The following is a 138387-nucleotide window of genomic DNA, read 5'->3' as shown; positions in this document are numbered from 1 at the left end:
CCGCTAAGCATCTAAGCTTTAATACAGCGCCGGCCTAGGCGCGTAATAACTATATAGGTGCCGTTATAGAGCCCTTCCTTAGGGTAGAGGTTCTGTAAAAGAATTATAGGCGCGCCTACCTTTAGGGAAAGCTTTAACGGAGGTAGGCTATTAGGGTTAAATGTCTGCAGAAGCTCCACCGGCGGTAGTTCTATATAATTTTCTTCTCTATTTTGCTCTACAGAGTTTATAAAATAAAAGGTGCTTAGGGAGTCGCAGAGCCGCGTAAGGATAGCCTCGTTAATCTTAGCTATAGTATTATTGCGAATAGTTAGGATAGCGCGATCGCGGAAGGTATTTAGGTTATAATGTGCCCGCGTAAGTAGATATAGAGGGTATATATGCCCGTAAAAGGATTCCTGGGATTAAAACTGGGCTATACTAGATAGAATACTAACCCTATTAGCTAGGGATGTATTATAGGATAAGCTTCGCACTTAAGCGGTAAACTACTAGTTTATCTCGCCCTGGTAGACACGTATATTTAACTATAGGGAGAGGATATAGAAGGTAGGCCAGAGGAATGACCGCTATAGGTAAGCACCTATAATAGCTACGCGGTTCCCCTATAGGACAATAGGTAGTATCTAAGTAAAGTTACTACCTAAGATAGTAGGGAGCCCGCTAAAGGTAGAGTTATTAAAATAGATGTCTGTAAGTATACGGTGCATAGCTTTAAAGTAGTAGCGGTGCTATATTAGTACCTTATTCTAAATAAGCAGAGAGGTACGGCGTAGAAGCTTAGCTAGATTTAATTTTTAGAGATATTGCAAGTAAACTCTTTATATAGATTAATAGTTATCTAAAAACGGGAGTGGGTAGTATGGTTGCCGGGTAGTAGGAGGGCCGTAATACTAGAAGAAGCTATATAAAGAACAATCTTACTACGCGAGCGGTAGTAGTAGCAGAGGCAGTAATAGAGAAACGTTTTACTAGTGCCTATAAGGCCCTAGAGGAAGAAGTGGGCCGTCTATAGATTAGTATCTATAGCGGTAACGATAGTTTTAAAGCACGCTGCTTAGTTCATATTTAGCTACTAGCGTAGCTTAGTAAACTAGCGTTTTTTCTCTATAGGGTTGTATTACTATAGCTCCGCTACAAGAAGCGGGTTACTTTCCTCCGTAATAATACCCTACTAGTACTAGAATTGGGGAAGGCTATAGTCTATAAGCGTCTTTTAGTAATTTATAAGTATTTAATAGATAAAGTATAGGCGTTATCATCCTTGCTAACTATAGGAGGAGTATTAGGTTAGCGGGCTAGAAAGCAAGGTAGATTATTATAGATAGACTATTTAAAGCGGTCCTATAAAGCAACTGGCTCCGTAATAGGGCTATAAAGTAAAGCGGTTATAAATAAGGAGCGTAGCTAGGCGCTAACGGTAAAAACAGCGGCCTCCGTTAAGTAATTAATCCACTTATAATTATCTTCTAGTAGGCCTAAGGCCACGTAGGCAGTTTAGAAGGTTAAATAAACTATACCAGTAACGGTATAGAGGTCCTTAAAAAAGGTAGGGCCAGGAACGGATATTAGTAGTAGCCGTAAGTAGAACCTCTCCCCTATAATAAGGTTGTAGTAATATATACGGCCTATTATAGTACTTTACTAGCGAGGATACTATTTCTGCTGCTTTATATAAAAGATATACCGCTTAGGGAAGTCTTAATATAGGCAGTTACGAGCATCCTTATACTCCGCGTTATATTTAAAAAAGGCCGTTAATATAGAGTAGAAGAGCTTAAGACGCTGCTGGATCTTCTATATAGACTAGTCTAGCTAAAAGTATACGGGCTACTTACCTAGAAGGTGCACCGTAAGCTAGATTATAGGGGGGAACTCCTTATAAATAGGAAACTTAAATAGCCGCTAGATAGCCTTAGAGGGGCCGATATAATAGCTCTATAAATACTAGCTTACCTTATCGCCGTCTGTAAGCCATAAAGTAATATAGTTGCTCCCCTTATATATATACTTATAGATATACTTAACGGACTTTATAAAGGCGTAGACCTTAACATTTATATAGGTATAATACTTTATGGTTAGATATAGGGAGTATAGAATAATCTAGCGGTTATCTATTTTAAAGGTAGCTTTAGTAAGCCCTAGTAAGTAAACAGACCACAACCATAGATTGTTATAATAGCCATATTCTGGATAGCCGTCCTTATATATAATAGTAGTAGGGTTAAAAGCCTTAGGGTACCGCTTTAAGTAGGTTAGCGGAAGGCCTAGCCCTAGTAAAACTATATAGGGAGCTCGTAGATTTTAGGAGCCGTAAGGGCCGTAAACTATTATTATTTTTATAATCTTAGTAAGACAACTAATAGGATCGTCCTCTGGCTGCGGAAGCTTAGTAGATATAAAATGGTTAATAATAGCTAGGTTTAGCAGCCTATCGCGGTTATATAGATATAGAAAGAGTAGTAGGTATAGATAGGGCAGGCCCTATTTTTAGTACTTAATAGTTTAAACGGAGCCGCGGTACCGGCTAAAGATTTACTTCCGTTTTAGGTTATATAGGAGGTAGGTAACTTTTATATAAAAGACGCGTATAACTAGATTAGGCCTATCTATAGTAGTCTAGCTAGGTAGTAGCTCGCGGGTAATCTTGTTTTACCTAAGGTTAGCAATAAACGTAATAAATATACTAGGACGGCCGTATTTGCGGACAATAGCAATTAAATCCTAATAGCACTAGCCGATAAAGCGAGCTCCGCTAAAAAAAAAAGCTTAATAGAAGGACTACGCGGCGGCCTAATAATTTAGGGTCTAGATTGGCGCGGGTAAGAGTATCTGTAACGCCGTTATATAGCTCTATATAAAAGGCAGGTTAGTAAAAGCGGATCTAGTTAAGCTTATTCTAATTATATAGTGCCTATACATCTATAACGTACTACTAAAATAGCGGGTAGTAGGTAAAAGGGACTAACTTAGAGTGCCTATAGACGTGTAGGTAGAACCAAAAGTAGGCCTATTAGGTTAAACGGTTTTGCTAGCGGGCTTAATTAGAGTTGCGTAGCTAGAGACCCTAGTGCTAGCCAGTATTACTATGGGGGACGTTAGGAAAAAATTTACCTGCATCTAATTTTACTTTTCTGCCATTTTAGCATTTTTTAGCATTTTTAGCATTTTCTAGCATTTAGCAGCTAAATGCCGCATTTATTACTAAGTACTAGCATTTAGCTGCTAAATGCCGCATTTATAATTAAGTATTAGCATTTAGCTGCTAAATGCTAGAAAATGCTAAAATAGCAGAAAAGTAAAATTAGATACTAGTAAATTTTTTCCTAATATAGAGGCTCCGCATAAAGTTCTATATAAAGTTTAAAGTTCCGCATAAAGTTTTACATAAAGCTCTGCGCGAAGCTCTATATAAAGCTCTATATAAAGTTCTATATAAAGTTCTATATAAAGCTTTGTATAAAGCTCTATATAAAGTTCTATATAAAGTTCTGCACGAAGCTCTATATAAAGCTCTATATAAAGTTCTATACAAAGTTCTATATAAAGCTCTATATAAAGCTCTATATAAAGCTCTATACAAAGCTCTACACAAAGCTCTATATAAAGTTCTATACGAAGTTCTACATAAAGCTCTATATAAAGCTCTATACGAAGCTCTATATAAAGTTCTATACGAAGTTCTGCACAAAGCTTTGCATAAAGCTCTATACAAAGCTCTATACGAAGTTCTATATAAAGCTCTGTATAAAGCTCTATACGAAGCTCTGTACAAAGCTCTATATAAAGTTCTACACGAAGTTCTACACGAAGCTCTATACGAAGTTCTATACAAAGTTCTATACAAAGCTCTGCACGAAGCTCTACATAAAGCTCTGCACAAAACTCTACATAAAGCTCTTATATAAAGCTCTATATAAGGCTCTATATAAAGCTCTATATACAGAGGCTCTGTATAAGGCTTTACGCGAAGCTCTATATACGGAGGCTCTATATAAAGCTCCGTATTGGGTCCCCGCTATATTCCCAATAGCCTCTACATATACCTCTGCTAAGTATACCCCTATATAGCCACCTTATTTTTTACCCTTCCTTCCTTCCTTATATCCTCCCTACCTAGGAAGGCACTAGAACGGCAGCTAGTAGAGGACTATTGCTAAAACTAGACGATTGTTGCCAGAACTAGACAACTGTCGCCAGAACCAGATAACTACCGTTTAAATAACCAGCTAGCGAACGCCGCGAACGATTTAATTAATTAATCGATTAAATTGAACTAAAGCTTTAATATTAGCCCGTTACCAAATTAAATTAAGGCCTCCTAGGGAGGTACCCTAGATGACTACTGTTTAAATATATAGCTAGCGAACGGCCGTAGAGAATGATTCGAATTAATATAATTAATCAATTGATTAAATTAGGTAGAGCCTTTAATTAGGCTAGCCCTTCCCCTAAATTATAGACAGGTAGGCATAGATAGGTAGGTATAGACAGTAGGTATAGATAGGAGGTACAAACAGGTAGACATAGACAGTAGTTATAGATAGGTAGGTATAGGTAGGTATAAACAGATAGATAGATAGATGGGTAGGCAGGTAAGTAGGTAGGTAGGTAGGTAGGTAAGTAGGTAAGTAGGTAGGTAGGTAGGTAGGTAGGTAGGTAGGTAGGTAGGTAGGTAGGTAGGTAGGTAGGTAGGTAGATAGATAGGCAGGTAGGTAGATAAGCAGGTAGGTAGGTAGGTAGGTAGGTAAGTAAAAAAGAACCGTCGCTATATTATATTAAATTATCTAAAATAATATAATTTATTGTAACGGGACTAGCCCAGTTATAGTAGGAATGTCTCGGTAAAACACTTAATAGATAAATTCCGACGCTTTAACCAAATTCTGCTAGCTTAGTTAACTTCTACTAAAGTCCGTTAAAGACCGCGTACGTATATACGCACGCATCGACCACTAAGCCCCTAACTATTTAATTATATGATTCTCTGGTTATTCCCTTCTCTTCTTTACGCAACGTCTTGTTCTTAGCGAGAGCTATATACCCTTAGATTTAGATAGAATTTATATTATTCCTTTAAATCTTCCCCAAAGTCTCTCCGCGTCCTTATATTACGTTATATTAATACTAATACCCTTAAAATGGTAAACGAACTCAAATCCGCTATGTTAACTATTATGGCCCTAGTTAGGGAATAAATAACAATAATATAATAGTCCTTTATGGATGCCTTGGCCTAGCAACAAACTATACTAAAAGCTTAGTATTAGTAATTAATTAAAGTAATACGCAAAGAACTCTATAACGCTAAAGTACTCACATTAGAGACCCTAATAGTAATACCTATAAACAAAATTAAAATAACTATATGCGAACCTAACCTATTAAATATAAACCCTAAACTAGTAACGGTAGCTTAACCCATACCTATAATAAACCTGGTACCTACTATAAAATTTAAAAAGCTCCCTAACTCTTTAATATTTAATAGAAATTAAAATAACCTATATCCCTTTATAACTAAGCTCTGTCTTAAACTTTTAATAAACTATAACTAATACCCTACTAAAGCTAGCAAGATTAGCTATAGAATATCTTAATTAAGTAAAGATGCTATACAAACTATGGACCTATTCTTCTATAATAGCACCTTTATTAATTCCAAAATCTTTATCTCTCTATTAGAACGAACGTATAATAACGCCAGCCGCGAATATACAGCTATTACTAAACTTAAAACCCTACAATAACGGAACCGAGACTTTACTAGCTTTTTTTCGGAATTTTTAGGCCTTATTAGTGAACTGGATTAGAATGAAGCCGCTAGAGTTGCTGCTCTCCGTTAAGCTATCTTAGATAAAATTAGAGTATAGTTAGTAGGTAGAGAACTGCTAAAAGACTTACCCGAATTTGCTATAATATGTTAACGAATTAATAAAGACCTCTAATATAATAAGTAGACTTATTCTTTAAAGCTAACTATACCTTATGTTTAAAACTCTATAAAACCAATATATACCCTAAAGCGCGATCCGTCTCTAAGACCTAAAAGCCCTATATATAACCCTATGGACTTTAACGCTACTTAATTCTATATACCCTTAGGAACCGATAAATAAAGAATATAAGCTGTAAATAGAGAATGTTTTGGATATAGAAAAAAGGGATATATTTAAAGGGATTGCTAAACTTACCCTTTTAAAAAAGTCTGCCGTAGCTCCTCTTAGTCCTTAAATTATACTTATTTTATAAATTATACTTAGTCGCCGTAAAGCATCTTACCTTTAGTTAATTTGGAAAACGAATTATCCTAGGGCCAAGTCGCGCCTTAGGATAAGAAGTGGAAGAGTATAAGTATCTAGGCTCTTCTAGCGCTAATATATAATATAACTCCCTTAATATACTTAGCGAAATTTAAATATTTGGAAAATGGAAGGAAGTACGAATCCTTATAGACAGTAGAGCTACTAGTATAGGCTTTATTAATACGAACTACGCGAAAACTTAACGCTTAAATTTAAAGAAATTTAATAAGCCCTAAGGCCTATAAGGCTTTAATAGTAAGCCTTTAATATATAGCGAACTAATATACTACGCTCTTATAAAGATGTAAATAGGTAAATACCTTAAATATATTTCCCTATTTGTAATACCCTTAAAGTATTATAAGGTAATACTTGGACACAGATAGCTAAAATGATACAACCCTTTAATTAGCTAGGTTAAAGAAACACTAAAATTCCGTATAACCTACTGCCAAAGTTATTACTTAAAATACTACTTACCCTATAAACATATACACGACTATTCGAATTTAATATAATATAAATTACCCTTACTATAAACCCCGAACTAATATAAGAAAGTTATAACTACTAATTACGGTAAAGAATGCGAAGATAATATATTAAAACCCCTTAAAATTTGTATAATATAAGCCGCACCCTTTTATTTATTAGCAAGAAAACAAGACTATAAGATCTTTACTATAACACTAAAAGACATTAAGAAGGCGTTGGAACTAAAGCAATATATTAACCCCCAACCTCTTATACCTAAAGAATATTACGATCTAATTAATATGTTTAAGAAATAATTTGTAAACTAACTACCCCCGTATTAAAATAAATATAATTTTAAGATAGAACTTAAACCTGGTATAACGCTAAAGTTCGGCCCGTTATACGGTATATCACGAGAAGAGCTGCTAGTAATGCGATAATACCTTAAAGAGCACCTAGAGAAAGGATTTATTTACCCTAGTTAATTACTATTCGCCTCGCCTATACTATTTATTAAGAAACCTAGAGGAGGCTTAAGGTTCTGTGTTAATTATTGAGCCCTAAATGCGATTATAATTTAAAACTAATATCCAATTTCTCTACTTTAAGAAACGCTTAACTACTTAGCGAAAGCATAATACTTTATAAAGCTTAATATAGTCACTGCCTTTAATTAAATCCGTGTTTATAAAGGAGATGAAAAGTATACGGCTTTCTGTATATAATAGGGACTTTTTAAATACCTGGTAATGCTGTTTAGTATAAAGAATAGTCCTAGTACGTTTTAGTAATACGTTAATAATACGCTTCGCGAATTCCTTAATATATTTATTACCGCGTATATTAATAATATCTTAATCTATTTATCTTCGCTTTCTAAGTATTAGAAGTACATCTAAATAGTTCTTAAATGCCTATAAGACGCGGGCTTATAATGCAACATTAAGAAATACAAGTTCCATGCGTCCAAAGTCACATACTTAGGCCTAATTATATCCCGCGATGGAATCAAATAGACCCTAAGAAAATTGCTATAATTATAAACTAGGAAAGTCCTAGTAGTGTACAAAACATCTAAGGATTTCTAGGATTTACAAATTTTTACTATTAATTTATTAATCACTTCTTAAAAATTATTTAGCTATTAGTAAACTTAATAAGGAAGAATATAAGATTTAAATAGACTACTAAATATAAACAAGCTTTTAACGACCTAAAATATCATTTTATAACTGCTCTAATTCTTACCCACTTTAATCTGGACCTTAAATGCATTATTAAAACAGACTCGTCTAATTATGCATTAGGAGAAGTGTTATCGCAATATAATAAAAACGGCGAGCTGCGCCTAGTAGCCTTTCTCTCTTGGAAACTTACCCCTGCTAAATTAAACTATAAGATATATAATAAGGAACTGCTTATAATTATTAGATGCTTTAAATAATGGCGTCTAAAACTTAAAGGATTGTTATTCCTAATACGCGTATTAACGGACCATAAAAACCTACAGTACTTTATAACTATAAAGCAATTAACGCAGCGCTAAATTTATTAGGCTAAATACCTCTTATAATTTAACTTTAAGATTATATACTAACCTAGCAAACTTAATTAGAAGCCTAACTTATTAATATAACAATTATAGGACTTACCTATAAGCGCCTCTGACGAACAGATTATAAATTAATTATAAATTCTACTGCCCCCTAAATGCTTTAAGAAACTACGCCCTATATTTCCAGACGCGGAGCTTAATAGGAATAAATTAGAAATTAATAAGTAGAATATAGAAATCGATAAATTAACAAAGCACAAATATAAGAACGACCCCTAAATAGCAGATATAATAAAAGCAATTTAAACAGGGAAACGGTAATATAAGGATATTACACTCGCTAAATGCGAAATCTATAATAATCGGTTATACTATTAACAGAAGATAGTAGTCCTAAATTCCAAACCCTTACGATTTAAGATACTTAAATTTATACACAATTCCCCTATAGTAGAGCACCCTAGCTATATAAAGACCTATAAGATTATCTAACAAATATATTACTGGCCTATAATGCACAACTATATACAAAAATACGTTTAAGTATACAGAATGTGCGTGCGTAGGAAGACCTCTTATATAAAGAAATAAGGAGTACTTTAACTATTGCTAATTCTAATATAAAGATAGCGAGATATCTTAATTAACTTTGTAGTTAACCTGCTTAATAGTAATAGGTTTATAAATATTATAGTAGTTATTAACTATTTTATAAAAATGTGACACATAATTCCTATTATTCGTACTAACTTAATAGCACGAGTGAGTTGTATCCCGGGGCACGAAATACGTATAGTATTATATGCTCTTTAGGATAGTGGTGACTATCGATTATATAAAGCAGACTACGTAGTCTATATACTAATGCGCCTCCCCCCTAATTAGTTAGTGCTTTAGAAGTGCACCAGACGCGTAAGCGGGTGGTTAGTGCACTAAACGCGTAAACGCGTACTCGGCGTACCAAACGCGTAAGCACGCGGTTAGTACGACAGGTGCTATAATTATACACTAGCGGTACTTAGAAAATAAAACCACTTATATATAGCCTCCGTAATTGTCTTAATAGAACTATAAAACACATAAGAAAATATATAGGAAATCCCTCCTAAGGTGCCTTCTGGGTTGCCTTCCAAATGGTGCTCCAAGCTGGCCGTAAGTCCTACTTACGGTCCGTAAAATAAACTATACGGCCTTTTAATAGGCCGTAAATGTACCATACGGCCTTCTGACGGGCCGTAACTGAACCATAAATGCTCCGTTAGTCTTACTCTACCTATTCTATAACCTTTAGGTTAAGCTTATTTATATTAATTAGGGTTTTAAGAGCTTAATACGGCTTTGCCTTAGTCATAGCGTCTACTAGGTTATTTCCGCTGCTAATCTATTTAACCTCCGTAATCTTACGTCGTTCGTAGGCCTAATATAAGCATATTAGGTCGACCATGAGCCTCTTCTCTTATATCATACCTAGTTTAACTAGGTAGTCGTAAAGGGACTTTAAATCGGTGCATAAAACCAGGGGTAACTGCTTTAGTTGTAGAATCTTTTAAATCGTTAATTTAATTACGGCTGCTATATTAAAGCCATAGGCTAGTGCATATAGTTTAGAAGCTAGTACACTACGGGTTACTTATTTGCATTTAATTAAAGACTAATATAGTATATTTGCGTCCTAATTACGGTCCGTAAGTACAATTACGAAGCCAATTTATAATAATAGGTCTTTATTATTGGCAAAGGAGGCGTCCGTAAATACTAGTAAGCTAAGGGAATTTAGGTCTAGTGGTACAAAAGTAAATCCCCTTACTATATTGTCGATTTGCTACTAAATGCGCTTATTAAGCTACTTAACATTTTCTTCTTGCGGGTCTACTGCCTGGGCCGCAAAAGATAAATTATAGGTAGATTTGGGTTGGCAGACTGTAGCAATATAGGCGCCTCTTACACGCTATATAATGTATTAGTCCTTTATATTTACGGTCTTGCGGGTCTCTCCNNGGGAACTAGTAAGGTCCGTAGGCTTTACTATAATAGGCTTTAGGTTTTAAGCTTAGCGTTCCTAAGTCAGCTTAATTAGGTTGCCCTTTTATATAATTAGACCTCTATTAAACTTAATCAGATTTTACTTAGTTAACTACTTTTACGGCTTTACCAAGAACTTAGCCTTTTATAGTTTAGTTTCTTTAGCATCTATAAAGGTCTGGTCTGCTAGGAATAGGGTATTATCTATTTAAAGTTTAATAATATTAAGGCCGTTTAATGGGCTATATAGAAGGCAGGGGTCGTAGGTCAACTGTTCTATTTTAAGTTTACTAACGTGGTGCTAGTAGTATATCTTAAACTAATAGTTTCTAGCTTCTGGTACTCCGTAAAGAGGTTTTATAACCTATAAAATTGTTCCTAGTTATAGATTAAGCTCGCGGGGTAGCCGTATAAAGATATCCCTACTTAGGTAGGTATTAGACTGCACATAGGCTTGCGAGATATCCCGTAGGTAAAGGGCTACGGGTTTACTTTACTATAGTCCGGGCGTAAGTGTAAGTATAATCCGTTAACTAACTTATTAAATTATAGGCAATTGCGTAAGGACTAAATTCTTTCCTTAGTTATTATAGGCTTATATAACAAGTCTTAATTTTTTAAAGGCTTTATTAGTACTAGGGTGCTTAATCTCGTTAATAAAGCGTAAGTTAAATATACGGACGCCTTACGGAACATCTCTCTCCATTACGGCCATAAAAACACCCTTTTTAAGTAGTTTATTAATCTCCTTACGTTATAAGTCCGTAAAAGGGGTTTCCTATACTAGAACTAATATATCCATAGGCGGAGATTGCCTTACGGATATTCCTGCGGAGGTTAGGTAATTTTTTATTACGGAGTTCTTAGTTATAGGGTGCTTTCGGGGGCGTCCTCGACCGCGCTTTATAGTAGGTTTGGTAGGTTCCATAGGTTTCTAGGGGACTTCTAGGGTAGGTAAGGGTGCTTCTAGTTCGTCTAATTCAGCAGTTACTTCTAGCTTATCTAGCTTAACGTCATTAGTGTTTTCGGGCCAAAAGTAGGGTTTTACGGACGTGCTTCTAAAGTTAGTCGGTCCGCTAGGAAGTTATATATAGCACGTTTCGTCTTCTATAGCTAGTAAACAATAAGGTCTAGTCCAGTTGCCGCTCTTACGCCATATAAGGACTTTAGAATTAAGCGGGAGGTTATAAACTAAGGTTGTGTTAGGTCCGTTACGGTAATACAGGGCGTTATTAACAGCTTATTTGGCCCGTAATTTAACTATTTCGGCCATTGCCTTCCGTATTACAGCTGCTCGTTCCATAATAGACGGGGTAGGAGGGCCTAGGTTACTTATCCTTAGGTAGGCTCCATAGACCAAGAGGGTGGGTACTAGTCCGTCAGGGCCAGCGGTGTTATTAATAGCTTTTACGGCCATCTATAGAGCCAGTTCCTTTTAGATATCCTTACATTCGTCCATAATAATCTAGTAAGCTCTCTATAAGGCTAAGTAAGCTCGCTTAACAAGCCCAATAAACCAATGCGCCTCAACTAGGACAGCTTTTATTAATATAGCCATAGCCGTAGCATACTACTAGAATTTCTTACTGATAAAATTCCTACCGGCGTCGTAGGTGATATACTAAGGGGGTCTAACATATATGTCAATCTAGCAGGTCCGTAAAATATCCCAAGTATATTTTATGGATATATTTTATAACTAACGGGCGGCTTAATAGCGGGTTGCCTCGTCGATTATATATAATACTGGACTGCCGTTAATATACATAATATCCACGTATACTAAGTAGTTAAAGTTAAGGTCCTTATAAAGGGTGAACTTAAATCGGCCTAGGGAACGTCTATATTTCTAGCAGAAGGAGCAGTATTTAGTTAGGTGGTTAATTACCTTCTTATTAACGTCATGTCCAGAGCGTTTAAGGACTCTATATAGTTTTTCGGCTAATAGGTAGCCAAAATAGCAGTACAGGCGGTGGATCTCAGTACTAGTAAGGTAGCACGGGTTATAGTCAAAAGATTCCTAAATGTAGGTCCGTAAAGTCTCTCCCTATATAAGAAACGGGTGTCCGAATCGTCGTACAATTAGTAGGGTAATATGCTTACTTCCTAGGGCAGTTATAGGGCCAATTACGGTGTCCGTAATATTGTTATAGTAGACCTATAGCCTATTTATATCCGCAAGACAGAGTAGAAAAGGGGTGTCTGCTTTTACTACGTGGAAGTTAACTAGGCTAATTAGGGTCTTAACTGCAACTAATCCAATTAATGTGGTTAAGCCAATGCCGAATTAGACGTTTACGGCCCCATTTTACGTAGTATTAATATCCGTATTATCATTTACGGTAGTTATAACGGTGCTGGGGCACCGCCCCTGCGATGTCACATGCAACCTAGACAGGGGGCCTAGTCAGGGGCTCGCTTGGAGACTTGGCTCTTATATATAAACGTATTCTCTCCTCAACCTTCTTCTACTCCTTAGCTTAGTATCTTCGTAATACAGCATTCTACAAGCTTCGGTTCAAAGGCATTTATACAAGCCATAACATTATACTAAGCTCACCCACCCAGGGGGGACTTCATTTGTTTGGAGCTCCCTCTTTACCTCGCCTAGGAAGGCCTAGATAATCTCCCACCCCTATCCCGCGTGTTCTTGCGGAGAACACGCGTCGAACACCCCTAGCTGCGCGTCGTCAACGCGTCAAGTCGCTATTATTAAACCGGGAGCCGGTATTCAAGCAGCTAGAAGGTCTCCTATAGTTACGATCAAATGCCAACTTCGATAGCTAAGGACACGATGGCTTGCAGCCTACTACTACCCTACTAGATCGAGCGCGGCTCTCTAGAACCCCCCCTAACCTTTTTAACTAATACGGAGTTATACGAGCTTTAGAGATAACCTTGGTTAAGACTTAGCCTAGTGCTGCAAGGAACAAAATCGGTAATCCTGTTACTAAGCCTGGAACTAATTCCGTAGTATTGGCTAAGATAAGCCAAGACATAACCCAAGCCGTGCCATTAGGCAGTAGGTGCATGTTGTCCGCGAAGTCCTCTAGTATGCATTAGGTTTGGGCCAACGGCTAAAACAAGCTAACTTATAACCCGCGCCGTGCCATTAGGCGGTAGGTGTATATTATCCGCGAGTCCTCTAAAACAAATCCTACCCATTGTCCTCTGGCTACTACGCTGCGATAACCACCCTAATTGATACTAAGCCGTATAAGGAGAGATAAAATTAATTAGGAAGGACCTAATGCTTACACTATACTGCTACCCTAAACCCCTAAACCCAATTACTAACTATGCTAATATGCCTACAGTCTAATTAACCAACGATCGCGCTAATACGCCTATAATCTAAATGCGATTTAAATACGGCCTAAACGTGATTTAAAAGCAAACCTAATAACCTATTACGCCAATATACCTATAACACGACTCTCCAACTTATCTATAAACGCCCTTATAGACACCCGTTAAGTTCTTATTAATAACCACTATACCTAACCAACCTAAACCTTACTATCGACCTAGATAGTCCCTCGATCTTACGGCCGAATATATCTGCAAGTATTACAATCCTATATATAGGGGAGAATTTAAGCAATTTATGGCACTCTTAATTAGGAGAACAGATTAGGAGAATTATTCCGATTTATAGCACTCTCCAATAGCTCTATAGATGAGCCTATTTATTAATATAACCTCTTACAAACTATTAACGCGTTCTTCTTAATAGCTATTTATACGACCTTCTATAAATAAGACAGCCTACTATTACGAAAGTATATCTTACCAGTTGTGACAAGAATCGAAATATTGATACGTACCCTCTCGATGCCATTTATTAACTACCCTTAAACTGCCTACCACTTGACGGTAGTCCTTAAACGATAATATACGAATCTGCTCTCTAATAGTATCTTATTAAATCGAACGCTATATAACAGCTTACCCTTATATAACTATACTTAAATATTAAAGCGCACTCTTTCTTTAATACCTTCGACTCCCTGACAAGAATCAAAATATCGACACGTACCTTCTTAATACCTCTTTTAATACCTCTTTTGATACCTCTAATAACGACTTAATATGCCAAATTAACGGCATTCCTACGAGTCCTTGATTAATCCTAGATATCTATTACCTATAGTAATATCCTTGATCGAATATAAGTATTCAAATACGCCTGTCGACTTTATAGCGTACCCTCGAATATCTTGATAATACGTGAACACGTCTACTATTTAACAACGACCTGTGCATTCCGTAAATCACAAGAATATTAACAGACCATATACCGATACCCTGGTTAATTCCCGCCAAATTATCGAATATACTATAATTGACAGTAGATCCCTTGACTAGTCGAATACCTTAACAAAAATTAACCTATCGGCGCGTCTCTTAATACCATACTTATACGATAACTGGTTAAATGTACTACGATTAATAGCACACCTTTAACTAATTAATTAACTATAACTAGTAATACGATGGCATCTCTGCTAGTTGACGGCATATTAATTAATTAAATAATCGACAATGTCTCGAACTACCTACCAATTGACGATAGACCTTGAGAAACCAATAGACGGATTATGCTAATACGCCTGCGATCCGAATGCAATCCAAACGCAACCTGAACACAATTCGGACGCGAACCTAACCGACCATCATGCCAATATGCCTGCGACACGAACTATAACTTTAACAACGACCGTATAAGTTTATTAACAATCAACTGCTCCCTTACTAATTTAATTGTCTTCTTCTTAACCTACGATAATCCTTTTCGACTAATACTAAGCTACGCATACTAAGGAACGACCATAGTTAATACTGAGTTATATAAGCTTACCTTAGGCATTTATATACTTCGATAATGAGGTTAATACTAAGCTATATAAGCTTTAACAACAAAATCAATTTAGATAAACTAGATAATAATCGCGCCGTTATACCTATAATCTAAATGCGATTCGAATGCAACCTAAATGCGATTTAAAAGCAAACCCAACCAAATGATAGCGCCGATATGCCTGCTATTACTACCTACCGCTAGCACCGTACTGCTACCGAATAGACAAGAGCTCGTGCCAATACGCATGCGAGCTATATTTCTTTTTTTATATAGCTCAGGGCGCGCCATATTAAAGGGGGGGGGGTAGTAGAGTTAGGAGACACTAAAGTTCTAAGAAGTTCTAAGAGAAGGAATGACGACTATAAAGCGCTCCTAATAATATATACCTCTCGCAGTAATAGGAAGGCTGCATGCCCTACGCTAACCTGATAACAACTATGCTGCTACGCCTATAGTCTAACCGATAGACCAATTGTACTAATACGCCTACAATCTACTGGCCAACTGATAGATTGAGCTCCAAACGTTTAACCACTATTACCACCTAACGCTTGCACCGTACTACTATGACGATAAACCCTAGCTGCTCTACCTACAGCTAACCATCCCTTGCTACTTTATTAGCAGCCGACCGACCCTTACTACTCTGCCTACAGCTAATCAACCACTTACTGCTCTGCCTGCAGCTAACCGACTTCTACTGCTCCGCTAGCAGTAACAATTATATATAAGGTAGAGCTTTGCTCCTTAGTATATAACCCCGTAGATAGCACCATACTACTACCCAACTAATAAGCTCTTACGCTGATATACCTGCGAGCGAACCTAACAACCTCTCGCGCTAATATGCCTACGAGCAATCTTAATTACCGTTGTGCTAATACGCCTGCGATTAATCGACTACCGATAGCGCCGATACGCCTGCTATTTACCATCTAACGCTAGCACCGCACTGCCACCTAACCCCTGCTGCGGTGTACCTCTCACAGCTAAACCAATACCTTGCTGCCTTACTGCAGCACTATAATCGACTTCTACTGCTCTGCCTGCAGTACCACACTCAACCTCTGCTGCTTTGCCTGCAGCTAAACTAACACCTTACTGCCTTATTGCAGCTAATTAACTCTTACTGCTCCGCCTATAGCTAAAACTACTACCTTGCTACGTTACTATAGCTACCCGACCTCTGCTGCGGTATACCTCTCGCAGCTAAGCTAATACTTCTGCTGCGCTGCCTATAGCACTATAATCGACTTCTACTACTCTGCCTGTAGTACTTTACCCGACCTCTGCTGTAATATACCTCTCGCAGCTAAACTAACACCTTGCTGCTTTACTACAGCTAATTAACTCCTGCTGCTCCGCCTGCAGCTGATCCCGATTTAACCATCGCTACTCTACCTATAGCACTACAACCAACTTCTACTGCTTTACCCGCAGTATTAACTATATATAAGGGAGAGCTTTGCTCCCTAGAATACGACCCTACTACTAGCACCGTACTACTACCTAAACCGACAAGACATCGCCGATACGCCTGCGATACCGATTACTGTTGTGCCGATAAGCCTATAACCCAAACACAACTAGGTAGAGCTTTGCTCCCTAGGTATACCCAGCTAGATAAAGCATAGCTCTCTAAAAGGCAACCCCGTCACTAGCACTATACTGCTACCCGAATTAATAAGCTCCGCGCCGATATGCCTATAGAACTATAACCTATTAATAAGACTTCGTGCCAATACGCCTGCGAATACAACCCCGTCGCTAGTGCCGTACTACTACTAAACCTCTACTGCTCTGCCTGCAGCTAATTAACCTTTACTGCTCCACCTGCAGCTAAATATAATACCTTGCTATATCACTGTAGCTAACCAACACCTACTACTCTGCCTGTAGCACTATAACCAACTTGTACTACTCTACCTATAGTAGCAACTGTATATAAGGTAGCTCTGCTCCTTAGAATACACCTCGTTGCTAGCATCGTACTGCTAGAACTAGATAAGTTACTGCGCTAATACGCCTGCGGAAATAGATAAGATCTTGTGCCGATATGCATACGAGCTACGTTTCCCTAACTCTCCCACCCTTATTTTCGCCTGCCTTTTTATAAGAGGGGGAGTAGGGGGGTTTTCTTTTTTTTATGGCTCGGGGCGCGCCATATTAAAGGAGGGGGTAGAGAGCTAAGAGGTACTGGAGTTCTAGAGGGTTCTAGGAGGAGGAACGACTACCAACGGAGGGCTCCTAGCGATATACCTCCCGCAGCAGCAGGAGCTGCAGGACGGCTGCCTGCCCTAAGTATAACAAGGTATAGCGATATACTCCTCGCAGCAGCAGGAGCTGCAGGACTGCTGTAAGTCCTATGTCAACTAGCATCGCGATTAAGCGCCAAAAGCTAGATTTTTTTTCTCTTCTTTCTCTTCTACGAGGGGATAAAGCCTAAGGGCAGGCTTTTTTGGAAGGGGGGGGTGATGTGACGGTGCTGGGGTACCGCCCCTACGATGTTACATGCAACCTAGACAGGGGGCCTAGTCAGGGGCTCGCTTAGAGACTTAGCTCTTGTATATAAACGTATTCTCTCCTCAACCTTCTTCTACTCCTTAGCTTAGTATCTTCGTAATACAGCATTCTACAAGCTTCGGTTCAGAGGCATTTATACGAGCCGTAACAGTAGTCCTATATATAAGGTATTGTCCGTAACCTACAGTAGACTTCTTAAAGGCACCTATATCAATTATAACGCCGTAGAATTCTTTAGGGGTATAGCGTTCTGTAGTAATATATGCAAATAGGTCCTACTTATAATTTATAATGTCTATAATAGGGGTGCTTACAGAATAGTTTTCGGGCACAACTAAGTATATAAAGGAACGGTCGGCTAATACGGTCGTAATATTAAAGGCTTAGCTGTCCGTAAAAGGTCTAAAAGTAGTTAGGAATATCTCTAAGGTCTCTTATTCCTAAGCGTCTAAGTTAAAGTCAATTATAAGGGCTTCTATTAACTTATTAGGGGGCTCTTCTACTTCCTCTCCTTCGTATTCCAAAATAAACTGGTTAATACGGCTATTAAGTCTCTTCCTAAACTTGTTACATTCTTCCCAGGTATGCCTTATAGACTAATATCTTTCCTTACCGCATATAAAGCACTTCTAGCTGGTTTATCTATAGGGGTTGCTACGGGGGTTACGGGTAGGACTTAGTCGGTACAGGTGCTACTAGCGGTAGCGGCGGTCCGTAAAGTAGACGTCTAAGTCTATTTACGGATATTAAATATCTATAATAAAGGCTTAAGTGCTGCCTAGTGGGTTTAAGACTTCGTATATTATAATAGAGGAGCGTAAATTATTAATAAGGCCAGCTAAGGTATCTGCAGGCTTATAGTAGGCGTACTTACAGGGCTCTACTTCCTAGTAGGCCGTAATAAGTTTATTATACAGGAAGTCGTCCGTTTAAAGCTTAATATTAAGACCGTGCTATAGGTGGCGGAGGTCTTTAATAAGGATTTGCAGGCACTCTATAGTCGATTTTTCAGTGTTCTTGTCCATTACGGTCCGTAGCTTGGTCGCATTCCATTAGGTAAGGATATCACGCTTATATTCCGGTCCTTCAAAGTAGTTATATATAGCTTCGCATAGCTTATTAAAAGGAACACTAAGGGGGTTGCTCTTAAGGTTGGTATAATAGTAGTCGAGTGCTAGGCCGCGCAGCATAGTAGAGTAGGCTTGGCTAAACTCTTATTTAGGAATATCATCCTTCTGGCAGAGGTCCGTAAAGATAGTTAGTTTAAAGTTAAAGTTATCGTTTTCGCCGCTATACTTAGATTTGTCGGTATAGAGCTTAGCCAGGTTAGCTAGCTCCTTACCGTAGGTTTTTAGTTAGGTAGGTTACGGATCTATAACTTGTGGATTTATAGTTTGCGGATATATAGCTTATAGATCTGTGACTTAAATAACGGGGGTAATTTGGTCCGTATTTTGGTTTACAGGGGTATTACGGTCCGTAACTTAAGTACTAGGTATACTTTAGCCCATAAGATTAATTCTAAAACTGCTTAGGTTTATAGAATAAATTTAGTTAAGTGGGTTAGGTATAAGGCTAGCGATTATATTAAGTTTAGAAGAAGTAAAGAGTTCCTTAGTTTCTTAAAACTGGTCTAGGATTTCCTCTTTAGTTTATTCCGTTTGGTTCTTCTCGTATATTATATTATATAAGGACTATATAACAGTAACTCGTATATTCCTTTTAACCTATACACCTTAGTTACGTAAGAGGATCCGTAGGTTATAGATGGTAGTAGGGTTATATGCTTTAAAGATAGCTTCCGTAAAGCCCGCAAAGTCTTCCTAGTATTACTCTTATAGGTCAACGTTTATAAGCTTAAAATATTCATATTCAAGAACTTTAAATTTAATGTAGTTGTTAACGTCAGGTATAGACGTAAGGTCGGCTCCCTGCCTCTACTTTTCCTGGCCTTTATCGACTTGCTTCCTTAGGTCTGCCATACTGTATAGTATAGTGTAGTACGCAGTAGGTGGAAGAGGTCTTATAGTGGTCCGTAAAGGCGGTTAATATCCGTAGCGGTTTGTAGAAGGGTAAGGGTATCCGTAAGGGGTCTTAACAGGTCCATAGTAGTTCACAAAGGGGTAGGGGGTCTCCGTAAGGGGTCTAAAAAGAGGGTGTAGTAGGGATAGGGGTTTAAGGTTTAAGGGTAGGGGGTTCTGTACAGGTCTGTATTCGCGTCTATTATACTTCCAGTAAACCGTACTAAGACTTAAATAAGTATATAGAGTTGGAGATAAGTCCGTAATCCCTAACTTCTAACCTTCCAGCAGGTCGTACTAGGAGTCTAAACGGGTAGTTGCTGTCGTATATATCGCTCGGGGGGAGGTATTAAGTGATTACTAATCTGTACGCGCTTACTAATCAGTGTTTGTACTAACTTAATAGCATAAGTAAGTCGTATCCCGGGGCACGAAATACGTATAGTATTATATGCTCTTTGGGATAGTGGTGACTATCGATTGTATAAAGCAGACTACGTAGTCTATATACTAATGCGCCTCCCCCCTAATTAGTCAGTGCTTCAGAAGTGCACCAGACGCGTAAGCGGGTGGTTAGTGCACCAAACGCGTAAACGCGTACTCGGCGTACCGAACGCGTAAGCACGCGGTTGGTACGACAGGTGCTGTAATTATACACCTATAGACTTAATTAATATAATATTAGTAGCCGAATGTTTTATTAAACATGTCTTTAAGCTATACGGACTTCCTAATTTAATAATATCTAACCATAGAAGCTAGTTTGTTTTAGACTTCTAGTAAGCCCTATATAAATAATTAAGTATACGAATATAACTCTTAACTATATTTTATCTAGAGATAGACAGTTAAACTAAAATTGCGAACGCGATTATAGAACAATACCTATAAATATACTGCTCCTGCTTGCAAGATAACTGGGAAAAGTAGCTACCTTTAACTAAGTTTACTATAAATAATACGAGGAATAAATTAATAGGTATAATGCTGTTTTACACAACCTACAGATAAGACCCTTAACTTGGATTTAAACTATAACCTAAAATTAATATAATAGGACCTACGGTTAAGAGGATTTAACTAATTAACGCGTATAACTTCGCTAATTAAATAAAGCAGTTAATAGAACTATTATAAAGTAAATTAGCGTACGCTTAAATAGTATAGGAATAGCATATAAACAAAAAACGAGCTCTCGCGTAGGACTTTAAGAAAGGTAATATAGTTTACCTAAATATATAAAACCTAAAGACTTAACAACCCTTAAAGAAACTAGACTAGAAGTTTATAGGTCTATACCAAATTAAGAAGAAACTAAGCCTATACGCTTATAAGCTTAAACTACCAACTAAGATAAAAAATACATCTAACGTTTTATATAAACTTGCTATAACCCTTAAAAAGTAAACCTATAACTTATAAAGTGCTACCGCTACCTCCTATAATTATTAATAATAGTAACAGTTCTTACTTTATTAACTTAATTAATAATATATAATAGAAAACATAATCTAAATAATTTAAACTTCTTATTAAGTAAAAAGGATATAAAATATAAACTTAGGAAACCTATAACCAGATTAAGACCGACACGCCTTCCCTAGTAAAAGAATTCTATAAAAACTATCCTTTACGGCCTGCTTTAGCTAGATAGATATAATATAAAGGCAAATAACTACCACCTAATATAAATATATAAAACACAATAGCAGAAAGCTTAAAATTAAAAAGAACTTAAAATATATTATAACGTTTATAATATAATTACGTAACATATAAGATATTAAGGAACTTTAACCGGCTGTTAAAGTTATTTAATTAGTTAGATTTGCCTTACCAAGACCTACTACAAAGATATTAGTTTGGCTTACCGCCTTAACTAAGCTAATAGTAATTTTCTATACCGGGCATGGAAAATCCTAATTAGCTTACTTAACGATTAAAACCGGTAAAACCCTATACTACTACCTGACGCGAAAATATAACACGCGATAAGTTATAAGTCTTAACTAAAATTAAATTATTTAGACCTTTGGCTAAAAGGGGGGGTACTATAACAGGACTAGCCCAGTTATAGTAGGAATATCTCGGTAAAATACTTAATAGATAAATTCCGACGCTTTAACCAAATTCTGCTAGCTTAATTAACTTCTACCAAAGTCCGTTAAAGACCGCTTGCGTATATACGCATGCATCAACCACCAAGCCCCTAACTATTTAATTATATNATTCTCTNGTTATTCCNTTCTCTTCTTTACGNAACGTCTTGTTCTTAGCGAGAGCTATATACCCTTAGATTTAGATAGAATTTATATCGTTCCTTCAAATCTTCCCCGAAGTCTCTCCGCGTCCTTACATTTATTTTGCACTAACTATATAGGAAGAGTAATTCTTTTTGCTTAAAGTAAGTAAGATATATAGAATGCGTAAGGAGGGCATTATATACAGAATATACGAGAAGGGCATTATATATAGAATGTGCGAGAAGGGCATTATATATAGAATGCGCGAGGAGGGTATTATATATTAATTACGTATTAAGTGTAAAATGCGTAATTAGCTGCACCGCATTATTAAATATAGCAGTATACTGCACCGCATTATTAAATACGGCAGTATGCGGCAGTATGCTGCACCGCATTGTTAAATACGGCAGTATGCCGCACCTTAGTCGATACTATACGCTACACGTTGTAGTGCGCGGAATGCGCATTTGGCCGCCAAATGCTGCCAAATGCTGCAAAAATGCTGGTAAATTTTTTCCTGACGGAAGAGCAGTATATAGTGGAGCGGCATATATACGGCATGCGTTAAGTTAATACGGCAGTATCGCGGCTGCTTATTAGGCGTATAACACTCCGTAAGTATAATATCGCAGAAGCTAGCATTACTATACTTGTTTAGTATAATAACGGCTACCTTATCGCTTATTAGGAGGTTCTTACAACGCCAATTAGTACTAGCCTTTAAGATAAGCTATATTATATACGCGGAGTTACTTCCTAAATTGTTTAGTAGAAGTACTACAGGACTTTAAAAGGTCGCGTAGATATTTTGGCGGAGGCTAGAATAGAGGGAGGTTTATATTACCGTGCTTATAGTAGGCTTTAAAGCGTAAATTGCTAGGCTGTAATGTACTAATATGTTTATTAATCTAATATAGGGCCGCGTAGAAGTCGTAGGTAACGTTTATAGGACTAATATCTAGCTGCTCCGTAATATGGCGGACTATAGTAATAGGACTACAATTTAGCTGCTCTGCGATAGGGCGGACCGTAGTAGGTTGCGGCTGGATTAATACCTCGTTACGTTAAGAAGCGGCTTAAAAAGAGCGGGAATTAGCCAGGGCAAAGACAGGGGGTGCTATATTTTAAGGTATTAAAACCTTTACAAGGAAAGGTTTTAAAAACAGCTACCAAAGAATTTCAACATATTTGCATAGATTAGGGTAGATTTGGTGTGTAAATTAATCGATATTTTGGTGAGAGTCCGTGCGCGATCAGGGGGTCTGTCTCGTTTGAGTGGCGATTACGCTAGGTGAACCGAACGGGTCCTTAATCTCTCTACCAGGAGAAGATCGGGAGAAAAGAGGTAGAAGGAATGTTTTTAGTTAGCTAGAGATAAGAAAGAAATGATTTCAAGTCGCATTGATAGAACAATGGAGCTTTGCGAGGTTTCTATCAAATGAGGTCGTGTCCCGATTCCCCTTTTCCCCTTTGCCCACAACCAGCACAACACCATGTCAAACACAACACCACAGCCCGAAGACGGCTTCTATGCACTTGTGACTGGAGCCAACAGGTATGCGCAAACTCTCGATATTGTCGTCCCACCAATTGACACTTTTATTCAAGCGGTCTAGGCTTCGCAATATGCTGCCGCCTCATTGATGAATTCCTCCACACCCGTCCCCAGTCCCAAACCCTCGTCCTAATTGTTACAACACGCGATATACGGAAAGGCGACGACGCGGTTGCCAGACTTCAGAAGCACCTACAGAATGCCTGTCGTAAGGCAGAGAAATCTTTCCCCGGTGTCAGCATGTTGTTGCACCGGCGCGTACAATTTCGACAGGAAATACTGGACTTGACCTCAATTTTGTCAGTGCAGAGACTTGCTAAGCGACTGCTTTTTTCAACACCAAAACTCAACGCAGCGATCCTCAATGCTGGGATTGGAGGTTGGGAAGGCTTGAATTGGCCTAACGCGTTTTACAACCTCTTCACGGATTGGGTTAATGCAGTAACCTACCCAACATACAAGATATCTGGAGTTGGGTGGCTCACAAAGCCCCAAATACCAGCAGATGGCAATGCAGGGAGGACTGAGGAACCACCGGTCGGTGAGGTATTCTGTGCAAACGTTTTCGGGCACTACCTTCTCTGTCACTACTTGGCCCCTTTGCTATCAGCGCATAAGGCCGATGAGGGAACAGTTGGTCGCGTGATTTGGCTGTCGAGTCTTGAGGCGTATGCGAGTGCTTTTTCGCTTGAAGACTTCCAGGGTCTGGCTTCATCTATGCCATACGAGGCCTCGAAACGCTTGACGGATATACTGGCGTTGACGGCAGACCTACTATCTACAACGCCGCTAGTTACTCAGTACCTCACCAACGATGGACCACAAAGGGCTGCTAAGAACAACCCAAGCACCAATACAACCAAAACGAGTGCAAGGAGGCCCAAGATATATCTTACACATCCTGGCATTTGCTCTACTGGGATCATGCCTCTCCATTACTTTCTGGCCCTCTTGATGACGGCCGCCTTTTACATTGCACGATGGCTGGGCAGTCAATGGCACGGAGTCACAGCATCAAACGGCGCATGTGCGCCGGCATGGGTGGCGCTAGCGCAGCAGAGCACATTGGACGCCATGGAAGAGAGAGAAGGCAAGGCCAAGTGGGGCAGTGCGACTGATTGGTGGGGCAAAGAACGGGTGGAGCGGACCGAAGTTGAAGGGTGGGGTTGGGGCGGGGTTGTGGGTGAAAGGATTAGAAAGAAAGGGAGGTGGAGGCATGCGAAGAACCTGACGGAGCGAGACAGGCAGCAGTTTGAGGAGCTAGGGAAGGAGTGTTGGGAAGAGATGGAACAACTGCGCAGGGAGTGGGAGGGTAGACTCGCTGCCGTTGGGGTTGGTGAGGAGATGAACTGAGTTATTTGTAATTTACGGACGGAATAGTTGTGCGTTGCTGGGTTGCTCGCTGCCGATGTGTGGGATGGAAATAACGGTAATATCCTGGGTCCTGGCAATTTTGATTCTTTCCTCGATACATGACTTTTCGCAGACCAGGTTGACGTTTAGAAACGAAATGCCAGTGCAAACTAGAGGTGACATCGCGCACGGCACGGGAGGCTAGAGTTGTAGGATGAGACGCTAGAGGGCGAAGAGTGAACAGTGTCTTTGCGACGGTATCTATTTAGCACTCTTTGGCGTTTCAAAGTCTTTGTTTCATACCTAGACATTCGTAGACTTCCAGGAAGCCGCGTCACGTATATGTGAAATGGAAATATTCCGCAGGCTGACGTCTCAATACCTTGTATCCTATCCATAGGAATGCCTTTACCGCGCCAATTAGTGACGATGTGTGATGGAGGGTAAGATATTGATGATAACGGAAACAACTTCAAACACCCATCACAATGCCAGTCTTCCCTCGATCCCCGGACGAGGATAAGAAAACACACAGGCCTTAGTCGCAGGCTTTCCTTATCACACTGCCAACACCGTCCAAAGCCGATGGGAGAGGGCACTTGTGTCAGTGGCTTCTGTTGGTGTGATGGAGCTTGGGCAAAGTGATTGCTGCATGAATCCCGACAATTGTGATTCTGGGCATGCTAAACGGATCCCCACGCGGACTAGCCAGTAGGAGGCGATGCCCCCGCTTGTCGGGTCCCTCGCTCAATCGAAAGGAAAAGGGAGGCTGGGCCTGGGGCCGCTCGCCGTTGTGCAGCTAAAGCCGGCCCGCAGCCCGTGCCGAGCACTTTTTGTGTGGCACAGAGTGTGCCCGATTTCAGACCTCGTCGTCCTCCTTGCTCACGCCTCCTCCTGCTTCTCGCCCGCGCTCTGCTGCCACCCCAGCGGACGAAAGATATCAGTATCGTTCACTCAAGAGATGGTCTAGTGGTATTCTTACCTCGCTGTCACAGCGTACCGTCGAGAGTATTGTTAGCTGTCGTTGACTTTGCTTCTTCCGACCGCCAATTCTTCGCTCACCATATTTTTTCCACTCGCCGTAATCCTTCGCTCCCTGTCGTTACGTCCGCAAAATCTATCCGTAAAATGGATCCAAAGCCTGAACCTCTCCCAAGCGACTTTCCTCCCCTCTACAGCCGTGTGTTTTCCGACGACGACAGCACCGCATAGACAGCTTGGGGCATCCAGCGTTTAAGTTAAATCTCCGCTTGGTTGTGATAGCATTCCATCTACTTCACCCCGCCAGCGCTCCATGTCTGCGACATCTGATTCTGCGACACGTACACGACGCCGTACTGTGCGGCTTTGCGATTGGAACACGTATACCGGCGCGCGCTCTGTTTGGCTGCATTGTGAGGACGCATCGGAACTACAGTTTGGAGGGATAATTTGCATCGTGGCTTAGCAAAGAACAAAGGCTTCGTGAAGTCGTTGTTTTCTGTTGACTGACACCTATAAACATCCCGCCATTCACGCAGCATTATTTCAACGGAATTTTTCACTCTTTCCTAGCCATTATTACATATAACCGTTAAACATGGATCGGAAAATCTCGAAGGCGTCTCCGTCAAAGGATCTGATCTCGCGAAGGACACCAAAAGCGTCTCAGGCTTCATCGACATCGAGTACGCAACGATCCATGCCGATATCACGAGATACATCAATCGAGCCTAAGTCTGAATATCTCCGAGAAGCTCTGAACAGCAGGAAGGCAAAGAATCCTTCTCCAGTCAACCCATTAAGCCAACCTGCGACTCCTATTGAACACCCTGGAGACGAGTGGGCTGCCAATGCTGAAGAGGAGGATGCTTCGGGAAATGATACCTCCAAACGTCGCTACCGCCGCGCAAGCGAAGTCAAGGAGCAGCGCCCCACACCAACCCGCAAGTTTACACTGAAGGAAATGGACTCGAAAAAGGACCAGATTGAGAAGAGCAACTTTGATCTTGGGTTACGCATATGTTTGTTGGAGCAGCACAATGCAAAGATCCAGAAAGAATTAGAAGAGGCGTTGGAGAAGATAAAAGCTTTTGAAGGGGTAGAGGACGAAAATGAGGAACTACGAGAAGAGAACGACAAGCTGCACTTAAAAACGCAGGGCTTAGAGGAGGATCTTGCAGCCAAACACGAGGAGTACGCAGAACTACTCTCGATCAATGAAGAACTGGTCATGGAGATGGAGAAACGGGATGCAGGACTCGAGGAAGCAGCTGATATGATATATCGGTTGGAAATTGAAAATGTTACCTTGAAAGACCGAGTAGCCAACTGTAAGGCAGCAATCGGTGGTAATGGCGGGTCTGACTACTACAGCACAGAGACTGAAGCGGACTCGCCGAGGAAACGTGCATCAGATCTATGGAGTATTCCGGAATCCAGGCCCTCAACCGGTCAGAGAGACTCCGATTACTACAGCCAGCCGTCTTCCCCTCAAGTCCCGGCAACGAAACCCCAGCCAAATTCAAAACCAGTGGGACCGTACTCGGCAAGAGCTCGGACACTTATAAGGACGACATCTCATGGTTCTGGCTCGGTTAACGAACTGCGCAAGCGCATGTCTCTTGTTTCCGTGACAGAAGATTCGAAGCCGGAGGTTGTGCCACCCTTACCCACTCAAAGTCCCACGTTGAGATCCAGCCCAAGAATCAGCGGGCGGTTTCAAATTCCTGTATTTGGCTCTGCGGATCTTAGGCTTAAGTTGGATCCTCCCACTGAGTCAAGACCAGCGACACCTATCCCAGATCCAGGCCTAGGGCTGAGAGACCTCTATAAAAACAGCGCAACCATCAAGTCCCCCCAGCTTCCGGAATCACGCGAAGGCTCCAGTCGATCATCTAAAGACAAGACTCCCGGACATTCTGAAGACGCTTGCAGCCCTCCGCCACGGACAAGCAACAAGTTCTTCACCCGGCCTGCACCGACGTACAACAATCGTGCGCCGTCCTCGACGGCCAGCCTTGAAACAGAGTACTCGACGACCGAGCCGGAGAGGCCTCCCGGTTGGTGGAAAGGGTACCAGCAATGGCCCTCACCTGGTAATAGGGATTACGGCACGGGGGGCCGAGACTTCATGTTCAATGCCAATGAGGATGTTGAGGAGTTCGCAGCGAGAACTAGGAGTTTTGGGAAGCGAAGGTAGCGAAGCTTTGGCGTTCTGGTACTGGAAAAAGGAGTTGGGCTATAGCATTCCTAGAGACCGGCGCTTTTGGTTTGGCTTTTGTGTAATAGTTCCCTGTGGTCTTTTTGGGATCGTCTGGTGGACATTATGCGCTATTTTTTCGGGAGGCTTTTTGTATAACAAGCTCGATATTCGAACAGCACTGATTGAAAGCCGAACAAGGCTCGGTTATCCACTTATATTAGCTAAAGGTAATTGTGTTTTACACAATTTTAAATACCTGCTCCTTGAAGTGAAAGGTGCACGTGACTTCAAAAAATGTGTTTCCGGCCTCACCTCCGCGAATCGCACCTCTTCCCCTGTATCCTTTCTCACTCGCAAAACAATGACCGCCCCACCAACATGCTCACTTCAGGCTTCACCAACGCACGGGTGTCCAGATTTCTGGTCTTCTGGGTTGTTACTAGCGCGCTACTCACAAGTCTGACGGATACAAAATACTATGTTCACATTGAGGTTGTCCCGCATCTGTGGGTTTATGGACAGTTTTGGAGATTGTTGACGTGGCAAGTAAGTTGAGTATTGGTATGGAATGGGATGGGGAACAAGATCTAATAACCCAAATAGGTATGCTATACAAACTCCACAGAAGTGCTATTCGCCGCAATGGCATTTTATCACTTGAGGGTGATTGAGAGACTCTGGGGGAGTCGGAAATTCGCTGTATGTCGCAACTGTCCTCTACCTCGACTCCTTTCTATGTTTATATATCTCTACGACTAAAAGCTAGGGTTCTTAAGCTAACTCATATTGGACGCAACTCTAGTCCTTCCTCGTCTCTACTCTTCCATACACGACTCTTCTCCCACCTCTTCTCCTAACCTTGGTCCTCCGCCCTCTTACCTTCAACCGCCTCAACCACCTTCCCGCTGGCCCAACAGCTATGCTATTCGCCTTACTAGTCCAATATCATGCCGCTATCCCGCATATTTACAAATACAAGGTCGCCGCAACTGCGCCCTCCTCCACAAGCGGGTCGTCCTCCAGCAGCTCGGCTTCGATCATGCAAACAGGCATCTTCCTCACCTCAAAGAGCCTCAGCTACGTTATACCATGCCAGCTAGCGCTAAGCCAGCTACCCGGCTCCGCGCTCGCCGCGCTCGTCGGCTGGGCTGTCGGAACCGCGTACCGTCGCGACCTCCTGCCCTATGCGAGCCAGTGGCGCGTGCCAGGCTGGCTGGTGGGCGAGAAGCGCGACCATAGCGCCCGCGAGGGGTTCGAGGGGTTCGAGGGCCTGAGGAGAAGGCTGGAAGGCGAGAGGGAGGCGGGCGCGGGACAGGCGACGGGGATGCTGGCAGCGCAGGGCCAAGGGGCGCCGAGGAGGAGAACGCTTGGGATGCTGATTGCGGAACAGTTTCGAGGCGTTGGTGGGGGGAGTGGGACCGGCGGTTAAGTTAGGGTAGGCAGGGAATAATGGAGTTTGAGGGTTGAGGTTAGTGTATTATTACTTAGATCCTGGTGTTTCGGTGAGCATTGTGGTGGTTAGAGACCTTGACCGTCGAATGAGGAATGCGCTAGCAGCGCCATATCAATACAAAAGAGATTTAATACACCGATTAAACGAAGCAGCCTTTGGTATTTAGCCATATTTAACTCTATAGCGCGCCAGTTCTAGATCTTAATTCATTTCTGGGGTACCACTGGTGCAGATGCGTTGCTGAAACTGCTTAGCTGAAGCTATCTTGTTTTTGGGGCTAGAAGTTGTGGGTATGGTTGAACTATTTTCTAGGGTTCTGTTAGAACTAAATGATGTGTATTTTCCAACCCAGTCTTTGTTTTCAGTCCTAGGGCCGCAATCAGTTTGAATGGAAATCACATGTCCAGTAATACTCAAGAGAGTGACCCAAGGGACGCTAAAATTCAAAAGGCAATACTAATCTGCGCCTTGGTATACTATTAGGATGGCACCGGGTATACTCAATGAGTACACTGCCATCACTATCAAAGGTAGTGAAAACTTCAAACGATACGGGCTGAAGCTGAGGTCGCGGTCTCCAGATATCTGGCGATGCGTAATCCTTCCATAGTCATTGGTGGGTGAGCTTTGACAAACCTTTTGGGGCGAGAACGCCACGAAACTTGGTCGCGAATGTTCTTTTTCTGCAACGGTACATTCTCAAATCCATCTGACGACAATTCACGGTCCAGAGATACTTTCAATTTAAGACGTTGCTTCCTAAAAATCCTTTGAGGCCTTGAAGTCAGATTGGCTCAGCCTTGCAAGTGACCAATAATCCTCCCGATCCTTTCAGGGCGCCTATTTACTCTTTAGGTACCAAACTGCCCTCTTCATCTAGTTCTACCAAGTTCCCACGGGCCTTCCGCGTACTCTTTGACCGACCATTATCATTTGCTCTCACTCGATCAGCGGTCATAGCCCCCATCCACCTCGTGCTAGGAATGATGATTGTCGGCTTTCATTTCCGTTTCCAATGAATTCTGCCCAATCCTTTGTCTCAAGACGAGGAAACTTTTTGCGACGCTACTATCATGCTGAATGCCATGCCGGGGAGGCTGCTCTAGACTTCCATAGCCCATACGCTTTTCCTTCGTTTTCTACACATGTTTCTTGGCTTATCTTAGCTCTCATCTTTCGAGCAGTTAAATGCCATGATCGCGCTGCTGTAGTTGCGCCGCAGCGGAACAACCCAGGTAAAACGGCCTCACACCGTACATTATTTGACCGGAAGAGAGGTCACAAGCTTTGCTCAGCCCTTCCTTGGCCTGCGCTTTTCTTGTGTGACGTTCTCCCTTTTAGTATCTTCCGGGCCGAGCTGAGACGATCAGCCGCTCTTCTGGGATAGTTTTAGATATAGTGGTCGCTCAGGCCGCTTGGCAGCAGAGGTGGTGAGCTGTATCCAGTCCTTTGGATCGTTAGACGGTAAATGGATGCAAGAGCTGGTGGAATTGTGCTGATGGGCGCTTGTTGAGGGTGCTGAAGTAGCATGTCTAGGAGTCTACTTGACCGCGCCACATCACCCGCTGGGGTATATATATACTAGAGCCTTTATAGGTAGAGAACCAAACACTAGGATTGCATTCACTCAGCCTTACGCTTCATTTTTCCAAACTCCTTGTTATTCATTTTCGCGTCCCAGGCACTGCCCATAACCGTACATTGGTTGGTCACTACCTCTGCTAACTCGTGATGTCTTTCACGGCACCATACACGAATGCTATGCGCCTTGGTAGGAATGGTTTATCCGCAACAGAGACGCCCCATGCTGATAATGCACGGTAAACAGGGCAAGGCTTCAACACTTACACACAAGAAATTCGAATCGAAAGTGCTGTAGAGGTCCGACCTAAATCTACAAACCCACCTAAAACAACTGTACCAGGCAAGAAAGAAGATGAAGATCTTACCAAAGCTACAGCAAGCTCAGACGCCGCTGCATTACCACTAGCGCCCTCCCCTACGACTACCACAAATAGTGATGCGCCAGCGACCAGGCAGAGTCTAGATGCAGCCGCGAACGGAGTAATCCAGCCCACAACGGGCGAAAGCGCTAGTCAAACTACGAGACCTACATCTTCAGTGACCAACGAGGACTCTCATAGCACCCTCATGCTCGAGCCAAACACGAATTCAGCATTCATCATACCCGCAGGGCCGGTACCAAACACCAGTCAAAGCGTGACGTACTCAACACGCGCAATAGATAATGTTAGCGATATCATGGACGCACTCAACATTTCAACGGCCATGTCTATCAAGTACGGAACAATTCACGGAAATGGCAATGCCTCCTTCGTCAACGAGACCAAGGTCCTCGACAGCGACCTTAACTATGTCGTGAGTGTCATAGTCAACAATGATGCTAGAGCTTCGAGCGACGACATGAAATTCAATGAGATTGATAAGCTTCCATTGGAAAGATTTACCGAAGTCTACGGAGATAGCTTTATTTCAGGATTCGTAGAGGGCGGCCAGTTCAATGCAGTGATTTCCGTCAAAGTACATGACAAGTCAAAGTTTAAGGCCGTGAAACAGGCTATCGACATCCAACTTGCTGTAGGTCCGTCTCCTGTTTCAGTCGGAGCCAGTGAATCCTTAAACAAGGAACACCGTGAAGCACTAAAACACACGGAAATCACTATTTCAGTCAACTGGATCGGCGGTGGCAACATCAAGAAACCTGGCATCCAATGGACGCCGGAGAGCGTCGCTGCTGTTGCAAGTGCGTTCCCGTCTATGGTTGCCAGGTCGTCGGCAAGGACGATGGCTATCTTAACCAGATATACGTCTCTTAGAAGCTTTCAAGAGTGGAAATGGAAGAGACTCGATGAGTTGGAGGAGAAATTTAAGAAAAAACAGCAAGCAGATACTGTGAGTGCAGAAGAGAAGAAAGACGAGGCAGAACTCGAAGCGATCAAACGAAGGAAGTGGGAAGAGCCTAAGATCATCTTGAATTATGTACCCTGTGCGCTGTACACCGCGGATCTGTTCGACGCGCTTATGATATATAAGAAGCTGTGGAAGGATATAGGAGAGAGTAAGTATCAAATCTGCACCAACTCCAATACAGAGTGGCTGATATTCCAACGAAGTGCTACAGAATCCTCTCATGTACAAGCTAAGGCCATCGCGAAGGAATAAGGAAGGAGAAAGGAAAGCCCCAAGAGTCGCTATAAAAACTATAATACCGAACCATATAACACAGAATGCCATCTCGCACAGTCCAATCAGCAGCAAATCTCCGCTGTTAGATGGGACCGAAGAATTACAATCTGACATAAATCGAGGTTACACATTCAGCCTTGAAGATCTGCCAGAAGTGGTAGAAGACTGGGATCTCGACAAAATCAACAATTGCCGCGACGCTATTCCACCAGATCCGATGGAATTAAGAGAGGCACGCCTGCTTTGCCGCGAGGCTATGACATTGATTACTGAAGAGGTAGCGCGGAATTCCGAATCATACTTCCTACTATTTACTAATGATTTTAACCTCTTAGGCCTCTAGACTGGTCGATCATCCCCACCTCGCCTATGCCGAATACCTGGGTAAGACGAGGACGACGCGCATGAAGCGTCCCAACTACGCTTATCCGGAGGTTTTGAAAGCAAGGTTGCCGGTTCCGGTCCACGACGATATGGGCGTTAACTTGTCTACTGATGGTGCATACCTGATGACGGAAAGCCACGTGCGTGACGGAAATCTTTGGTATCGGCATGACATGGTTGGCGATGTAGTAGATCCCGAGTTACATGAAAATCTGGGCAGCAATTACAAGCACTTCTGCACTCTAGATTGGAGTGAGCCACTTGGCAAAGAAGTCCAAAACCCTCTACGACGGATAGTATTCCACCGCTATGGGCACCACCGCTATCCAATGACCAACGAATTCTTCAAGAAATCGGATCGTGCTATTGGAGCCTTAGGTTTCGGTTTTGAGCGGGATGATGAAGACGACAAGCAGGAAAACGGTTGTACGCGCATAGCAGGTCAGGTCCGGTGGGGAGAACGACACAAGTCAGCGAACTGGAGCACATTCGACATTTCCGGCCTTGACATTACCAGAGTTGTCATTTCTTATATACCAGGCCAGAAACGCATTGCTAAGATGGTTTTCCAAGACAAATTGAGTGGGTCCACTAATGATGTGTTTACGTTCCAGTCATGGGAAGGCAATGAGCCAGAAGGACTGATACATGAACCGCTGGAGCCGCCAGATCAAGGGGATGGAGCCGTCTGGAGGTTTGTGGGACTCTCGGGCTCTTTCATTTCACATCCAATCCAGAACCAAGTATTGGCGAGAGTTAGTCCTATCTGGAAGAAGACGTAAGGGCTATTGGCAAGTAGTGTTGGGTATTGGTGGTTATGCTGTACTTTTGTGCTTTTGTACTCTGACGCTTAGTATTAGTATTTCCAAGGATCTGCTCCGATGAGCTGGTACACAAGGGACACAGGAAATTGTGTTATTTTTTGCAGTAATGCTTTATTCATAATTCGCTTAATGAACAGAGATGTACTTTTTTAGTTACGATGTCTTTCATGGCTCAGCCCCAGTGCCTCTGCCCTTGGAAAATGTTTTGTCTGCAGGGGTTACGGCCGGAAGTGCGTTGTTTCCGATGTATTTGTTAGAGAAGACCAAGCACGGGATTTCTAGAAGATGCACGTCTTCCTCTGGATATACAAACGCACGGTTCTTGGGCTCCTTGGCTGCCGTTGAATTTTTTGCTTTACCGTCTTTAGCTTGGACCTCAAGCAGCGGAAGCAGTAAGGAAGGCCCAGCTACTCGCCATTTTCAGCTACTCGGAGCACCCAAATCTCAACTGTCGCATCTTTCCATGCCCTGCGGTTTAGCCGCTGCCTACCCTCTGATTCGCTGTCGGCTTGCGGGCCGATATATGACTGCCTTTTGTGACAGCGTGGTGCTGCTTCGTCGCGTCACCAACAGGCTTTGGTTACTGCAGCCTTACCTGCGAGCACATTTCATTCTCACACAGAGGTAAAAAGTCCGGTCTCGCAGAGGCTATCGACTGTTCGGAACAGGAAGAAGTTACCGCAAAACCCTTCAGCCATGTCCATAAAGTAAGTATATTTCCCTCAAGGCTCATGATCACCGTTACCCCGCGAGGAGCTCTCTAAGCTCACTGATTCATCCCCTGGATCTAATGGCTTCTGACCTCGTATCTTTTTGACTTGATATTTCTGTTATCTGCAGTCACCATGCTAAAACGTATCCGTTTGTCCAAAACCAGCTGGGTTATGCTCTCGGAGAGTGGAGGGTTTACCCCTCTACCTGGAGAAAAGACTCTCTACACATCGCCTCCACGGACCACTCTCTCACTACAGAGTCTTAATAAATACCCTGGGAAGGAGCTATACATAATACAAAGCAGCGCAGGCTGCGTGCACCTCACAAACCGACGAGTAAGCTTTGCCAAGCTAGACTCGATAACATTTCAAAACTGACAATAGAACTTTGTAGCTAATATATCTCCCTGCCTCACCCACTCCCGAACTACACTCCTTCGCCGCTCCAATACTCAACTTGCATGATACCCATGTAACTGCGCCTTGGTTCGGCCCAAATGTATGGACATCAATCGTGCAACCGGTTTCTGGGGGTGGAATACCTCCACAACACGCCGCGCTTGAACTTAAAATCACCTTCAAAGAGGGTGGCGCCTTCGACTTTCACACTAACTATGAGAGACTAAAGGAACGCTTACAACAAGCAGTCGAAGTAGCTAGAGAAAGCGGATACATAACGGGCGACGGGTCAGAAAGCGGAGGAGGGCGAGGTGCGGGAGCGTTGGCCGGTGTAAACCTCGATACTGTGCACTTAGATGAACTGCCAGCGTATGAGGAATCTGGACAGAATCCGCAGCCTGGACCTGCAGCGCCTTTAGCGACCCCTCCGGCACCACGAGATAGTGGGATAGGAGTTTCACCGCAATCAGCTAGACAACCCTCGCCACAACCAAGTCCCCAAGAAGAGACTTTCAGTCCGCCGGCAGAACCTCCGCCAGGATACGAAGAAGTACAGCGGGATAGTATCGTAGACGAGCTGGAAAGAAGACTGCGGAATGCAGAAGAGGATGGTGGATGAGGTTATGGCATTTTAAGGTGCCAGTGTGAGCGTTTTATTTGAACCCGAGGGATGGAAAGCGAGGCGTTTTATGGAATCGGTATATCTATTCACCCTAGGAAGATGCCTTCTTAAGAGATATAGGATCGTATGGGCGAAACGCTTGGATGATATCAAAGGAGGCACTTTATGGCTTTAGAAAGAAGGTATGGGTATGGAAGCTTCCTAGGTTACATACCCCTCTCCACGTATTTTTTCTACATGGATTGTGATTTGTGTTCAGCACTGTTCCCACCTTGAGAGATATCAATACCATGGAGAACATATGGGTCAGCATCAACAGAGATGACGGCCTAGAGGTGCAAGAATGCCCTCTTGGATATGTCAACAGCTGGTTTTCCAATATAAATTCTAACTGGCGATTTCTGCATATGGGCTTGCTTTTCCATACCCCACATTCTGCACGCCTGTATGGACGCCTCCAAAACCTTAAACGGAGTTTCCCTTCATGGCGTTGAAGGTGGGAAGGCTATCTTCTGCACATGATTGATGTAGCTAATGCATTGCATGTGAAGATGACCTAGCTCTATTCGCTTGACTAACCGCAAGTGGAAGATGCCTCGGTATTTTGGTGGAACATTCGAATCATAAGAACTGCCGCCCACCCTGCCAATTGAGTCTCTACACCCATCTGACACCTCATTTTTCTATTTTACAACTCTTTCAATATGGCAAATCAGACTGGTAGGGGCTTGCAAGGTATGTAGAGGGTTGCGTGGCTTAGAGAACAATCGGCGTAGCTGATCTCTTCGTCATAGCTCAGGAACGACTTTCGCAAGTCAGCGATCACCTAAAGGCCTCTGAGGTCGATATTTCAAGGGGGAAAGAGGCTCTTTTGGAGAAACATCCTGATGATGTATGATTGGCTCTCCTTTTTCCCTTAAAGACTGGGTCCGAAGCTTTGAAGTACTTCAGCGCCAAAGTGTAGACTTGGACCCCGGTGGCAAGGATATTATACTTCTTGCTGTGACTTTCGAGTCATTCGTACCCTCTCAATATAAATCTCATGGTTACTGTGTATTTCCTCATTATTCTTGCGCCTGCTAACCCTACTTCTCTTCCAGGTTGTCGTAACCTGCGCTCTCCGCACCGCCATCACCAAAGGTGGTAAAGGTGGTTTCAAAGACACAGCCGCTGCCGACCTCCTCCACGGCGCCTTTAAGTCCCTCATCTCCCGCTCCGGCATCGATCCATCTCTCGTTGAAGACATTGCCGTTGGCACGGTGCTAGCACCTGGTGGTGGTGCCACAGAATTCCGTGCCGCAGCGCTTGCAGCAGGATTCCCCGTCACATCCGCAGTAAAGAGTTTGAACAGGCAGTGTTCGAGCGGCTTACAAGCATGCGTCGACGTGGCCAACGCGATAAAGTCTGGCATGATTGAGATTGGGGTTGGTGCCGGTGTGGAGAGCATGAGTACTCAGTATGGGTAAGATTGCAGCATTGTCCATTAGCAACATGCAATACTGCAACCGGCACTAACAGAAACAGCCCTCAAGCCGTCACCGAATTCTCCGAGCTCCTCGACTCCCACACCGAAGCCAAGAACTGCAAAGTCCCCATGGGCGTGCTCTCCGAAAAAATGGCCAAGAACAAGAAGATCGCCCGCGCAGACCAAGACAGCTTCGCCGCACAGTCCTTCCAGAAAGCCGTTGAAGCCCAAAAGAAGGGCCTCTTCGACGAGGAGATCGTCCCGCTAACCGTAAAATACACGGACCCCAAGACGGACGAGGAGAAGACAATCACCGTCTCGCGCGACGACGGCGTCCGCGAAGGCATCACTGCCGAGAGCCTCGGCAAGATCCGGCCTGCGTTCGCAAAGGACGGCAGCATCCACGCTGGCAATGCGTCCCAGATCTCCGACGGTGCGGCAGCCGTGCTCCTCATGAAGCGCTCCACGGCTCTGCGCCTCAGCCAGCCCATCCTCGGAAAGTTTGTCCAGGCATCCGTCGTCGGCGTGCCGCCTCTCCTCATGGGCGTCGGCCCAGCAGCCGCTATCCCTGTGGTGCTGAAGAAGACGGGCTTGGATAAGAACGACGTTGATATCTATGAGATTAACGAGGCGTTTGCGAGCCAGTGCCTCTTTTGCATCAACGAGTTGGGCTTGGATATGAAGAAGGTGAACCCTAAGGGTGGCGCGATTGCTTTCGGGCATCCTCTTGGCTGCACGGGTGCAAGGCAAGTGAGCACGCTGTTGACTGAGCTGAGGAGGACGAAGCAAAGGATCGGTGTTACCAGTATGTGTATTGGAACAGGAATGGGTATGGCAGCCGTTTGGGTCGCTGAGTAGATGATGCATTTTTCAGCATATGTAATATAATTCTTTTGGTCTAAGTGTATTCATAGATCTGGATAAAATAGGAATGCATCGGTTGATCTAGACAGGCCTGTTTCATTCTCACTCTCGATATCAAATGTGGTCATTCCTTGCAGACTAATAGGTTTTATTAAGTCTGTCCTGTGCTTTTTGCTCGTTGATGTATTGATGGTCCAGAGTCAAGGTTTCTACCTATAGAACCTCAAAAATACCTCCAACAATCGCAACTCACGATATCGCCACCCTTCTTCTACTTCATTTTGTGAACAATACCCCCGAGTCACCAAGAACCACCAAATTTTCGACAGGTCACTCAGTTGAAGATAAGTGTATCGTTGAAGCAGAAACACGAGGATCAGTACATCTCCACGAGGTCCTCCACAGTGCTCTCACCAGTCTTCTCCTTCAGCGCCATCCACAACTCTTCTATTTTCTCTTCGTGTTTCTTCTCCATCATTGCCAACTTCTCTACATACCTCTCCTCAATTATCTTCGTCTGCTCCAGTATGGATGCTTTCACGTACTTCTCCAGGGCGTCATGGCGCTCATTGATCGTCTTCTGCTGGGTCAGCAGCATACGAAGCACGGCTCTGCACGAGAGCTTCTTCACTTCGGTCGCCTTGGTGTCAGGAGCCTACATTTAACTCGGTGATTAGCAGTGCTCAGCAGACGCTGCTTGAGGTTTTTGCGGAAGTCTTACATCACCTCCGAAGTCGACTATGGCTGCCTCCATCGAGTTCACTAGCTGCTTGAAGCGCTTGACATCGAATGGGACAACGGCCGCCTTGAGCTGCTCGAACCGTGTGCGAGAGAGATTTCCGCCGACGCCTTGGCCTTTTGCACGGTAGCCGCGTGAGGCAACGTATTTGTCGTAGGCCATGTCGTGTGCAGTAATGGCGCCAAATTCGATACACGGGGTCTCTACTACAGTGTTGTCCGCAGAAGCTTCCATAGTTTTTTGAGGACTGCTTGGGGGATTCGGAGGGCTCGGAAGGGAGGAGTTAAAGATAGTGAGAAGGTGGCCATTGAGCTTGCTCGTGGCTTTATCGGTGATATAGCGGAGCACTGTATCCACTGCGGAAAGGTGTGAGCGACCTGAGGCGCTTGGCCTAGAGTTAGATGTGTTGTCCATGGTGGTTGCAGGAATTTGTCACCAAGATATGTGAGCAGTCGGAAGGATGTTGGAATTGGTTGTGATTACGAACTAAGCACAGAAATGATACACACAAATATTGAGTCTTTGAACCAAAAGGGAGGCGGAAAGGGTGGCCAATGAATGTCGAGATGCCTGAGGAGGAAGAGCTTATAGAAGGAATGGAACAGGCCACACGAATGCTTTTGAATTTGGCCATGGTATCAGTTCAAATTTTTCTTGCAGGCTGACAGGGTGCGTGGAAGTGAATGAAATTAAGCATAACAAAAACGCCACAGGCAAGAAGCAGATATGCTCTCCTTTTCTATAGCCTCTCTTTTATCTTCACCCTCTCATCCGATTTACAACCTCCAGGATATATTCAGTGGCATATGTATAGAGGTACTGACCATTCAACCACCATGCCGGTGAATCCACCACGCACCTATTCAACGAGGCTTGCTGTAGTTGCGGAGAGGCGTCAACTTACGGCACGAGCATCCAGAGAGGCCCAACCCAAGGTCAGCAAACCACTCCAGGAGGTACTCGATGCCCTTCACCTCGACAGCGAAGCAGACCTAATATCGTGCCTTCTTGAACGCGAAGCATTTCTCGAGCCATGAGCAATCTTCCGCGACGAGGTCGTTTGGGAACCGAACTCTAACGGCCTGACTATCAGAACGGATGATTTAATACCACAAATTATTCAAGAAGTAAAGCTGAACAGCTTGAGCCAGGATTCAATCCCCAATAAGTTCGATGCGTACTATCATGTTATACAATTGTATTCTTCGTTGATTCAGAATCTGCAGCAGAAAGAAGAGATTTTCTATGGTTGCGAGGAGGACGAATACTCAGATATTTGCAAGTCGCTTACCAAGCTAGCCAGCTTCCTGTGAGTGCAGTACAAATCCGGCAGAGGATTCCTAATTCGGGTAATAGAACGAGCGAAACCATCAAGGCATGCTAAGCTTTCCACTGAACTTATCAAGACTGGAGACCATCCTAACGCCATAGAGTACCGAGAGAAGAGGATGGTTAGGATGACGGTGGCTGTTAACTTGCACGAAGATGAAGATTATGAGTTATTGCAGGGCATGTTTGTCGACTCGGCCAACGAACCCATCCATCAAGCCGCGATAGAGGAAGATAGAGCGGAATACAACCTAAACGGTAGATCTTCCGGTCGGTCCGCCAGTAGCGACGGTTGTAATGGGGATAGGGATCGTAGCGTGAAGGAGATGCGTATCCACAACCAAGACGTCGAAACCATAGCTGCAGTAGAGGTGGGGCGGATCCAAGATGTACAGCCTGAGGAAAGTCAAATTGATAATACCGATAAAGAGAGCAAGCTGATCGCAAAACGCATCGAACGTAACGTCTTTGAGACCAACGATGAGCAATTTCGTCGTGAAGATGACGAGCCTGAAAGCATGGCGGTCGAACGGCCTTCCGCTCAGCAACGAGTTATGTTCACCACTGCCTCTAAGATGAATCGGGTTCAAGCAGCCACCACTGAAAACCCTCAGAACGCCGAGACAGAGGACGAGAATGATCAGATCGTTCCGATCAAAGATCTATCCATGGACGAAGACTGGTAGTCAAAGTGACTGACTTCGCGGCAGAGAAAATACGGGCGATAGACTTCGCATGCAGGGTTGCATTCAATGAAGGTAGGGGGGCCAAAATTTGTGAAGAGCCTTCCATTCACAACTGGGGAGGCGACATCGTTTTGAAGCAGCTCAAAGAGAAGCAATTGGTGGAGACTGGACCTGACTCGGTAGACAATGATACAGAGAATAGTACGATGGAGTTTGACATTTCAGCTGATGGTGAGACTTCAAAGGGCGAAATGGAAGATGAAGACGAGCCTGCGGGAAAAGATGTGGGCGGGAAGACTCTGGTTAACCAACTTAATAACTCAACCAGCACCAACGCCATCTCAGAGGAAGTCCCAACCACAGATCCCGCGCGCCAGATGGCAGCAAAGAAACATTCCCCCAAGCCACCGGCAATTTTCCTGCCCCAAATGCGGACATTCTCAGGATCAGGTAAAAGCGGGGTGAAGGGACACATCGGCATCCTCCGTCAGCAGAAGGCCAAGATCACTCTCTATAAGCGGCAGCTTGCATCAGGAAGGAAAACGGCTCGATTAAACACTGCTAAACGAAGCTAGGAGAGTGTACAACACTAAACGAGCCGAGTTAGCTAAGTTTAGGCGAGCTCTCTGGGCTAGTGCTTTGGATACGGAGTTCCGGAGAGCGTGGAGACCAATATGAAGACACGAAAGCAATGATGAGGGCTATATGTTCGCTTAAAAGGCATAATTGAACATCCGCTGTTGAACTAGTTTATAATATCTAGTTTATAGTATATCGCTAGTAAGGCCGTTCGACCAGTGGGGTAGTACGGGTCGCATTCTATGTTAGCTCACTTGCAAGCGCCGGGGCTTAGGTTTATTAATTATTATATAAGAGTTTAATCAATAGATCTAGGTAAGTAATAGTCTCCTCGCATAAGCACTTCAAGGTGTAAAACTCTTGTAGTACTGCTGCATTACCTTGAATTTTAACGTTAACTGCCTACTGCTCTTTCTGCCTAATCTCGATTATACCGCTATTAACGTTACCCTCTCTAAGCTATAGGATTCTATTTATAAGCGGTAAGCATCTAGCGCGTAATATAGTTGAGCTTTTATTTATAGGGCATTATTTAGGATATATAAAATAAAATCCCTAGCTCTGTCACGGCTAGCAAATCTACAAATCAATAGGGTAAGGCGTTGAGGGCTCTAGAAGCTATATTATAAATAGACTAAGGTAAGGGCTTAAAGAAAGGGGCGCGGTAGACGACTATGTATATATTCGGTTGTTAGGGCGACGTTAGGGCAACGTTGATCCGTAACCAACGACGCCTTAATAGTAGCTATGTAGACGAACCGTCACATCACCCCCCTTTAAGCCAGGAGGATCGCCCTTAATCCTTATAGTCAGGCTCTCCTTATCCGTCTTGCCCTTCCATCCTTCTCTACTTTATTATCTTCCTCCAAGGGCTCTAGATCTACGTCCTTATAATACACCTCTAGCCATTACAACAGCCGTATAGGCGGTCCGGCATCGTAGGGTCTCTTGTCGTAAAACGCCTTAATCTTATAGGGGGCGCCAATAAAGCCGTCCGCGTTATCCCTTACGCCGTTGATATAGGCGCAATAACTAACAGGCCAATTAGAACCCGTGCATTCAATCAAGGTCTTGGCAAAAGGAACTTCAAAAAATCTGGTGGCGACCAGGCTCTAGCAGTGGGATTTTAGCCCACCTGTTCTTCGAAATAATATATTAATTAGGCTGCATAAGATCTGCATCATTGGAAGTACGTTTACAACCCATTACAGTGATATAGTTATGGCAGGAAGCTATGTAGATTCCATAGTAGAGACATTTTGATTTTTTGTTGTTCGCGCACGGGCCACATTTATATTGCGCCTCAACGGCGTAAGGGATACTAGGTATTGTCTAGGTTATAACCTACCTAGTTAACCTTATACTATAGCCTTCCGTAGTAGGTTTTACTAGTAAGGATCTTATTAATCTTATACTTCGGCTCGCTATTAATTAGGATTAGCTTCTTTAGCTTACTATTTTAGCCCGGTAGGGGGTTATCTAGGTCCTTTTATAGTCGATTAGCATAAAAGACGTTTAATATCTTTATATTTAGGGGTAGGTTAATAATATACGAGTGTCCTTTTATGCCTAGAATCTTATAGGGCCCTACAAGCTATCTATCTAGCTTAATACTTAATTAGTTAGTAGCCTAGCCCTTCCTAATAACATATACTTAATTACCTACTCTAAAGTCTAGTTTATAACGGTACCTATTAGCTTGCCTTATCTACCGCTCTTAGGCCTTTACTAGGTTATCTCTTACCTATTTAACTGCGTCCTAGGTCCTATATGCGAAAGCCTAAGCTTCTTATTATATTAGCTTCTTATAAGGTATTAAGGTTACTTATATACGTTCCTCCTAGTTAAAGTAAAGCCTTGGCTTAAATCCTAGCTCTAGCTTATATAGTATAAAGCTAGTAGATTTATGCGGTAAGATTACCTATATAAAGTCTATATAGGGGAGGAGCTCTAACTAATTGTCCTAGTAGTAGTTAATAAAGGGCCTTAAGCGTTAGTTAATATACTAGTTTAGTACCTCTATATTACTATTAGTTTATAGGTAACTAGATATAGAGAGCTTTTACTTAATATCGGTTAGTTTATATAGCTTATTTATAAAGGCTAAGATAAATTAGGGTCCTTAATCTAATATAACCGTCTCTAGAAGGCTATACACGCGTTAGACGTATTAGTAGTATAGGTTTACTATATTAGCTACGGTAGTAGTTTTATAGTAGGGTAGTAAGAAGGCTCTTTTACCTAGTTAATTAATAACTATAAAGACGTTGTCGAAGCCCTTTTTGTCCGTTAGGAAGGACTTAAAATTAAAAGAGATATGCTGCTAGTAGCGTTTACCAATTAGTAGGGGGTGTAGTAGGCCTAGGGTTTTGTTTTAGGGTATATAGGTCCTCCTATAGGTCCTATAGTTTCTTACGTAGGTATTATAGTCTAATAGTAGTCCTGGCTAATAGTATTAGTCTACTATAAGTTTCCTAGTCTTTATCTTACCTAGGTAAGCGGTTACCTAGTAAGAGTATACCTCCGCAATAAGGTAGGTACGGAGGCAGTTAGTATTAGGGACTATTAGCTTACTAAAGCGGGTAAGCAGTCCTCCTTAGAGCTTTTAGCCCTTTTAGTCTTGCTTAGCTAGCTAATATAGCCCTACTAGCGATTTACTAGTTTAATTAGCCTAAAGGATCTAATTAACTAGCTCATATAGTTCCTATTTGCAATTCGCCGTAACTAGGGGGTCCTTAGAGGTTATTTCTAGTGTGGCGATTATAAGGGCGGGATTAATTAAGCATATAGTGCGTATAGCCACGTCCTTCTCCTTTTATATCTTTAGGTCCTCTTATTTTCGTAATAAGGTATTAGCCACTATATTTGCCGTGCCTGGCCTATATATAATCCGCATATAGAAATCCGTAAGTAGGTTTACCTAGTAGGCTTACCGTAGACTTAGCAGCCTTTTAGTGGTAAAGTACTTAAGGGCTTAATAATCTGTAATTACCATAAAGGGTATACGCTAGAGACCGACAAGGTGACCTCACCATTTCTATAGGCCTCTTATTACCGCTAGTATTTCTTTATTATAGATCTTATACCGCATCTCTTTAGGGGATATTATCTTTAAGAAAAAGGCTACTAGTTTCCAGGTCCCATCGTCTTATAGCTAGTTTAGCACCCTAACTACTACTCTATTACTCACGTTAGTCTCTATATAGGTATCTTAGAACGGTAAGTAGTGCCTAATTACACTGCCAGATAGTATTAGGGCCTTAACTCATTTAAATACTTTAAGCTCTTCCTCCCCTAGCGGGTGCTATGCTTTCTTCTTTATAAGCTTACTAAGCGGTTATATAACTTAGCCGTAATCCTTTAAAAAGGCCTAGTAGAAGTTATAGAACCTTAGGAAGGATTACACCCCTTTTATAAAAGTAGGGGGCTCCCAATTCCTAATTATAGCTAGCTTATTAGTGTCTATAGTAATCCCGTTAGTTCTAATAATAAAACCTAAGAACTTCGTCTTGGTAATATTAAACTCGCTCTTCTTAATATCCGCTTATAGGCCTGCCTTTTAAAGCCTCTATAGGACCTTTTTAATATAGACTTTGTGCTCTAGTAGGTCGTCTAAGTAGATTAGGATATTATCTATATAGGCAGTATAGAAATCGTCTAGGTAGTTAAAAAGGACGCTATTAATAAACCTCTAAAAAGACGTAGGGCCGTTATATAATCCGAAGGGTATAACGCGGTACTTATATAATCCGTACCTTATACGGAAGGTAGTTAACTCTTCTACCTTTTCCTTTAGCCGTATATAGTAGAAAGCCTGTTAAATATCTAGCTTAGTAAAGATTTTAGCTCTTAATAGCCTGGTTAACGTCTCCTTAATTAATAGTAGCGGGTAGCGGTCCTTCTTAGTAATTATATTAAGCTTTTAAAAGTTAACGTAGAATTATTACCCCCCTTTTAGTTTCTTAGTAAATAGAACCGGAGCTATAAAGGGTACGTTGCTTAGTATAATAAACCCCTTCTATAGGTGCTCCTATAGGTAGGCCTTAATAAGCTCTAGCTGTTCTAATAATATATTATATAGCGGGCTAGGGGCTAGATCGCGGCTATCGCCTTTAAAAATAATGTTATGGTCTACTCCCTCGCGATATAGTGGTAGCGTATTAGATATAGCCTTTAAGAAGCTGTCAATATATTCTTAGTAGGGCTATAGTAGCTTTTTATAGATAAGCCAGCAAAGTTCCTCCTTATTATTAGGTAGGGCGTCTTATCCCTTTCTATCCTCTATTAGCTGGTCTATCTTATAGAGGCTAGTATACCCAATTACTACGTCCTTACGCTTCGCCCCTTATAAGAAGTTACCTACCTTAAGTAACGCGATATCTATTACTTTAAACTCCCTAGTAAATAAGAGCCTCCTTACTCTTAGCTTTAACGGTAAAGCTAGCCTAAAGTAAAGCTGGTCCTCCATTTTTCTAATCGTATTTTAAGTATCGATCTTCTAAGTATACTTATAGTTGTATAAGGTCCGTATAGTTTACTTTAGCCTAGCTTACCCCTCTAGTTTAATTTTAGTAGGGGGCTTTTTCTTTTAAAGCTCTTTAATTGTAACTGTATATTTAAGGATATATTAGGGGGTAAGTCTAGGCTCTTGGTCTAGCAATACGTCTCTTTAATCTGCGTCTCTTTAGTAATCCTCATTAATTAGTAGGGGTAGGAGCTCCTTTCTTAGTATAATTACGTCCTACCTACTATAGTAGTTCCTTACGGTTCGCCATACTAAGGCCTAGCGCTTATAATTAATAAGGGCCCTAGTTTTCTTAAACCACCTATAACTAATAAAAAGATTATAGCGGCTAGTATTACAGAATAGGAACTATATAGGGACTTATCGGCCGTCTATAACTAGGTTAGCCCTAAAGAGCTATCTAATTATATCTATCTGCTAATTATTATGGCCAGATATAGCAACTCCTTATCCCTTAATCTTATAGAACTTTAGTTATAGTTATTACTTAATAATTGGCCGTAGCTTATAGTGTATAAAGGCCTCTCTGCCCGCACTAAAGTTAAGTAGGCTTACTATATTAAGGGCTACGCCACTTAGCGCGATCCTATATAGTATTATAAGGGCTACGCCTTCTAAGATCTCCTTTAACTATATAGGTGCTATATTAGTTACTCCAATCTACTCTAGGTAGAAGACTTTTCCTAAAGCTACTTATTTTCTAACTCTACTAAATTAGTAACTATCTCATACTCTTTAGTTCGGTTAATTACTTTAGCTTTTATCTTCCTTAGCATAGGGTAGTTATTAATATAGTGTCCTAGTTTACTGTAGTTATAGTAGGTATCTAGTGCTTTTATAGCTAGTACTAGGGCCAGAGACTACTAGAAAGGGGAGTAACCCTTAATCTCTTTAGCGCCCTTAGTAGAAGCTCTCTTAATAGCCTAGGCTGCTCTATAGTCACTTCGTTCCTTACCTATCTACTTTAAACCTTAGGCGTACTATTAGGCAGTCTTATAATAGGCGTAGAAGCTATAGTCTTTATCTACCACCTTAACTTTTATTTAGACGCGTAGGTTGTTATAAAGCTTATTATAAAGCTCCTCTTTTTACTAATTTTGTGGCATCCTTAAGATATTTGCCAGCTGTATAAAGTTAAATTAGAAATTATTAAAGTCTCCTAAGTATAGCATTTTAAGGCCTTTAAGTTCCTACTAGGCCTTAATGCGGCAATCTAGGTCCTTAAAGACGTTCTTTAGGAACTTAAGTACTTCTTTACTAGTAGGGTTACGTCCTATATTACGCTCTACTTTTAGGTAAAATAAGAGGTAGTTATAAGCTTTACCGCCTATATATATCTTAATATACGCTACTTTTATATCTTCTTCCTAATCTAGGTTGTCTTAATAAAACCAGTCTGCATTAAATTAAAGCTTATTTTATATATAGCCACTCTAGGCACGATAGGTAGGCTCTTTCCCATCTATTAGCGTAGGTAGGTTTAGAAACTTTGCCGTGCGTTCTAAACCTATAACGCTGCTCATCTAAGAGAGTAGTGTCCCTTCTTATATTGTCCGTAACGGTATACTTTCTTACTCGCTATCTTCCTAATCTAGGGCTTATATAGTGACCTTGCGGCCTATTCTTAATATCTTCTAATTAGCCTTATAGAGCTCGTCTGTCCTATTATCTAGGTACTCCTTAAGCTCCGCTATCTTCGCTTAAGCTTCCTCTTTTATATTAAGAGCTTTATGCGCATAGTTGTTTATAAGACGCTATAGCATAGCAATCTGCTATTCTATCGCCTTCCTTTATATTCCCTAGAGCTTTAGCTCTTTTATAAGTTCGGTTATAGGAATTGCGGCTAGGCTTTAGGTAGTCGCGGCTATGTACTCTCTCTTTATCTCTATCTTAAAGTATATAGGGTTCTTATCATCTTCCAATTGCGCTATAAGACGGTCCTATTTACTCTTTATATTGTCTAAAAGCTCTATCTCGCCATAGTACGGTTAGAGCTCCGGCGGCTCAAGTGACGCGTTTATAGGCTCCTTACGTGTTGCCAGCGTTGGGTCGGTAGCTATCTCTAGCGCACTAGGCCTTAACGCGCTCTTTCTCGCCATAGTATCTCTCTTTACTTCCTTAGGCAATTCCTCTTGCTACTGAGATTACAATTAGGGCAATCCCCCCGATCCAACTGCCGCAGTCCCTTCTTCCAGCTGCCCAATCCACTACCGCAACCGCCTACTTAATGTAGGGCTTTAGTGGGTTAGCTAGTTTATAGTTATAGTGGTAAAACAGATCTGTCTAGCTACGCGTTTAACCGTTAAACCTAGTATTATATCGCCTCTATAGGCTAATTAGGGTTAACCTTAGTCTAATATTACGGCTAGCAAATCTATAAATTAATAAGGTAAGGCGTTAAGGGCTCTAGAAGCTATATTATAAATAGACTAAGGTAAGGGCTTAAAGAAAGGGGCGCGGTAGACGACTATGTACATATTCGGTTGTCGGGGCAACATTAGGGCAACGTTAATCCGTAACTAACGACGCCTTAATAGTAGCTATATAGACGAACTATCACAAGCTCTAGGCCTATAGAGTTAATAATATACTAGTAGGAAAAATTAAAAACTAATAAATTTACGGATTAGCAATCTAGCCACCCTCTATAATAGGGCTAAATTTATAGCTAGTAAGAGACTATTTAGATCGGCCCGTAAGGTTATTATATACCAAAGCTAGTCTACGCTAAAGCCTTATATAATTACGCTTCGTTAGTTAAATATATTAGTAAAAACCATTATATATTCTTGCCAATTCCCGCCTATACCATATACGCGTGTTAAAATTAGAAAGAAAAATTCCGGTAGAATAATAACTAAGAAATCTTAATTTCCTATTACGGCTGTAATGTAACTAGAATACAAGGGTACTTAACCGGCCCTTTTAAGTATATTATTCTTATATAGAAGCTAGGAAGTAAAGTAATAAAGAGTACTTAATAACCCTTATAAAGATAATAGAGCCTATTTCTAAGACTTTACGCACTAGAAAATCGCAACCAAGATATCTTTTAATTACACTACTTAATAAATCTCTTAGCTTAATGCTATCTAATCTTTAACTAGTTATAGATAGAGATTTATACCGCCTTTAGCTGTCTCTTCCTTATTAACCTTATATATACTCTTACTACTACCTCTTTAGCAGCGGCTTTACTAGTAAGCTTTTTATTATTATTAAATACGGTTTAATCCTAACTCGTATTAAATTATAGCTAAAATCTTTATACTTCTGGTATTAAAGCTTTCTAAACGCTAGAATAGTATTTAAAACACTATATTAATTATATATAATAATTCTTCTTTAATTAACGTCTAATACGGATACTATCTAGCCCTATACAGACTACTCCGTATATAAGGGAAAAGTAATATTAACGGGAAAAAACCCTTACTGCTAGGGGGAGGAAAAACCCTATAAGCCACCTCAGTAGGATAAAAAACCCCGATTTGCTATATCCGTCTATAGCGGTAGCCCTATGGGCCTACGGCTACATCCTATCCTCCTTAGATGTTTAAACTCCTTAGAAACTACTGCTTCCTTCTCTAGCTTATCTAAGCTAGGGTTTACTATGTCCCAGCTAGGCCTTGCTAATTAATTACTATATTATTATTGTTTCCTATATCTTAGCCATCCCCTATATGCTATCTCTTATTTAACTATTACTATATACGCCATACCTTCCCCCCCCTAGGGCCTATTGAAGGCGTAAGGGGGATTTATCCGTTCTACTATTCTAACACTAAAAGCCAAAAGCGGGATGTATGTACCTGGGTATCTTTTATACCTAGGCCCCAGTTACTAGGCCCTCTCTAGGGGCACCACTCCGTTGAGAGGAGATAAGGAAAACTATATGGGGTTGTATCCGGCTGTCGCTTTAGTAGTATTACGGCAGTACGGCAAGTGACCGTATGCTCCGCGGGCGATCGCCCTGGGGGTTAGAAGGGGCCGTATATTTACTTATTCGTTTGCTCGTTTGCGTTCGCTCATTCGTTAATATAAGAGGTTGTTGATGCTTTCTGTTAGGGGTCGGGGGATGCTATCGAATACTGTATATCCATGTTGGATCGTACAGGTGCCCTAGATAGGAGAATAGTAGTGGTTGTCGTATTATAGAGGGCCAACAGTAGTGGTTTTCAAGATCTCACCATCCGAAAACTTTTCACCACCGCCCTTAACGCCCACAACCACCACCAGGTCCTGTCCGCACGCTGTGCGACGTCTCTGCGTTGGCTCTGGATCTGAACTTCGAAGACCAGGTTCGTAGCCGTCACCACGTACAGGTGCAGAGTCCGTTTTCGACGGCCATTAATTATATATAGAATAATTAGATACTGTTACTGTATATATATAAAAGTAAAGGCTTTACTATTTATAGAAAGCTAAACGTATATATTATAAGCGTGGGTTATAACCTTAAAACCTATATATAGGCTGGAAGAACCTTTTAGGCCGGAAGAACTTTTTAGGCTTTATAAAGGATATATATTATATTTATAGTAGAGGCGTAGATGCCTATAAGGTGCTTTATCAAACTGGACCTAAACGCAATTTTGGACTAAAATGGCCCCTAGACTTCTACGCCACTATATAATTTTCTAGTCAAATTTGCCTTTTTCTATACAACAAGTGCCGCAGAACCTCACAGCTGGGCATATTGAACTAGCATTCCGAATAGTCTCTAAAAGGTAGTTTGCCTCCAAGCGGGCATAACGGTCATGCTTTAACATATTCGAGACCCAGTCCAAAGGCGTATTATCAAACATCGGCTCCATTTCCCTCAATACCGAAACCCATTCTTCCTTTGCTTCAAGATTGTTGTAGAAGTATTGGCCGTAGGAACCGTGGAATTCAAAGAATCTCCTCATTGCTTTAACTGTCTCTCCTTTCAAGACAGTTATAATGTCTAAAAACACACATCCAAGAGACCAAATGTCAGAGGAGGAATTACGAGGCTCATAGTCAACAACCTCAGGTGCGGAATATCTCGGGGTCATCGCCGTTGCTCCTTCCGTAGTGCCCCGCTTAGAGTCCGACCAGTCGAAAGACAGCCCAAAGTCAGCCAGGAGAACAGTATTCCCTTTTACTAAAATATTTTGCGGTTTGATGTCTTTATGCCGGATCTGAGCCTTGTGTAAATATGCGAGGGAAGCAGTAAGACAGCCGAAGAAACTGCGCAGCAATAATTTCTTGTGAGGCGAGGAGCGCACATTGGCTAAAAATTCGAATAAATTGCAATCTGCAACAGGCGACATAATGAGCGCTAGGGACATAGAGTCTGTATAGCTCCCCACCAGTTTGACGATATGGTGGTGATCTAGACGTTTGAGGATTTCCAACTCGGTTGTATAACTTTTTATGTTGAGTAGTTTGGCTCTTCCAAACAAATTACGAGAGATGCGTTTTCTGACATATTCCTTATTGTTCAACTTGCTTGTTACTTGATGCACCTGACCAAACCTTCCTGACCCCAATATAGCTATAGTCTCATATAACAACGAATCCTCTTCCTCGAAATGCATATGTTTACGGTTTCCACCATCCTGAACGTCGACCACATCGGTCATAACCACATACTGTGTCCGCAGGAATAGTGCTGCAGTTTTAGCATCGAGATATTCCCGGGCCTGCCGCGATGAGACCGGCAGGCAGTAATCAGTGAAGCCACGAGCGATCAATCCATCAAGTAGGTCAGCCCGCCCAACGGTACTCAGGACAATGAATGTCCGTGGAACTCTAGCCCACGCAGGACAGAGTTTTCGCAGCTCATCAGCAACTTTCTGCACGTCCCCTTCAAGATATCTGTGTGGGTGGTGTCTGCAATCGAAAAAGGGTTTTGAGACGGCCGAGAGGATCGGATCGGGGCTTCGGTTGGACATCGAGCGTATGAGTTTTTCAGCCTCGCTTTTACTCTTCAACGATGTTTCGTTTGCGTCGCAAAGTGTGGTGGATGTAGAGGAGAGAAGAGGCTCATACTGGTTATTATTATTGAAGGTTATGACTGTTGATGTTTCGGAAGGGGCTGGAGTCATTTTCGGGCTCAACAGCTGTTCGCACCTCCAAATGAGTAACGTGGGCCATGCTGATTGGGTCGCGTCTCCTAGGCTGCACTACTTTATATTGGGTGCTAACCGGGTAGAAGTGTTACTGTTCTCCCTCTAATTACGATTTTTACTATTATTTTATCATCTACAGTCAATAAGGCAGACATAGGCTATAAGGCTTTTCTAGCTCAATACTTTCTGCACTCGTCAGCCAACTGCATTTAAGGCATTTGAGCCGCCTCTCAAGGCACCCACGGCCAATAATGCATGGGTGGTGTCGACCGCTATTGGCCGCCCAGCAATTTGGCGGTCAAGCTGCAGTGCAAGGGTGGGCATGTCGAAAAACCCTGACCCCGCACGCCCTAACCCCAACACCAAAATACATCCCGACAGACAAACATAAAGTCCCATTCCGGTAGCTGTGAAACGCTTTATGACTGATAAGGACTATTCTGTGCCTTAACCAAGCGCTTCGCCGACACTAGCGCAACTAACCAGCCTGAATAGTGGAGACAATGTCAAAGATAGCCAAGTTAGCACGGACGATCTCTGACCGGAAAATGGCTTCTTCGCGGCATCAGGCTCAAAGGCGATATTCTAAGGACAATATCGAAGAGAAGTTTCAACAGCTCAAAAAGGACGTTCCCGAACTCGAAGATTGCGCCTCACCAATTATCGCCGTCATCCTAGATGAAGTCGGCCAACGAAAGCTCATCAAAAAGTTCATAGATGACGGCGTTTCGGACATTTGGCTTCCGCTTAATGAACGCACTATCCCCCACCACTTGAGTCCTTCTGCACACCAAAACTTCTTGGAAGAACAGAACAATTTCCTGGAAGAAGCACCTAATTTAGAGTCCACCGAACATTGCCATCTTACCAAAGCCCATCTCGCCAACGACCATCCCACGTTACCCAAAAGTTTAGAGTTTTCAGCCTATCTCGGAGAAGGAGGCTATGGATACGTCTACGAAGTTTGCAATGAATCCGGGAAGAAGTATGCCTTGAAAAAGATTCTCCGGCCACAAACTTTCCGGGAGGCAAAGGAGACAATGAAATTTATAACAATGGAGTTAAATGTCTTGAGAAGGATACACCATCATCACTTTGTTCAGCTAGTAGGCAGCTATACAGACGAGAAGCACGTTGGCTTGCTCATGTCACCAGTCGCTGATTACAACCTCAGCGACTACTTAGACGAGATTCAAATCACGAGAGCTACGCAGAACTTGATGGCGACCTTTTTTGGTTGTTTAGCTGGCGCCCTCACCGCCCTACATTATTCCTACCATATCCGCCACAAGGATATTAAACCTAAGAACATTCTGATCAAGGGCCAAAATATCTTGCTGACGGACTTTGGAATGGCTCTAGACTGGAACGAAAGTGGGCAAACTACAACAAACCAGGAGCAACGCAGGAGCCCTAAGTATTGTGCCCCTGAAACTGCGGAAGGAGAGTCAAGAAATTCGAAAGCTGATATTTGGTCTCTTGGATGCGTATTTCTTGAAATTGTTACAGTCCTAAAAGGACAAAATAGGAAAAGCATGAAAGACTTTTTCAATAGCAATGGCTCTAGGAGTGACTTTTTCCGCCTTAACCAAGACGCCGTGGTAGGGTGGATAAGGAAGCTGAAAGAGAAAGAGTTAAGATGTGGAAACTTGCCTCTAGAATGGACTGAGAAGATGCTGCAAAGACAACCTCCTGACCGCCCTAATGCACGGGAACTTATGGACTTTATACTGGACTCGAAGAAAGAAGATGGAATGACCTTCTGGGGAGATTGTTGCGGAGGCGATGGCTTGAATCATAATACGGATGATTTTCATTTATCCGATGTAAGCGATCTGCAACTTTCAGGAGCGTGTAGCTAGAATGTTAATAGTAGCAAACCCTACCTTAGCGAGCGGAGACTTCAGGGAGCCTGACCCAGACGGCCGTCACGCGCTACGTAGAGTCCGTTACGATCGAGGATGAGGGCGCGGTTCAAGAGTTACTATACGAGGGGTTTGATAAACATGGGTTTGATTTTAGGCGCCCAGGAAGGAACGGGTTACACTGGGCAGTTAGAAATGGCAAGACTGCGGCGGTACGGCTGCTCTTACAAAATGGGGTAAATTTCAAGATCAGGGATGAGACCAAAGAGCGGTGGACGGTGTTACACATCGCAGCTGACAAGGGTCACACTGACGTCTTGCGCGTCCTACTGGAACATATTAGCGTTGATGAAAAGAGCCTTTCAGGATGGACAGCCCTTCACTGTGCAGTTAAGAACGGGAATCCAGAGGCAGCGGATATCCTGCTAAAACACGGAGCTGACGCGAATGCAGCAGAAGGCTCTGGATGGACGTCGCTACACTGCGCGGCCGAGAATGGATTCGAGGAAGTAGCACAACTGTTACTTGATAATCGAGCGACTATTGATGCGGAGAGCCATTCCGGCATGACACCACTCCATAAAGCAGCTGTGCATGGATGGTATTCTATAGCGAACCTTTTGCTTAAACACGGCGCTGTCGTTGACAGAAAAGGTTATCACATGCGAACGGCATTGCATATGGCAACTATAGCAGGACATCCTCAGATCGCAAGGCGTCTAATTGAAGAAGGGTTTGACATTGATGCCAAGGACGAAACGGGCATTACGCCACTGCAGATGGCTGCCGCTCAGGGACACCGTGAAGTCGTGCAGTTACTCCTAAACAAGAACGCCCAAATTAACTTAACCAATGATTTTGGACAGACAGCGTTATTCCAAGCAGTGGTAAATCGCCACGGGCCAATCGTACAACTTCTGGTCGAGAGAGGAGCTGATCGCAACAAGGGTAATCTGCACGGATGGACACCGCTGCATATGGCGATTGATGGGGGTTATGACGAATTTGTGGGTCAGTTGCTGGACGGAGCTAACCTTGAGCTACAGAGTGGCGATGGACGAACGATATTACACACCGCGGCCGAGAACGGGAACACGTCTGTGACCAAGCTTCTGTTAGATAGCGGCGCCAACATTGAAGCGAAAGATTGGAAAGGTTGGACGCCTCTACACTGGGCTGCTCATATGGGAAAGAGTGATGTTACAGAGCTGTTACTTGAGAGGGGAGCAAATAAGGACGCAAAGAACCATACAGGTCAAACGCCCTTCCAGTGCGCCGAGGGTGGGGAGCGCAAGGCCCTGCCAGGGCCACCAAAAGGAAAGCAGAGCGCCAAGGAGAACGACGGGCCCGATGCGGAGTGGTCTGATACGGATGGGTCTAGTACGCTTCCTGCTGCTGATGCGGATAGGCCCGATACTCCTCCGGCTACTGATGTGGATGGGCCTGATACACTCCCTGCTGGTTACGTGTTTGTTGATGTGCCTGCTACTGATCCTGATACTAATGCGCCTACTGCTATTGCGCCTGTTACCCCACCTAATGGGGGACTTCAAGGGCAGGTTATCGGCAGAATGCTGTGGGAGGGTAGATCACCCTATTTTCTTAGAGGCAAGTTTTAAAACAAGTAACTAATTCACTTTGCAAGAGAGAGAGAAAGCCATAAAGTAGTTAATAGAATCAATAGAATTAAAGCTCCGTAATAGAAACAAAATAAGGTTGTATAATCTGCTAATTTCTATATATACTTAATCTTTAGAGTTAACTCGCTTAGGATACAGTGGCTAACATTTATTACTTTTATAAAATGGAATTTCGTAAATAGCTAAATAGAGTCCTTAGAGCTGTATCCCTAGGACTCCAACGTGCGAAGGGATAGGAGCGATCGATAGCATATATAAGTTCCCTGATAGGAGGAACACTACCGCCTTGAAAGTTAACAAACCTAGATCGTAAGTATGTCAAAGGGAGTGTTAGTAATTGTGATAGTGTATTCGCTCTGTTCATCTCTCCTCAGATCTCAAGGTGTAATTTTTATTTTGCTATAGCACTTGTTCATCTTAGATCAGATAGTTGGTGGAGGGCTGCCCGTATAAAAACTTGCGATAGGGAACTCGCCTAATATAATGCTCTAAAATTGCGTCTAATTCAAGTGAATCTGAAGTGAAATGAGCTAGACTGTGAAGTTCGCGAATATGACCGCCCTTCCAGCACTCTTGATAAAGGGTCCCTTCTACTCCTTCATCCTCTGACCGATGCCACCACCTATCTCCTCTCTCAAAGTCGAATTTCAACAAACGCAGCTCTACGATAGCCAGGTTCATCTCTAGTTAGTTGAGCTAATTCCACCCCGGCTCCTTAGACGTCATTCCTCTCTCATCTCTCCTCTGAAACCGGGCTTACTCTAGAGAATAAGTGGTAACAGCCCTTTTAAACAAAATCTTAACTTCGGACATCTCAACGTCGATCTGTAGATTGTCAGGTATTTCCGTTACCCAGCCATGACACTCCTGACAATTTGTTGATCTCTCGCGCTAAATGAGACCCCGAGATTCGATTGACCTACAAGAGAAAGTCCTCAAGAGAGAATTCCTGGTCCCCTGAATGGAATATCGGGACGACTTCTTGATGCACACCAGAGAGGAAATGGGCGGAAAGAAGCGGCTTTCGTGTAAGGCCATGGCTAAGCTGTTCAATGACGAGTTAGAACTTGGCTGATCCTCGAAATACATAGCCAATGGACGTAATCTACTTGACAAAAATCATTGGCAATGGAACGATTATCATCTGCGATTGTACCCGTCCGCTAAGAACTTCGAAGGGATGAGCAGTTGTCCAAGACGGCACCTTCACGTTTCTTTACTATCTTGTGCGATGCCTGAGAGATCAGTGCAACGCCTACGAAGTTGATTGGCGCATGAAGCTTGAGCCCTTGGCACGGCTTGTTGAGAAGGAAAGCCAGGACAAGCAGCGGCATCAAACATCTTCGGAGGACGGCAGGTGGCAGACAGATACAAGCACATTGGTCCAAGGACGACGCAACCACTCGACGCAACCACCCAGCACAACATCAGAGTCACAGGCTCGCTGTAACAAATCATCCGGTGTCCTAATTCTTGCCGAGCGCACAGTCACTACTGCAATCAAACTCTCAGAAAGTGAGAGTGATGCTGAAATGGCTGACTCAAGTGGCGATGTTCCACTAATTCTTCGCACAAGGGTACTAAGGCCTGCGGCGTCAAAGCAAGCTGTCCAATACTGCAGAAGTAGGAGACGCCGTGACGGAGGTCTCAGCTGATGACGATGGCAGACCCAGCTCTATTAACTCCGAGGATATAGAGCAGTTGCACGCTGCGTACTCTCCGGCCTATAATGTTACCACTGAAGGCTCAATCGACGGTGGAAGTGAAGCTGGCGACTGCCTCGTCTCTAGCATGCTGGACTATATTAGCTTGGAAAAATTGTCAAATCCTCTGACTGATGAGCCTCCAGCACAGACAGCAACCATGATAGCGGACTATGTCTTTATCCTCTACGATGGGCAATACAGGATTGCCAAGTACCAGCAGGAGGTGGATGAAAAGGGATCGGACGATAAGCTTGCTTGGAGGCTGAAGCAGCGTAAGCCGAATTATGAATCTGCGCGGATGGAATTGATTCGACTGTACAGCAGTGAATTGGAACCGGAGTTGACGGCAGAGTTCCCAATAATCGACGAGGACCAAGCGGTGTTATCGACCTAACATTTGGCGCGAATGAAGACAGCGATGGTGAGTATAAAGTGTTTGGAGAAGCCGTTGCGGAAGCCATTTCAATGGAAATGTAATCGCATGCAGAGAGAAGCATCATAGATGGCAAAGTGGATTGGTAAATGGACTAAGAGATAGTTAAAGGAATACCGATGTCGATGCGGCGTTTCTGAAAGATGAAAAGAGTCAGTGTTTAGGTACCAAATTGCGCCAATGTCGTGAGGAGTGCCTGGCGCTTTGTTTGAGCGTAGTAAACACCAAAGGGCCGGTGAGATTATTGAAATGCTGCAAAAATGAATGGGATTTCGTGGTAAGACTGTACTATTTCAAGGTAAAGTCTTGGAATCTTGTCATTTGGCTTCTCTGAACCGGACTATGGCAAGCGGCACGATCCGCGAATTTTCTTCTTCTATATAAACGAAAGGTACAACATGGCACTGTGAAAGGTAGTGGAATAGGCTACTGCCTAAGAAACATGTGAACGCAAAGCATCCTCAATGTCTTCTTCTTTCCTTCAAGTGTGCCGGACCATGGTCTCCCCAAAATATGCCTCATCTGTTACCTCTCCCCTAAAATAAGGCTCACTAATGCTGGAGGATGTGAAACAGTTCTAAGTTTCAAATCCCCCACCATACGACAAGCTAACTCAGAAGGCACGACCAAGCAGAAGTAAGATCTTAGAGCTATATCTGATATCGCTCTCTGACTCGATATAGTCACACTCCCAAAAGAGGACACAACTGGTATCCAAGTTTGTGATCATCGAGATATCGAAGAGAGCCCGTCGAAACTGTGATCGGAGGATCTTTGCTTTGTCATTCCGATAACGAGTGTTTAAAATAATCATTTCGTGATGCATATTTCAGCTTCCATCAATATAGAACTGGTAAGGCAATTCCCCAGGCCCCGGGTTAGGATTTAACCTAATTACAGATTGCGCCGAGCGTAGTGATGACGAAGACGAGTTTGGTAATCCAGAAGATGGGCTCCTAGCAACTGATGCAATTCTAACAGATCTCATGGAATCATTGGAGAGAGTTCGAGGTATCGTCTGTGTTTCCGAACTAACAGGACGCGCCCTTGATGGTGCCATTCGAAGCGTTCCTGGACTGTCACTCCGGTCACTATACGAAGACGTGCTACGTGCGTAGGCAGAATTATTTCCTGCTGTCGCACGTGGGGTACGGTAATGAACAGCTGAGCTTGTAGAGCTGTGCGACAAGTCAGATAGCGCAAGGCTTTGAGTCTCGGACTCTGATTCTGCTGCTTGAATTTCGGCGAGAAGGGTCGGGTCAAGTTCGGTCATGCCACTTAGTATGCCCGTAAACACGGACATGAGGCTTCGGAACTCGGGCTCCGTGAGTGCTGAAGCAGAGAATCTTGCGTATTCATACTGAGAAAGAAATTTGATACCAAGCGCGGGCGGGTTGATAAGTCCAAAAGAAGACAGTCGGCCCAGGTAGTCGCGCAAGCCCATCGCCGCTGGCCGCTGAAGAAGCGCTACAGCTTGCGCATCCGGTATCACCTGGGTATTATCATGGGTGTGCAGTTGTGTGCCCAGCGCTGGGTCTGGAGGCGCGAGAGAGACTGCCTTAGCCTCAATTAGATTTGGCAGCTCGAGAATGACACTCCAGAAGTTCAAGTGTGGGAAATCCTCAGTAGCTGGAGAAAACCATCCCGGATGAGCTATGTGTCCCCAAGGAGGCGATGAATCGGAGACGTGTATGATAGTCGCGTCGTGTGCATGGCTACGACGCTTGAAGGTAGGATGGGCGCGTTCCGCCGTAGACGGTCTTGTTCCTGTTCTCCCATCGCCCTGTATTTCTCCACGAGTATCTCTTGGCTTTGAATCCCATGCAATGATGGCGCTTCTCTTTAAGTTCTTCAGAATCATACGCCGCACCATCTTGCCCACCTCGCCATTCTCAACAGGTATGTACGCCTTCGGTATCCCTGCTAGAACACTTCGATTTGTATAGAGTCTAGTCGCATAGATCAGGATGGTGATGAGGAAGGTGAGGACATAGACGCCGGCAACGATGAAAATCTTCTGGATGTCATTGCTTCGAATAGACTGGTATATAGTATCGGCCGGTGTGACTCCCAGGAGGATAATGAGGATAAAGAAGAGGAGTGTATAAGTAGTACTGTACCAGATGCGGAATAGAGGGATGCGCATATGCATATTTCGGAAGAATTACATGATGCTTTTAGGGCTTCAGGATACTTAGATGTACGATGGGGATGCAACTATGCTTGCATCATTGGGCCGCTCCGTATCTTCCGATTCCGTATCATCGCGCTTGGAAATAGCAACATTACGCAACTTTTGCTGGTTGAACGGCCGCGTACCAAATTACATTTGAAGAAAAGAAAGACTTATGCAGAGGGGGAAGATATAGAATATTAAATATTAAAGGTTACGCTATAATTTTAGTTCAATACGCGAGGTTTTAACTTGGAAACTAAAGTATTTGCAATTGTCTAATTAATTAATTATATTCGAACCTCTACTCACTAAGAATAATTTTAGTGACTTTCAAAGTAAGTTTATCTATAGATCTTGTGAATGGCGATTGAGTCTTTGCCGAAACCACAGCCATTTCCCATATTATTGGCTGCCTATCTCTATTGCAACTGATCTTTCCTCGGTCGTGACAAATGCAGCAACCGCTCGCAACAACCACATAGAACATTATAGCTTCCTAGGGAACGCCTCAAACAATAGTCTCTGATACCTTCGTACTAAGCAGCCTACGGTTTCTGTTCGATATCAGCCATGCCAGTTTCCTTGTCAACGACATAAGATATCCTGCTCTCCGGAGTCATATGAGCCATATTTTATATCCCATCCTGATGCCCTGTACTTGCGCTCAAATGAAGTTCGTCCCATTTCGTCATCATCGTCCATACACACACCCATTTGGCCAGTAGCTAGCTGTGGCGGGGGTCGACGGAGAAAGAAAAGGGACTTCTTGACTTTGACGCCCGCAGCTCCGAGCATCTTTGATTGCATGTATGTATTATAAGCACCCATTTCAGCATCGGTATGCTCTATTCCGTCGTCTGTGGAATATATATTGTCTCTAAATCCAGCCGAACCGGACCAAAACCCCAACTTGACGCAATACGGCACTATGAGTGAGAACACTTAAGTGCTGGAAGCTTGCTGACGATGCTTTCAGCTCTCATTTGCAAACGCTGTTCTGTGTGGCAAGATGGCCCAAGGATAGAGTTGAATTCGAATCATCCGAGTCGCCTGCAGAGCACTGCTAATTCATCATCCAAGAAGGGGGGGTTAAAATGGCGTGGTGCACTTTCCCAACTCGATACATCATCGACGTATTTGCTATGAAAGGATATATGAGCCGATATATTTGCGATGTATCTACAGTTAGAGCCAAATATCAATCGGGCGGTTGGGAACGAGGGCACACTCGTAAATTCGATTACGCAGCTCTCCAGGGAGATGCATAAAATGAGAGTGTGGAGGATCCGCTCCAGCTGCAACATATCGATAATTAATATAAGAGTAAAGGGATGCCTGGTGCTTTGGACGAGGTGATTCACCACCGTCGATTGGGTTGAGAACTAGATATCTCAATGATTGAATCATGTCTATCGCCGCCTTATATCACTTCTTTAAGGCCTCGATCTCTATATCTTTCGCATTTAATTTGTCCGTAAGAACTCGGTTTTATATTTCGAGAACGTGTTTCTCCATCGGGTCGTCGTCACCTCTCAGGGGGGCTGTGCCATGACAATTTTAATTTTGCCCGTTGAGGTGCAAAGGTGTGACTGATACCGGATAGAAGATGCGGAGCCCGGAGTGGAGTCAGACATTGTCGAGCAAGGTGCAAAAGACGTGTTAGGTGGCAATGGGAAAGCGTTGACACAACAGTTGAGTGCTAGGCAGTGGGTGTGTTAGAAGATCTAAGAAAAAAGGAAAATATCTTGCAGAAGAATGCGCAGTGTGTAATGGTGGAGACAAAGCGAGACGTTTTTGGTGAATTAAGAATAAAGGTAGCACGCGGATGTATTCACCTATTTAATGCGCCATTTAAAATTGCACGAAGCCCAGCAGATTCCTACTGGACACGATCAGAAGACGCCCGGCTAATGTATGCGAAAACAAGCTTTCGCGTAAGACGAAGATTGGATGAGTTTGGCTTCGCCCAAATCCTCCAAAACGTAATCTGCATACCCCTCGCAACGCGTCATCATATGATATGCCCACTTTCTATGAAAGGTCAAACCCAGCCCCGGAAAATACCGAGTAAAGTAACTTTTCCTTTAGTACATCCTCATCAGTGTACATTGGAAGTTTCAACAGGTTCACACAAGTACTCGTGCTTGGCAGCCTCTCCTGGTTACTGCCCGCATCCCTGATACTGAATCGAGGACTTAGCGTGCCAAAGCCCAGCAAGGGTGCTCGAGGTGTCGATGTCACAAATTTGAGCACGGCACGCCTTTCACCATCACTCAGTTGTTCCATGACGCGCCAGAAAATTTGGATGGTTGGATGTTCGAGCCCGTCATCACCGATAACATAGACGCCTCCATATTGAGTATTGCGGCGTAGGTCATCGATGTCTATAGAGGAAGATGTACCGCCTATTAATGTCTGTAGTTCGCTGTGGTTGAACATGCTTAACCATGATGGCTGAATCATAGTAGCAAGGCCTCGGAGGAAGGCTGTAGTTTGAAGATAAGGTTGATTTTGTAGGCGATGACGAGCCATGTACGAAATATACATGAGGCGATTTTGATTCGTAACAAGAGTGTTGGAGCCGTTTGTTTTGAGATCCTTTGTGATGGTTTTCGTAGCACCTGTATGCCGGTCGATTGTGACAGTGTCTGTAACAGTGAAGTTGAGTGAGAAGTCTTCTACATCTCCGGTGTAGTTCTTTAGTTGGTGCTACGAATGGAGTCAGTCGTAATCATTTGGAAGTTGATGGATAAGACCTGCTTACCAAGCCCTGATACAGTCCCTCATCAAGGTCACGGAGATCATTAAGAGTGGCGCGGTATCCCGACTCCTTGGGGGCTGAACCAGTTCCACCTGTCAAAGCCCACTTTCGAAGAAAGAAAGGTGCGAAATTGACATCCACAAGGATACCTTCATACAAACACTTTCCAATGATGCGGCCGAGAAACTCGTAGCGCTGTAACAGCTCCGTTACCTGAGTTCGGAATTCGATTGAATTTTCTGGTATTCCAGCCAGCCTCAAAAGTTCCTTCTGCTCCTCGACAGCCGACGGATTCGCATAGAGGAGATGCTGATCGTTTTCCACGAAAAGATCAATTCCGTCCGATGGGTTGAATGCCTGGTGCGTGACACTGGTCAAGAATTCCTTCGTGACACCACCGCCATCGATACCCGCTTCAACTGTATCAAACTGATCCACAAAAGTTATCTGAATCGGCTCCTTAAGGCCCTGTCCAAGGGGATAAAATTGTTCAAATGCATCATCAAACTCGTGCTCACGACGAATTTTTGCGTGGTGTTTTTCGTATTGTTGCGGTGCATCAGGACGACGCATCATTGCCAAGCGCCAAGTATCGGCATCAACATGGCCCCTTCGCTTGTTCTGGCAGTTGATATTAGCTTGATTTCCGAACTTAATTACAAATAATCACAAACTCACCATGTCTAGAGTGACGAATTCGCGGAATATTTGCACTCGGGTTGTAAAGGGAATGAAAAAGGGCATGTTTTGAAGGATTTCTAAGCGAGGTGCAACAGCCTGTAGATAGCGCCTCCTTGAAGCCTTTCGCTGCTGCCGCTGGAGTCGTTCGAGTCGTCGAGCCTGTTGGGTCCGACTAGTGCCTATAAGTTGTGGAGAAGCTTCGTAGTCTTCATCATCATCGTCCTTGTTTATGTCTTCAGCGTCTTCTTCCTCAATTCTGTGTCTGCTCTCCTCTTCTTGGACGACAGATGGAATAAAGCCTCCCATGTCAAATCTTGAGGTCATTAGCCAGTGGTCAGTTGGTAAAAACTTACGACGAGAGTCACGCTCGTAGACCATGCGAAGAAGACCAGTGACAAGGCCTTTGACATAGTCAATGCTTAAGCCTGCCACACCACCCACTGAGGGTTCAGTTGGTTTTGGCTCCGGTTGTGATAACTCGGAAATTCGTCGAGCGCTGCTAGAGAAACTAAAACCGCTAATACTAGCACTACTTGAATCACGTTCTTCCGTGCTGGCAATATCGGAGGCGTTAAAATATAGCGTGAACCCGAGATTCTTCAGGAAAGTCGTCAAGGCCTTTACTTCTCCAAGCGGTAAGGCATTTTCACGGGTCATAGTAGAGCTTACGGGAGAAGTTCTTGTGAAATCTATATTTCCACCGGAGAAAAACTCCTCATCGTCCGTGACTTTGAGTACGAATGTATAGAGTTCCAGAAAGACAAGGATTACTCTCCATTCATCTTCAACCAATGAGGTTGTGTCCCGATCCGAATACGGGGTTTTCCAACCATGCTTTGTCCCTGGGCCTTTTGGTTTAAGAAAATTGATAGCTGCACGGGAATCTCGAGTGATCGAGTTAAATACTGATGAGTTTTTTGTGGCCTGCCAGAAGTACTTGATGGCAGGTAAGCTCTTCGACGGCCCGTCAGAGCTGGAAGACGTAGGACCAAGGTATAGCCACATCCGTATTTCATCCCCCCGGCGAGGAAAGAAGCGAAGTAGGGCGAGGGCATAGTTTGCCAGTTGCCTAGCCTCCTCAACTTTGTCTTCTCCTGATGCCGACGCTGTTCGTGAGGAACTCGACAACAAGCTGCCAACGCTCTCTTGATTAACCAGGGACATGATCTGTTCTCGCACAAATTCGTTGATTGAAAGCTCGTATGATGGCGAAATCTCATCCGTTTGATCAGCGTCATGTATCTGACCGTCAATGATATTGTTTGGCAAGGAATTGAGGAGTGACGAGACCACGGAAACGAAATCTTTGTGCGAGGAGTAAGCTTGCGGGCTGTGGAAGTCATGAACATAACGGTGAAAGTATATGAAGCAACCCAAAAGTCGGGCTCGATTTCGGCTCTCGACCAACTCTGGATAAGCAACAAAGCTCGAGGTTTTGAGTAGAGTGACTAATGCGCTCGCAAGAAGTTTATAATTAACACGGTCTGCCAGTGAGTTAAGCAAGCTGTTCACTGGAGTTGGAGACGTAGAATTATTTTGTTGAGTGAGCACTGGAATAACCATGAAAGTACATGCAAAAGCCTCATATGCATTGAGTGTATATCCAGTGACCGTTTTCATAGGTGACATTGTTGTCTCCATAATGAGGGTTAAAGGCGCCGCTCCGGCACCAGGAAAACCCAGGTCGTCTGCTGGTTGGCGCCATGTCGATGAAGTCTTTTGCGCCACCATCGCGATAGTGCGATAGAATTGCTTCGCGTTTTGAGCTGTTTCAGTAGGAATCTGCCCGGCCAAGAAGTTGAGGATGACCATAAGCACGTTACAGCTACTCCAGTCACAATTACGTGATCGTAAACGATGCTCCAAAATTGGCAAGACTAATCTTTGCAGGCGAAGGTATGCTAACGGCCATGATCCACTGGAGCAATTAATCCCTTCGTTTTGGGTTGTGAGGATTTGACGATAGCCATAATGCTTTATTCTTCTGATATCTTCCTCAGTCCTCATCTGAGCAAACCTGAGAAGATATTGCAGTTGTCTTAAGGACTCGGCCCCCGAAGCATACGGGGTGGGAGTATTAGAAGTATGCTGGCCAGCGGATACTTGTTCCACAGCATCCCACTCGTGCCGCAGCCTGTTTTGAACTCTTTTTCGACAAGCATGTCCTCTCCATGTCCGTTGTATAGTTTTGGCAGCTCCCAGTCTGTCGCGTTCACGCTGTCTCTGGAGACGTTCTTGATGGGCGCGATCCAAGGCTGCTTGGGACCCAGCGCCGGAGCCTACGGTTGTGTGCGGACTTGAATGACGACCAGAGAGATTCACCTGTCGGGGACGCCGCGAGCTTCCGCTGAAGGTCGAAAACATGTTAGCCCTAGAGGACAGTGATCAGCGACGTGGTATTTACGAGGCGAGGTGAGGCGTTGATGGTAGTGATATAGGTCGCACCTAGAGTGAATAAGTAGTCGAGTCCAGGGAGGATTACAGACGGGGCTACGTTAGGTTCTCCTAAGAGTGATACAGAGAGTATAAGCAGAACAGGAATGTTCTGGTGTTGGAGGAAGCCAAGCCGATAACGGCAGAAATGTTGAGTTCAAGGCGGAGACATGTGCGGTAAATGAATTAGAGCCGGGCGGCTCTCTTCGTGCGCCAGTAATAGGTTGGAGGTGGCGAAGTGAAGAGAAACAGGCAAATGGGTTTTTATCTTCGAGACACTTCTATACAGTAGTCGGTGACAGTCATCAAAGCGCACTATGTGCAGGCAGAGACGTGTCGGCAGCACGTTCCGAATCACCCTTGAGGATACATAGTTTATTCGGAGCGGGGAGCAGACATGCCCACACTCCGCAACTTAATCTTCTGCACCTACAAACACTACTAAAGTCGCCCCAGAAACTCTTACGGCCCTGATATATATAAACTTTAAAATGCACCTTTTTAATTACATGATCTCAATTTTGCAGATACATTTGATATAACGGACGCACAGCCACTGTGTGACTCTCTCGGATATGTACTCTTTAGGGAAAACTACCCACCCATCTCAAAATACATGACGTACAAAGCCTTCTCCTTCATTGCAGGAGTACCAGGGTTACTGGAACCTAGCCACTATGCGGCTTTAACATTTCATTCCGAGAAAGCATGCCTCTACCACTTACCAAGTCATAAAAATTCGTATGCTATATCCTACTTCTTGAATCAAATATGCCTTATACTTCAAATCGGGTCCTCCAAGCCGTAAGATGAATGAAGTCAATGAATTAGCCCAGTCCAGCTACATATTATCCCTTGCACGAGGAATCTTTCGAATCCAAATGCCGATGTTAATGGTCACCTTTGAGTTGAGGATTTATTATCTCTTTGGTAGGGATTTTCTGTCCAAAACATCAATTCATCCCTGTCATGACTGTCCATTATAGAACAGGCGAAGAAGAACCATAACTCGGTTGCTGCCACCTGAGATCTTTGCCTGTTATCTATAGGTATCTTTGTACACAACATGAATCTCTGGGCTAATATTTAGGAGGACAAGGCATGCCCAGGGCCTCAATCCTAGCAAGACACATCACAAACGCTATGAGGCTTCTTTTACTCCTCACCTTCAATCAAGATAGTTTAGGTTATCTGACTCTCTCTTTACTTTTCCATTCTTCTTCAACAAATTCATTGATAATATAGCGTCTCTTGACTACTTAATCACTACAGCACTCTCACCGCAGATCGTCCCTTTCTATGAACGCCTCACCTCTCACCGAGACTCTCTCCAAGCTAGTTCTTGAAGTTCCTCTTGACGTTAAACTCTACACTTTCAAAAGCAGCTTGAGCGATATCTACGATTTTCATATTCATCCTTATCTGCATTGCCTGCAGTCTTTTAATCAAATTCAGTCCTCGAACGCCAATAGGTGAGCCAGAGGGCTTAGGGTTCACTCACAGCTCACATCACTTTCAATTTTTCATACCTTACAAGACCTTTGGCCTCACCCTGGATAATTAAGCTGAAGTATCATTAATATTCTTGAAGGATTCAAGCTTCTATTCCACAGTCACAACACCCTTCTTTTCGACACTTAATATTGCTTAGCTCGCCAGCCTTACGCCGCAATTATATCTTACAAGATATTGCCATGGAGACTACTGAAGCTAAAGCATTAAGGACGTCAAAAAATGCGGTAAACGGCGAGGAAGAGATTGAGCGAGAGAACAGACGAAATCAACTTCTTTCAAATAGTCCCCAACCAAACAGACACCCAGCTACGAATTCCATATTGGGGATGATTAACCAAGACCAAGTACCCTCCAGGTATCAAAGAGCAATAAGAGGGACGCTTGAAGAACCCATGAGCTCAAGCCTCCCGCAGATGAAGTACCAGGCTCTTCAAGGCAAGTAAATAGAATATCGCTTCAATCTCAGAACTGACTCGTCTACTCAGCAAGCCGCAAACTTGTCCCACTACTTCTTCTCCGCGGATACTCTCGAAAGGGGAAGCGTTCTACAAAGGGACATAGTTCCCAGAAGCTCCATCAGCCTGCCATGGATAAGCATTTAAGTCGAGATTGCCATGCGGAACTTCAAGATATGTCAGTTGGAGAGATGGTAGTAATGGTAGGCAATCACCTTCTTTGGAAAGATCGAAATCCAGATGAATTCATGTCATGGTCGATATCAATGCTGTTCGTCATTGAGCACGTTCTTGGAAGATCTCGGAAAGGGCAGATGGACTGTCACATCTGCGTGATTGACAGTAGGGAACTTACGACAGTGGCAACGAGCACATCCACGGCTGGACGCCCCACTTCCTTTTACCCGGGTTTGGAACTCTGGAAAGACCTCAACATCATAGACTGGAAGGGCTGGGGCAATCAGGACCTAGTTGGGCTACATCCACGCAAGTTCACCCATGAGGTCTTGTCGCACGGTATTTCGCGGTGTGCGAGTAGCGCCTTTCGCCATGTCACCCTAGAAAAACTTCTCTCGAAAGGACTCTTTGAAATGTATCCGGAATTCGTCATTCCTGATGGCAAGAAGAGCACAGGCCTATACGAGAGGTGTGTGGCGTTGCGTCAAGCACTTTTCCCTAGGGAAGATCAATCATCTCAGGACCTGGAATTTGTATCACCTTCATTCGAGAATTCTAGCGGAAACGGAGACCTGGAGTGGGGGACTAACGTGGTGCCTTTAAGCTCGGGGGCCAATTCCCTGTCGATATCGCAGAGAGAGATAGAATTGGCGACAGAAATGGCCAGTTGTTTTGCGAGCCGTCCAGCCAGGGGGTGTACTGCAAAAGCACCACTTCACATATTTCTAATGTTCCTAGGCCTACGCCGCCGGCCTCGTGGAGATCCTCTTCTCATACGGTGGATTAGCGAGCACTACTATCGTAAGTCACTTCTTGCCCATATAACTGATTTTACTTTCGTTGACATTGGAGACAGCTCAAGATCTTGAAGAATTTCTCTTCCCGGCATTTACGCACGTCGCCGATAATCTTCCTGAGGTATCACAATATTTGGATCTTGTTCGCGATTCTTGTACTGCCCTAGGCGTGCAGATGATCCCTGACAATGTCGTTGAACACGGAATCGGAACGGAACCCCGACACAGATTTCAAGCAGAGGACGACAGACTTATGCTGAAGGCACGTCTGTGCGAGATGGAGTCAGAGTATAATGATGATAAGAGAAAGGGGAAACACGGAAAGAACAATACAAAATCCAAACGCAGGAAATTGGACATAGACGGGGAGCTGGAAGCTCCCACGCAAGATCTGTCGTTACCTGTCGTTGACGAGTTGGCCCGAAAGGATGATGGGCTGATGGATGAAGAGCAAATGGGTCCCTCAACTAATTTGGAGACTGTCAAGGACCAGTCTTAATGTAGAAGAGCAGACGCATATTGGGCGGATGCCGGGCCGGGACATCTACGGCATCATTAGTGAGATCATTCAGAGAAGGGCCTTTTATTTGGACAGACTTGCGAGCGCCTAAAAATGATTAACAAAGAGGAATTCACATATAATTTTTTGGGATTAGGTAAATCTTTCTTGAACAATTTTTAAGAATTATTTTCAAGATATAGAGGTATTTGCAAACACTCCATAGGACTACCAAACAAGGAAGTTCGCGATGACTAAAACAGCCCTTTCCCTAAGAACATGTGTTGGCTTATAAAAATTCCACAAAACGTGCAAATAGACGTCAGATGAAAGTCGACCCTTGATGACATCAGATATGTGTTTGATATACATGTTGTGTCTACTTCCCCTGGATGCAACTGAAGGGCAAACATTTAGATGTGGCGTAGGTGGGAATGAATAAACCAATCGAAAGTCTCATTGTTTAGTGAAGAATTTAGCATTAATTATTTGAGCGTATAATAAGAAGGTTGGTATGTGAGTGTTATTTCCGTCCCATGGCGATATTTCGGTGAGTATGGAAAGACGTGGAGCTTATCTCGGTAGCCGTGCAGCACATGCCACCTCAGCCACAAAGCTTGGCCATTATGACGTCGCGAAACAGCCCATCCTTGCAAACACGTCTAGTTTCCAGGCACAAGCACACTACTTCCGCCTTTGCAATCACAACTCCATGCCGGAGTACACGCCCATTTGTCCATTTCCTCCCTCTTTCCATATTTTCAATGTAGGAAATACTAGATGCTTCGTATCTACTAGAACTGCTTTAATTCAAGGGAGGAGCCTCAATTCCATAATTCGTACTCACAACTGGCGGAGCGACTTAATCACAATGTCACGGGGGAGGAAAAGGCGGACTACGATCGGTGCGTCGCAGAGGACAAGGGGAAACAAATTCGGACACCATGGCACCGAGAGGGTCCTGGCTAGCTCCTGGTTGTGAGGCAGAGGTCTGCGGGTGCAATGACAAAGGGTGAGTGCTTTCATAATTCCGCGCGCTTGACTATATCGAGGATGCTGTTATTGAGCACGCCTTAGCGTCCAATATTTGCTCCTATATCGCAGATTATAAGGAGACGCTGACATTGTTCTAGGAAAGCTCCTCACCATTCCATCTCGTATGCTAAAACTCATTCTGCCTCTTACAACAATGGATGCAAATAGCGATTGGAGCCCCTCGTGCTCCTTGTACACCCTCAACAGCCACTTTCATACCCCGAGCGCCTTGTACAGCCCGAACTCCCTACCATAAAAGATGGCGACAAAGAGAAGATCCTGAACGTTTATTTTTGAGCGGAAGACTCGATGCCGGATACTATTGAGCCCGAAAAATCTACCCCAGTGGAAGATAGTGAAAATGAGGGCCCTGGGAAACCACGGGACGAAAAACACGACTTCGAGATGAAATGTGGATTGATGGCAAGAAGGAGCAGACTGGCAAGCTTAATCGCAAATCTCCCGATGAAGCGGCTGCTCTACGAGGTGGCCATGGTGAAGGTAGGGTAGAGTCGTACAGTGGATTGGGGCACGAGGCGCCGACTGATAAAAACGAGCAGCGGAAGTTTGTCTGAGGTCCAGCTCGACTGAGATTAGCGACCGACTTCATCCGTGATGCAGCGTGCGGGCAGGAATTCGCTATTGAAATTGAAGGTGCACCAAACGATATTGGGGTTGGCGTACCTAGCTTCAACGATAGGACATATTACTTGCGCAACGGCTACGGAACACGAGTAAGAAGATTTCCGCAATGGCAGATATCAAGCGTGAGTGTGGCCAATTAGCGCACGAAGGAGCACAGCGGGTCGCAATGGCGGGATTTGGGGTTCTTTGTGGCTGGTGGTATCTGGTTTATCGGTTGACGTTTGAAACTGACAGGGTGGGAAGTAATGGAACCTGTGATAGTAAGGTCAAAACTTCAATTCTTGAAATACCTTGTCATTTGGTTGCTGGAGCTAATCGTTCTTTAATATTTTAGTATCTCATGGGTCTCTCAACCTTGATAGGTGGCTACGTCTGTTCCTCTACCACAACCGCGAAGTGTCCTACCGCTCAGCTATGAATTTTACTATCTCAAAACGCCAGTCGAAACTATGTGCTGCTAGAGGCTTCGATTTGCGTAAGTGGCAGGGGCTTATTGAAGAAGGAAATACGTTGCGAAGGGATATTAAGGCCGTCGCCAATGAGTATGATGTTGAGCGGGATGAGTTAGGACGAAAAAGACGAGAAGGCCTCACATGCACTGAGAAAGGAGAGAGAAAAGAAAAAGAATGGAGGTGATAAGAAGCACGACAAGAAAGATGACGAGGATGATGATTAAGTGCATATATACGAATTCGGGGTGAGGCGGTACATATATAGCGGGTTGAATATTTCACCTCGCGTTGCGAGGATACCCTTCGGTGTTGATGTAGCATATTATTAGGCTGTAGATACGTCATACGTACATATCTGGTCGTTCCGTAGAGCTGTGGAAGAGATCGGGACCGTTGCCATCAAAATCGTGTAATGTGCCGGACCAAGATTGTGATGTTAAGCACGATCTTCAAGCGAAGTCTCAACGTCTAAACCACTTGGCCAACGACTCCAGATTTATAATCCCAAACTCCAGTCATAGTCGTCCACCATTTCATCGTAGTTTCAGCCCCAGGAAACAGAAAGAAAAACGCCAGGGGTATGCGTACAATGCTGCGAAAAGAACACCTGGGCGCGAATAGATCTACGTTGCTCAAAAACAAAACACAACCCACGGATATCAAGGTTGCACCCACCCATCCGTTTAAAAGGCTCCAAGAAGTTTGACGATGACCTTTCCTCACCTTACGAAGCGAATACCCGCACATTGAGATCCACACTGCCAGTGGCAATAACGCATCGAATATTAGCCTTTCCCCCAGGTTCATCTTTCTTCCCAGTGCCATTCAGGACAGCACCATTTGCATCGCCAGCGCCGTTTACCGGGGCGTCCTTGATGACGCTTGGTGCCCATCGGATGCAACTAACGAAATGTCCGTGCGCATCTTCGATTGTCTTAACACATTTCCCTTCCTGCATAAGATCCCAGCAGCGTATCGTCTTGTCATCCCCCGCACTAAGGAGATATTTCCCGCCAGGATGGAAGACCAGACCGCGGACCCAATTGTCATGTCCAACGAGGGTTTTGATGAGAGTACCGCGACCGTCCCAAAGCTTTATCGTCTTATCTCGCGAGCCTGTCGCAATAAATTCGGCCGAGCTGCTGGCAGGCGGAGGCTTCTTGAGACCAGCAAGTGAGGATAGATGGGGATATGTAACTGGAGGAGCGAGGGCAACGCACTCTATAACGTGCTCGTGTCCCAAGAACGTGCATCTAGGCTCGCCAGAGCTGGCATCCCAAAGTCGAGCGGTCTGATCATTTCCTGCAGAAAGCAACCACCGCCCGTCGAAACTTGGCATCACATCTCTCACCCAATCAGAATGCCCTCTAATGGTCTTAACACAGTAGCCGGTGGTAACGTCCCAGATTCGCAGCGTTTTGTCTCGGGAGGCGGACACGAGTAGGTTGCCAGATGAAGGTGAGCCTGCAGCGCCACTTGGTATAAATCGAATGGCGGATACGGAGTGGTCATGGCCGGGGAGGGTTCGAATATTCTTGTAATCGTCTGAGGGGTCCCACAACTTTATTGTGAGATCGCTCGAACACGAAGCAAGGAGAGTGCCGCCTCGAGGCCCACCAAAATCCACATCCAATACGCCTTTAGTATGGCCTTTGACTGTCCGCTCTAGCTCCCCCAGCTCCCAATCCCATATCTTAATCGTAGTGTCTTCAGATCCAGAAGCGAGCGATGAGAATATGGGATGGAAGGCTACGCAGGTTATAGGCTGTCGGTGGGATTGCAGAGTATGGCGTGCGGGCGACCGGGGAAGCCAGCTTGTAGGGTCTTGGTTCCGCCGTAGCAGGGAAGTGGGTGTTGTGGAGTCGAGTTCATTCTGGAGACTTTGGTTGCGAGACTCAAGATCCATGATCTAGGTGGCGGTGAGCATGGTAACCCTCCAATATAGCCATCTTACGAGATGTACCTTCTTTTGTAACCGCACGACGCTGGTCCATTTCTTCTCTAATAAGCCCTCATACTTCTTCTGAGTAGCGTCATCGAAACTGTCGCCAATGTTGAGTTCTTGCCTCAGAGATGCTGCAGTGTTTGGGAGGTTAGAGGACGAGAGGTATGCTATTATAGCCTTGTGACTGGAGTAAAATTAGCATGCCGGAATCCTCATGCTCTGGTTGTTGCTGGAATCTCTCACAGCTCCTCTGCTTGCCGCGATGTTAGGAGCTGGCTCATCGCGGCGACTGTAGGCGCATCTGGGGGGGCTCTAGTTGTTGCGCATGCACAGGAAAATGCCTGGATAGCCGCTCTAAGGATCTCGCTGGAAGCTACTGCTACTATGCTTGTTTTGATTCAGGATACTTGAGAGTGTATCAAGACGGTGACGGCTCTTGGCGGTGTCCAACAGGGGTTTTCCCAAGTGTTGGGGTTCAGTGGGCAGAGGCAAAATGGGCAGACTATTATAGCAGAAAGCACAAGAAGAAACGATCCTGGAGTGTCTTAGATAGCGTATGAGATAGAGAGTAGTATTGGTGGGGTTGATGAGGGCTGCATGAATATTCACTGGGGTTTTCGATGTCTTCGCTCGGTTGCCCCCAAGATTTGTTGTTGAAAACAAACTTCCACCGTCATCACCACATCGACATACATACGTACATATCTCTTCCCAAGTACAACACCGCCTACAACCTATTTTCGCTTCTTTCCCCTACCCTTCTTTAAGATCGCATAATTTGGCCCATCTGCGACAACCTTACACGCGCATTAACCGCAGACCTTATTTAAATATCATTCTGGCACCCGCGCGATAGCAGTAAGTTAGGGATTGTGTTGCTCTTTCCTTCTATAGCGCAACACTATGGTATCGCTATCTTTTATGCGTTCCTATTCAGCCTCTTCATACCGAGCTCCTTATTTCTTGCGCAACTATGTTAGCTGCTACTATTACTTCAGAGATGCGACTAACACAGCGTCTAGCTTTCTTTGCACCCGATAATCTTCATCACTCCAACCCCCACAAGATGGCAGACCAGGAAGAGGACTTCAGCTCGCTCCCACTCCCGGATAGATTTACACATAAGAACTGGAAGGTGCGGAAGGAGGGATATGAGGCTGCTGCAAAAGAATTCAATATTGCCCAAAGTGAAGCAGACCCCGTTGTACGGCAGTTCATTCAGGACGCAGGCATCTGGAAAGGTGTGGTTGCCGACTCGAATGTCGCCGCACAGCAAGAAGGTCTAGGTGCATTATGTTCGTTTCTTCAGATATCAGGCACTCAGGGCTGCACGAGGTGAGTTCACCTTCATGAATTGACGAAGGTTAGACGTGTTCGATTAATATTGGCATAGGACACGGAATATTACGATCACCCCAATTGTGGAAAAGGGCTTATCCTCTACGCGTCCTGCTGCTAAACAAAAGGCTCTCGAGGCATTATTACTATATATTGAGCTTGACAAACCGGACCCGGTAATTGAGGAACTCATCCCTATCCTCTCACACAAGCAGCCTAAGATTATTGCTGCAACCCTATCTGCCTTAACGTCAATATACCACGCGTATGGCTGTAAAACTGTGGAGCCGAAACCTGTGCTTAAGGTGTTGCCCAAAGTTTTTGGTCACGCGGATAAAAACGTTCGTGCTGAAGCACAAAACCTGACAGTCGAATTTTATCGATGGCTTAAAGAGGCTATGAAGCCTTTATTCTGGAATGAGTTAAAACCAGTCCAGCAGCAAGATTTGGAGAAGCTCTTTGAAAAGGTCAAGGATGAGCCGCCTCCGAAGCAGGAGAGGTTACTCCGCTCACAGCAAGCCATTGAAGCATCTTCCGGAGGTGGAGATGAGCAAGAGGCCATACCCCAGGATGACGACGAAGTCGCCATTGACCTTGAGCCGGAGTACATGGCTGTAGATGTCATGCCGGCTATTCCAAAAGATTTCCAGGAACGGCTTGGTTCTTCAAAGTGGAAGGACCGAAAAGATGCCCTTGACGACCTGCAGAAAGCTATCAATCACCCAAAGATTGTAGAAAGTCCGTTCGATGATATCATTCGGGGGCTCGCAAAGTGCATGAAGGATGCGAATATTGCGGTAGTATCCGCTGCGGCAAACTGTGTTGAAATTTTTGCCAAGGGTTTACGCAAGAGCTTTGCGAAGTACCGACCAACTGTGATGAATCCGATGATGGAACGATTGAAGGAAAAAAAGCAATCGGTTACAGATGCGATAGGAGCAGCTCTTGACGCTGTCTTTTTGTGCACGAGCCTTGGAGACTGCCTGGAAGAGATCTTAGAGTTCCTGAAGCACAAGAATCCGCAGGTCAAGTTGGAATCAACTCGCTTTCTGATAAGATGTCTCAAGACGACTCGAGATGTTCCGTCCCCTCCAGAAGTCAAATCAATGACAGAAGCTGCTACGAAGCTTTTAACGGAGTCACAAGAGGTTCAGAGATCAGCAGGTGCTGAAGTTTTCGGAACACTCTGGAAGATCATGGGAGACAGGATTATGGCTGCGCATCTAGAGGGCTTAGACGACATTCGGAAGGTAAAGATTAAGGAGTACTACGAAGTAGCAGAAGTTAAAGCAAAATATAAGCCGAAAGCTGCCGCTCCACCTAAGGCCGCTGCCCCCGCAGGGCAGAAGAGGCCCTTAGGGACTAAACGTCCACCAGCCGGTGTTAAAAAGCCTGCACCACCAGCTGCAGCCGCTCCACCACCAGTAGAGGAACCAGTCGCGCCATTAGCACCGCAAGCATCCAGCCGTCCTGGCGCTTCGAAACTTGCAGCACCAAAGTCAGGTCTTGTTGCGCCTTCAGGAGGTTTAAAGTTACGGAAGAAAGGCCCAGCACCAGCTGCCGCTTCTCCTAGACGCCCAGTAATCTCTCCACCGCCTGAGGAACCCGCTCCGCCTGTACCGAAGCTTGGTCTTGGAGGACGTGGTCTTGCAGGCCGACCCCTTGGCAAACCAACACCCCAAGTAGCTGAACCTCCGATGCCTACCCATCAACCAACTGGACTAAGCGCCATCGAGCGAGCGGAGCTCAATGAGCTCCGTGCGGAAGTCGAGCGGTTACGCCGACAGAACGAAGAGATCCGTGCCGATCGCGCCAAACTCACCTCCCAAGTCCACGAGCTACAAAACCAAAACGCACAACTCATCGAGGACCACACACGCGACGTGCTCTCCATAAAGGCGAAAGAAACGCAGCTAGTGCGCGCACGCAGCGACTATGAGGCCGCAGAGCAGACGGTCCAGAACCAGCAGCGGGAAGTGGACCGGCTGAAGCGTGAGCTGAGCCGCCAAGTCCGCGCGACGAGCCCCGCCCCGCTCGACGTCAGTGACCAGATATACGCCGACAACGCCAGCCTGAACGCGGGCGGAGGGCGGTTCGGCGACTCTGGATACGGCGGCGGCGGGCTCTACGGGCGCAACAGGAGCTACGTCACGCAGCCGCAAAGCCCCGTCGGTGAAGGTAAGGAGAACATGAATTTCGATGGCCTTGGCCTCTCCCGTTCCACTAGCACTAGGAGCGCTAAGCTGAGCCCTCTTCGTGGTGGAGCAGGATCGACGAAATCGACGTCCGTCAGCTCGAATTCGTCGACGACGCTGTGCGGGCGGACGAGTCCCGCGGAGGCTGGAGGCGCGGCCGCTGGAGGCGGTGGAGGAGGAGCGAATGGGGCGGAGAGCTGGAAGCGCGCGGCGGAAGTGACGCAGAATCTGAAAGCGAGGATCGAGCTAATGAAGGTAAGACACTCCTGAAGCCGTTGAGGAGCGAGGCAGAGCGAAGTCCGAAGGGGAGGCGCTTGAAGCCCAGAAGAGCGTCAAGTTATTTTCCGGTTGGACCTGTTCGGCTTTCATTTCCACCCCGCACCCGTGTGGCTTTTTTTCCCAAGAACATTGCTGATTCCTGCATGCAGGCAAAACAGGGCTTCGGGCGGACGCAGCAGTAGGGCTTACCGTGCCGCTAGAGGAACGTTTCTTCGTACCGCCGTGCCGGAATTGCCGTAATGCAGGGTCTGGAACGGGGGTTAGGGCTACGAATTTGTGCTTTTTCTTAAACCCCTTAGGGGGCTTTGTTTGTTTATTTGACTGTTTAATGCACGATGGCCCGTATTCCCCCCCCTTTTTTTCTCTCTCTTGCCTGTGCCCTTCTCTCGGCATCATTGTCCGGCGTTTCGTGAGATTGGGTTCATGGGTAGAAACACCGCATGTCGCGTATGGGAGGTCTACAGAAACAGCATGGTTGCGATTTTCTTTTTTTCTCTGATGAGATTTAACATATCTATCTAATGCAGCGACATGTCCATTCTTCTGCAGTTTGCGTGTTGATAATCCGCGCCGGGAGGACTAGCTTGCATGTGTTTCCAAATACCGGTCTCCAGCGTCCCAAGCTTCCATTCGCTCTGCTACCGACCGATCGGCCGTTGGCAAAGCCCGGTACCCGTGCTACTTGTTCCCATGTGAAACCGTTGCTGTTGTTATCTGGCTCGCTCTCCTGGTAGTTCCTTGTGGAATGCGCTGTCGTACCCCGATAGAACGTGCGAGGCAGATGTATGACCCCTTAATTCCGCAGCGGGTTTCCGCAGCGGGATCCCCAGAGTACCGGTGATCCGCGGCCGCACAACGTGTCCCAGGACATGTCCTAGGGACGATTAGTCTCAGTGTCAGGAAGGGCTTGGGCTCAGCCCTATGCAGCAGAGTACTACTCTGGAAAAAAAATGAGTTCGGAAATATGGCGGCCCTGCGTGAGTTGGGACGCCGTTTGCGACAGGGAGATCTTTTACAAACTTCACGGTGATTACGTCATAGCAAGGGCCATGTTTGGATCTTCATTAGAATTCTTGCGTTCTATTATACCTCTTTTCCCCCAATATCTACCACATGCGTTGAAGGGGGGGGGAGAGATTTTACTGGCATTACATGAATTGCTCTCGATATTAGAATGCAAAAAAGCCCGTGGGACTGAAACCGAGACCCGGAAAATGGGGTTCTAAGAGCACCGCACCAAATGATCCCAGTGCATGCAGCGGAGAGGAAACATCTCCAAACCAGTACATCGCCATTATCCTTACTTTTTTCCCTTGGAGAAAAGGGAAGCGCATGAGTAAAGAGAAAGAAGTAGCTTAATGGAGTATTCCTCCGGCCTTTCGGCAGGCTGTCTTGACTGACGTTGGCGTGGTTGTTGTGGTGATGGCAACGCTGTAGGGCGTGTTAGCAAGACATGCAGATTGAAGGCATTGCGTGTAAAAAATCCTGGAATACAGAGGGAAAGCTTACGTAGTGGTCTTGGTCTTCGTCGTGTATGATGTGGCGACGGTGTACTTGGTCTTCGTCTTTGTGGGCGTTGGGGCCGTGACAGTGACAACCGTTGCCGTAGTCTTGCCGCTGAGGACGGTAACGGGCGCCGGAGTAACTGTTGAGGTGACCAAAGTGCCAGCTGAAAACTGTTAGCAGGCTTTTCGAGAGAAACTGGATGGGGGAGGGTTCTTACTGGTATACGTGACTGTGGTCGCAGCAGCGGTGCTGGTCGATGTTGTAGTAATCCAGTCTGAGGTAACGGTGTCTGTCACAACGAGTGGCTGTGGATCTGGAGCACGCCTGTCCAGGCTCCTAGCCCTCTCCAGACGCTCTCTCCTCTCCTTGAGGTATTTCGACATATCGAAGGGAGCAGCTTTATCAGCGACACGGCGGAACTTGGCTTTGACCAAAGTAGTTGGCAGAGTAACAGAAATAGCCACAGTTGGTATAATTGTGCAGATAGGATCCCGGTGAGGTTGCTTCGTTGGCTTAATGCAGGTTGCTGTCACCGTCTTTGTTGTCTTGGTAATAGAAAGAGAATATTTGGTGAACTTCAGAGTCGTAAACGTGTTCGTAGTCGTCACCGTAACCTTGCTTGGAGTGACCGTGGTGGTGGGTTTGATGGTAGTGGACGGGCTTGTAACTGTCACTGCGGCTAAAGTAGTAACCGTAGTATCTGTAGTCGTGCTGGTAGCATCTGGACAGAAACACTGTCAGCTCAGACACTAGACGGAGCACGGCGATATCACGTACTGACGACTGGGGTAACAACCGCAGTGGCGGTCACTAAAGCCTCGATTAGTATAGTCATACAATTTAACACGCATTTGGGGATGTACCAGTAGGAGTGTACTAGAAAATATTATTAGCGTTGGAACTATGACTGAATAACAGAACGAAACCCACTGTGCTTGTTGATTGCGGTCCAACATCAAGAGAGAAATCACGCTCGTACGCGATTGGGTCGCCATCACCATTGTTACTGAGGATAAGGACTGACCAAGCACCGGAGGAGAGTTGGTTCTTGTTCAGTGGACTGTTGATCGATCAATTAGTGTGTTGATATCTTACTCTTGCTATATTGCTTACCATGTCGACATCTGATTTGTATCGTCAGGGGTCAGATTCGTATCTGTGCAAAGATATTGCTCTCCGGTTGGATCGACCAGAACATTATTTGCAGTGTCATTGTTGCAACCTTGATCAACTAGTAAGCATTGGTACGATAACACAAGAAGCAAGCTCACCTTCAAACTCAGATACGAAAGTAAAGGGTTCTGTCGAAAGAGAGTTTTGGAAATAAGCTCCTCCGTTCTGGAAGTCCATGCCAAAGGAATTGCAGTCAGCCAGGGATCTCCGCGCAAGCAGAGCTAATAGGCCCAGACTGCACAGTGAGGCGAGAGGAGACATGACGGAGACCAAGTTGTAAATGAACCACTACAAGAAGAATAACGAGGGACTTGGTCCTTGGCAGAGAAAACACAGGCCAGGAACTGAAGGCAAGGTAATGGAAGATGTAGTTGATGAAGATACACGAGAGAGGCTATCCACCTTAAGAAGAGCGGAGAGAAAATGATCAGACGGCCATGGAGCTGGCCAGCAGGGTCCATTCTGCGGCATTAGCACGGCCTGAGAAGATGTCGCCGAATTTTGCTCTGAAGGTGAAGTACGCCCCAGAAGCCACCATCCGAACACGCACGAAGAGCTGGGATGGGTTCCATTGTTTTGCTGGCGGCTGACGCCTCACTGAAGACAAAGTTAGCGAGTAAGATACCCCAGGAGGGATGCCTGAGCTTGCTATCTGCATAGTCCGGCGCCAATTGGGCGGGCAGCAGGGGGAGGATTCAGGGTAAGACATGCGGGCACGGAGTGGTGGAGATGAAGTTAGGTTGGACGATCGACACTGCGACGGCCAGGAGAGTATATTTTGGTCGCTGTGGCGCGTAACCCGGTATCGTCGCATATACGAGTGTAGCGACTCAGCAAGGCCGCACGAGATAGGCTAAACGAGAGGTCGTGAATTATTGTGGTGTTGCATTAGGGCTGCTGTAGGCCAGTGAAGCAAGGGAAGCCGGGGAAACCAAGGAAGCCCAGATCTCCACAGGAAATGCTCAGACCGATCTGTGCAAGGGCTCGTGGCGCTGTCCCGCTTGTGGCAAAGCTTCGCTATTTGGGGCGCGGCTAAATCTCCATGGTGGCTGATGATCCCAAACGATGGTCATTGCTCGCATCGATAAGGACGGGAAGATCACACTTAGCGGGCTTGGTTGGCTTGATTGGCTTCCTACGGCTTGGCTGCTCATCTTGAAATTGCGTCCCAGCCAGGAGTTCAATGCAGTTACAGATCGCTGATTATCAGGGGTAACGTTAGCTGTCAGCGAATATTTTCGTGTTCGTACGTGTTACCCCCTTGTACAAGCTATTCAAGCCACGGTGTGACGGCAGAGCTTATCGATATGTCACCACCACCAACCAGAATAACATTCGCCGATTTGGGTTGAAGGATACGCATACCGCGCCCGCCAAGCGGAGCCGAGACGGCGGGTGGGGATCCATCCTCTAGCACTGGTTTATGCGCGTCAGGAGGGCAAGCGACTCCGCTGTGGAGAGAAGGAGAAAATCCTTCCGCGCCGATGCTCAGCCTGCTCGAAAGGGTACAAGGAGGCTGATTTTTCCGCTGAGTTGGCACAGTTGTGTTACCACCGCTTTGACCAGGAACAAAATGTCGCGGAAAAACAACAGCGAATCATGCTAGGTCAGCTCATTCGTATAGTTTCGAAGAACTCCAAGGCTGCTGCGTCCTGCAAACCCTGGGCTTCATAATAATTAAACCTCGTATAGCCTCGAGAAACCGAGGGGGGGAAAACAGTAAGAAACGCCTACGAAGTACAACAGATTGTGCCGAAGAGTAGCCACTGTGGTCAGTTCTCGTTGTTCACATTGAAAGCCCATAGCCGAAGCTCCGCGTGAGCTCATAGGGTAAATGGCTAATAAGTCGGTTCAAAAATGCTCTAGGATTATCGTGTGGTTCGCTGTTGGTGTTGATGGTGGACATGTCGCCGTGGCGCACCTTCATTCAGTAATTAGCTGCTGGCCGGGTATATATCGATAAGGCCCACTTTCTCCAAAGGGGATCTCGACCGATGCCAAATTTAGATGGAAGATGCATGAGTATGCATTGTTATGCGCGACCTGCAAGGGTCCTGCTAATCACTAACCGTGAGCCAGAGATTTCCACCACCAACCTCCTCCAACTTCCACCGAAACTCGACCACTCGACCACGTTCCGCCACGCTCCGCCACGTTTCCCGAGGGCAGACGTTGTGTAAAACAAACCCACACCTTTTTGAGGCTTGTAGAAACGAGCGGTGGCATGGGTCGCCAATGCATTTTTCGAGCCGAGCGTCCTTCTTACGGGATCAATGCCGTGTGCCCCCGAGGCTGGACTCTACCCGCTTCCAGAATTGTTATGACGGAGGTTCATCACGAGCCGGCAACGATGGCGACAATTAATGCGATACTACTAACATGATCGTATACTTAACTTACCTCTGATGATGCGGAGAGTCAGCAGATGCCGTCTGCTACAATCCCTAGTGGCCCCTAACGTTTATGGTTGATTTCTTAGCCTAAGGCTGCCGATGACGAATGCGCATGGCAGTCGCTAAGTTATGTGAGCAGGTAGGCTGCCCAGGCACACGACGCTCATTGCTTCCCCTACTACTGCAGTCAAAACTTAGTTCGCTTGGGCCTAGATCTGCTGGAGCATTTTGCCGTCGCTCATTACCTTTTCCGGTTCTTCGCTCGCATGGTCGACCCCTGGTGTAGGCCGTGTTTTCTGTTTGTGTTTCGCTTTCCGTCAGCCTCAACCTTCTTTCGCGCTTCTCAGAAGCGCCGTTCGTCATGCTTCAACCCGTGCCTGACTATGGCTCGACGCCATCGCTCCACTGAATCTGGGCATTGGGGATCCGGTGAAATATTCACCCATTACCAAATTGTTTTGGTGGCTCTCCGTTGCTCCTCGTTTGTTCCACGCGTTGCGTAACGCTGGCCGTACCATTGGGCTCCTGCATGGTAAATTTCTCCTTCAGTCTCTCTTTCGTCTCTTGTTACTATTATTATTCCAAACCCTTGAACTAGATGCAGCCACCGGAGCTATACCCCTGTGCTGGGCTGGCTGCAAACCCGTACCATATTCGATCCGACTGTAGCTAGGTCGACGGAACTGGTACTAACGTAATCCATGGCAGTTATCTTCCGCCCCGTGTCCAGATAGGGCGTTACTAGCGGGTATTGATTGTGATTCTAGCACGAGCCGTAGGGAATTGATGAGTCTATATATCTATGAGCATCCTCTGCCCCCAAAATATCCTTTCATTTTAGCAAGCAGTTGGCTCCCTTGCCTTGAAGCTCCTCTCGTTTAGATTTCTTCCTCTCTTTTAATAGTTCTTTGTTATTCCAAAAATTGTATACAATCTGTCCCGTGCTACAAGCACCTGTTAGCCTACCATGCGTGTTCAGCAGCTGGCTAGCGCTTGCCTGTTGGCATTTGCTTCAACCTCGTCCGCACTACAGATCCCTCCCGACCACACTCTCTGGGGAGAGAAAGGTCCAACTCTCGTTCGCCGCGCAAGTACCGCTTCTGCTACATCAACATCGACAAGGGTTGCGGATTCAGCCTGTACCAATGGACCTCTGACACGAAACTGCTGGTCCAGTGGATACAGCGTTGCTACCGACTTCGATGCCAAATGGCCAACGACTGGCCGTACAGTCTCTTACAATCTGGAGATAACCAATACGACCTGTAACCTTGATGGAAATGGCGCTCGGCCATGCCTTTTATTCAATGGCCAATATCCAGGCCCTACAATTCAAGCAAGTAAGTAGAGCTCTAAAAGTGCAGTACTGCCATGGCGATGCTAACCGACTTCATATAGACTGGGGTGATACTTTGTCAATCACGGTGAAGAATTCCATGACTGGCAACGGCACTGGCATCCACTGGCACGGAATCCGTCAGCTGAACACCAATACTATGGATGGTGTTGATGGTATCACCGAATGCCCTCTCGCACCTGGCGACACCACGACATACACTTTCCGGTGCACTCAATTTGGCTCTACTTGGTACCACTCTCATTACAGTGCTCAGTATGGTGATGGTGCTTTTGGCACAATGATTATCAACGGACCTGCAAGCTCGAACTATGACATTGATCTTGGCACATATGCTATCAATGATTGGTATTACAAGACCGCCTTCCAGATTGCTGACATTACCGACGTCAACCTTCAAAGCGGTAATGGCCCACCTCCTGCTGATACTATTCTCATCAATGGCACCAACAAAAATGCGGCGGGCGGTGGCACCTACAACACAGTCTCTATAACTAAAGGCAAGAAATACCGCCTGAGATTGATCAACACCTCCGTAGACAACATGATCAGGGTTTCTCTGGACAACCATCCCTTTACAGTTATGACTGCTGACCTTGTGCCAATTAAGCCATACACAACTAACTGGATTTTGATGGCTGTCGGCCAGAGATATGATGTGGTCATTTACGCCAATCAAACCGTCCGCAACTATTGGTTCAGGGCGGAAGTCGCCACTGACTGCGCAAGCTCAAACAACTTTTTCGGACGCAGTATCTTCAGTTATAGTGGTGCAGCTTCAGGAGACCCCACTACTACCGCTACCACCATTCCCAGCGTCTGCAAGGACGAGAGCCCTCTTGTCCCCTGGGTCCCGAACACTGTTTCTAGCAGCGAGTTCGTCAGCCAGGTCGGAAATCTCCAGGTAGATATAGCCGTAGAACAGGTCACAACCAACGGCCAAAACATTGTTGTTTGGGGTGTCAACCTTACTGCTATCGATGTTGATTGGGAGAAGCCGACATTGGAGTATGTCAAGACCGGAAACACCAGCTACCCGGCAGTCTTCAACCTCATCGAAATTCCAAACGAAGGAACAGTAAGTCTTCCGATTAGTGCTCCAAGCCGACACTGTATTAACGCTTAATTAGTGGTCCTACTGGATCATCCAAGAGACTCCCGGCACTCCCGTGCCAATCCCCCACCCGATCCATCTCCACGGCCACGACTTCTACGTCCTAGGCACGGGCTCGGGCACGTTCAACATCAGCACCTCCCCCAGCACGCTGACGTACAAAAACCCGCCGCGGCGCGACGTCGCGCTCCTGCCCGGCGGCGGCTGGCTCGCGTTGGCGTTCCAGACCGACAACCCGGGTGCCTGGCTCATGCACTGCCACATCGCGTGGCACATTAGCGAGGGCCTCGGCGTGCAATTCCTCGAGAGCAAGAGCACCATCAACCTTCCCGACGCCGCCTGGGAGACCACCTGCTCCAACTGGGACAAGTACTGGGAGAACCCCGTTTGGCCCAAGACCGACTCGGGCTTGTAGAGTGGAGTTGTGAAGAAAATGTTTCAGCTTTATATCATTAGCCGAGCGCTGTGGCGGTTGCTGTTGTTGTCATAGCAGTTGCTGCGGCTGCTGCTGCTGCTGCTGAGCTGGTTGGGCAAGGCAACATCTTTTTTTCCCCTTTTCAGCCATCGAAACTCGGATCTCATGCATTGCCGGCTGCGGATACTCATCCTATAGATGGACGCGCGCCTAGATTGTATTGGGCAGGGGCGGCGTTTGGATTAACTGCTGTAAAAAGATTTGGTGGTTTGCTTTGGACGGACTAATACATGACTAATGCCAACCTTATCTTACTGGCTGTCCTTGCTGTTTTGCTTGATGCGTCGTTTGTGAGTTCGTGGTGATGTTTGGTCTTAATGACATAGTGAAATAGTTCTGGTGTGGTATTAGGTTGTTGGTCGAAGGGGTTAGGGAAATGTGAGTGGGCCTTTTCGCTGTGAGAAACTGTCCGCTGCTGTAGGGATTCTTCCCGAAATATGCTTTTGCGTGTGGTCATTTGCGCAAAAAAATCTCACGTCTCCACGTCCTTTCCGCTGTTTATGTGCCCATTTCCCGCAAGCTCAGCAAAGCCCTGTTTATAGAACGTTGGCATGATCGATAGGCACTATTATCATGCTCTCTGGAAAGGGTCCAAGAAGTGACGTGATGTAGTTCCTGTTGCTGTGGTATGGAATATGAGAGAGAAGGGAAAACGAAAGATTCTGACTAGTATAGCTAGGATACTGAGGAGCGAGGTAGTGGGCGTATGGTGGTTTATATGCCAGGTATTGAGCAAATTTGAGCAGGCTAAATTTGCGGGAGATTGAGCAGGTTTACAGCATCGGTGGAGGAGAACGGGAACGTGCATTGGGCTAAGGTTAGCGTTGACGTTGAGATAGACTTTGCTGTGCAGGGTGCTTGGGATTGGATGGGTGAAGGGGTGTGAGTTGGTGGCTAATGCATGGCATTGCGTTGAAAGTAGAAGAGAGGCTTTATCGGTGATTTGTCTACGCAAGCGATTAATGGTGGGGGAACGGGGAAGGGATTTGAGAACCTCCGGATGCTAGGTGCGTTAGATGCATGCAGCATTGCATACACTCTTCCCAAGCTTCGACTAGCAGCTTCTCCAAAGATTAAGCAAATCCCACGTAAGTACGCCTAACATACGAGCTGATGCAAGGATAGCGGAAGTATCAGGATAGTATTTCTCTACGGGGTATACCCAGGTAAAGCCCCTAGCTCCTGGATCATGCGCTCCTTTCGCGACTGCACCGTCATGACAACGAAGAAAGCTGTCGCCAGGATATCCATGATTGGGTGCGCGTCGCGAGCCTTGCTGATGAACTGCGGCCAGCGTTGCTGGAAATCCAGATATGCCATTTTGCCCTCAGTACATCGCGGATCCTTAAAGTCCGCACTAGGAGCTCCACCAGGAAGTAATTCCTGCTCAGGCCGCTTGGCCCAGATCCCGCCCTCAGTATATTGCGGATCCTTGAAGTCCGCACTGAGAGCTCCATTAGGAAGCAATTCCTGCTCAGGCCGCTTAGCCAAGATTTTACCCTCAGTATATCGCAAATCCTTAAAGTCCGCACTAAGAGCCACCAGGAAGCAATTCCTGCTCAGTGGCAAAATTTTGGCCCTCAGTATATTGCGGATTCTTGAAATCCGCCACTGAGAGCTTCATTAGGAAGGCAATTCCTGCTCAGGCCGCTTGGCCCAGATTTTGCCTCAGTATATCGCAGATCCTTAAAGTCCACACTAAGAGCTCCATTAGGAAGCAGTTCCTGCTCAGGCGCTTGGCCCAGATCCCGCCCTCAGTATATTGCGGATCCTTGAAGTCCGCACTGAGAGCTCCATTAGGAAGCAATTCCTGCTCAGGCCGCTTGGCGAAGATTTTGCCCTCAGTATATTGTAGATCCTTAAAGTCCGCACTAAGGGATCCATTAGGAGGCAATTCCCGCTCAGGCCGCTTGGCCCAGATGATACCCCTCTTATCCGCCATTTCCTCCAAGGTCCTCCACCCTTCATCGCAGTAGAGGAAAGCCAGTGCAATTTCGTCGCACCGGCCCTGCTCGCCCCGCTTCTTGTGGTAGAGGCCGAAACATTCACCAATTTTACCCAGAGTAGACCTGTCACCGTATGCCAGGTTGTACTCTTCCTTTCCTTGCTTCAACACTGCGACTGACCTCACGCCCGGGATCGTCAGGTTGAGCTTCGGCTGTATCTCCGCCACGCACGCTTCCGAGTAAACGGCATTGACTGGATGACGCCGGGTAACGACCAACGTATTGAACTCATCATGACTGGTCGTGCTCGGCGTGGTGTTTAGGGCATAGTAGGGTGCGCCTTGGGCCTGGCCAAGCGTGAGCCGCTCCGCTATGGGTAGGATGTGCGTCAGCGTCGAGCGGAAGAGGTTGAGAACTAGCATCGCATCGTTGCCCGGGTCTGGACCTGCATACTCTCCAGCAGCGACGGCATGAAAATACTCTAGATCTTTGTTGAGCGATGGAGTAGCGTATGTTCCACGGTCGGCGTGCGTACGTGGCTCCGGGAGAGTCGAGTTTTCAACATATTCGGGCGGTCGCAGGTTGGCGGCAAACACCCCCGTACGCTTGACTGCGGGGTTGCTCAAGCGGTCTCGAGGTGTGATCTTTGTTTTCTCCTTGCGGATGGGCATACTTCTTAGGGAATGTAATGCGGGACAAGTATAATAAACAAGTTCAAACAGTGAGGTTAATTGAGGACTCAACAAGCAGAAACGAGGAATTGGCAAACCTGCAAGGCCGAAAAGCACGGGATCTAAGGACCTAAGTCGTGCATAAAAATGAATAGGAGATAGCACAGCACAAATCTCGAAAAACAACTGCGGAGCGGATAATCCGCCCAGGACAAGTGCTGGTTGGTCAGATGTCACTCACGCTCGAATGTTTCGCCATCCCAGCAGGATTCAAGATGTAGAAGCGCTAAAGAGAGGCAGATGGCGCATTTCAGCGCACGCCAAAGTCCAGCTGAGCTGGGAGGCATCGTGGTGTTGGACTCTCGAAGCGATGAGGCGCACCTCGACTTATTTTGCCGAGCCACTAGTTCTCCTTCTCCCTAGCTTTCCAGTCAGAACCTCCAACTCCAGAACCTCAAATCACCACCCCAACAAGCCCTCTCCCTTGCCAAGTTTCAGGGGCTTCTCATTCCGGTCAACAAAGTCACGAGATGACATTTATAGACTTCATGCGAAGCTTGCAAAACCGCTTGTGTTGAAAGACACTCTGAGCAGCCTTTTAGAAAGCCTAGTTGAGGATAGCGCAACTTTGATTCGGCCTTTGCACTACAGTAATCTACGGTGACCGCTCGAGCATATTCTCCCGCAGCTAGCCCAAGCGAAAAGGCTCCGTAGGCAAGGCTGATACATGTAGCTTAACCATGCTTAATTTCATTCGTCTGTCATTGGCTAAAAAGTCAAATAATCCCATATCTTGTTACCACTATCAGGGCACAAGAATTTCATCCGACCAACGGAATCTGCCAGCCGGCCACTCCATGTGGATTATTTCATGGCTTTCGGGCCTACGTCTAGAACGCCATCATGCCAGATGTGGCATATTGGATTCTCTTTTGGCGCTTCAACCTCGGTGTTAGCCTCGAGTCAAACCACGCACTCTGAGCCTCAATCATAATTTATGCACAGTCTGATGCCTTTGATTTAATCATGCGGAACCCCGAATTTCTTTCCGAGCGCCCTCAGCCTTGCCACAAAGTCCATTTTCATTCCTTTGATCGTTCCAGGAGGACAGAAAGATGCAGGCTCGCGAAGAAATCACGATTAGTGCTGCTGGCGTAGACGGCAATCATGCAACTGTAGTATACCCGCCACGCGCTGCGACTGGTACGTTGGAAACGATCTCTTTCTTCCAGACCCGTTACATCTTTCTTTCAGGCAGTAGAACACTATTTCTCTCTGTTCGCCAGGCCCATCCAGGCAAAAGAGAGAAAGACCTTGACGTTCATTCCATGAGAAGCTGATTAAATATTACAGCGGAGTATGGACGTCGAGGAGCGGACGGTCGGTCAGCTGCTGCGCCTTCTGCAGGAATGCCCGGTTCCGACGTTAGGGTACGACTCAGCTATAGCAGCGCAAAACCGCAATATATACAAGTGGGGGGCGAGGGAGGCTTTACGGGAGCGAAGTGGGAGGTGAACAGAGATCAAAATCTCATGTTGAATGTCAAAGGTGGAGATGGTGGGAACGGCGGACGGGGTGAAGATGGCCAACAGGGTGGTCAGGGTTCCCGAGGTCGAGATGCGACAAAATATCACGATGCGACTGTTAGTTTGGCCTTACCTCAATGCCCTGTGACCACTGATGCTGATTCAAACTAGCCAGGAGGGATAGGAGCACCTGGTGGAAAGTCTGTATCCGATTTATAAGTCCGAGGCATGGAGAGCTAATCATTTATATCAGTGGTGGTTACGGCACTAATGGAGCCAATGGTGCCGATGCGGGAAACATATTCATCACGGTCCATGAATCTGATCTTGACACGCTCGCATGTGTTTTCTGGGACCTCAATGGAGGCAGAGGCGGTCTTAGCGGGACCCACGGCCAACCAGGAGAAGGTGGAATTGGAGGTCATGGTGGAAATGGGGGCGTATGGTATGTTAACAGACGACTATTACCTTCATCTATCCATCTGAAACATAATTGACGACGAGATAGGCAAGATCGGCATGGTGATCGTACTTATACCGTCACACGAGGCGCCGGCGCTCCAGGTCCCCAAGGACCTCCCGGTATACCTCCAGCGACTTATCTATCAGGGGGACAAGGTGGAAAGCAAGGATCATCTCAAATTCGGGTTATCAAAGGTGATCTAACTGAGGCGACTTTTCCCAAACGATATATGCTTAAAGTAGTGAGCTTTGATGTTGAGGACGAAAACCAAGATGGCATTAATGAGCCTGGAGAACATATTATCGTTAAAAACTTAATTGTAGAAAATGTTGGTATGTATGAATCCATCCACATTGGCTTCGTATTACTAATTGAGAGCCTATAAGGCGGCATGCCTTCGCCAAACTTGAACCGCATCACGATTGCTATACACGGAGGCCGTTGGTTCGAACCGGTCAGGTCAATCGAGCTGCCCCGCGAAATCCAAGTGGGCGACAAAGTTAAAGTACCAGGTGAAATAAAAGCTCTCATTAAAAACGAAACAGCCGCAAGAATACCGGGCCATCAGCTTTTTGAGAACGCCGAGGTCGTTCTTATTGCAACGTTTGATGAACGTCTACAAAGATCGCTCCCTGAATTTCACGTTGGCGGAGGGGCCCCTGTCGAAATCCAATATCCTCTTCAATTGAGTGTGCCACGACATCTTGATTGCGTGGCAAAGGGAGACAATGTCAGGTTCTCGTGGACTGTGAGTAGTTTATACTGTACAACCATTCTTATAACAACCGTGGCTAATTAGAATGCCTAGTTGAAAAACGTTTCTACAAAGGAATACGGTATTCAAGGAAGACTTCGACGCCATGTTGCTACTCGCTTGTCGGACCCAGATGGAGTGTTCAACCTCAAATATGGAGGTGGCCGAAGGTGGGCAGAGGATGAACTTGACATACTACTTCCCGGCGCAGAGGTTCCAATTGACCAGGACTTTATGGTCTCCAGCAACGCTATGGAGTATAGCGATAGCGTCCTTACACTGGACCTGATGCTCTCAGACCCTTCGAAGCCTCAAGAGGGAACTGGTTCAGCATCCTCAGCACGATCTGTCATGAGACATGACATGAAAATGCAAATTTCTGGCAAGTATGAATACAAGGAAAAATCGAGGTTCCTGCTCGTCGTCAACGCAGGTACACCGAATCATGCTATTCATCAGATCATAAACTTCATTCGAAAAGGACTCCAGCTCGAAGTAGATATCTTCAATATCAGCTTAACTGGTTCATTCATTGACCCGGAAACGAATACAGACATCCTCAGCAGATACGCAGGAAAGAGCATCATTATTTATGGAAGCACTCTCTCCTATTTCCGCGCTGGCCACCGTAGCCCCTGGGACTTACTGGACCCATGGGAGGTGTGTCGGCTTGCCAAGGTTGGAACGAGTTTCCTCTTCGCAAGTGTGGCAGATTCGAACAGTTTGCACTCATGGAGCAGTTTATCATCATTCCCGACGCCCTCAACCGCCGTCCCCTCCATTGATGTTGAGAATCTTGCGGGATTGCTCGACTCTTTGAAACCCGGCAAACGAGCCACAGATGGCTCGCACTCTTATCACAAATTTGGAGCCAAGAAGAATCCTCTTACTGGATGCTTCAGCGACCTTGACAGCGCGCTTATTTCGCATTCTAAAAGTGCAGCGAAGAAGCTGAACAAAACTTTCCCGCTACGTAGGTTCGTTGCCAGGCCGGATGCCACAAATGGCTCAAACGGTAATTCTGGCACTGTGATTGTGTCTGAAGGTCTACCCAAGTCTGCCAAACTCTTCGCTTCTAGATTACCTCACCAACCAGGCCCATGGATTTTAGATTATCACATGTACATGATCGTTGCCTGCTTACCGTTCAGTGACCAGGCGCGCATCTTCTGGAACCTTGCTGGGCAATGGGATAGAAATGGCCTCCCCCCCATGGCCCTGTATAATGGTCTCCCCCATCTTATAAATTCAAAACCAGGAGACCAGAACGACGGGAATGTAACGGCAACCAATGAGCTCATTAGTGAAAAGGTAAGAGAAACCACTTTCCAGACTAGCTAGTTGAAGCTTTCGCAAATATTTTCTGTGCTGACAAGAACGCTATTTCAGATCTTCCAAGCAATTTGCATCTCGATCGAAGCTCAGATTGGAACCGAGATAACACGGTACTGCGACACACCTTCATGGCCAAACCCTATCCCGACAAATGAGGTCATGAGCCACCTACCACTGCTAAGCCAACTACTCAATACAACACCCTCCAGTGCACCTATCGGGTCCACCGAACGAACCGAGTTCCTTGTTGGTGTCTTGGGGACCATTATGGGGACACTTGAACACATCGGGTTTGCGCAGTGGTGGAGCAACGTCGTGATCCGGTTCGGCGTCCGCAAAGTGCAAGTGCGAGGTCAGGTGAAGATGAGCATGAATACCGCGCTTTCGCACATCTTCACCCCGGCCGCCATCTCGACATTGCAGAATTCGATCGCCAAAACAGCCAAGCAGACGAAGCAAGAGATCAAGCAAACCAAGCAAGAAAGTAAGAACTTGAGCCTGGTCACTCTTTCTCGGCTGTCAGCTTTCACTGGCACCGCTAACGCTGGTCCTGATGACTTGACTATGCCCGCCGATGCATCGGTTGCGCATTCGGTGGGATGGACGAGAGGCAAGTTGCAAGAGAACCGGACGCTTCATGCCAACCGTCAAGAGAAGAGACAGGCAGACGAGGCGCACAGCCGCAGTGTTATTGCAGAGCACGTCAATCCCGAAGACGAATATGATGAAGGGGACGAAGAGGATGAAGGGCCAGATGAATACGAGCAACCGACTCCAACACGCCCAACTGGACCTGCCAGTCCTCATGGCATGGCAGCTCCTGTCGAGCTCTCTAGCCCAATCCAAACAGCACCTGTGGAGCTGTCCTCGCCGCATGCCCCGGCGGCTCCCGTTGAGCTTGCGGTTCCGCATGCTCCGACAGCTCCTGTCGAGCTAGCGCCTCCGCATTCTCCAGTAGCTCCTGTTGAGCTCGCCTCTCCGGATCCTCCAGTAGCTCTTGTTGAGCTCGCTTCTCCGCATTCTCCAGTAGTTCCTGTTGAGTTCGTCTCTCCGCACACTCATGTGGCCCCCATAGAGCTACCTAGCCCACAAGCTGTGATATCTTCCGAGAAAACCATCCCCCAGACCCATGTCGTAGCCGTCACGGAGCTCAAATAGATGGGAGGGTTCTCTGGGAGAGCCAAGGGTATCTGAGGAGGTTGGGCGTCCTTTGTTTGCGTACTGCGTTCTTGCGTCTTGACATCCGTACTTTACTACCACTTTTCCCTATGTAACATTGTGCATTTTCAACATTACAGGGTTAGATACTTAATGGGATGCGGTTCACGTAAATTAGAGACCTACTTTTATGCAGCACTAAAAGAACTACAGTCAAAACTCTTTATAACGATGCAGGTCGTACGGCCGATCGTATCGTAATACCAATGGTATTGTTATACATAGAGTCACGTGTTAGGTTAATAAGCAGGAAATAAGAGGCCGCTACGTGNCCGGGTATCCTAAAAGGGTATAGGGCATCTACCTTACGGGCNAAGTAGGGCCCCTCCCATACAAAATCTCTACTGGTTATAACGATTTTGGTAGGGAAAACTTAACGATATTGTAAATAGTCAGTATATTGTAATATTACACTAAAACAACTTTGATCAAGGGGTGTAGATCGTAATATAGAGTATATCGTTGTAATCAAATATCGTACTAAAGAGTTTTGACTGTAGTCATAACACTTGGAGATATCTCGGATTAGTACGCGTCATGTAGTCATACACCATCTCGTCAATTCCGGTGGTTAGCGCAGCCACGTCTGCACGGCCTTACTTTCCCTTAAACAGCAAAAATACCAAAACTTCCCCTTCAAAAAGGCCGTGCAGACATGGCTGCGCTAACCACCGGAATTGACGAGATGATGTCGATATATTCCCCGCCAGGATGTCCTTCGGGCCCGAGTGGTTTACGAGCGAGGACCGTTCTCAGCACCGTCACGCACAACCCTCGTCTGGCGTCGCGACATCCAATCAATTGTGGAAATTGTCATGTCCTGACTCCAACCTCGCAGTTCAAGAAAAGCCTACGTCGAAAGCTAGAGCTATCGAGTAGGTGCTACTGGCACATTCGGGCTGCATAGTAGAGCAATATCAGCAAAGCTACCGGAAGTTCTATTCGTGGAATCGACTGCTTTTCCGTTCCAATCCAACTCGGGAGTACTATGCTCGATCAAACGCCATGAACACCCGTCGGCCCAGCACGTGCTACGGGGCTGCTCGCGCGATTCCCCTGCCACGATCCACCAGAGCCAGATGCGCACCCCAAAATCCCCCTCCCCAATCGAAGCGAAACACCCTTCCCAAAAAAAACGCCAGATATGCCAATGCCCCTATTCTAGCGGGGCGGCGGAGCAAGAAGTCCCTAATAATCGCTCCCTTCAACCCCCAACCTTCCCTCCGTCGCTTCAAGATACAGCACCAGATCCTCAATCGTGCACACCTTGATGCCCCACCGGCGGCCGAACTCCAAACACTGATCCCGCCGCATCATCCCGCCGCCCAGCCGCTCCGCCTTGCCGGGCACCTCCTCACCGTCCGTGATCAGCTCGCAGATGACCCCCACCGGCTGCTTGCCCGCCAGCCTGCACAGATCGACCGCCGCCTCGGTGTGCCCGCGCCTGACGCGCACGCCACCGTCGCGCGCCTGCAGCGGCAGCACGTGGCCGGGGCGGCGGAAGTGCGCGGGCTTCGCCGCCGGGTCCGCCAGCGCGCGGCACGTCAGCGCGCGGTCGGCGGCGCTGATACCGGTCGTGATGCCGGGGGCCGCCGCATCCACTGAGACGGCGTAGGCGGTGCGGTTCGGGTCGGCGTTGTCGGCGACCATTTGTGGAAGCTGCAGCGCCGCGGCGCGCGAGACGGGGAGGGGCGCGCAGATGTAGCCTGAGGTGTGTCGGATCATGAAGGCGGCTTTGGAGGGGGTGAGGGCTGAGGCGGCGATGATGAGGTCGCCTTCGTTTTCGCGCGAGGGCGAGTCGAGCACGATTACGAATTCGTCGCGCGCTGGTGAGTGGGTGGGTTAGCGGGGGAGGGGGGCCAGGGAGAGGAGGGGCTGCTGCGCACCGAATGCTGCTATGGTGTCGGGGATTGAGTCGAAGGCTGGGTGGGAGGGCATGCTGGTGGTGCCGTTCGCGCCACTGGTGCCGCTGAGGTGGTACATGCCATTTGCGCCGTTGACGCCGTTGTGCATTACGGAGACCGGTCTGGTGTTTGTGTAGCCAGGCATGGCAGGAGGGTGAGGAGGAGGATGAGGAGGAGGAATTGGGTTGGTAGCGGCGAGGTAGTGAGTCAAGTTATGGGAGAAGGTGAGGTGACTGTATGTCAATGCTTAGCAAAAGTAGACTCGGCGTTTGTCAGCTTAAGCTGGAGTGCGATGGGAAGACGCGGTTGGGCGGGAAGAGGGAATCTTGACTGATATACGTACCCATGATGAAGGCAAAGAGATTGCGAGAGGAGAAGCGAAAGCCGCCACTGGACGTGGGCTCTTGGGGATTTCTTTGGTGGTCACCACTGTCACTTCCGAGGTTGGCCGTTTTTCTCATCATCGGCTCCGGCCAACCGTTCAACCCGCGGCCAGACAAATTCTCCCACCCCTCTTTGCCTCCTCCCCGGTCCCTCTTCCAGCCAAGCCCGGCAACGGTCAGCGAAACACAGGTAAGTCAGCCTGGTTCAACCCTCTCGGGGCCAAACGCATCGATGCCTACATAATCCTGTCGGCACTTGTCGCCTGGCGGAACCTTCCCGCTGCGAGCATCGGCCAATCTCGCCATCCGTCTTACAATTACTGGCCAAATCTAGATACCGATGTACCGACGCTCTCCTCCATCTACGACTTCACGATACTCGCAACTCCTACCTCATGCAGCATGGAAAAGATGATATATCAAATACAGGAGCGAGTTGAGATTATGGGCATGACTCCACAGACTCACGTCACCAGGCATCGTCACGCATTTCCCCCCCGCGCATGCAGAAGTGATTATGATACCCATCCAATAACGCTCTGGTAATTTGATACCTTCACGAATGCCACAAGACATAGTCCACGCCCTACAACATACACACGGCACGCTCAAACGGTTGCCTTTTCTCCAGGTTGCACCCGCACGCCGGCTCTTCCCTCCGTCATCCGATCCATTGAAGAAGATTCCGACGCCCGATCTGCATCCACGCCAATGCTCTCCTCGTCTTCGCGCCAAGAATCTTTCTTCCCCCGAGCTGCTCTCACCGCCCATGGCGGGAGGAGACCTGGAATTTTATACGTTTGGGGATCTTTCTCCTCCTTATTGGCTGGNTTAATCCTTCGTCCAGACAATTTCTCAATGATCATGCTATATAGGTAATGATGCCTGCGATCAGACTATAAGCGATACTGTACGTGAACGGCATTACCGCAATGGTAATGAAGGCCAGGACTGCATCGCCATAGTAACACCAGTTGATATCGGCTGCCGATTTAGCCATCAGGGATCCAACAATGATGAGTGTGCATCTAGTGCCCATGGATGGATGGATGGATGCAAAAATTGGAGCAAAGAAAATGGAAATGAAGGATGCGATTCCTGTGAAGATGGCTGTGAGGCTAGTCTTGCCTCCTTCGGAAATACCGGCTCCGCTTTCTATATACGCAGTGACTGGCGTGGACCCAAAAAATGGAAACCAGAAGGATTCCCATGATGATGGCGCCCTTGACTCGGTACACCATGAGCAGAACGGTGAGCATCCCTCCACAGAAGATTCCAATCCACATGGTAGGATTTCTCATCTTCTCAGCACTGGGACAGAAGCTATTTTCGTCCCGGAATTCAGGAGCACATCCGGCCGGTTCGACAGGTGTGTCGGTGTGACTAGTAACGGCACCAATACCGGCATTGTAAGTGAGGCCTATTATGGTAAGATACAGGTCGATTCCGACTCCAGTAGCAAGTTTAATGGATGCTGGAATGGCTCTGGATAACCACTGACGGATCCCAAGAAGTGTAAGTGCCACGAAAATAAAGCCTTCGACAAATACAGCCGTCGATGCGACTTCATAGGGTACGGGACCAGAGCCATGGTATCCAACAACAGTGTAAGCGAAATAAGCATTGAGTCCCATCCCAGGAGCCAAGGCGATAGCTGGGTTGGAGTTAGCTTTGTCTTGGGGTGTTGCTGGGTGTTGCTACGCACGCATGTTAGCAAACAAGCCCATGCAGAAACTTGTCAATGCTACAATGGCGGCAGTAGCCGGAACAAGATCCCTGTTGATCTCTTGGACGCCTATCGAGTACGCAGGGTCGGTGCCGTAGAGATCCGGGCCATCCGATGGGCAGACGCATGTCCCACCAGACTGAGAGGTAATGTTCGCGTTGACAGAGATCATGTAGGCCATAGCGAAGAAGGTTGCCAGAACAGCTCTTATCTTCGTAAAGAAACAACTCCCTTCTGTTCTTTTGGCTGTTTTCAAATCGCGTCAATACCTCTTGAAATTTCTTTGGTGACGACGAGTCTATGTGACCAGAATGCTCGAGCCTGAAGTATCTCCCCACAGGCCTCTTCGAAACCTTGAGGTTCGCATTATGCACCCAACCTATGATGGTGTCCTTCATGAGTGCTGCACGAGTTTATCCCGAGAAAAAGTAGAAGAAGTCTGCCGCAGAGGCTTCAAATGATTGAATTTAGTCAGGTGGTTTTTTGCTCCAGAACCACCCTTCAAGAATTTTCAAGGGTTCGTTAGGTTAGTTGATATCACGAAGGTGTGGTCGAGCGGTAACATACCGGGATGCCGGTAGCAGCGACATGAAACAACTACCTTTATAATAGCTACTATATTCTTTTTTTTACCTTTGATACAAAGCCTAGCGCTGTAAATAACTTTATTTAGAAGGCCACAACCTACACTGAATACAATAGTAGTAGTTAAAAGCGCAAGCATTGCCCCTCATACTAGGTTTGGTGGGGTGCGATGCGGTCTCGGCAGTTTTTACCGATATTCCGAAAACGGCAGTAACGTGTTGTTTTGCACGTGCGACACAACTTCCCTCTTTTCCCCGGAGACCTCTTTCCAACGAAGAGTTCTCATTCCATAATGGTAAAACCCACCTTAATATTACGCCACTTTCTCCCTTACGATGCAGTTAGCACCGGAAATCTGGTGCTCGACGTCCGACATCCCGAGCAGGAATTCTTTACTCCGGAAGCGGGGTGCATCTTAGATAAGGATATCGTAACTCAACACCTAGAAAACTTCAGCTACGTTATGGATCAGACTAAAGGCTCGGGGCTTCATGCATACCTAACTACATTCTTTTCGACCTCTTCCAGCAGTCAACACACGTCGAATATCAATATATCTTCCGCATCATGCATTACACGCCAGCTAAAGAACCCTGGAACGATATTCGAACAGATGTGTGGGTCAAACCGAACACGCGCTTGGTTAGAGCGTGCGATGCGAAGAAACAAACCCGTCTATATGGTTTCGGGAATCCAAAGCTTGGTGGATACACAAGTTAACGAGAGTGATGAGCGAGTGCTGCAGAATAAGGCAAGTGCCAAAATGCCCGCCACGCTAGCTAGCGCTATCAGCCCCGGGGCCGCCATCCCTAGTGGGGAAATTCTTGATTGTGGTGTGGGGATGTCTCGAAACGACCGGTCCAACGAACGCATGAAATTCAGCGCGCCGGGAGAGCAGATCTTTGCCGTCCAGTACCGGAAGATCCGGTTCTCTCGGTTCTCTCGAAACGATGTCGATGATGCATATCTTCAGCTTGCAAGCCGTTGGAAAATATACATGGGCAGCAGAGGAGGAAATGGAACTGAACAAGTCAAAGATATCGTCGACGCCCAGGCTTCGGAGGACTTGCAACTTGACGATATCAAATACCAGTATTTCAAGACGATAAACGTTGATGGAGAGGATATAATGTACCTTACTTAGTTTACTTCTACTATACACATTGATTGAATGCTGACGGAATTAATTTCCATACACGGTTCTTCGAATATGATGCCCAAACACATCTTGTGCTTTGTCTGATCGGTTTCGCACTGGATACTATCATTCTTAGGAATCAGTAATCCAGCCTTGCAGTAGTTCCCCTTCTTGTAGATGCTAAGCAGCGCTATAACTATAAAGAACAAAGTAATATTTCCATTCATCACCGATTTCATACTGGATACACATTCATGGCAGCGAAAGATTACATCACATCACTATTTTTGTTATGTGATTATAGTTAGGTACCGGTGTAAAACTGACTGTCTTTTCGGTGACAACTCAACCAACGCGTACCCTCACTTCCATCATCTGCCAATCACCGATGTCTGCAGCATAAGTTGCATTCCTTCTTGGACAGGCAAGTTTGTGAAGAAGTCGTTGGAGACCGTTCTGAGTATCTGTCCCGCCACGGAAACCCCTCAACTCAGCGGAATCAATAGCAGGAAGTTCTAGAGAGCGAAACGAGGCTGGTTCCAACGTTACAAAAACTTTCAGTATATCTAGGACGGATACCGGCTGAGGAACGTGTTGCATTAGTTGCGATGGGATACCCATTCTGAGTTGAATCGTTCGTTTTTGCCCTGGTTCCAGGCATTCAAAGTCGGCCCGGGCAGGGTAGATCTGAGAGATACCAAACAGCGGGGCGAGGTTGAACAAGGCGAAGTAGACTGTTTCTGAGCCATGATTCCCTACGTATAAGTTGATCCGCTCTGTGTTCCTTACTCTATATTCCGCTCCAGCTTCTTCGTGCTGCGTAGAAGATACGCCGGGTACACGGGATAGTTCAAGTGAGAGACTACCTCGGAGATTGGATGTACCGTCAGGGTTATCTATCTTCTTGACCGCGGAGAATTGCGCCAAATGTCGGATCCGACCAATAAGCTTGGGCATCGCTGTAGGTTCTCCTGCTAGCAAAAACGGCAGTGGTGGGGCGATGTTAGGCAAGGGTATCCCATAGCTGTCTCCGATCTCATATTCGCCCCTGTCGTTAGTGGTGATATGAAATGATGACAAGGCATGATTCTCGGTACCTGTGACTAGCTGAAGCCAGCCATCATTCCCTTTGTGAATCTCCCAGTCTCGGGCAAAAATTTCCATTGTCGCAGCTTCGCGAGAGAAGAAAGTGACCTGAAATTTCTCCTCAAAAGGCAGCTTGAGGAGAACTGCTGGACAACCTGGTTCAATATTGCCTATGTTTGCGTCACTCAATTCAACGATAGTCGCGACGGATATGAGTGATAAAACCTCCTTCACTACCACTCTCATTGCCCCAGTGCCACTGATCCTTGTACCAAAGGGATAGACAGCGTACTCGGAACCAATATGAACACCATGTGAAGTACCACCTGCCAGGTCTAGCTCGTCACCCACTCTTTGAAAGGAGGATATACGTCGAACGGATATTGTATTTATCTGTGCGATAACATGGGCACTGAAGAAGAGACGATCGATCTCACCAGCGAAGAAAGGGGTCTGGTCCACAAACTCATCCCGGACCCTCCCACATACGCGCTGATACAGTGCTCGGGATGAAGGCATCTGGGATAGGCCGTGTCTGAGCGTTTGCAGAAGGCAGTGTGTGAAGACGCCGTGCACGCGGCCATCGTCAAACATGACTTCTCTCGCCCGTTCCTGTGGAAGGCAGGCCGCAAATAAGGTGAAGCCTTCTGGCTCTCTAAGCATAAGAGACCCATTGCGTTCTATCTCCCCGAAGGAGTCAGGAAGGTCCTCCGGAAGAACCGATTTGTAATATCCCTTGACCGCCCGTACTGTCTCTCTCCCAGCGTTTCGTACAGCCCCACCAGAATGACAGCAGTCGAGAATCACCGTGATCACCAAATTCTTGTCAACCATCCTCTTTAGGAAGAGAGCTATTTCGAGATCACGCAAGTACTGTCCCCCACAGGCAACATCAGTGGGGACAAAAGCTTCATCCCATTCCGTCCCAGATTTCAATTTTGGAAAAATGGTAGTTGCACGTGCGCCATGGCCTGAGTAGTGAATATATACCATATCTCCTGGCTTTGCAAGGTTGATGATTGAGTTTAGTGCATTGGTGATGTTCTTGTATGTCGGCTTGTCTTCATCTCTATTCGCGCATTCGCAGAGACCATCATCTTCGGGAATAGGAGCAAGGAGTTTAATGATATGACTCTCTTCGACCTTCATTATCTCCAGAAGAAACTGTTCAACCTCCAGAATATCCTGTACGCAGCCATTCAAGTTGTTGTATTCAATGGGTCTGTCTTCGATGTCCAGCCTTGGTGTAGGGCCTTTGGGGTAGTGATTTATTCCTATCAATAGCGCCCATTTACCTCCGACAATTTCTGACATTCTTACGAAATATCGCGGTAGACTTTGGAAACATATAGTTGTTGTATGACCGATTTCCAGATGACTATTGGCTACTGATCGCCGGTTCAAGTACCATGAGAGAAGCTAGGGGGTCTTTGGTTTCTGTTCTAGCAAGAGCCGGAACATATCAAGCTCATTCCGGAATACTGAGCCCTAGTTATAGGAAAAAGCAAGTATTCCAGAGGTTTTATTGGTCGGCAGTTTCAGGCAGAAGCCTCGTCCCAGAGTGATGAGCCTGCATCATGCGTTACGTCGACCAACCTCATCCCTAGCATTGGCAGCCTGGAACGTTGCTACAGCCAGTGGATGAAAGTCTCCGCCCTCACCGGAACCTTCACCGGAGCTGACGAGAGGGTGTCGGGCGTATCCGACCCTCGACGCCGCAGCTGAGGCATAGGCTGGATATCACCACCCAGAGGGCCATTGGCCCAAGGTCCCTAGCTTACAGACCACAGGACGGCTGATGTCTCCACCGTTTCCCAGCCTCGTTGGAAAGAGACTTTCCTTTGACGGTTCCTTTCATTGCCCTTAAAAGACCCTGATGGAATCTGATGCGACGGGGACAAAAAGCTATAAACAATCTTGAAAGAGTCTACTCACTTCCCCTACTGCGCGTCAATCTTGTTATCACCGATCAGGATGCGTGCGTTTTGTCTTGATCGGGAGTTAACTAATTCAATACTTGAGCTGAGCGAGGATGAACTACGTGCCTTCGCGGAACTTCACGAAGACCTGACAAACGATAGGCAGATTGAGCTATATATATTCACGCTGTGTATCCTTGCTACACGATCCAAATCTGTAGCAGACGCGCAGTTAGCGACTCAGTACGCCGAAGGATGGGCCAACAGGCCAACTGAGGGCACCCCAGAACGAGCACGGCGTGAGGGAATTTTAAACAATGTGGCGTCTGTTATGTGCCACGTCCAGTGAGTCTTCAACGCTAGTCGCTCCGATGCGCTGTTGTAGATGGGATGTTTCCACTCAAGAACTCGGTGTGAGAAGCAATAAATGGCTTGTTTTTGAGCATACAGCTCGGCCAGTGTTGCCGAAAGCTCCGTTACCGTATTTTACCACCTAACGCATGGTCTCACCTAACGCGGCAGAGCAAGCTCAGGACACGGTGGACATTTACCGGATCCTCGGAAGTGAGTGCTTTTGGAACCTTATCTTTAAATAATAACCCCCTAGCACGCAGTACCCAAGTTGAGAAAGGAAAGATGGAGACGGCAGAGGCGGAAGGAGGCTTAACGCGTTAATCGCGTTGGGAACGCGCCAAGACAACCAAGGCCCTTAAAAATAATAGTTATAAGAGCGATATAGAAGATACGGTTTATGTGGCAGCAGTAGCCCCTAGTATACCACGATTAAAGCGTATAGGGAAAAAACTACGCCATAAGGATTAAATAGTATTAACAAGAAACTGCGTAATAGCTAAAAAGAGAGCAGAGTAGCTAGCAACCATAATAAACTAATTAATAACTAAGAAGATAAATACAACAATAAACATGTAGATTAAGGTGCTAACTAACCTAGTTATGTTACTACTAGGGGCGTTAGAGGAGCAGAAAGAGGCATAAGCAAACTAAATTAAAGTTATTAGCGAAATATTTATAAAGCAGATTAATGCGCTTAGAGTAAAGGTTACGGAAAAGATTGTCGGGAATGAGGCAATTTGCCGTCACGTACGGCAAACTGCCGTCACGTGATGGCAAGTTGCCATCACGTGTCGCCGCGGCACTAGCGTGGCGAGGAGCCTTAAGCTCCTCGCCCTTCCTCATTCCAATCAAAAAGCTTTATTAACCAACATCACTGTAACCTACTCGAGTAGTCGTTATTGGTGAGTCACCCTATATAACTAACACTAATTAGTAGTTAAATACACAGTTAACTACAGAGCAGCTAGGTTTTTAAATAGAAGAGATAGTCTCGTATAGGGGTGCTATATACGCTTATATGGAATAGATCCCGGCAATACTATACTACCTTAGACTTACGGAAAACTAGTAATAGAAGTGTCACTAAGTACTAGGAGATACTAAGTTGCGTCTATTATACAGAACAACCGTGTTTACGAAGATTTAGTTAAGTACTTTAGGTTAGAAGTGTTACTAAACCTAAGGTCCTAAGTTAACGTCCAAAACGTGTTAAATAATATCTTAAATTGCCTACCTCTTAATAGCAAACCTATGAGATCCTATAAAACCGAAAATCCTACCTACCTTCGACGTATGACACCCCGTTAATTCTATACCTACTATGGCGTTAACCTACCTAAAGAAGTATAAGGAAGATATTAACCTAAAGACATGGAATAAAGCTATAATTAACTTTATAAACGCTAATAAACAAGACTTAAATGGATTTTTATTACACCGTATAGTATATTATAAGAATAGTAAATACAACGATACCGCGCTATGGGAATGTATAAAGGAGGACTTTATTAGATAGATAAAGGAAACATAGGCCCCTATAAACAAGGATATTATACGGGACTTCTGTAACTTCCTTTAGGAGAATAAAGTATTTGTCCCTAAGGACGGGGGTACTATTAGAGACAATATTTAGGAGCAAGTTCTTAATGTAAAAGAAGAGCATGAATGGACTGTATAAGAGATTAAGCACTAACTACGCACTATAAGGAAGCTTAACTTATAATAGAATCCAAGTAATATACTATAAGAGACACGTTCTAATTCTATTACTTTAGGTATAAGTTCTTCCGTTCTGTATCTATCGCCTCTACCTCTATCTTTAGTTCCCTAGAATCTACTAATTTAACCCGTAACTTTAACTACTGCCTCTTAACATAAGTAAGCATAAGATCCCCTTGCTTCGCGATTTACTAATCTTTAGACTCCACTGACTAGACCTATGTCCCTACTATAGCCTATAATGTAACTCCTACCTCCTCTATCTTAATCTTAAATTGGAGGTAGTTTAAAATTGCTTATAGAGCTTACGAAGCTCTATTTGGATTAGGAGAAGAAGTTTAGCAGGGAATTATACGATATTCTTAATTTAAAACTATGTATCTTCTATAACTATTACTAGAAGGTAGGAATAGAGTCTAATTAATACTATAACGCCTATTCTGTTATGCTTAAGGGCCGAGCTAGTACCTTCTATTATAATTGTTTGGTAGAAAAAGGATATAATTTTAACCATATAATATATGAGTTAAGATACCACTTTAAAATAGAAGAGAATAAGTAGTAGTATATGTTAGAATAGAGAGAGACTACCTTTTTAAGGATTATTGCTACAAACCTAGGTGTCCCTTGGCTTAATTGTTTTTAAAAGCTCTTTAATTAACTTTAGATGATTTAGCGTGGTTTATCCGAATTATATTAAGAGGACTTTAGCCTACGTGATTAAGTTATTAGCGTATATTAAGGTATTAAAGAATATAACCTTACTCTCTTTAATCCTATAAATACTTATAAAGGAGTATATACTTAATTAAGATCTTTTATTAGCACCGCTCTATGCTCTTAAGAAGTATAGTAATTTAACGCCTAACTCTAACCTACTTTAATTGACCCGCCTAACCAATACAATTATAACTAGACTGATTAAACATATGGTAGCCGGGGTAGGCAATACGGTAAAGGGTATAATTAACGACTATAAGGTAAAGGTGGAGGTTCTTATAGAGGTTTATTTTAAAGTAATCGCTAGAAAAAGTGCTACGTTTGTAAGAAACCAAATTGCTAGTTAACTAGGCATTCTTTTAATAAATAAAAGGAGGTATATAATAAGTTCCGCCAGAGTATAAGAAACGTTAGAAATTATAAGGTTACTATGGCCTACTTCTAAAGCTTCCTAGTTTAATATAAAGGCGTAGAAGATTTTAAGAGTAAGGTTAATAAGGCCGAATAGCTCCTTATAGATATAGAAATTAAGGAGTACTTACCTAACTAATACTTTACTAAGTATAGTAAGGTAGATAGTATATAAACCGTTACTATTCTTAATAACTAATCTACGCTCTATTTTACCATGAAGTTAGATATCTTTAATAAGCTAAGGAAGAGTTCCGCGTTCTCCTTTAATAATAAATACTCGGCGAACGTCTTTTATAGTATTATACTAGATACTAGAGCCGCAGGAGTATCTATAGTAGGAGAACCTTAAGTTTAAGCCCTTTAGTAGCTTAATAGCTCTGTTTAGATTAACTATTTAATAGCAGGCTAATACACGATTTGTTTTGGTAAGGGTACTATAATCTTTATTGGCACAATTAGGGTCTAAACCCCCTTAGGGTATATTACCTTTTACGTCGTTCCTATAAACACCCTGTTTCTATTTTATATTAGAGATATAGATAAATTAGGCGTTAAGCTTAATAACCTTAAGAATATACTTATTTAGGGAGATAATTAGGTGCCTGTTATACGCAAGTAGGGTTACCCCTAGTTACTCCTTTATTAACTAGAAAAGAGTATTGCTTAGAGCTATTTAACTAAGTTAGAGTTACGTTAACTATACCGTCGTTTTGGCCACCTATCCGTTTACTAATTACTTAGGGTTCTTTAGCGGGCAGGCTATGAAGTTAAGGTTAAGGCAATTAAGTATCTTATAAAGTACTACTATTAATACTAAATGAACCAGAAGTCCCCTGGCCGATTTAAGTTTACCCTTAAAGATAACTATAACTTTAATTTCTATATTATTATTAACGTTATATATCTTAGCGGCAAGCTAGTACTCTAAGTTATTAACTTCTTAACCTCCTTCTAAGCTGTATAATTCTTAAAGGATATATTAGCTAGGAACGTATAGGATACCCTTTAATTATACTAGATCGATGTCTACCTAGGACCCCCTAATTAAATTGTCTATAATATAGGAAAGAACTTCTTATCTATAGAGTTTTGATAATAAATAAAGGTAATGGTAATTAAGGTTAAGGAAGTCCCTGTTAAGGCATATAATAGTATCGGAAAAGTAGAATAATATTACGCGCTATTACGCCGCGTATATAAGATTATCTCTTTAGAACTAGAGGACGCTAGTGAAGAACTTACCTTATAAATAGCTGTTAAAGCTATTAACGATTCCGCTGGCCCGGATAGACTTATATCTACATTACTAGTTTTTAGCGCCTACCCTTAAATAACTAATAATTCTTTACTATCTCCCTCTGTTATATAATGAGCTAAGGCTATTTGCAAGGCAACGAAGGAGGTATAACGTCTCTACGCTATACGCTAGGTTAATAACGTACTAGGAATAAGAAATGGCCTAAATACCTTAACTACGCTCGATCTGCTACTTTAGTCTAAGGTACGCGTATGGCGTAAAAAGGGAGGATAGTTAGGCCCATATTAACTTATTGTAATTAATAGTTAAACTTATACTATTTAGATGCTTTACGGACCCACTTAATTCCGTTTAACTGTTATTAAGCCTTATTATAAAGATAATAGTTTTAAGCCTTTATAGGATACTATAGAAGATGCCCTAGAGGAAAGCTATAATTAATGTGCTCTAGAAGGCGACCATAATCCTAATATAATTGTAGTAGATACGCCGCAACTATGACGCGGTAGAGGTCGCCCGAAGGGATTATAAAATCGCTAACATCTTATTAATTTTAAAGAGTAATTTATTACCGCCATTAAGAATGGAGTTAAGCTATTAATGGCCTTTATAACAGCTAAGGAGAAGGCTAACTTTAAACTTGTAAAATAGCTCCGAAAGGAAGGTTACATTATAACTTTAGGAGCTCCTTTTTAAGCATCCGATAAGTAGGAGATCGATAGTCTTATTATAAGAGGGGTCTTTAAATTTAAGAAGTATGACCCTACTAAGTTTAATGAAGTTCGCATCTTTAAGTTAAGAATGGTTAACGAGATTAAAGGTAAAGCTACTAACGCCCTATTTAAGAAATTAAGGCTTATTATTTAAGGCTATTACGATAATAGTAAGGAGGTAATTCTTATATAATTTCCTATGATTTAACGAGCCAGTTAGCGAGTTATTGTTACACTAGCTCCCTCCCTAATAAAGAATAAAATGGTAGTTTATCTACAAGATATTACTTAAGCCTATACCTAATTAGAGACGCACCTTTAGCGCTTAATATTAGTATACCTTTTAAAGCAAATTCGCCACTAATACTCCAAAGATATGATTATGGTTATGCTTAAGCTATTATATAGAATTGTAGAGGCAGGAACTTACTAGTAGGCTACCTATAGCAAGCACTATAAAGAGAAGCTTTTAATAACTACTTCTATATTTAATTTATACTTCCTTATTACAACTACGGGAACTCTATTTAGAATCGTCGGTATATAAACTAATAATATAATTATCTTAGAAGATGACCGATTTTTAGCTCTTAAAGAAGACGAGCTAGTAAAGGTAAATCTTATGGTAAAGCTAAAGGAAAAGCTTAATTTGACAACACTATTACTCTTTAATAGATGTGTCCTCTCCCTAAATAAGGATTCTATTGCTTTGTGCTAGAAGGGTTAAGGCAAGAAGATTAATATTATTAATATTAATTCTCTAAAATAAGGATATATAGAGCAACGCGCTTATAGAGCTTATATCGCTTCTATCTATTAACCTAAGGCTTTATTTGATCTCTTTATTGCCGCTTAATACTAGGAACTAACTAAGGATAACGTCCTTGCCCTAAATAAGCGTCTCTTTTAGTAAATAAACTATCTTAACCGGGGACTACTCTACGTGCCTATTAATCTTCCTACCGCTAAGCTCTTTATATTTGTTAATGGATCGTTTATAAATAATAAAGATTTTAGCTCCTAGCTAGGATATAAGATTATTATTATAAACAAATCTACTAGAGAGAATAACTTTACGATTTACGGTAATCTTATCTATTAGAGCTTAATTAAGAGTAAGCGCGTTACTTAAAGCGTTCTAGCGTTAGAGATATATAAAATGGTTAGTGGAGTTAATATAGCAATTATAATTAGAACTACCCTAAAGATAATTATAGATTAACTTAAACTTCCCGTTATCCCTATAATCGTGTGTACTAACTTATACTCCCTCTATAAGTGCTTAGTTAAGCTTAGTACTATAAAGAAGAAGCGCCTTATAATTAATATTATGGTACTTTATTAATCCTATAAACGGCGAGAACTCTTTAAGATTTAATAGATTAACGGTTAAGATAACCTAATAGATATAATGACGAAGGCAAACCTAAACAAGGCTCTAGAAACGTTTATTAACATAAATACTTTACGCGTACGAGTTAAAGGTTAGGTTAAAAGGGAGTAAGAGTATAACGCTCTATAGACCCTAATTTTAACTAGCTAATTAGGATTTTCTATACCTAGTATAGAAAATTACTATTAGCTTACTTATAGCTAGCGCCTTAGCGGCCCTAACGGCCCTAATACGATATCTACCTACGACTCCTTAGCAAGAAAGCACTATATGCTAAGAGGCAAATTTTGGGATAGTAAGACTTATATTATAATAGCAATAGTAAGTAAAAAGGATCTATATTTATTATAATAGTTAAGCAGTATTTATATATAGAGGGCAACTATAAAAGAAGAGTTGCTAGTGTCGGGAATGAGGCAATTTGCCGTCACGTACGGCAAACTGCCGTCACGTGATGGCAAGTTGCCATCACGTGTCGCCGCGGCACTAGCGTGGCGAGGAGCCTTAAGCTCCTCGCCCTTCCTCATTCTAATTAAAAAGCTTTATTAACTAACATCACTATAACCTACTTGAGTAGTCGTTATTGGTAAGTCACCCTGTGTGACTAATAAGATGGAGGTAATTTAGACCCAATTATCTAATATTTAAGCACTACTAAGCGCGGCTCTATTATACGCGGATATTGCCTATACGTTACTAAGCAGTTAACTAAGTAACCTAATATCCTTTCCTTTAAGAAATACCCTACTATTAACTATTACTAATATACTATACTATATAGTTAATATATTTAGAGTTAAAGAGGAAAATAAGAAAAAAGTATAACTGGGGATAATTAGGTAAGTAGAGCCGCAATAGCAGCGAAACCAGCCCAAAAACTACTTAATAAAGCAATCCGATATTGGAATCCCATTCCCCACACCGAGAGACCCTATAAAACCACGTCGCCCCCATCTATAGCATAGGGGACGATGGAGGGGCGCAAGCTTCCCGCTGGAGCCACGAAAATCGCAACGTAAGGGAGCTGAACTACAAACCAGGCGGGTAATAATATGGAAAGGACAGCTGCTAGCTTAACTAGTAATAGCAAAAACTAAAGGAAATACTCGGATAAATTAAAGACGATCTTATAAAAGAGAAGGAAAAAACCCCACAATACTAGATACTTATTACTGTTTAAGAAGTAATATAACGCGTTAAAACCCTCTTAACGCGTTAGATAACCTAAAAGAAGGAGATTAAGGCCTAGCTTAACTGGATTAAAGCTAGCATTATAAAAATCTAAAAGGAAACGTGTAAAGGAGGACCTCTAGGTTTAGAAGTTCCTTTAGTATAGGGCTAGACCTAGGCAGCCGTCGCTGTGTAAGCGGCCTATATAGTAAACGTAGTTGCGGCACTATAGAGAGCGACTATACGCGTCCGGCTTAAGGAGCCCTAGGGCTATAAACTAGGGGAGCTTCTTAAGAATATTTAGAGAATAATACTAAGCGTATACGCCGTACGTACCCTTAATAGCGGGGATATAGATATTTATATCCCCTTCTAAATAATAAAGGATTAAATCTTAAACGGACTAGATACGCCAGGACTTAAAATACTAAGAAAAAACTACCTCTTAGAAGTACCTAGGGTCCCACTTAAGACCCTAATTAATAGCGGAAGAAATATAGATAACTTAGAATTAACCTAATCCATTTATAAAGCTATAAAGCGCCTTATACCTAAAGTAGCTATTAGCCGGATCTAATAGCTATATAACCCTAAAGCGCAGGCAAAATGCTAGAAAAGCCCTAGTAGTACCTAAAGAGAACTTAAGAAGACTAGAGAAATACTTATAATTAGCGTCTTAACCTAAGTAATTTAGTATAAAATTATAAAAAGCGGGATAGTTATTAAATCTTAGCTTTTTAAGACTAGGCTATTTAAGAATAGCCTAATTATAAAGTAATGCTATAGATATAATTAATAGGGATATATATAAAGCGTATATAGAAAATAAATAAAATGTAGATAATATATAGGGCTATATAGCACCACAGATTACCCTAAAGAAAGGGTATCCTGCGTTAATTACGGTAAAGCCTATAAAGTATAGTAAAGAAAGGAGTATAGGACTTTCTAAAGCTACTTTAAAGGTATCTAAATAAAAAGAATAGCCCTTTTAATGCAGTTACTCTGTATATAAGAAGCTATAGAAATAATATTATACCTACCCCCAATACTAGGAAACTTTATAATTATTACTAATAAAAAAAGAGGATAAGAACTATTAGGGACCTAAGAACAACCACTTAAATAGGAATTAGGTAAACTATCTTTTATTAATAAAGTAAGTAGAGATAGATTGTAATTAAGGCTTTAGCTACGTGCTAATAAAGCAATAATAATAACTAGCGAAAATAAAGAGGAGTAGGATATAGATATAGATAAGCCTATACCCACCCTAAATAAATAAGTATATAATTATCTAGTATAACTGCGGAAATGTAAATTAAAGGGTGTGTCGCCCCTTCTTTAATAGCGTTATACTAGCGGATTACTAGGTCCTCGCACTTTAGGAGCTAGTATTTAATAAATATACTAAATTAATATACTGCCCTAGGGGATTTACACTTATATATAACGCCCTCCCTATAATAAAAGTCTACTTTATAATCAGCCGGAATATTAATACCGCGCACTAAAAGCGTAAATAGTATAGTCCCTTTACTATAGCCCTCTAGGTGCGCCTAGAGAGGCTAGAGATTATAATTATTAATATTTATAACCCGCGTGAAGACGGCCCTTAGATTAGGATATAGCTAGAGGTTAAAACGGCCATTAAGGAAGCTAAGGGAGAAATTATACTTTTAGGCGACTTTAATGCCCACTACCTAAGGTAGGGCGGAAAGTATATAGCTAGCGAAGAATAGGCGGAATGCCTACTAGCTAAAACCGAAGCTAGAGGTCTTGTACTTGCTATACTAAAAGAAGAGCCTATATAGAAAAGAGGGTAATAGGAGAGTATAATTAACCTTATATTTATATCTCTAAATTTATATAAAAGAGTTAACTTTTATGGTATAGTTAAGGAATAGGCCCTTATAAGAGACTATATACCTATCCGCATCTAAATTAACAACGTTAGCTATTTGCTAGCGGAACGCTAGCGCCTTATTATTAAAAAACTAGACTTATAGGGCCTCCTTTAAAGCATTTAGTGTAACGGAACCTTGTAGTAAGAACTACGGTGGGTCCTATTATTGGGCTAGGTGTGTAGGAAATGCAAGTATAAAAGTCAACAATGTAATAATAACTAGTGGAGTGGTTGCCTAACAGATTAACTCTAATTGTATTCTAAGAATTACTATAAGGAAGGAACTATCTAGGTAGGGACTAAAGGTCCTTAAATATACAACCATACTTCTATAAAATCCTTCTTATACATAATATACATATACTCTATTTACTTTATTACGGATTATATAGATCCTATAGATCCTATAGATTATATTACGTGACCTTAGTTACTATTCCTCGTTATATAGTTCTATTAGCTCCATTCTAAACCATGCTTAAATTAACTAACTAGCTTCTTCCGTCTCTTCTCTAAGTAGTCGTAATATTATACTTAAAGCGTCCGTAATACTATCTCCCTTCTCTTTATCTTCGTCCTTAAAGATACCTAATATCTCTAAGTTGTTTACTAGAGGTATAATATCTATCTAATTAATTTAGTTAATATTATTACTTATTATACCTAAAGCAATTTCTTCTTCCTTAACTGCTTGTTATGCTCGCACTATCGCTATAATATTATCTCTTAGTGAGATTATGCCATCTCCGTGTTCTTACTATTTGAAAGAGGGGTTAGTCTATATTGCATTAGCAAGTCCATCTTCGCAATAACTATCCTTTTACTTAGAGTGCACTAAAGCAAATATTTATTTATCTTATAACGTTTGCTCTATCTCTAATGCTAAATATACGCGACCTATTACTCTTAATAGTCGTCTAGTTCCCTAATTAATTTATCTTAGGGTCTTATATTTAATCTGCTGCTACGCGGCTAAATAATAAACTATCTATTACTCTTACTAAATTACGCTATTTTTAGGACGCTAAACGGGAGGCTGCCAATGCTTAGCAACGGGCCCTTAAGTCTTATCTAGTGGCGTCCGCTCAGTTAATTCGTCTTAAGAAGGTGTATAAGAAGGTATATTTTAAGGAGTGGAAACTTATAGAATAGGGGTTATAGGAACTTAGTGATAAAAAAACGGATTCTCCTCTAATAGAGAAGGAAATAGATCTAAGTAGTTTAGCAACTGCTCCTCTTAGGTCCCCCTTAGGTAACTTATTCTTTAGTAATTCTTCTTTATTAATGCTGCCTAACCTAATTTCTTCTAATACTCCTATATCTTTCTTATAGCGTTCTTTAAATTCTCTAGTAGCTTTTAAGTAGTCTTAGTATAGCCTATCTACTTAACCTTATACTATATTTCGTTATTAATGTCCTTATAACTAACGATCTTTAAAACTTACTATTTGTCTTCCTCTTATCCTCTATATATATCTACTTTATAGACCAGTGGCTTAATATTTCCGTATACTGACTCTAGTATTGCGATATACTATATAGGGTAGATCTTTATTTTAGCTAGTAGGTTTAACTTAAACGTAACTAGTGAAATTTTCTGTGTAATTTTAAAAGGTCCTAGTCTAACGTAGTCTAACTTCTTACTTAGTTGTTAACTCTTGAAATTTTTATATAGTAGCTATACTTTATCTCCCTCCTTAAGATCTAGTCCCTTAGATCTCTTAGCATTATAATACCTTTTTATTCTCTCTTATACTTCCTTTACTGATTCTATAAGGTCTATATAAAGATTTATTAACGTCTTTATTCTCTCTTTTACTGTGCTACTTATTTTCTTCGCTTGCCGTAATAATAACGATATTCTTAGCTCGTATCCGTAATTCGCCTTAAATGGTAATATGCCTATTCCTTCTTAAGGTGTTATATTATATGCAAACTATATAACTAGTAATAGCGATACCCAATTATTTTATATATAATTAATATAATGCCTTAGATACTGTTCTAGTGTCTAATTTAATCTTTCCGTTTAACCGTTTATCTGCGGGTAATATATAGTAGAAGTTGCTACTTAAACTCCTTACTCTGCTAAAAACACTTCCTAAAATGCTGCTATAAATCTTAAATCTCTATCTAATATAATCTTACTTAGTGCCCTATGTCTTACGAATACTTCTTTAATATAGATTCTAGCGATATCTTCCGCTAATATTTCTTCTATGCATACTATAAAGTATTCCTACTTTATAAGCTTATTTACTATTACTAAGATCGCGTTATAATCTTATCTAGTAATAGGATCTCTTAACTTTAGTAACTTTATAATAAAGTCCCATAATATAACTTCCTATAGTCTCTCTGGTATTTTAACAGGTTATAGCCCTCCATATAGCTTATACCTTATTAGTTTATTTCTTTAGTAATCTAAATACTCTTTTATAACCTTCCTGGCTATCCTTTAGATTCTATTAATAATGTATTCCTCCTAAAGTCTTAACACTAAGCCTATAGCTTTATTATATCCTTAAGTTAATCCCTTATAGAATTCTTCTATAAATTACTCTACTATACTCTTTGGGATATATTTCGCTTCTTAATTTTTATACATATCCATCTATAGATCTTCTAGCTATACTTCTAGAATTCTTTATACCTAAAAGCTTTCTAGTATCTTGTAAACTCTTTCTAGTTCTTTCTAAGTTGCTATAATTTTTAGGTAATTATACCTAATTAATCTATCTATATCTTTTTATAGTAAAGCCCCTAATGGCTTCTCGTCGTTTTATAGTTTAGCTTTACGGCTTAGAGCATCTACCTACGTATTATCTGTACCCTTAGTATGCTAAATCTTAAAATAGTATTCTACAAGCATCTCTACCCATTTAACCTATCTTTGGTTAAGTTCCTTTATTATTAGGAATCCTATTAGGTTCTTATAATCCGTCTTAACTATAAATAGTTTCTCTATGCCTTATAAGAATACTCTCTATTTCTTTAGTGCTGTAACTATACCTAATAACTTCTTATTATAAATGTTATAGTTTAACTCTAGTAGTATTATCTTCCGACTATAGTATACCACTAGGTACTATCTATCTTAATATTTCTATATAAAGCACGCCCCTAATGCATAGTTTAATATATCTATCTCTATAACCGTCTTTAGACCTAGTTAATAGATCTTAAGAACTGGCTCCTAGGTGAATAACTCTTTAACTTTTTTAAAGAGTTCTCTTTATTCCTCTCCCCATGCCTATAGTTCTTCTTTCTTTATTAATCGCGTAAATGGCTTAATATTCTTTAACTATTGCGCTATAAACCTTCTATAGTAATTGCAAAACCCTAGGAATAATCTTAACTATATAACGTTCTCTAGTTCTTACCAATTTACTATAGCCTTGATCTTTTTTAGATCTATACTAAGTTGGCCTAGTTTAATAATAAATCTAATAAAATCGGTCTTCTTAGTAAAAAACTTATATTTCTTAATTACTACTAGTATCTGCTCTTCCTATAGTCTCTTTAAGACCTATTTAATATATTCCCCGTGTTATTCCTTACTTATTAAGTAGATAATAATATCATTAAGGTATACTATAATAAATTTATCTAAGTATTCTCCTAACACATTATTAATACGCTTTTAGAACGTTGCTAATGCGTTTATAAGCCCAAATTATATAACTAATAGTTTATATAGTCCTTCCTTTGACCTAAAGGCTGCCTTCTATTTATTGCCTTCCTTAATCCTAATTTAATGGTACGCCTATCTCAGATCTATCTTTGTAAAGATTTGCGCGTTACCTATCCTATCTTAAATTTTGCTAATTAAGGGTAAAAAATACCTATTCTTTTTAGTAATGCTGTTTAACTATCTATAGTTAATATACAGCCTTAGTTTGCTATTTTTCTTTAGTATAAATAGTACTGGATAACCTGCTAATGACTGCGATGGTTTAATGTATCTCTTTTATAGATTTTCCTAGATAAACTCTTTTAATACTCTACCCTCTTTTTTAGTAAGCTTGTAGATTAAAAAGAACTTTAGATTTACTTCTGGTTCCAATTCTATCTTATAGTCCTATACTATATACTCTAACAGCTTCTTACTCTCTAGTAACCATAGTTTCCTACTATACTTATAGTATCTCTTTAGTATATAACTTAAGCCTCACTTAGTCTCTTTATATATTACTCCGACTTAGTACTATACTAACTTAGCTTATTATTACATCTTACGGCGTTAAGTATTTCTAATATTAACCTAACCTATAACCCAATTAATCTTTAGATTGTATTCCTATAACTAAGGCATCCTTAATACTGCCTTATCCCGTCCTAATAGTAGAATATTAAAAAATATCTCAATTTGCCTTCCTTTAATAGTTATCTAAATAGGTCCTGTTTTAAGATTAATAATACCTCCTTTATAGGCTATTAGATCTCCTAAAATTATAACTAATAGGTAAAATTACTCCTTCTTCCTATGCGGTAAACCTATCCTTTTAACTGCTGCTAGCGAGATATAGTTCCTTATTACTCTACTATCTATTAGCGCCTTAAACTGCTAATCTTGCCATTTAACTTATAAATTTAGGTGCCGTCCTTGAATTCCTTTAAGGGTCTAAGGCTCTACTACTAGCTCCCTCTGGTTCTATAGGCCTCTACTTTTCCTAATTATTAGCTACTTAATCCTACTATACTTAGCTTACTCTTTAGCTAATACCTAGTTCGCTTTTTATCTTTAATATACTATAGACACGTATTCTCTAGGTATTCCTACTACTATTATTTATCTAAGCATTCTTCCGTAAGGAATCTTCCTAGTTAAAGTATTAAGTTGCCTAACTTCTAAACTTCTACTAAATGCCAGCTATATATATACTTAGTATTCCTATATTATTGCTTATCTATTATCTAATACATCCTTATAGGGTATTTCCGATTCTTTTCCTTTGGATTCTTATATATCTTATATATATCGTCCACGCATATAATCCATAATAGCGTATAGTATGCTAGGTGCTTTAGGTTAACTTATGGCTTATTTTTATCCTTAAGTTTAAACCTCTATTATACTAATCTAAACGTTATAACTTTATTTATAGGTACTAAGATACGTCTCTTACTTCTCTAGTCCTCTAATCATTCCTTTAGATCCTTTAACGTCATAATTAAGGCTCCTTTAATATAATTTATGGCCTTCTCTATAATCGGGTAGTCCTAGATAACTTTTTTATCCAACTATATATAGAAATCTTCCTACTCATTATTATGCCTCTGCTTATACCACTTTTAGTATAGCTGCTGGAGTGTATAAGGCTTATCTATAAGGAAGTATCTTCTCATTACTGCGTTATAACAGCCCTTTATATGTCGTTCTTCGAACCTAGTTAGAATCCCTAGATCCTCTTCGTTTTCTAGTTCGGTAAGCCACTTAGCTCTTAGTATACCTACTCTCGGCCTATTAATGATTCTTTATACTAGTGCTCTGTCCTTTATACGTCCTAATATGCTAGATTTCTTATCTAGTTTCTATTCTTGCTATACGATAATTCCTTACCTAAATTCTTCTATAGTTTCCTTTAGTTTACGCCTTACGCTTAGATCCTTAAAGTCGTCTCGCTTCTTAATCTTAGTATTAACTTTTTAATCTTTAGGCTGAACACTATATTCCCCTAGTAAGTCCTCTAGGTCTATATATCTGTCTCCCAGTCTAGTTACTATTTATATTGTAGATTCTCTAATCTATAAAGAAGCTCCTTGCCTCTTACGTATAGGTATCCTTATTCATTCTCCGAATTCTTAGCCCCTTAGATTCTTTAATCCTAAGCTTACTTCTAACTTAAGCTTAGCTCCAGCCTTAGTCCTACTAGGCTTACTTAGTATTCTCATCTCATTTTAAAAGTCTTAAATCTCACTTATCTCGTCTTAAGAATCTTATGCCTATAGGAACTCTTATCCCAAGCTCATTTATATATCCTTAAACTAAGCTACAGCTCTACTCCATTGGTTATTATCCATTATAGGTCCTTAAGCTTACCTCATCTTATCTTAAGAATCTTAGTCATCTCTTATCTCGTCTTAAGAATCTTAAGCCTTTAGCCTTTTGCCTTTATTAAGTGCCAAAGTAGTTTGCTATCCTACTTCTCTTATGTCTTACAAAGCAATAGACATCGTATCTAGTGGGGTCTTAATCCCTACTAATGTTCCCTGTTCTGTAGTAGAATTATCCTCTACCTCTAGTATAACATCTTTAATAGCTACGTACTCCTAGTAAGCCGCTCTTATTACCTTATCGTTATAAAATGTTTCGCCTACGTCAAATTTATTATCCTTAATATCCAATCTATAAACTAGTTCATTAGTTCCTCTATATCCTATAGGTACTAGCTCTTATAGCTAATAGCTTACGCCATACTTAGCGTCTTTATAAATTTAGTATACATTATTATAACAAAACGCAAAACTTTTAATTAAATATTCTTTTATTCCTTGCAGCATATTATTATCCCTTTATACGTATATATCGTCTACCATTAGTCTAGTTCCCTTTATTATATAATATCTCTAACTATCTTTATAATCCCTCGCAAAATAACCCTATTTCCCGCAATTTATATAAGCTCCTTCTTTAAACCATTGACTTTACTATAGAGTCTGCCTAAATATCTTCTACTGCTAAGATCCCTAGTTTAGCCTCTACTCCTTAGTCCTGTAATTACTAGATCCTTAACCTCTAGGTTTCTACGGTTTCTTACTCCATCTCTTATAGGCTTTTTTAGTACCACTTAGGTCCATTAGCTCTGCGCCATACTATAGTTTCTAACTTAGCTTCGGTCGTTATATACTTTACGCCTTATACAACTATAGAACTCTATCCTAGCCTCTCTTAGCCTATTCCCTTTAGTAGATCTAATTATTAACCTTAATCGCTTTATCTATTAGTTCCCTTAGGGTATCCGCATCTTCTATTAGGATAATCGCGTCCTAGACTTTAGCCTTAAGTCCTTATTTATACTATACTATAAGCGCCCTATTATTCCACTTAACTTATATTGCTAACGTCTAGAACTATATTATATACTTAATTGCTAAGGTTTATTACATAATATCTTAGAGTTTTCTTTCCGCTATAGTTACTGCCTCTAGGTCTCTAAATATTTATATAAGTCACTCTACAAATCCGTTCTAGCTTAAGAACATAAACCGTACCACTTAGTTCATAGTTATTATTCCATTTACCTAGATTTCCGTAAGGTAAGGCTTAAACTATTTAAGTGCTCTTCCTATTAAGAATAATCCTGCGTATGCTATTTAATCTATAGGTATTGCCAGCTTAGCTCCCTTTTACGCCACTTTAAAGTGCATCTATATAAGGAATCCTTTAAGCTTTAATCTCTCTTCTAAGTACCTTTTAATTAATAATAACTTAACCTTTACTGCGCCTATCCCGTTAATCCTATTTTCCAACGTTATATTATTTTCTATTAGCTGGTCGACTATCTCTTATAGCTGTCCGACCGTTACAGGTTGCTATAAGTTAGTGTCTGCTATATTAGTGTCGTTACCTAACCTTAATATAGTTGCCGCCGTTAATGGCGTTATAGTGGCTGCTTTTAGTAGCATATTGTCTAACCTTTTATATTTAATACCGTAACTAGGTAGTAATTATATAACGGAACCTTATAGCAAAAACTACGATAGGTCCTATTATTAGGCTAGGTATATAGGAAATGCAAGTATAAAAGTTAATAATGTAATAATAACTGGTAGAGTGGTTGCCTAACAGATTAACTCTAATTGTATTCTAAGAATCACTATAAGGAAGGAACTATCTAGGTAGGAACTAAGGGTCCTTAAATACACAACCGTACTCCTATAAAATCCTTCTTATATATAATATACGTGTGCTCTATCTGCTCTATTACGGATTATATAGATCCTACAGATTATACAGATTATATCACGTGACCTCGGTTACCATTCCTCGTCACATAGTTCTATCGGCTCCATCCTAGACCGTGCTTAAATCAACCAACTAGCTTCTTCTATCTCTTCTCCAAGTAGTCGTAATATTGTACTTAAAGCGTCCGTAATATCTAGGGGCTCGACTAGGCTATATCTAAAGACCCCCTTTAAGCCCTTTAGGAAGGGATTAAATAAGCACTTAAAGAATACTGCTTATAAGCATAACCTAGCCAATAAACCCGCTAAGAATAGTTACTAAATGCTATATAGCTCCACGCTAGCGCTTGCTAGGTATGGCGATAGTACTAGGACTATAACGACCCCTAGGACTTATAAAGATACCTAATACTAAGCAATTAACTCTAGAAAGAAACTAGGAGAGTTAGTTATAATAACTAGAGGCGCTTTATTTATAAACTTACTAAGGATTAATTAAAACCCTATAATAAAGGACTTTAGATCCTATTAAAATAGAGCAGAAAAGTAAGCATAGTAAAGGCGGACCCCTATTTACTAAACCTTAGGAGGTCTATTAAGGACCCCTTAATAGACAATAATACCACAAAAGTAGATATTCTTATAGCTAAATTCTTTCCTAAGACTAAAACAGCGGACCTTAGTAATATTAAAATAGAGGTAATAATAGAACAAAGAGCACTTAATATTAGCCCTATTATCTTAATAAAAGAAATCAGCAAGCTAATTAGGAGCCTTCTAAATAGAAAAGCTTTAGGGCTAGATGGCATACTAAATAAAGTTCTTAAAGTAGTTACCCTAGTTATTATAAAAGACTTAACAGAAGTAGCTAGCTACTGCTTTGCTAATAGAACAATACTAGAAAGTCTTAAAGAATCTATAACTATAGTATTACGTAAGGAAGGAAAGAAAGACTACTCTTTCCTAGGTAGCTATAGACTAATTACCCTTAAAAATATGCTAGCAAAAGTCCTAGAAAAGCACGTAGCCAATATTATATTAGAAGTAGCGGAAGAGTATAGTCTACTCCCTTAAAACTAGATAGGAGTAAGGCGCAAGCGATCTACACTATTAGTAGTAAAACTACTTAGCTCTTACGTATAGATAGCGTGGCAAACGCGCCGTAGGTATGTGGTGTTAATGCTAAGCCTAAGCTTAACAGGAGTATTTAACAACGTGTTCTATAAAAGGCTCTTCTATATTCTAAAAAGAAAAGGCTTTTTAAAGTGGCTTATAGACTTTATATAAAGCTTCCTAATAGTACGCAAGACCTGTATTAAGTTTATAGGATATAAGAGTAATTAGATCTAGATATAGATAGGTATCCCCTAGAGGTCTCCCTTATTACTAATTCTATTTCTCTTTTTTATATTAAAACTTTTAGAGAAATTCTAGAGTCCTAATAGCGGCACGCTGAGGTTTGGCTTTATAGATAACACAAATCTTATTACCTAGGGGGACTTTACAGCAGAGAACTATTAATAATTAGAAGCCGCCTATAACTACTATACTATATAGGCAAACCGATACGGCGCGGCGTTTGCCCCTAAAAAGTACTAGCTTATGCACTTTATAAGGCGACGGCGCTACGCCACTACAGACCTTGCGTCTACCGTGCGTATCACCAGCTGCGAGATAGCTCCCTAGAAAACCAGTATGTAAATCCTAGGGATTTAGGTGGACCCTAAGCTTTAGTAGAAAGAATAGATTAAGAAGGCAGTAACTAAAGGATTAGCAGCCTTTAAAGTAATGTTAAGAATTACTACGTCTATATAGGGCCTATTAATGCGCCGCTCGCGCCTTCTATATACAGCCACCGTCTAACTAGCGATGCTATATAGCGCCTAAGTATAGGGAGTACAGGACGACGGCGGAACGCTAGTAAAAAGCTTGCTTAAACCGCTATAGAAAGTCTAGAACTAATGCCTCCGTAGGGTTATAGAAGCATACTAGCAAACACTAATAGCTATAATTAAGAAGAAAGCGGCTATTCCCCTAATCCAACTCTATATTAAAACGATAGCCCTCTAAAGAGCCGCTAAGACAGCTTCTAATAGGGTAGAAAAGGAATTAGTAGAGGCACTTAAGGGTATCTAGAAAATACTAATAAAGCGCTAACAGAAAACAAGACGGCTACTAGTACTACTAGAAGTACTTAGGGACCGCGTAAAGGACCATAAAAATAAAATATAGAGGTTTTTTATACACTAGAAGGACTATATAGAGCAGGAAGCTATAATAAACCCCTATAGGTGTAGCCAGCGGAGCGCCAGTAGAGCGTAAATAGAGCGCCGCCACTGTATAGGAGGCCACTAGCACCACTAGCAGGAAATTACCCTTATCGCGAAATGGGCAGACCTAAAATGGCGCCGACAGTAGTAGGTAAAGGCTAAAAACCGCATAGAAACCACGTAGAAGACCCTATAGGGGAAACCTATAATCTTATTATATAAAGATCTAACAAAAGCAAAGGCTATAGTACTATTTCTCCTTTATATAGAGGTAATAGGGCTTAATATATAGCTTACATCTATTAGAGTACCAAAAATTCTCCCGCGGTGTAAATATAGTTAGATAAGGTAGATAGTATACTATATACTATTCCAATGTCTATAATACTAAAGGGCGGACCTTATAGTATAATATGCCTCTAAACGCCTCTAAGACGTCTTAAATAATAAAAGAAGTGCTTAAGCGGCTGCAAAGTAGCTAATATAGTTAGGTGCTTTAGCCTAGTTTTAGGCTATAAAGGCAATAGATATAGAGGATATAAGGGGATACTAGCCCTTTTAAAGCTTAGAGGACTGGTAAAAGAATATAGGCAAAAGGATATAGGTAAAAGGATAAGGGAAAAAGGGGTAGTATAAGATTGTCCGCGAAGCGCGGTTAGTTGGCTTAATATGCAGACTCTGAGCCAGGTAGAAGGCGAGTCGCCGGCGCCCCGATATTGGAACGCCGTCGTCTCTCTAGCGCGGCCCGCGATCGGGTTTTCTCTAAGATAGAGTTTTTCCTATAGAAGGTATTAGCCTGCGTAGACCCACTAGGGGGACCGGGACGGGCGGTAAATTGAATTTATTATTAATTAGGTAAGTAATTAAAAACAATATATATATAATGGAAGGCTATAAGAGCTAGCGCTATATAGCAGTAATTAAAGACCCTAGGAACCCTATATATATTAGGATAACTTATAGAAATAAAGCTAAGCTCTAATATATAAAAGAAGCGGCCTAAAAGACCTTAGTACCTAGTATTTAGGTATTGCGAGACCAGCTCTACTTAGTAAAAATTAACAATGCTAATTAAATAGCAGTTCTTAACTAGGAAGGAAAGAGTTAAAATAAAGTAGTAGTGGTACTAGAAAAAGAGAATAATGTATATATAGCCTAGATAGGGTAGCTTAGTAAAAAAGACATAGAAAAAGTATATAGATTAATAGTGATATATATTACTAAAAGTAGTAAAGTAGCATAGTTGCTACAAGACTAATACTTTTACATTATAGGGGAATTAGCCTATATTAGAGCCTATAAACCTAAAAGCGGCCAACGTAATACTACTAGTGTTAAACACTAGGGTATAAAGTATTCGTATATATAAGACCGCAAGTATATACTAGATACGCTTAAGAAGGATATTATGTTGGTAGGGGGGGGGTACTTAGGCAGTCTCTTTGAGCTCAGCGACGTGTCACGTGACAGCGCGCGGGCCATTGTGTAGATATCTTCTCGGGGTTTTCGAGCCCCTAAGATCCTTCCTTATAGAGTATTATATGTATTATTTTATCAGCCTGCTCAGTGCCCTGACATATTATTATAATAACTGCTAAGGATAAATCCTAAAATATATACTATATGGAGGACCATATAAATCGTTTAGTAAAAATTATTAAGTACTTTATTCTACCCGTTATATATAAGACACTCTAGGTACTTTAACTAAATATCTAAAAGTAAAGTATAGTATAGTAGAGCCTAATAAATAATAAACAACTAAAAGACTTTAGAGTATTAGCAATATCAAAGCTATATATATAGAAAACGGATAATATAATTGTAACAGTCCCTATATATTAGAATTAAGCAAGAGATGCTAACTAAGCTCTAGACACATTATGAGGACAAAGTCCGCATGCAATCTATATAGACATTAACCACATCTACTGCATCACGAATTAATCAATATTCATTGTCTGCGTCATCCCCATCACCAATAAGACCCTCAAGATAGCTCCGCTGTGACCTCACAACCTTATAATTCCAACAGGTTATGAGCCCGGGTAGCAACACCTCTCCTAACTCGAAAATCGACCCCTAAAATGACCTCCTCTACCTTAACCTTAACGACATCTTCGTACGATCACAAGGCTAGTAAAATCGTCATTTTTAATGGAGATAACTTTGCAGACTGGGAGTGCACCTACAAGGCAGCCCTAATTATAGCAAAAGAATAGGATTTCGTTACTAGTACAGAAGACCTAGCTTAAGTTAATTTAACTAATAGGAGAAGAAGATAAGGGGAAGTAAATAAGATTATCTATAATTCGATAGGAGACGACCGTTAGGAAGAGATGCGTGTAATAATAAAGGCGTATAATATTTAGGGAATATAGGAAGGAATAAAGAAGTTTAATAAGGCTAATAACAAGGTCTACATCTCTAGACTTTATAGGGAGTTCTATAGCACTATATTTAACCCTATAAAGATATAAATTATTAAGTTCCTTTATATACTAAATTAATTTAAGATTAATCTAGCCTTAATATCTTAAGCACTTACTAATAATAATATTAAAGAGCAACTCCTCCTGGCCCTACTAAGTAATATTATATAGCAGAATGCAAAGACCTAGTGTCTACAAGATAAACGAGACCTTAAGAGCTGTATTACCCTTCTTTAAAAGCAAGAGACTGCTCTCCCTATATAGACTGCTATACTTATATATAAGAGGAAAGATAAACCTAGGGGGAGAAGGGGAAACTAAGGTTAAGGTTAAATAAGGGGCAGAGGTCGTACTAGTAGATTCAATTATTCCTTATCACGTTATAGCTTATTATCTTAAGTAACTAAAGAGCTAAGATAACTAGAAAGAGACAAGTACAGAGTATACTATTAGAAAGGTCACTACTAGAAAGACTATCCCCTACTTAGATAATTCTAATTTAATAACGCCAGGAAGATAGATTAAGGTGCTTTTAAGGTAAAAGAAGTAGGGAATATAGCTATAGCTAAGGAAGAATTCGACAGCGATTTAATCTACCTTAACCTTAACCCTGACCCTAAACATGCTATGCTTATGACGATATTACTAGCTTAGGCTTTTAACTTAGAAGTAACTAAGTACTTTACTAGTAACCAATTAGACCTAGTATATTTAAAGAGATAAAATATACCTTATTAGGTCCATACTGCGAATAGGATTGTTATCCCTACTATAGGCTATAGCTAAGTTTAAATTGGCAGCCTAAGGCTAAAAGACGTCTAGCTTATACCTTTATTTAAGATGATTAAGCTAATCTTAGTAAGGACTCTTACTTAGAAAAGCTACTTAATTACCTTTAATATAGACAATTAAGCTACTGGCTAGCATAAATTAGGGGCGATATTTAAGGCTATTATAAAGAATAACCTCTATATACTATAAGAGCCTTAGGGAGCATTTAATGCGATAGCGAAAGTATATAATTTATAATTAAACGTTAATAAAATAGATGCTAAACTATGGCATTACCGAACTGGATATACGAACTATAGTAATCTGCTTAAGCTATAGCACTTCTTACTAGGTATATAGCTTAGAAAGAAAGTAGTACTAGTTAGTAAAAGTATATATAAAGCCTATCTAGCTAAGAAGATATAAGAAATACTAAGTAAGAAGATAATTAAGCGTAAGAAGATACCTAGTTAAGGACTATACCTTAATACTACGGGACGAATCGGTATATTGATTAGAGGTTATAACTACTACCTCCTAGCCCTAAATAACGCCACATACTATACCTAAGTTATTCCTTTTAAAACCTTATAAACTAAAGAAGTACTACCGTATATTAAAGAGATTATTATAAGGGTAGAGAGGTTTACTGGTAATAAAGCTATATAGATTCGAGCGGATAATAGAAAGGGGGAGTTTGGCCGCAGATTCTAAGATAAATTAATACCCTAAGGTATTAATTTTAAGCCTTACCCGCCATATAAGCACTTATACAATAGCGCAATTAAGCGCGCAATCTATATAGTTAACTGCAAGATAAGGTTACTTCTATTTTAAGGAAATATACTAGTTAAACTCTAGTGCTATGTAGTTAAACACACTGTTTAGATTAAGAATCGAGTACCAACCTTAGCACTTCTATTTAACAACGAGTATAGTAGTACTATTATACTATACAAGGCATATACCCAATAAGTCCCTAACTTAAAAAATCTAGTTATCTTTAGGTATTACATTAACCTAATTAATACGCTTAAGAAACACCCTAGAAAGTATAACTTAAGGATAAAACCTAACTACGTTTTTATAGAATTAAAAGGGAGTAGTTAATTTAAGATAATAAACCTATATACGCAAGCAATTAAGCTCTATAGAGATACTAAAGTAAATGAGTATAGGTTCCCTTATAGAGTATATTAGGTGCTAGCTATAAGCTAAGCTATAAAATATACTATAAGCCAAGCCATAAACTAACCTAGACCTCCTCCTCCTACCTTAAATAGGCCGATAAAGACTCTAGTTATAAGAACTAAAAGTAGGCCAGATAGTAACTAAGTAGGCCATTTAAGCCAAGTAGGAAGCCTAGGTTAAGACTAAGTAGGCTACTTAAATTAAGTAGGAAGCCCAGGTTAAGATTAAGTGGGACGCTTAAATTTATAAGGTAATGCTTAGGGTAGGACGCCCGTATAAAGTATATTAATATATATTCCTTATATATAGAGAATAAGGTCTAAAAGGTTACTAAATATAAAGGTTTTTAACAGTATAGTGGTTTAGTTAGTAATAGCTATAAAAGCTATCTACCTAAAAGCTAAGAACACTACCTCCTTAGGAGCACCTATAGCACTGTTTAACGCTATTAAGCTAGATTAGGCCTTAAGGGAGGACGCTCCTAACTAGATAAAAGCTATCTTTAAAGAATTTCTCTTTCTTAAGAGAATGCACACCTATACTATTATAAGAGGGAGAGTACTAGAAGAAAGGTTATTACTCCTAAGTAAGCTAGTTCTAAAGCACAAGTATAACGCTAAGGGAGAAGTAATTCGTAAGAAGGTAAGACTATATATTTAGGGAGATAAGTAGACCCCTAATATTGACTATTTTAAGACATTTACGTTAGTTATATAATACGACACCTTTAGGTTTTTAATAGTAAAAGTGGTAGTAAAAGACCTTAAGCTTAACTATATTAATATTAAAACTATATTCTTAAACCCGCCATTATAAGAACAGATCTATATATAGATTTTTAACCTATTAAGAGACTTTAAACCTAACCTTAAGGGGGTAAAAGACGCCTACTTAAAGCTAAATAAGTTACTTTATAGCCTAAAGCAGGCACTAAGAAAATGGTTCCTTATAGTTAAGAAGTTCTTTAAGAGTATAGGTTTAAAATTAGCTGAAGCTAACCCTAATCTCTTTATAGGAAATAAAGTATATATTTTACTATTTATTAATAATATGCTAATTATAGGTAAGCGCTAATACCTTAATATTATAAAGATAAGAATTTAAAAAAAATAGAGATATAAAGACCTAGGTCCTATAGAGGTATTTATAGGCTTCTAAATTAATTAAGATTGTACGAACTAAACCCTTAAGCTATATTAGACGATGTATATTAAGAAGCTACTTAAACGGCTAAAAATGGACAACTGTAATCCGGCTAAGCTACTAATACTAGCTAGCACTATTCTAAAAGCGGATATTAAAAGTCTCTTTAAGTACGACAATGTAACGGTATACTAATAGATTATTAGCTCTATAATCTACCTCTTAAATTATATACGTCCTAATACTAGCTACGCTATTAGTTAGTTAGCTAGATTTATAGCAGTACTAGGAGAATCGCACTACCGCCTAAGTAAGCAGCTACTATAATATCTAAACGGCACTCTTAAAACCGGAATTACCTACTTAAATTAAGTAGTTTACCTTCCTCTATATAAGCTTACGTTAACTAACTTACCTACTAGCTATAGTATCTTTACCGACGCTATATAGGGAATAGAACACAATCGGATATTATTTTAAGGTATAGCAGTTATACGCTATAGGGGAGCTATAATCTAAATGGCTTAAAGGCAGAAGTTAACGGCATTAAGCTTAATAGAAGTAGAGATTGTGGCGGCATTAAAAGGAGTAAGGTTAGTAGTATAGCTTAAAAAGCTAACAAGAGATCTAGAGGGGAGAGATAACGACAACCTCTTTATCCCTACGCTCTATTATGACAATAAGGGTATAGTTAACCTCTTATACGATACGAAACACTACTAGAAAGCCAAGTATATTAAGACTTAATATCTCTTTATACAAAACAATATGGTTTAGCAAGATTAACTTAAAGTGGTATATATACTAGGTAAAGATTAACTTAGAGATATACTTATAAAACAGCTACTAATTAACTAATTTACGAAGCACTATATAACGCTAGGAATTGGTAGCTAACGGAGCAAGTAACAGAGGTTTTTCGCCTACTATAGGTTTTCCCTCTATACGTAGGCCAAATGGCACTTGTAAGATATTTGGGAATAGCTTTATAATTGCCTATTTAGGAAGTAGACGAGTAGATAAAAAGAGCGTCATTAATATAGGGGAGTGTTAGAATTAAGCGAGAGATGCTGACTAAGCTCTGGATATATTGCGAGGACGTTACCTTAGAAGCTTAGACTAAGAAATTGATTATATAGATATAGGAATATCCGCACCGTCCGCTAAGCTAATTTAAGACGGCAATCGTTTTCTTAGTCTAAGGCCCTTTGGCGAGATTTATAGAAAACCTAAATACTATTTATATAAGAAGACTTTATTAACTTTAATGAAATTAATCTACCCTCCCACAATACCTATTAATATTAAAAGTACACCAAATTATAGAGAAAAGCCTACTCTATAAAACTATGAGATCCTTAGCTTCTTATACCCGCGCGATATTAAGAGGAAGTTGTCGCGGTAGAGGCTATAATTCCACCTCTATACTACTAAGCCGCGTAGTAACCACTAACGCTAAACGCTTACGCCCACGCCGCCTACCCTCTCTATAACCTGCGGATATTCCGTCTACAGATATTCTATTTACGGATATTCCATTTGCGGATATTTTATCTATAGATATTCCGTTTACTAATATTCCATCTACTAGTTAAATAAAGACGTTAAAGGATAAGAAAGTTAATATTATTAAGGACCTTCTATAAAAATGGGGTTAGTCTTTTTAAAAGCTAGTTTTTAAGTACTTAGAAAGTAGAAACGGACACAAAAGCAATAGAAAGAAGAAAAAAGTAAAGGACCTGCTTATTGCTTTACTAGAGGATAAGGAAATATAAGAAGAATTTGTTAATATGCCTAATACTTATACACCACTGGTAACCTATGCTATCCGCTATATCTAAAAAGAGCTTTGCTAACTACAGTTATAACGTGGCCCCTTTAATATATAGACTCCAGATATAGAGTTTAAGGATATTAACCTTAAGAATGCAGCTAAGTTTGTTTAGTAGCATAGTCCGCTACTATTTTAGCTTATTAAGGGGATATATATACTAAATAGAGAGGAATGTAGTTGGGATCTATATAGCGGACGTATAGTTATAGTTATCTCTATATTCCTATTAGGGTTTGCCTAAAACTCCGCAAACGGTTTCACCCATCTACTTAGTCTATATCTTTAGGCACTTAGTATAAAGCGCCGTATACTATCTTTTTTATATAGCCTTAGTCTAATTAATAGTTATAAAACTCTTAACGCTAAAAAGCTTGGGCTAGCTAAATATTTTAAGAAAAGTTCTATTAATTCTAATAGCTCTTCTAGCGCTAATAACCCTTAAGAAACTAATTAAGTCTCTATCTATTTATAATAATATCTATATTATCTATAATAACTTTAACTATTGCTAAAAGACTTAATATTAGGTTATCGGTAAGATTAGTAAGTTTAATTCGCATACTACGGGAAAGATTTTACGCGGAGTTTGCATGCCTAAAGGGGGCCTTAAGCAGTTAATGCTAAACAACACCTATTAACTTAAGCTAAATAAGGTTATTAATGCAGCTAGGAATAGGTTTAATGACCTTTAAAAGCAGATATCTATAAGTTTTATTACGGACGCCATTTAATAGTATATTTAACTTTAACGTGGATATTAAATATCCGCATATACTAGTAGTTAATATTCTCCCTTATAAAAGGACAGAGTATATAACTCTAGGACCTATTCTATATAGCGAAGCTTTTATTAATAGCAACTATTGCGTAATAAAGAATATCTTCCTAGAACAACTGCAGTATAATTATAAAACCGCTTTTAATAATTGGCTTTTCCTAATATACGGAGATTAGAAAACCGTAAAGCTTATTTAATTATATAAAGAGGAGCGGGTTAAGGCGGAAGGTGCGTATAATAGCTATAAGTAAGTGTTGCCTATTCTAGGGCTATAGTATATATAATTAAACTTCCTATATATAGTTATACGTACGTTCTATAGGGGTAAGGAAGCCGCATAGCAGTTTTTAGCGCTTTACGCCTATATAAACTACTTAGGACGGCGCAGTATTTCTAGGGAAAAAGCCCTATTTTATTATATGGAAGAGCTAATCCTCTAAAGCTTTAACGCTTATATTATTACATTATTCCTACTTTATATCTATAATAAGTGCAACATTAAGGTAGGTAGTAAGGCTAAGCAATATATACAAAACCTATCTCCGCAGCAATTTTTAGAGCATATTAAGGATATCCGCACAGTGGCTTTTTTAAGAGATATATACCGCGATGTAAATTAACGCACGTTTAATTATTTAAAGCCACCTACTAATGCACGTTAGCTAGCAGTAACGTCGTCCTCTATAGGTATGTTAAGCTTTGCCGCTAATAATCATAATATAGAGTTCTTTAATTATATCCGGTTTTTATAGGTTATTAATATTTATAAGCTTTTAAAATACGCCATTAAGTATATAGATATCGGACTACTAAAGCGTATAATCCCCCGCCTTTACTTATACTTCGCTAAAAGCTTATTAAAGAACTATATATACAATATACTAATTTTATAGCAACTAGTTAGAATAAATACTTATAATTTAATGCTTTAACGGGCTATCCTTACTAATAGTTTAGTTAACCTTTAAGGGCGGCTAGATAGCTTCTTTAAGACGGATCGCCTTAATAAACTGCTAAATCTTTAACTTAAGGAGTTGCTCTAAATGTGTGGGAATTTGAAGTTTAGTATAGACGAGCTATTTAAATAGAGTGTTCTTATAATAAGTTACACTAGCGCGCTCCGCGATATTTTTAAGCGTATATTTAGCGAATATATAAACAGTGAATATATAACTAAGTCTTTAGCGCTAGATATCCGCTATCTTATAGATTAGATTAGAAAGGATTTAATCGTGCAATATAGGCGGCGCTTAATAGATTTTAAGGCTCCTTTACTTCTATAGCGTGGATATAAGAAACTTACAAAGGACGGCGTAAATATATTTAACGCCTTTCTATTAACTGCAGCCGGTTTACTATTTGATCCCCTTATATATAGCTTTAGTAATGCTAATAAGAATATAGAGGTACTAGGAGAAGCTATTAAATATATTTATATAGTTTATTGTCCTAATATTACACCTATACCTCTATAAATATATATAATAGTTAGTGTATAACTTACTTAATAAATACTAAGAGTAATAGTAATGTATTATTTTAATTACAGATATACTTCTATTATGCGTTAGCATGTATAGGATATTAGGTTTAAGGTACCTACTATTTTTTAACTTAGATTAGAGCGGCTCTTATAGGGTAGTATTGCTAATTTTAATATACAGATATCTTATATTAGCGGTTTACTATATAACCCTTATAAGGACGGATTTAATAAGGATATAGATAATATACCGGAAGACTTTTAAATACTAGGGCTTATGGTACGTTTCCGTCTTAATATATTAAGCAAGTTCTTTTTATTAATATTAAATCTGGCCGGCGTATAATTTTCTTAATGCGTAGTATATAACGTAGCAGTTAGCCGTTTTATAGTGTAGATATATAAATATCTTTATTTTAGCTTATACGGATATCTTTACCTTAGCTTATATAGATATTATAATATTAATTAAGTATATCTATTAAATATAAGGCGGAGACTTAATTCCTATATATATAGTAGCAAAAAGGTAAAAGCTACTATTTTATTATTATAAACCCGCAATAACAGCCAACTTATATCTACTTATTTAATATCCAGTAGCCTAGTATTGCGTATAAGTATAATAATACTACGCCTTAAGAACATAAGCTCATCCTTTATCTTACTTAGAGAATCTCTAAACTTATTTAACTAGCGATCTATAGCTTGAATATCTTTCGCTATATTAGTTACCTATTTACGAACTATATTAATATATATAGAAATACTAATTGCTAAATACACCCTAATAGATTCTGTGCTAGTAGAAGTGGTAGTAGTAACAGTAGTACCTAGCGTGCTAGTAATTGGGAAAAGAGGTAGAGGAGTAGCGGTAGAGCGGGTGCCTTTATAGCCGCGCGTACTACTATAAGTAGGAGTCTTAATAGGGGGGGAGGTCTTAGTGGGGGGAAAAGACGTAGTGGCGCGGGCGGGGATAGTGTGAGTATAAAGCTATACGGATATTAGCAATATTTATATTATTAAGGTACGGATATTATACTTTCTTAGTAGGTGTTCTAGCTAGACTACTGGTAGAAGCTAATTACGCATGTTTTTTGCGCTAAGGTATAACCGGCTTTAGATTTAGTAAGCTTTCCTATATATATGTTAGCTAATAGAATAATAGTATACTATTAGCGCATACCGTTCTGCATGACCTACTACTAAAATAATATCTTAAGTATATACCTCTAAAATGAGGCTTAGAGTTCTGCTTGTAAACGCAACATTTATAGCTATGCTTTTTGCATAGAGCGCATAGCGGATTACGTAGCTTATTAAAGCTACCCTTAATATTCTAAACGTATATCAATATCCACTAGCGACTTTCCTTTATACTTTCCCAAATATTAGCTTTTAGAGTGTACTATTTATTTACTAACAGCACTTAGATAGGAAGGCGCTTATTTATATTAGGAGTACTGCGGAGATTATAAGGGCTGCGGAGATTATAAGGGCTGCGAAGATTGTAAGGGCTGCGGAGATTATAAAAGTTAGCGTTATTAAGGTCTTAATCTTTATTGCTGTTTAAAGATTCGCTATCCAAAGGAACCTTATATATAGTGTTTAGGTTACTATAAGAGGTAAATTAATAGATAAGACGCTAAAATAATATAACTAATATATACGATTTAATAGCTATCTTAAGCTTTATATTTATATTAGCAGCCTTTTTAGCCCGCTTTTTAAGAAAAGAAGATAAACGAGCCTTGTTAAGCCTCTTTTTAAAAACATTAGGCAGCGGTAGTAGGGAGGTAGGTAGTAAAGTAGTAGATAGTAAAGTAGCCTATAGTAAAGATATAGGCAGCGGAAAGGTATTTAGTAAAAAGGTAAGCGGGTTTTTAGCGGATTTCACTTTATTTTTATTATTATCGTCTACTAAACCTTATAAAGAGCGCTTTAGTATATATTTCCTAAAATTATATTAGCTATAGGCATAATTTAGTATTAAAAAGCTTACTCTTTAAGAATAGAATTTAAAGGCTTAGTAAGAGCAGCTATAGCGTGCTTAATAGTATTAAACTCCTTATTATTAACGTCGCGTATATTAAGTTCCTTAACCGCCTAGTTGCTATTATTCGCATTAATATCGTTTATAGATATAAATATAGGTATTATAGATAGTAGTATTCTAAAGGACAGTATATAAAATAATAATAATAAAGTTTACGGTGCGGTGCTGTAAGGTAGAAGGTTAGTAGAGAAAGAAGAGGTATAGAGGTTAACTAAAAGTAAATATCCACGCTACCAATTTTATTAAATTAGCTTACTAACAAATAATTACTGCTATGGTGACTTACCTTAGTAAACATTAATAGTGTAGATATATAAATATCTCTATCTTAGCTTATACGGATATTATAATATTAATTAAGTATATCTATTAAATATAAGGCAAAGACTTAATTCTTATATACGCAGTAGCAGAGAGGTAAGAGCTACTATTTTATTACTCTAAACCCATAATAACAGCCAACCTATATCTACTTAAATTCTATATCCGGCAACCTAGCGTTGCGTATAAGTGTAGTAATACTACGCCTTATAAACGCAAGTTTATCCTTAATTTTACTTAGAGAATCTTTAAGCTTACTTAACCGGCAATTTATAGCTTAAGTATCTTTCGCTATCTTAGTTACCCATTTATAAACTATATTAACGCGCGCGGAAATAGTAATTGCTAAATACGCTCTAATATTTTCTGTAGTAGTAGGAGCGGCAGTAGTACTAGAGGTAGTACTATGCGTGCTAGGAATTAGTAAAAGAGTAGAAGGAGCAGTAGTAGAATAGGTGCCTCTACGGCTACGTATATCACTATAAGTAGGAGTCTTAGGGGGAGGGGAGGTCTTTAAAGGGGGGATAGTATAGGTATAAAGCTATGCGGATATTAGCAATATCTATATTATTAAGATGCGGATATTATACTTTCTTAGTAGGTGTTTTAGCCGGACTACTAGCAGAAGCTAATTGCGTATGTTTTTTACGCTAAGGTATAACCGGCTCTAGTTTTAGTAAATTATCCTATATATATATTAGCTGATAGAATAGTAGTATACTATTAGTATATACCTTTTTATATAACCTGCTACTTAAGCGATATCTTAAGTACGCACCTCTAAAATATGGCCTAGAGTTCTGCTTATAAACGCAATATTTATAATCTTGCTTAATATATAGAGCGTATAGCGGATTATATAGTATACTAAAGCTACCCTTAATATTCTAGATATAGGTATATATCCGCTAGCGAGCTTTTTTTATATTCTCCCAAGCACTAGCTTCTAGGGTATACTATTTATTTACTAACAGTACTTAAATAGAAAGGCGCTTGTTTATATTAATATCCAACGTTATAGCTTAGGCCATTTATATACTATAGAGCTTATAAGGGCTACGGAGATTATAAGAGGATAAAGGAGGGCTTTTAGGAGAGTAGGCATTATTAAGATTAATCTCTTTATCGTTATTTAAAATCTCTAATATTTCTATTAGGTTACTATAAGAGGTAAATTAGTAGATAAGATACTAAAAGAGTATAGCTAATATATACGATTTAAAGGCTATCTTATACTAAACATTTTATATAGCAATTTTATTAGCCTGTCTCTTAAGAGAAGTAGAAGTATAACAAGGATTAAACTTTTTAAAAGTAGCAGGCGATAAAGAAATAGGTAGCTTAAAGGTAGGCAATAAAAAGGCAAGCGGTAAAAAAGTAGGCGGTAAAGAGGTAAGCAGTAAAGAGGTAAGCGGATTTTTAGCGGATTTCGCAATAACCTTATTATAGTGCTCTACTACATTTAACAAAGAGTGCTTTAGTATATATTTCCTAAAATTATATTAGCTGCAGGCATAATTTAGTATTAGAAAGCTTACTTTTTAGGTAGAAATTCTAAAGGATTAGTAAAAGAAAGAGCGTTCTTAAAAGCGTTCTTAATTATTTTATCGTTAATATTACACGTATTAAGTTCCTTAACTAAATAGCTATTAGACGTATTTAAAGGTATAAAAAAAGGTATTATAGATAGTAGTATCCTAATTAATAGTAGATAAAATAATAATAATAAAGTTTGCGGTGCGTTGTTATAAGGTAGAAGGTTAGTAGAAGAAAAGGTGCGGAGATTAATTAAAGGTAAATATCCGCGCTAAGATTTTATTAAATTAGCTTACTAACAAATAATTACTGTTATAGTAATTTACCTTAGTAAATATTAACTACCTTATATACGCTTATTTGTAACGCGTAAATCCTTTATAATTAAGTTACTACTAATTAAAGTAAGTGGGCGCCGTCTAGTTAACTTGCGAAATGGTATTAATATAGAATTACCGCTTAGCTAAGGTGCTAGAGAAGGGTTATAAGTAAATATTAGGTTTACTTAGTAAGCGGATTTCTCCCTTTTAAAGTGCGTAGATATATTATTTTGTTTTCTCTTACTATAAGGCAGATCTAATATTAGCTAAGAGGCTTAAGGTATAGTAGCCTAAGAAGAACGGATAATATCTAATTAAGAGAATTATAAGACACTTAAACTAAATAGCTAATATAATATAGGTTCTGCGGGTTTTAGGAGCTTTAGGTATAAACCTTAGTATTTCTCTAAATAAGAATTTAATAGACTATTTAAATACGTATACGGAGATCGACACTTAATATTTAGATATTAATTAGAGCTCTGCCCTAGTTTTAGTTAAGTTAACAAATAAGTAAAACGCTAAGGAATATTAAATACTAACCTATAAAGCTGCATTACATCTAAACCTAAGGGCGGAGATTAAGCACTAGGCTGTAGGTTCTAAGCTATACTTGGTTTAAAGAGCGGAGATTAAATATTAAGCTGTAAATTCTAAGCCGCACCCAATTTAGAAGGCAAATATTAAGCATTAGCCTATAAACCCTAAGCCTTAAGAGTTCCCTAGAAGCGGAGATCTAGTATTATAACTTAAATCCTAAGCTTTAGGATTTTCTAGAAGCGGAGATCTAATACTACGTTATAAACTCTAAATTTCCGGATTTCCTACTATTTAGGAACTAGTGGTACGCCGCTAATATTAAACTTTAGAATTTTTTATGGTCGGAGATCCGGTGTTATATTGCGAATATTAAACCTTAAGCTTATCTAAAAGTTAAGACTTAGTGTTACACTATAAGCTCTAATACTTAGGCTGCCCTATAAATTTAGATTTAATACTATACTAAAAGCTTTAATATCTAGATTGCTCTAAGGGCTAAGACTTAATACTACGCTATAAGATCTAATATCCAGCGCTTTAGCTGCGGCCTATTTATACTTATATTGCCACTAATATTAGTAAATAGACGTCTCTATGTCCTTTTTAAGGTTATACTGCTAGCTAATATAGTACTAGAGAGGAGAATTGGCTAAAGAGACTGGCTTAGAGTTGTATTAACACTAGCTATATAAGTAGAGGTAGTACTTCTTACTTAAGTAGAGCGGTAGAAAGTGCTAGATTTACCTTTAGTTAATTCTACCGGCTAAAAGGGAGCTAACTCTATAGTAGCTAATACATTAGCCCATAAGTCTACGTATTAGAATAAGCTTCTTAACCGTATTAGCAAGCTACTAGGTAAAGTATACGGTTATTAAGTACTAATATATAATTAATCGGACGAACTATTTAAAAGCCGCTATAAGCGACGAGCTTGGGTTAATAGATAAGCTACTAAACCACTATACTAACCTTGTAGATATCTGTCCACACCCGCTATATAGGCTAATTCCCTTCTAGTATCCTACTGCTAAGTTGCTATAAAGGGTACTATAATACAGTAGTTTACCGTTGCCATTAATACTAGATTGCTGTAGATTGCTACCGATAATAAACTATTGCTAGTAGGATTATTAATAAGGCTACGTTAATTTGTAATAACCGCACGTGGAGATTACTATAGAGATTAAATACTACGCTATAAACTAGCGCCACCTATATTTGAGCTAATAATACTATTGGACTTCTACTATAGAGCTTAAAGGCTACATTACAGACTAATACCTAGGTTGTTTTGAGATATAAACTAAGGTAGTAGAGAATTATAAGAAGCTATATTAAGAAGCTATTAAGAATAATAGAGGCGCTGTAGGGAGTTATTAGGATGCCGAAGGCTAAGTTAAGGGTACTACGGATATATACTAGACGATTTTTAAGCGGGTAGCCGTGTATCTAAAGTATATGGATATTAAACATCCAGTTATTAAGATGACTATAATAGAGTAGTATATATAGTCTGGGACTAGTTCGCCTATAAGTCTTAGGTTAATATAAGCTAAGATATTTAAAATTTAGTTATATCCGTTTATGAGCTAGATGCTAATAATAGCTATAAGGGTAGTAATACTTTGGTTTATAACAGTTAATTAGAGCTAGTACTCCTTATAGCTAATATACTAACAGGTCCCTATTAACCCGCTAATAGTAGAGGCGTCTATAATAAGCTTCTAGATATAACAATACGTCTACTAGATTGCGACGCAACCTATAAAACACTAGTACTAGAGTATTACGTTTCTTCCTTACAAATAAAGCGGATAAGCGCGTCTACTTTATCTCCTAAAAAGCTGTAATTCTATTTAGGTTATATCTGCTTAAGGCCCTTATAAGTTAGCGGAGGTTAGATATAGAGCATGCGGATTTAATTATCGGATATAATATAACTGGAAATTAGACTCTAAACTGCATACTAGTATATTATATTAAGCTATCCTTTAATCTACTTCTTAACACTTATAAATAGATCCTTTAAGTACTTGCTCTTTATAATATTCTTAGTATATAGTATAATAATATTATACTCCTTATAAGCCTATAACGAATTATCGTAATTAAAATAACAGCGTGGACCTCTAAATAACGGACTTGTTTCCTTATACAGCTTAAGTAGAATATTGCGTAGGCATCTAGTAGCTTTATTTACAAGCTTGTATAATATATCTAGAAGTACCGCCTATTTCTCTATATTAGTCTTTACCCTCTTCTATTTTTTTATATACTTAATTAGTAGGGCTAATAATATTATATTCTTATTAAGTATTTAATTCTCCTCCTCCTAAGCAGATACCTATAAGATAATATTACTATTAATTATAATAAATAAAGCTAGATCGCTAGCGAAATCCGCTACCTTATCCTTTTATATCGCTATTTTAGTAGTAATAAAGTTACGGCCAAGTCGGGTAG

General features: G+C 42.4%; 27 protein-coding genes across 27 annotated transcripts; 16 read left to right on the top strand and 11 right to left on the bottom strand.

Annotated features, from left to right (window-relative positions):
• The first annotated feature begins 23505 nt into the window (after window positions 1-23505).
• On the top strand, window positions 23506-25297 carry K441DRAFT_600928 (3-keto-steroid reductase). The gene is made up of 2 exons (XM_067645215.1): window positions 23506-23571; window positions 23625-25297. The coding sequence occupies exons 1-2, from the start codon at window positions 23510-23512 to the stop codon at window positions 24922-24924; spliced, it is 1362 nt and encodes a 453-aa protein (XP_067509892.1). The 5' UTR covers window positions 23506-23509; the 3' UTR covers window positions 24925-25297.
• A 1023-nt stretch (window positions 25298-26320) lies between these two features.
• On the top strand, window positions 26321-28337 carry K441DRAFT_100878 (uncharacterized protein). The gene has a single exon (XM_067639904.1). It carries the CDS (start codon window positions 26504-26506, stop codon window positions 28103-28105), a length of 1602 nt encoding a protein of 533 aa, XP_067509891.1. The 5' UTR covers window positions 26321-26503; the 3' UTR covers window positions 28106-28337.
• Window positions 28338-28486: 149 nt separating this feature from the next.
• Window positions 28487-29853, top strand: K441DRAFT_600923 (uncharacterized protein; the record flags this gene model as incomplete). Its single annotated transcript, XM_067645214.1, has 3 exons — window positions 28487-28654; window positions 28712-28807; window positions 28911-29853. 3 exons carry the CDS (start codon window positions 28487-28489, stop codon window positions 29535-29537), a joined length of 891 nt encoding a protein of 296 aa, XP_067509890.1. The 3' UTR covers window positions 29538-29853.
• A 1439-nt stretch (window positions 29854-31292) lies between these two features.
• Window positions 31293-33934, top strand: K441DRAFT_535128 (uncharacterized protein; the record flags this gene model as incomplete). The annotated part of the gene is made up of 4 exons (XM_067642355.1): window positions 31293-31332; window positions 31390-32640; window positions 32696-33045; window positions 33104-33934. The coding sequence occupies 4 exons, from the start codon at window positions 31293-31295 to the stop codon at window positions 33932-33934; spliced, it is 2472 nt and encodes an 823-aa protein (XP_067509889.1).
• A 91-nt stretch (window positions 33935-34025) lies between these two features.
• K441DRAFT_100830 (uncharacterized protein) lies at window positions 34026-34713 on the top strand. Its single transcript, XM_067639903.1, has one exon. It carries the CDS (start codon window positions 34116-34118, stop codon window positions 34602-34604), a length of 489 nt encoding a protein of 162 aa, XP_067509888.1. The 5' UTR covers window positions 34026-34115; the 3' UTR covers window positions 34605-34713.
• Window positions 34463-36165, top strand: K441DRAFT_651305 (uncharacterized protein). The gene is made up of 3 exons (XM_067647163.1): window positions 34463-34683; window positions 34854-35025; window positions 35084-36165. Exons 1-3 carry the CDS (start codon window positions 34673-34675, stop codon window positions 35705-35707), a joined length of 807 nt encoding a protein of 268 aa, XP_067509887.1. The 5' UTR covers window positions 34463-34672; the 3' UTR covers window positions 35708-36165.
• A 249-nt stretch (window positions 36166-36414) lies between these two features.
• K441DRAFT_702334 (thiolase) lies at window positions 36415-38165 on the top strand (the record flags this gene model as incomplete). The annotated part of the gene is made up of 4 exons (XM_067653397.1): window positions 36415-36445; window positions 36505-36602; window positions 36811-37172; window positions 37235-38165. The coding sequence occupies 4 exons, from the start codon at window positions 36415-36417 to the stop codon at window positions 38031-38033; spliced, it is 1290 nt and encodes a 429-aa protein (XP_067509886.1). The 3' UTR covers window positions 38034-38165.
• Window positions 38166-38415: 250 nt separating this feature from the next.
• On the bottom strand, window positions 38416-39192 carry K441DRAFT_672947 (uncharacterized protein; the record flags this gene model as incomplete). The annotated part of the gene is made up of 2 exons (XM_067650603.1): window positions 38416-38694; window positions 38761-39192. 2 exons carry the CDS (start codon window positions 39190-39192, stop codon window positions 38416-38418), a joined length of 711 nt encoding a protein of 236 aa, XP_067509885.1.
• Window positions 39193-40020: 828 nt separating this feature from the next.
• On the top strand, window positions 40021-40886 carry K441DRAFT_100773 (uncharacterized protein). The gene has a single exon (XM_067639902.1). It carries the CDS (start codon window positions 40227-40229, stop codon window positions 40791-40793), a length of 567 nt encoding a protein of 188 aa, XP_067509884.1. The 5' UTR covers window positions 40021-40226; the 3' UTR covers window positions 40794-40886.
• Window positions 40887-50389: 9503 nt separating this feature from the next.
• K441DRAFT_651303 (kinase-like protein) lies at window positions 50390-52081 on the bottom strand. The gene has a single exon (XM_067647162.1). The coding sequence runs from the start codon at window positions 51969-51971 to the stop codon at window positions 50538-50540; it is 1434 nt and encodes a 477-aa protein (XP_067509883.1). The 5' UTR covers window positions 51972-52081; the 3' UTR covers window positions 50390-50537.
• Window positions 52082-52351: 270 nt separating this feature from the next.
• Window positions 52352-54149, top strand: K441DRAFT_100756 (kinase-like protein). The gene is made up of 2 exons (XM_067639901.1): window positions 52352-53821; window positions 53869-54149. The coding sequence occupies exons 1-2, from the start codon at window positions 52499-52501 to the stop codon at window positions 53869-53871; spliced, it is 1326 nt and encodes a 441-aa protein (XP_067509882.1). The 5' UTR covers window positions 52352-52498; the 3' UTR covers window positions 53872-54149.
• Window positions 54127-54498, top strand: K441DRAFT_469491 (ankyrin repeat protein; the record flags this gene model as incomplete). The annotated part of the gene is made up of 1 exon (XM_067641847.1): window positions 54127-54498. A coding segment is annotated over one exon (372 nt), but the record flags the coding sequence as incomplete, so codon positions are not given.
• A 3589-nt stretch (window positions 54499-58087) lies between these two features.
• Window positions 58088-59881, bottom strand: K441DRAFT_100745 (uncharacterized protein). The gene has a single exon (XM_067639900.1). The coding sequence runs from the start codon at window positions 59789-59791 to the stop codon at window positions 58469-58471; it is 1323 nt and encodes a 440-aa protein (XP_067509880.1). The 5' UTR covers window positions 59792-59881; the 3' UTR covers window positions 58088-58468.
• Window positions 59882-61602: 1721 nt separating this feature from the next.
• K441DRAFT_651298 (E3 ubiquitin-protein ligase NEDD4) lies at window positions 61603-65844 on the bottom strand. The gene is made up of 4 exons (XM_067647161.1): window positions 65703-65844; window positions 63255-65628; window positions 62580-63197; window positions 61603-62524 (listed from the first exon to the last, which is right to left on the bottom strand). Exons 2-4 carry the CDS (start codon window positions 65619-65621, stop codon window positions 61847-61849), a joined length of 3663 nt encoding a protein of 1220 aa, XP_067509879.1. The 5' UTR covers window positions 65622-65628; window positions 65703-65844; the 3' UTR covers window positions 61603-61846.
• Window positions 65845-70077: 4233 nt separating this feature from the next.
• K441DRAFT_702331 (uncharacterized protein) lies at window positions 70078-71449 on the top strand (the record flags this gene model as incomplete). The annotated part of the gene is made up of 6 exons (XM_067653396.1): window positions 70078-70122; window positions 70337-70453; window positions 70597-70737; window positions 70869-71048; window positions 71148-71175; window positions 71211-71449. 6 exons carry the CDS (start codon window positions 70078-70080, stop codon window positions 71447-71449), a joined length of 750 nt encoding a protein of 249 aa, XP_067509878.1.
• Window positions 71450-71989: 540 nt separating this feature from the next.
• Window positions 71990-73820, bottom strand: K441DRAFT_600893 (nuclear distribution protein PAC1; the record flags this gene model as incomplete). The annotated part of the gene is made up of 3 exons (XM_067645213.1): window positions 73454-73820; window positions 73229-73394; window positions 71990-73174 (listed from the first exon to the last, which is right to left on the bottom strand). Exons 1-3 carry the CDS (start codon window positions 73489-73491, stop codon window positions 71990-71992), a joined length of 1389 nt encoding a protein of 462 aa, XP_067509877.1. The 5' UTR covers window positions 73492-73820.
• Window positions 73821-74276: 456 nt separating this feature from the next.
• Window positions 74277-77160, top strand: K441DRAFT_719237 (ARM repeat-containing protein; the record flags this gene model as incomplete). The annotated part of the gene is made up of 2 exons (XM_067654020.1): window positions 74277-74545; window positions 74604-77160. The coding sequence occupies 2 exons, from the start codon at window positions 74277-74279 to the stop codon at window positions 77011-77013; spliced, it is 2679 nt and encodes an 892-aa protein (XP_067509876.1). The 3' UTR covers window positions 77014-77160.
• A 1186-nt stretch (window positions 77161-78346) lies between these two features.
• Window positions 78347-79278, bottom strand: K441DRAFT_100576 (uncharacterized protein). The gene is made up of 3 exons (XM_067639899.1): window positions 78746-79278; window positions 78532-78691; window positions 78347-78453 (listed from the first exon to the last, which is right to left on the bottom strand). Exons 1-3 carry the CDS (start codon window positions 78909-78911, stop codon window positions 78378-78380), a joined length of 402 nt encoding a protein of 133 aa, XP_067509875.1. The 5' UTR covers window positions 78912-79278; the 3' UTR covers window positions 78347-78377.
• A 126-nt stretch (window positions 79279-79404) lies between these two features.
• K441DRAFT_533440 (uncharacterized protein) lies at window positions 79405-79962 on the bottom strand (the record flags this gene model as incomplete). The annotated part of the gene is made up of 3 exons (XM_067642284.1): window positions 79405-79588; window positions 79642-79750; window positions 79800-79962. The coding sequence occupies 3 exons, from the start codon at window positions 79960-79962 to the stop codon at window positions 79405-79407; spliced, it is 456 nt and encodes a 151-aa protein (XP_067509874.1).
• Window positions 79963-82917: 2955 nt separating this feature from the next.
• On the top strand, window positions 82918-85122 carry K441DRAFT_100449 (laccase-like multicopper oxidase). Its single transcript, XM_067639898.1, has 3 exons — window positions 82918-83434; window positions 83493-84529; window positions 84582-85122. The coding sequence occupies exons 1-3, from the start codon at window positions 83062-83064 to the stop codon at window positions 84978-84980; spliced, it is 1809 nt and encodes a 602-aa protein (XP_067509873.1). The 5' UTR covers window positions 82918-83061; the 3' UTR covers window positions 84981-85122.
• Window positions 85123-86571: 1449 nt separating this feature from the next.
• Window positions 86572-88002, bottom strand: K441DRAFT_651292 (uncharacterized protein; the record flags this gene model as incomplete). Its single annotated transcript, XM_067647160.1, has 2 exons — window positions 86740-88002; window positions 86572-86658 (listed from the first exon to the last, which is right to left on the bottom strand). The coding sequence occupies exons 1-2, from the start codon at window positions 87655-87657 to the stop codon at window positions 86572-86574; spliced, it is 1005 nt and encodes a 334-aa protein (XP_067509872.1). The 5' UTR covers window positions 87658-88002.
• A 742-nt stretch (window positions 88003-88744) lies between these two features.
• On the top strand, window positions 88745-93107 carry K441DRAFT_692230 (uncharacterized protein). Its single transcript, XM_067652549.1, has 8 exons — window positions 88745-88860; window positions 89011-89300; window positions 89355-89383; window positions 89437-89628; window positions 89692-89978; window positions 90033-90394; window positions 90455-91711; window positions 91790-93107. Exons 1-8 carry the CDS (start codon window positions 88773-88775, stop codon window positions 92891-92893), a joined length of 3609 nt encoding a protein of 1202 aa, XP_067509871.1. The 5' UTR covers window positions 88745-88772; the 3' UTR covers window positions 92894-93107.
• A 934-nt stretch (window positions 93108-94041) lies between these two features.
• K441DRAFT_651290 (uncharacterized protein) lies at window positions 94042-95017 on the bottom strand. The gene is made up of 2 exons (XM_067647159.1): window positions 94840-95017; window positions 94042-94779 (listed from the first exon to the last, which is right to left on the bottom strand). Exons 1-2 carry the CDS (start codon window positions 95000-95002, stop codon window positions 94142-94144), a joined length of 801 nt encoding a protein of 266 aa, XP_067509870.1. The 5' UTR covers window positions 95003-95017; the 3' UTR covers window positions 94042-94141.
• Window positions 95018-95102: 85 nt separating this feature from the next.
• On the top strand, window positions 95103-95643 carry K441DRAFT_100377 (uncharacterized protein). Its single transcript, XM_067639897.1, has one exon. It carries the CDS (start codon window positions 95203-95205, stop codon window positions 95482-95484), a length of 282 nt encoding a protein of 93 aa, XP_067509869.1. The 5' UTR covers window positions 95103-95202; the 3' UTR covers window positions 95485-95643.
• Window positions 95644-96184: 541 nt separating this feature from the next.
• On the bottom strand, window positions 96185-97312 carry K441DRAFT_100370 (uncharacterized protein). The gene is made up of 2 exons (XM_067639896.1): window positions 96946-97312; window positions 96185-96894 (listed from the first exon to the last, which is right to left on the bottom strand). The coding sequence occupies exons 1-2, from the start codon at window positions 97145-97147 to the stop codon at window positions 96359-96361; spliced, it is 738 nt and encodes a 245-aa protein (XP_067509868.1). The 5' UTR covers window positions 97148-97312; the 3' UTR covers window positions 96185-96358.
• A 493-nt stretch (window positions 97313-97805) lies between these two features.
• On the top strand, window positions 97806-98754 carry K441DRAFT_651287 (uncharacterized protein). Its single transcript, XM_067647158.1, has one exon. It carries the CDS (start codon window positions 97844-97846, stop codon window positions 98693-98695), a length of 852 nt encoding a protein of 283 aa, XP_067509867.1. The 5' UTR covers window positions 97806-97843; the 3' UTR covers window positions 98696-98754.
• Window positions 98755-98954: 200 nt separating this feature from the next.
• K441DRAFT_692226 (uncharacterized protein) lies at window positions 98955-101089 on the bottom strand (the record flags this gene model as incomplete). The annotated part of the gene is made up of 1 exon (XM_067652548.1): window positions 98955-101089. The coding sequence occupies one exon, from the start codon at window positions 101087-101089 to the stop codon at window positions 99035-99037; it is 2055 nt and encodes a 684-aa protein (XP_067509866.1). The 3' UTR covers window positions 98955-99034.
• Window positions 101090-138387: the final 37298 nt, after the last annotated feature.

Source organism: Cenococcum geophilum (genome assembly GCF_001692895.1).
Source record: "Cenococcum geophilum 1.58 unplaced genomic scaffold K441scaffold_2, whole genome shotgun sequence".
Classification (NCBI taxonomy): Eukaryota; Fungi; Ascomycota; class Dothideomycetes; order Gloniales; family Gloniaceae; genus Cenococcum; species Cenococcum geophilum.
Note: the sequence above shows the minus strand (reverse complement) of the source record. Positions and strands in the feature narration are given on the sequence as shown.

Coding starts and splice junctions, on each gene's coding strand:
- K441DRAFT_600928 (XM_067645215.1), top strand. CDS start 23,510: ATGTCAAACACAACACCACAGCCCGAAGACGGCTTCTATGCACTTGTG. Junction 23,572..23,624: donor CTTGTGACTGGAGCCAACAG/GTATGCGCAAAC, acceptor CTTTTATTCAAG/CGGTCTAGGCTTCGCAATAT.
- K441DRAFT_100878 (XM_067639904.1), top strand. CDS start 26,504: ATGGATCGGAAAATCTCGAAGGCGTCTCCGTCAAAGGATCTGATCTCG.
- K441DRAFT_100830 (XM_067639903.1), top strand. CDS start 34,116: ATGTACTTTTTTAGTTACGATGTCTTTCATGGCTCAGCCCCAGTGCCT.
- K441DRAFT_651305 (XM_067647163.1), top strand. Junction 35,026..35,083: donor TGCACCTCACAAACCGACGA/GTAAGCTTTGCC, acceptor AGAACTTTGTAG/CTAATATATCTCCCTGCCTC.
- K441DRAFT_100773 (XM_067639902.1), top strand. CDS start 40,227: ATGGTTAGGATGACGGTGGCTGTTAACTTGCACGAAGATGAAGATTAT.
- K441DRAFT_651303 (XM_067647162.1), bottom strand. CDS start 51,971: ATGACTCCAGCCCCTTCCGAAACATCAACAGTCATAACCTTCAATAAT.
- K441DRAFT_100756 (XM_067639901.1), top strand. CDS start 52,499: ATGTCAAAGATAGCCAAGTTAGCACGGACGATCTCTGACCGGAAAATG.
- K441DRAFT_100745 (XM_067639900.1), bottom strand. CDS start 59,791: ATGCATATGCGCATCCCTCTATTCCGCATCTGGTACAGTACTACTTAT.
- K441DRAFT_651298 (XM_067647161.1), bottom strand. CDS start 65,621: ATGTTTTCGACCTTCAGCGGAAGCTCGCGGCGTCCCCGACAGGTGAAT. Junction 63,198..63,254: donor AATTCGTCACTCTAGACATG/GTGAGTTTGTGA, acceptor ATCAACTGCCAG/AACAAGCGAAGGGGCCATGT. Junction 62,525..62,579: donor AGGGACTGTATCAGGGCTTG/GTAAGCAGGTCT, acceptor CTCCATTCGTAG/CACCAACTAAAGAACTACAC.
- K441DRAFT_100576 (XM_067639899.1), bottom strand. CDS start 78,911: ATGTCGAAATACCTCAAGGAGAGGAGAGAGCGTCTGGAGAGGGCTAGG. Junction 78,692..78,745: donor GACCACAGTCACGTATACCA/GTAAGAACCCTC, acceptor AACAGTTTTCAG/CTGGCACTTTGGTCACCTCA. Junction 78,454..78,531: donor ACGAAGACCAAGACCACTAC/GTAAGCTTTCCC, acceptor CACGCCCTACAG/CGTTGCCATCACCACAACAA.
- K441DRAFT_100449 (XM_067639898.1), top strand. CDS start 83,062: ATGCGTGTTCAGCAGCTGGCTAGCGCTTGCCTGTTGGCATTTGCTTCA. Junction 83,435..83,492: donor AGGCCCTACAATTCAAGCAA/GTAAGTAGAGCT, acceptor GACTTCATATAG/ACTGGGGTGATACTTTGTCA. Junction 84,530..84,581: donor AAATTCCAAACGAAGGAACA/GTAAGTCTTCCG, acceptor ACGCTTAATTAG/TGGTCCTACTGGATCATCCA.
- K441DRAFT_692230 (XM_067652549.1), top strand. CDS start 88,773: ATGCAGGCTCGCGAAGAAATCACGATTAGTGCTGCTGGCGTAGACGGC. Junction 89,629..89,691: donor GGTGGAAATGGGGGCGTATG/GTATGTTAACAG, acceptor ACGACGAGATAG/GCAAGATCGGCATGGTGATC. Junction 91,712..91,789: donor ATGAGCTCATTAGTGAAAAG/GTAAGAGAAACC, acceptor ACGCTATTTCAG/ATCTTCCAAGCAATTTGCAT.
- K441DRAFT_651290 (XM_067647159.1), bottom strand. CDS start 95,002: ATGCCTGGCTACACAAACACCAGACCGGTCTCCGTAATGCACAACGGC. Junction 94,780..94,839: donor CGACACCATAGCAGCATTCG/GTGCGCAGCAGC, acceptor CCCACTCACCAG/CGCGCGACGAATTCGTAATC.
- K441DRAFT_100377 (XM_067639897.1), top strand. CDS start 95,203: ATGATGAAGGCAAAGAGATTGCGAGAGGAGAAGCGAAAGCCGCCACTG.
- K441DRAFT_100370 (XM_067639896.1), bottom strand. CDS start 97,147: ATGGCCTACATGATCTCTGTCAACGCGAACATTACCTCTCAGTCTGGT. Junction 96,895..96,945: donor GGGCTTGTTTGCTAACATGC/GTGCGTAGCAAC, acceptor ACTCCAACCCAG/CTATCGCCTTGGCTCCTGGG.
- K441DRAFT_651287 (XM_067647158.1), top strand. CDS start 97,844: ATGGTAAAACCCACCTTAATATTACGCCACTTTCTCCCTTACGATGCA.